This window comes from Myxocyprinus asiaticus, chromosome 6 (genome assembly GCF_019703515.2).
Source record: "Myxocyprinus asiaticus isolate MX2 ecotype Aquarium Trade chromosome 6, UBuf_Myxa_2, whole genome shotgun sequence".
NCBI classification, from domain to species: domain Eukaryota; kingdom Metazoa; phylum Chordata; class Actinopteri; order Cypriniformes; family Catostomidae; genus Myxocyprinus; species Myxocyprinus asiaticus.
The window spans coordinates 5,605,680-5,719,752 of record NC_059349.1 but is presented as its reverse complement, the minus strand read 5'-3'; the positions used below and the strand labels follow the sequence as shown (position 1 = coordinate 5,719,752).

Genomic DNA, 114,073 nt, shown 5'->3' with positions numbered 1-114,073 from the left:
TTATATTTACATCTATATATTCAGGATTTATAACTATATATTTATATTTACAACTATATATTCAGATTTATAACTATATATTTAGGATTTATAACTATATATTCAGGATTTATAACTATATATTCAGATTTACAACTATATATTCAGGATTTATAACTATATATTTATATTTACATCTATATATTCAGGATTTATAACTATATATTTATATTTACATCTATATATTCAGGATTTATAACTATATATTTATATTTACAACTATATATTCAGGATTTATAACTATATATTTATTTTTACAACTATATATTCAGATTTATAACTATATATTCAGATTTACAACTATATATTCAGGATTTATAACTATATATTTATATTTACAAATATATATTCAGGATTTATAACTATATATTCAGATTTATAACTATATATTCAGATTTACAACTATATATTCAGGATTTATAACTATATATTTATATTTACATCTATATATTCAGGATTTATAACTATATATTTATATTTACATCTATATATTCAGGATTTATAACTATATATTCAGGATTTATAACTATATATTCAGGATTTATAACTATATATTCAGATTTATAACTATATATTCAGGATTTATAACTATATATTCAGATTTATAACTATATATTCAGGATTTATAACTATATATTCAGATTTATAACTATATATTCAGGATTTATAACTATATTCAGGATTTATAACTATATATTTATATTTACAACTATATATTCAGGATTTATAACTATATATTTATGTTTACAACTATATATTCAGGATTTATAACTATATATTCAGATTTATAACTATATATTCAGGATTTACAACTATATATTCAGATTTACAACTATATATTCAGGATTTATAACTATATATTTATATTTACATCTATATATTCAGGATTTATAACTACAGGTGCATCTCAATAAATTAGAATGTCGAGGAAAAGTTCATTTATTTCAGTAATTCAACTCAAATTATGAAACTTGTGTATTAAATAAATTCAATGCACACAGACTGAAGTAGTTTAAGTCTTTGGGTCTTTTAATTGTGATGATTTTGGCTCACATTTAACAAAAACCCACCAATTCACTATCTCAAAAAATTAGAATATGGTGACATGCCAATCAGCTAATCAACTCAAAACACCTGCAAAGGTTTCCTGAGCCTTCAAAATGGTCTCTCAGTTTGGTTCACTAGGCTACACAATCATGGGGAAGACTGCTGATCTGACAGTTGTCCAGAAGACAATCATTGACACCCTTCACAAGGAGGGTAAGCCACAAACATTCATTGCCAAAGAAGCTGGCTGTTCACAGAGTGCTGTATCCAAGCATGTTAACAGAAAGTTGAGTGGAAGGAAAAAGTGGAAGAAAAAGATGCACAACCAACCGAGAGAACCGCAGCCTTATGATTGTCAAGCAAAACGATTCAAGAATTTGGGTGAACTTCACAAGGAATGGACTGAGACTGGGGTCAAGGCATCAAGAGCCACCACACACAGACATGTCAAGGAATTTGGCTACAGTTGTTGTATTCCTCTTGTTAAGCCACTCCTGAACCACAGACAACGTCAGAGGCGTCTTACCTGGGCTAAGGAGAAGAAGAACTGGACTGTTGCCCAGTGGTCCAAAGTCCTCTTTTTAGATGAGAGCAAGTTTTGTATTTCATTTGGAAACCAAGGTCCTAGAGTCTGGAGGAAGGGTGGAGAAGCTCATAGCCCAAGTTGCTTGAAGTCCAGTGTTAAGTTTCCACAGTCTGTGATGATTTGGGGTGCAATGTCATCTGCTGGTGTTGGTCCATTGTGTTTTTTGAAAACCAAAGTCACTGCACCCATTCACCAAGAAATTTTGGAGCACTTCATGCTTCCTTCTGCTGACCAGCTTTTTAAAGATGCTGATTTCATTTTCCAGCAGGATTTGGCACCTGCCCACACTGCCAAAAGCACCAAAAGTTGGTTAAATGACCATGGTGTTGGTGTGCTTGACTGGCCAGCAAACTCACCAGACCTGAACCCCATAGAGAATCTATGGGGTATTGTCAAGAGGAAAATGAGAAACGAGAGACCAAAAAATGCAGATGAGCTGAAGGCCACTGTCAAAGAAACCTGGGCTTCCATACCACCACAGCAGTGCCACAAACTGATCACCTCCATGCCACGTCGAATTGAGGCAGTAATTAAAGCAAAAGGAGCCCCTACCAAGTATTGAGTACATATACAGTAAATGAACATACTTTCCAGAAGGCCAACAGTTCACTAAAAATGTTTTTTTTATTGGTCTTATGATGTATTCTAATTTGTTGAGATAGTGAATTGGTGGGTTTTTGTTAAATGTGAGCCAAAATCATCACAATTAAAAGAACCAAAGACTTAAACTACTTCAGTCTGTGTGCATTGAATTTATTTAATACACGAGTTTCACAATTTGAGTTGAATTACTGAAATAAATGAACTTTTCCACGACATTCTAATTTATTGAGATGCACCTGTATATATTTATATTTACAACTATATATTCAGGATTTATAACTATATATTTATATTTACAACTATATATTCAGGATTTATAACTATATATTCAGATTTACAACTATATATTCAGGATTTATAACTATATATTCAGGATTTATAACTATATATTTATATTTACAACTTTATATTCAGGATTTATAACTATATATTTATATTTACAACTATATATTCAGGATTTATAACTATATATTCAGATTTATAACTATATATTCAGATTTATAACTATACAGGATTTATAACTATATATTTATATTTACATCTATATATTCAGGATTTATAACTATATATTTATATTTACATCTATATATTCAGGATTTATAACTATATATTCAGGATTTATAACTATATATTTATATTTACAACTATGTATTCAGGATTTATAACTATATATTTATATTTACAACTATATATTCAGGATTTATAACTATATATTCAGATTTATAACTATATATTCAGATTTACAACTATATATTCAGGATTTATAACTATATATTCAGGATTTATAACTATATATTCAGATTTACAACTATATATTCAGGATTTATAACTATATATTTAGGATTTATAACTATATATTTATATTTACAACTATATATTCAGGATTTATAACTATATATTCAGGATTTATAACTGTATATTTATATTTACAACTATATATTCAGGATTTATAACTATATATTCAGGATTTATAACTATATATTTATATTTACATCTATATATTTATATTTACATCTATATATTCAGGATTTATAACTATATATTTATATTTACAACTATATATTCAGGATTTATAACTATATATTTATTTTTACAACTATATATTCAGGATTTATAACTATATATTCAGGATTTATAACTATATATTCAGATTTATAACTATATATTCAGATTTACAACTATATATTCAGGATTTATAACTATATATTTATATTTACAACTATATATTCAGGATTTATAACTATATATTCAGATTTATAACTATATATTCAGATTTACAACTATATATTCAGGATTTATAACTATATATTTATATTTACATCTATATATTCAGGATTTTAACTATATATTTATATTTACATCTATATATTCAGGATTTATAACTATATATTCAGGATTTATAACTATATATTCAGGATTTATAACTATATATTTATATTTACAACTATATATTCAGGATTTATAACTATATATTCAGATTTATATCTATATATTCAGGATTTACAACTATATATTCAGGATTTATAACTATATATTCAGGATTTATAACTATATATTCAGGATTTATAACTATATATTTATATTCAGGATTTATAACTATATATTTATATTTACAACTATATATTCAGGATTTATAACTATATATTCAGATTTATAACTATATATTCAGATTTATAACTATATATATTTACATCTATATATTCAGGATTTATAACTATATATTCAGGATTTATAACTATATATTTATATTTATAACTATATATATTCAGGATTTATAACTATATATTCAGATTTATAACTATATATTCAGGATTTATAACTATATATTTATATTTACATCTATATATTCAGGATTTATAACTATATATTCAGGATTTATAACTATATATTTATATTTACAACTATATATTCAGGATTTATAACTATATATTTATTTTTACAACTATATATTCAGATTTACAACTATATATTCAGGATTTATAACTATATATTCAGGATTTATAACTATATATTTATATTTACAACTATATATTCAGGATTTATAACTATATATTCAGATTTATAACTATATATTCAGGATTTATAACTATATATTTATATTTACATCTATATATTCAGGATTTATAACTATATATTCAGGATTTATAACTATATATTTATATTTACAACTATATATTCAGGATTTATAACTATATATTTATATTTACAACTATATATTCAGGATTTATAACTATATATTCAGGATTTATAACTATATATTTATATTTGCAACTATATATTCAGGATTTATAACTATATATTTATATTTACAACTATATATTCAGGATTTATAACTATATATTCAGATTTACAACTATATATTCAGGATTTATAACTATATATTCAGATTTACAACTATATATTCAGGATTTATAACTATATATTCAGGATTTATAACTATATATTCAGATTTACATCTATATATTCAGGATTTATAACTATATATTTATATTTACATCTATATATTCAGGATTTATAACTATATATTCAGGATTTATAACTATATATTCAGGATTTATAACTATATATTTATATTTACAACTATATATTCAGGATTTATAACTATATATTCAGATTTATAACTATATATTCAGGATTTATAACTATATATTTATATTTTCATCTATATATTCAGGACTTATAACTATATATTCAGGATTTATAACTATATATTTATATTTACAACTATATATTCAGGATTTATAACTATATATTCAGATTTATAACTATATATTCAGGATTTATAACTATATATTTATATTTACAACTATATATTCAGGATTTATAACTATATATTCAGATTTACAACTATATATTTAGGATTTATAACTATATATTCAGGATTTATAACTATATATTTATATTTACAACTATATATTCAGGATTTATAACTATATATTCAGATTTATTTATTTATTTAATTTTTATTATTTTCTCCCCTTTTCTCCCCAATTTGGAATATCCAATTCCCAATACATTCTTAATCCTCATGGTGGTGCAGTGACTCACCACAATCCGGGTGGCAGAGGATGAATCTCAGTTGCCTCTGTGTCTGAGACCATCAATCCGTGCATCTTATCACGTGGCTTGTTGAGCGTGTTACTGCAGAGACATAGTGCATGTGGAGGCTTCACGCTATTCTCTGCGGCATCCACACACAACTCACCATGTGCCCCATCAAGAGCGAGAACCACATTATAGTGACCATGAGGAGGTTACCCCATGTGACTCCACCCTCCCTAGCAACCGGGCCAATTTGGTTGCTCAGGAGATCTGGCTGGAGTCACTCAATGCGCCCTGGATTCGAACTCGTGACTCCAGGGGTGGTAGTCATTGTCTTTACTCGCTGAGCTACCCAGGCCCCCTATATTCAGGATTTATAACTATATATTCAGATTTACAACTAAATATTCATTATTTATAACTGTATATTCAGATTTACAACTAAATATTCATTATAACTGTATATTCAGATTTACAACTATATATTCAGGATTTATAACTATATATTCAGATTTACAACTATATATTCAGGATTTATAACTATATATTCAGGATTTATAACTATATATTCAGGATTTATAACTGTATATTCAGATTTACAACTAAATATTCAGGATTTATAATTATATATTCATATTTACAACTAAATATTCAGGATTTATAACTATATACACCGATCAGCCACAACATTAAAACCACCTGCCTAATTTTGTGCAGGTCCCCCTCGTGCCGCCAAACAGCGCCAAACCGCATCTCAGAATAGCATTTGAGATGTTATTCTTCTCACCATAATTGTACAGATTGGTTATCAGTGTTACCATAGACTTTGTCAGTTCAAACCAAACTGGCCATTCTCTGTTGATCTCTCTCATCAACAAGACATTTCCATCCACAGAACTACTCCTCACTGGATGTTTTTTTGTTTCTGGCACCATTCTGAGTAAATTCTAGAGACTGTTGTGTGTGAAAATCCCAGGAGATCAGCAGTTACAGAAATACTCAAACCAGCCCATCTCAAACCATGCAATTATCTAATCAGCCAATCGTGTGACAGCAGTGCATAAAATCATGCAGATACGGGTCAGGAGCTTAAGTTAATGTTCACATCAACCATCAGAATGGGGAAAAAATGTGATCTCAGTGATTTGAACCGTGGCATGATTGTTGGTGCCAGACGGGCTGTTTTGAATATTTCTGTAACTAGTAAATAGTGAATTTAAAATCTAAATTTAACGTCTAATGTTAAAATGTATGTTTTCTAATTGAACGCTGCCCCCTTAAATTCTTTGGCCAGTTCATGAATAATTTATTTGATTTTATATGATTTATTTGAAAGATTTAAAAGAACAGTTTCATCCTTGTATTTTTCATCTGGTCAAAGTTAATAAGGGTTTTAGAAAGTAATTAGTAATAAGTAATACAATTAATTTTCAGACAGAGTAATCTAATTACACAGTAGATGTAATTAGTAGTTAGTAATTAATTACTTTTTTAGAGTAACTTACCCAACAGTGACAATCACTATTCCGTTTGAAGGAAATCCCATATTAATTTATTACGTTTTTTGTAGAAATAACAATAACTGTATCTATTTTCGTAAACAGAGTAATTGGGGGTTATAACTAATTTTTTTTTTTTTTTTTTGGTTCCTCAAATTTTGTACTGTTTTTGGATGTTATTTATTTTGTTTCAGCATTGGATGAAATATGACATTTCGTGTATTTGATGGCACTAGATGGCAGCAAAACTCTTCTCGGTATCTTCAGTCATACATTTCCTTTTAATACTTATTAAAAACATCATACATGCGCAGTAAGCATTTACAACAGTCATAGATTGTCGAAATATGAGCGCTCCGGGTTATTTTGGAGATATAGAGAAATGCATGATTTGTTGATTATGCATTTGTTGTAGGCTATAAAACATGTATAAATCTAGTGTGTTGATTATGTTTCAGCTGACTGCAGCTGTTTAGACCACTTATGATCATGAACGTGTGACTGTGACGCACCAATAAAACAAGCGCAGCAGCAACGCTTCATGTTAAAAACACACAAATCCAGTGTTTATTTGACTTACATTTTCCCAACGATGATTAAGTTATATAATAATAGAGCAAATGGCTGTTTTCATAAGTTTGAAAGCTCTCAAACAGCAGTTTAGGGGCGTTAACCGTGTATTATCGTATCGTCCCACTTTTTATTTATTATTATTCAAAGAGCAACAGCTTTAATAATGATATAATAACAGATTGGGACAATACGTATTATATATATATATATATATATATATATATATATATATATATATATATATATATATATAGATATATATATATAAACTAAATTCCAACGTCTCATCGTCCTCTACTGCTGGAGCGTGACATGGATGTGGGCGTGAACTCTCGCGATGGTTGTCTCTATTCACGCGAGCTTCGAGGGATGTTTGGCGTCTCCTCTCTCTCTCTTTGTTTGTGTATGATTAGTATCATTATTCAAATAACAATAACAACATTATTTATACGCTGAAAACTAAGACGAAGAACAAAAAACGCCCGGACAGTATCAAAACAACGCACACTCCTCGTGTCCAGGGGGCGTGAGCTCTCGCGCGTGTTCCGCGCACTCTCGCGAGTTTTGTGGCATTCGCTACTCGGACTCCATGATCTGATCGCGAGCGTCGCGATCCTCCCTGCGTGTCTCGCGCACGTTCATGACGCCCGTGCGGCGTTTGTATACCCGCTCTGATGGACTGAGAGCGATACCAAGAGCATGGAGAGCGTGAAAGTGAAGAGTGTGGCCTCGAGATCCACAGCAGACCACAACGACGAAGACGACGATGAAGGCCAGATGCGGAGCCGAACGCAGAGCCCCGCCGAGCTCAACATACTCAACAAAGCCTGCAAGAGCAGCTCCAGCCTGCTGCTGAGGAAGAGGAGGGCGAAGAGGCACGTGTCCAGCATCGGCCGCGGTCTGGACCGCCAGACGCTGCTCAGACAGCGCTCCAGTCCGCAGCTGCAGCTGTCAGACCGCCAGTGGGTCCGACAGGACCTGCGCAGGGGCTCTATTCACGTCCACGACCGGCTCTTGGCGTGCTCCCACCCGCCCAGGCCGGTGCTGTGCACGGTGGAGAGCACCGCGGCGGAGATCGCGCAGCGGCTGCAGCAGGCGAGCGGCAAGGCGGGCTCGGTCCTGCGGCTCAACGCTAAGACCTACCCGGATGTCAACGGGAACTGCGATGGCGAGTACCCGCTCAAACACCTCCACGCGGGGGGCGAGAACCTGCCCGACCAGCCCAACGACCGACTGCGACTCTTACTTCTGGAGTCGGATCACCAGTACCACCAGGACTACGACATCTATACGCGTCCGGACGGCGACGTGGAGCGCGCGTCCCCGCAGGACGAAGATTCGGTGAAGGGATTCACCGGCTCGGACGTGGAAACCAGCAGCGCTTGCGATGACCTGAGCACCGGGGCCCGGCTCAGCCAGCACCGGGACTCGCTCAGCGACGATATGATCCTGGGCACGGACGCGTCGGCGTTGAGCCCGGCGTTTGACAGCAGCGCCACTGAGGGCCTGGACACGTACGGCAGCTCTTCGGACGAGCTGGAACTGGACTGTCCGTCCGAACCCATCTTACAGGACGCAAACGAGGTGAACGCGAGACTGAATGCGCCCGGCATCAGCACCAGCCCGCCTGCCGAGTCCGATGGACCCAGCGCGCCGTCCGAATCGGACTCCAGCCCGGCGCTGTACGTGCAGATGCACGGCGAGGCCGCCCGGCGCCTGGGGCCTGATGAGAAGCCGCTGCAGATCCAGAACGATTTTCTCTTTAAACTGGGATTTAAAGACCCGTGGCGGGTGCAGGAGGAGGGCATGGACACTGAACTGGGATCACTCCTGCGCTTCTACGCAGGTAAATGGCACACGCGTTTGTTTATCTACTTTATAGTACACATGCATTGTTAGTTTTTGGGCACGACTTTAGTGCAACACATTGATCCTGGCTCTGGACGTGAGCTGTTGCTGTTGATTTCACACAAGAGGTCAGTCATGGTTTACAGGTGATTATATGACGAATGCATGTCAGCAAGGGCGTAGATTCTAGGGGGGATAGGGGGAGGAGGAGCCCCCCCCCCCCCATATCAAAACAAGCGAGCAAGTACAACCCCCTTGAATATTATATCATTGTAATATTATACTAAATAATACATAGTATTATACAAGTAATATTACACTATTAATTACTTGTACGTGGCATTGCTGTGGGATCTGGTTAAAAACATGAACCTTTATTTTGGCAGAAAACTGCTGGAACTTTCTGTGTGAAGATGCATTAATAATAGCCTTTGAGGGTGCTTTCACACTTGGCTTGATTGCTTGGTCTGAACCCGGGTTTGCTTCCTCCCCCTGCTCTTGCTAGTCTCTCTCTGTTGACATGATATTATTTTGGTCTGAACCGCGGTCCGATTGCGTCATCAATGTGAGTTCAAGCAAAACCTGTTTACCACTTTAACTAGGAAACAACTGGAAGACATCAACTTCACTGTTAAAGGGAAAGTGCAGCCAAAAATGTGTATTTTAGTGTATGACTTTCTTCTGCAGAACACAAATAAAGAATATCTCAGCTAAATTTTGAAGCTCCAAAATCTACATATAGCCCACATAAAAGTAATCCACATTACTTTTTATATTTTCAGAAGCTATACGATAGGTGTGGGTGAGAATCAGGTCAATATTTAAGTCCTTTTTTACTATAAATTTTCCTCCCTGCCCAGTAGGTGGTGATATGTACAAATAATGCGAATCATCAAAACAAAAGAAGAATGTGAAAGTGAAATATATGGGCCATTCTACCGAATTAGTGCCAACTGCGGTCCCACAATAAAAAGAATAAAAAAATATTTAAAAAAAGAATTCCGATATTAGATATGTCATAAGAATATGTTATGATCTATTAAAACTCAAGGCATTAAGGTAATATTAAGCTAAATATATACAAAATCATAATTTATACAGTATTTTCAATTAGGAGGTGGCTGTCCCAAACCCTCACCCTTAAATTTCAAAAAATCAAAATAATACTTAATTTTTTTCAAAACAATTTTTTCAATGTTGATTTTTAAAAAGATCTTTTTTAATTTCTTTTAAAGTTAAAGGAAATTATTTAGATTCTATTTATGGTTCAATTTTTAAATAATTAAACTTTATTTAAAAATGCTGTCCCTCATTTTTATGTCACTACCGAAACACAAAATGTTTTAGTCCATTGGTTGAGCCTGATTTTAGCCACACCCCTGCATTTCTAACCAGGAAGTGAGACTGCATCTCTGCCCACCATGGCTGTTTGGTGAGTAGTTCGGTCCTATAATTTTGAAGTAAATGTGCTCTAAAGTCTGAAAAATCAGTGTGTAACATCAAGAATTTTCACTACCGAAACACATTTTCTCTGCAATTTAATCACATTTTTGGGGGTTTTAATTTAAATATGCTCTTTTTATGTCAGTACAGCTGTTGAAAACGTGATTATTTGCTAATAATCATAAGCTAAAGTTAGCTAAAATTAAAATGAGCTAAAATGGTCACTACCGAAACATTGTAGTGACATGATTATTTTGAGCAGTGACAAAATGTTATCTTCAATGTCTCATTTTAAGGAAATAATTACAAGCTTTGTACATTTGCACATACATAAAATACAACGTTTAAGAATTAAACCCCCAAAAAACTAAACGTGTTTGAGTTATGCTCAAAATGAGCTAAAATTGTCACTACCGAAACGTATACATAGACATACAGTATGATAAAGTTTCGATAATGATGTGATGACAAAATATTATTTTCAACTTTTAATTTTAAGGAAACAATCATAAGCTTTAAACAGTTGTACATACATAAAAACAATATTTTAGATTTAAACCCTTTTTTTAAATTGCAGAGAATATGTGTTTCGGTAGTGACATTTTTAGTCACACACTGATTTTTCATACTTTGGAGCACATTTACGTCAAAATGATTAGATCTGACTACTCACCATACGGCGACGATGAACAGGGATGCAGTCTCACTTCCTGGTTGTATTTTTTTTTTGGACGTTGGATCTGATTGTTTTGTTACAGACTTTTTGTAGGATAAATTTGTGAACAAAGTGCTCAGAAAGTCAGACAGCTAAGGTTTAATACTAATATTAGGGTCGAGCTTTTATTTTTTAAACTGAAACCACTGGATTTATTATTTGAAACTATTTTTTATGTGTATGGAAAACAAGCTGTATGACCAAGCAGTCCTTAACTTCAATGACAGTTCAAAAGTAGTGTTTGTCCTTCCAAATATGGATGATAGAAACAGTTATGTCTTTAATAATTAATAACTACATTTTATTTATCATAAAATGTTTGTGTTTGTAATGTTTTCAACATAAAGCATTTTGGTTTTTTTTCAAGATTATGCAAAATATTTTAGGGAATATGATAACCTTTCAAACAAAATGTCACTACCAAAACAGTGAAGTCACTACCAAAACACCTGGTGTTATTTCATAAATAAAGGAAAATCGATTTATTAACTAAAAGTTTATGATGATGATTGATTAAATATATATTTAGTTTTAATCATTAACTCTCAAATCAGTATCATGAAGTGTATGTATTTTACAGAGAAAATTTGCATTTAGATTTTTAGTAAACTTATAAATTGAACTTTGAAATTTATTAAAAATGTAATTTTTTTATTATTTGGCGATACAAATCTTTTAGAAAAATTCATTAAAAATAATGTTTAGAGGGAGAATGGAAACAGTGGCATATTTTGGGAAAAGAAAAACATTACAAAAAATTCTGAAAATATAATTTGAAAACTGACTGTTCTTTTACTAGATACTTATACCTAAGATATGGTACAATATAAATGTGGACAAAGTTTTGGGGAAAAAACATATATATTTTTTAAATGTTTCCACCTTTGAGTTTCCACCAGTTCGGTACAATGGTCCATATAGTAAAAAATGACTTAAAAATTGACCTGTTTCTCACCCACATCTATCATATTGCTTCTGAAGATATGGATTTAACCACTGGAGTCTCATGGATTACTTTGATGATGACTACATGTGATTTTTGGAACATCTGGCCACCATCCTTTTGCATTTGCATTGTGTGGACCTACAGAGCTGAGATATTCTTCTAAAAATCTTTATTTGTGTTCAGCAGAAGAAAGTACACATCTTGGATGGCATGATGGTGAGTAAATAATGAGAGAATTTTAATTTTTGGGTGAACTATCCCTTTAAGTGAGTTATTAAAGTTTGGCTCTTTGGATTGACAACCAAAACTTTACAGGCACAGAAGGACACTTGCGTTTGTCTGCCACGAATGGTAGCTGTTTGCTATTAAACCATATGCATTAAACCATAATAATTAACTAATAATAATTAATAATCAACGGCGGTTCACTTTTGCAATTAAGAACGATTGTTTTCATATCAGCAGCAAACCATACCAGAGTTCACATGAACCATACCCCTATAGACCAACTTTTCAAGCGGACTCTGGTGTGGTTCGTGGGTGCGCACCCGAGTTCTGAAAACAGTTGGGGGGGGATTTTCTCCCCTTTTCTCCTCAATTTGGCATGACCAATTCCCAGTGTGCTCTTTCTCATGGTGGTGCAGAGGACCAATCTCAGTTGCCTCCACTTCTTAGACAGTTAGCCTACGCAGCTTATCACGTGGCTTGCTGAGCATGTTACCGCTGAGACCTAGCACATGTGGAGGCTCATGCTATTCACCGCAGCATCCACGTAAACTCACCACGTGCCCCACCATGAGTAAGAACCACCTTATAGCGACCACTGGGAAGGTAACCCATGTGACTCTACTCACCCTAGCAACTAGGGATGGGCATTTTGGTCATTTTGTCTACTCGAGTACTTGGACTAATTACTGGGGCAATGACATGTTCATAACTGTATATATAAAAACATGTCTGACAAACGTCTTTGGTTCCAGTGTATCGTTTATTCATTATTATAGGCTGTTATAAAAGAATCTGTTACAAAATGTACAAAAGATTGCATAATCAAAATATAATGCATCATATTTTGTCATTATGTGAAGATTCGCTGCCCAACTCAATGAAAGAATGTGCACCTGTCTGTCTGTTCTTCCTTCAGTCTACTGTTGTAATCTTAGTAAGCGTGCACCAGTTTTTTAGTGACTGTCTGAACCGTCTATTTTCAAATCGCAGTTGACTTAACAGGAGACGTCATAACTATCGCATTTTTAATGAGTGTTAGGTTGAAGTTCAGTTTTGAAGATGCTGCATTCTGTTCCATTTAGCTGCGCTCTGTCTTGCTTCAGCGCAGTGCGTCTACTGCCACAAGCCTGGTGTGTGTGTCTCCCCAAGTGTTCGCTCCTGTGGGGAAAGCCGTGATGCTCCGTATTGTTGTTGCTGTGTTGATTCATGAAGCCTTCCATTCAACTTGGAGAGCTGGAATTTCCACATTTCAACTGGGGAAAGTGCAACGGAATGACACTTTATGTCGGACTTCTAACTTGGAAACTTGTGCGGAAATCTTCAACTCCCATTTTGTCGAGATGCAGGTGCATGTTACTTCACGCAGGGCAGGGAGGTTTACAGTCAGTGACAAACATTCACTTTTATTAAATAATGTCCATTAACAAGTCAAAATTCTTACATGAAATGACAATAAAACGTGTTTAGCAAACGTTTTGCAGAGACAGGTGTTCAAAACACGGTTAATTACACTCTCTTTTGATTATCGTAACAATATAGTTGCAGTGTTGTATCAGTTTGGTTGCTATGAGACATTACCTTTTTGCCATCTCATCACCATTCATATCTGTACAACCAATGTGTTTATGATTAAATTACTACTAGAGCACAAAATTGTTTACAAGAGCACAAAGTTCTTCATAGATCTAGCCTCTTAATTTTGCTCTCAAAGTGCACCAGATTGATGCAGACAGATTGACCCCTAGGGGGTCCAAGGTCCACCCACCACAGTCTCGCAAAATCCTGTGGGAAACACTGAGGTAACTGTCACTGGATTTCGAATTAAGTGAAAAGTCACATCATGCATGATCACCATCGATTGTCGTTTTCATGATTGATCATTGCTGCCACGTCCGAGTACCCGAGTACTCGTGCCCATCCCTACTAGCAACCGGGCCAAATGGTTGCTTTGGAAGCCTGGCTGGAGTCACTCAGCACACTCAGCATTCAGCACAGAGTAGATTTGAACTCACGATTCCAGGGGTGCTAGTCAGCATCTTTGCTTGCTGAGCTACCCAGGCCCCGCCCTGAAAACAGCGTTTACGTCTTCTAAACGTACCGAACTTTGACATCAAATGTCATAACTTGATTTCAATTTTATTTTGATTAATTGTGTACCTTAATGTTTGTAAACTGGCCCCATTCACTTCCATTGTAAGTGCCTCACTGTAACCCAGATTTTAAAACGAAATAACTTTTTTGAAATAGTCAACACATGCAACAAATGCTGTCTACTGATTTGAACTTGTATTGAACCCGGAATATTCCTTTAAGTGTGCAGAAAATTGGGGCCCTGATGATGGCTCTTAAATGGCCTACTTGAAAGTGTACAAACACTGAGTTTGTGTAGTGTAGTGTAGACTTTCATGTACATAAGCAGTCTCATGTGCATATAAAGTAGTTTTCACATGTATGATCAGTTCAGTTTATGTGACATCACTGTTGAAGTCTTTCAACACATGTGAAATGCATTTACTTCCCTGTTAATGGTGTCAAATGTATAGCCTGATAAATATATTGAATGATATTTAAAAAAAAATGTGGTGATAATATTTTTGCCCACATTACCCGGCCCTATTTGAATGTGCAATTTGTTACATTTAATAAATGAACCACAGTGGCTTCAACCTCCATTGTCATTTTTATTATGCACCAATTTCCCCAGAAGAGACAATTTTGTTCTCTCAAACACAGGGGATGGAAACCGAAACCGAATTTTCACCTAAATTAAATTTGCAAACATAACTACAGTCTATAAATGCATGGTGGTGCAACATACCACCACTTAACTTTATACCAGTTTTTTTTTTTACTGTGACCCTCCACTAGCTGACTGTACAACTTTACAAACTAACTGATCTGCCATGTTTATGTTCCCTTGCTCTCCCTCTCTTTTTGGTAAGAAAACATGGCAGCGTTCTTTGCTCCCACGGTTGCACATGACATGGCCACAAAGCCATTGTGCGCTGCTCTTGTCGTTTGGATGGTGCTGTTGTTCCGGTCTGTCCATTATCATTGAAATGAAAGGCTGAATGCTGCGGGTGCAGTGGAGGGTGAAGGGCGGGCGGGGCGGTGGGGCAGGACACGGCTTCTGGATATTCACATGCTGTTCAGCTGCTCTGTTCTTGGCTCACGCTCCCTCACGCGGTCTCACGCCAACATCTATTGGCCCGTCAGCCAACAGTGGGCCGCAGGAAGTGCTTTCATTCACTCCGCTGAGAAAAACAGGGCTGTGAGGAATACGGATGATTGGGGAAGGAAAGGCGGCGGGATTTGTTGGGTAGAGCATGAGTGGATCTTAGCAACTGTTGGAACTGTTTTTTTTTAGGGGGGTGGGGGGGTGTACCAAACCTGCTTAATATCCAGAACAGTGTTGTGGAAGCTTCTTTGAAACTACTCATAACTTGCTGTTAAACTATAGTCAAGCTACTCTTTTAAAAAAGTAGTAAACTGCACTACAAGTTACTAACTAAAAGTGGCTAACAACTTCAAACTATTTAAGGAACAAAATACTTTTAAATATATAACAATTAGATAAAATTTACACTGGTTGGGCCAGTGGTTCAGATTTTTACTGGCTCTGCCAACATTTTCACTGGACCCAACACAAAAATGAAAAATAGCTGTTTTTACCATCATGGCTTTAAAAAATGTGTCCGATTTTATATATATATATATATATATATATATATATTGGGCCACGTGTAGTGTGTTCACAACCAATCAAAGATTTAGTCACTAAATTAAAGATTTGATTGTTGGCTTAATGTAATAAATATATGAATCCATGAGAGAGGAGACCATGCTACTAAATTGATTGTGACATGTAATATACAGTAGGTAGATATTAGGCCTAATCTGTGAATTAAGAAAACCCAAACAAGACACAAAACATTGACTGATACACAAAGCACAGAAAGAAAATACCTATACAGTCCAGAAATGAGAAATGTAACAGAAGTGTTATGTGGATGATATGAAGTAGACAGATTTAAATAGTCATATTCACCCTGCAGCTGAACAGCTCTGATAATAATAACAGCCAATAATAGTGTTTTTGCTTCTTTTCAAATCAAACGCGATTAGCATGTCGTATTAAACTTACGTTTTGAAACATTACCTAATTAGGCTAAATATGTACTTGTATCTGGGATACTGAGCAGCTCAGATTTCCAGCCATGTACATAACCGGGGTTTAACAAAGTTTATTACGTTTCATTCAGTGCTTTATCTCTAAAAGCGAAATAAGAGAAATTCACTTTTTACTGTGGGAACAATAATTGCGCTCTGTCCATTTATGAGTGTGCATGCACGCTAAACAGTGTCTACGCTGCATGGAGAGGGATGGATTTACAGTCTAATAGAAAGACACTGTGGATTTCTCGTGTTCCAGCGTGTGGATTACTAATTTTCACCAACACTGTGAACATGGAATGTGCGGGGATAATTAAAATTTTGCGCAAGACGTGCAGTCCCGCTGCTAAGACACTTGGTAAAGACCAAGGACAGTTCTAGGAGAGCGCACTCGGTGTCTGCACGCTCTTTTGCGTTCACACGACTGTGCCTTGGAGCATCCAGTTGCGCGTCTTTACGAGCTAAATATAATCACGCTCGCTCATCTCCGAGTGCTCGGTTAGAAGGTTTTGTTCACTCTGTATATTTTTTTGTTTTGTTTGGGGGCCTGGGTAGCTCAGCGAGTATTGACACTGACTACCAACCCTGGAGTCGCGAGTTCGAATCCAGGGCGTGCTGAGTGACTCCAGCCAGGTCTCCTAAGCAACCAAATTGACCCGGTTGCTAGGGAGGGTAGAGTCACATGGGGTAACCTCCTCATGGTTGCTGTAATGTGGGTCGCTCTCGGTGGGGCGCGTGGTGAGTTGAAGCCTCCACACGCGCTATGTCTCCACGGTAACTCGCTCAACAAGCCACGTGATAAGATGCGTGGATTGATGGTCTCAGACGATATTATCGGCCGATATTAGCCTTTCACCAATATATCGTATCGGCATATATTTTACCGATATGTGCCGATATGAAAACCTTTTTCAGAACATATAATGCAGAAAACAGTGCTTTAAAATTGGTGTCATAGCGTAGTTTGTCCAACAGAGCGCGCTCCGACTCCATTGTTTACAGAGCTGAGCTGACGGTGGCTCTGCAGACAGGGCGGAGTCAAGCGGTGCTGATTTAAGCGGTCTCTTCTCATTAATTGCTAACTAGTTTGTGAAATACTTAGTGGAAAGTTAATAAAAAAATGACCCCATCATTTTAGATAACTAATATAACATTAACCCTGTCCATGACAACCATGTCACTCATATTTATCACATCTGTTTGCTGTTAGCCAGCTATAGTTTGTCAGTGCAGTCAGTAATGTAGCAGATTGAAAGGTAAACATCAGAGCATCTTTTAGCAGCTTAGCAGACAACGGTGCGGTGGTGGATTGTGTGTGGTGAGTGTTGATTTCACGCTATGTTGTTACCTACTTGGTGAGACACAATGCTGGAAAGTAAATAAACAACGTCCATCTTTTATTCTCCGTGACAACGAGCTCATAGCTAACTAGCTAATCATGTAGCTACTTTCATTGCTTGTCAGCTGAGTGAAAATTAATGTGTAAACATGTATTCACCAAACTGTTTTGTTCAGGATTCACAGTTTGGTACCCCCTTCAACCGAACAAATCCAGTCGTTGCATTTATAAAATGTAATATTTAAAAGTCTGGTTTTCCAGACATTAAAATAGGATGTGTAATAAAAGTAGATTTAATAAATAGTATATTCGGCCTGTGTAAATAATAATATATAGGAACTATCTAAAGTAAATGAGGGGTGATAAATACTAATACAACAGGCTGGAAAAACAGACATTTATTCATTTTAATATCCTATATATATTTTGAATGTGTTGAAACTTGACACTGGGCGACGCACCCTGAAAACTGCACAATTAGATCGGTTTCATGCTGAAGAGCCGCTTAAAAGTAAGTATTTTTTTCTCTCTCTCGTAAATGTAAATGAGTGTAAATGCCAACATCATACTGTATGTCGAAAGGACTGATGCCTGTCAACCAAAACATGAGCACATTGATGTCATTAATTGAGTCTGCTTTTTTATTCCATCAGTTACTCCTGGTCAGAGGCTTCCGTAAATGTTTAGTTTATACGTAGTGTTACATCCTACATAAATTTAATGGTGCAATGCTCAGATATTTAGTAGAGCGTAAATTGTGACTTAGTGCCCATTTACGCCACAACTAGGCTAAGTTGTAACATACATATAGCTGGTGCAACCGGCCCCTGATGTTTATTTAGCTATTTATTTTATTTTTATTTATTCTTTATTTTAATGGTCAGCATTTGACTGATACTAAACAGTAATACTGATGTTTATTTAGCTATTTATTGTATTTTTATTTATTCTTTATTTTCTCAGTGTTCATTTCTAGAATTGGTTGACAATGTAAAATAATAATGTCAAATATTCTTTGATAAAAATATTTAAGAAAGCAGCCTTCTGAGTACCTTTGCATAGTCATAGTGGTGCAAAATTGGTGAAAAATCCACATAGAAAAAGGTCTGTTTTCATTCCAGCTCAAAAATTGTATATATCAGTGAATTTTCCCTCTCTAAAATCGGTATCGGTCTCAAAAATCCCACATCGGTTGGGCTCTAGTACTTCATGATGTTCCAGTAAATGCAGAAGTTTTTTTTTTTTTTTTTTTTTTTTGTGGTATTTTCTTACACAGTATGTTTGTTGTAGCAGTGATGGTTCAGCAGTAACTCCTCAGGCCACATTTACACTAATCCATTTTTGTTTGAGAATTTTTCAGTTTCCTAACTGCTTCCCCCATGTGACGTGGATTAATAGTCACCTGATAAGAGCTGTCGGTCATCTTTCTCTCGCTCTGTGTGGTCAGTAAAAAACACTATCATTCCTGGCGTGGCTGCAGAAGCTTCCAGAAGCGTTGAGTTTGTTCCCCTCCCCCGTCTGCAGGTCCACAGGCATGTGAGGAATGTTTGTACACTCTTAGGGAATGTCAGGCATGTTGGGATTGGAGACACAGTGGATGCTGGCGTCTCCAGCGGGTCATGCTGCAGCTGTTTGAAGTGTTTATAGTAAAGAAACCCCCACTGTACACTATCTCAGATCTGTGTTTACAGGCTCCATTTGAGTGTGCCATTTAAGTAAGACTATTGACATAACACAATGGCACGTAACAACAAACCGAACTGTGATTGGCCGTTTACATGTCTCAGAAGCTTTGCATGCAAGCAGACGGTTCTCGGCACCCTCGCAGCCTTAAGAAACAAATCTGCCAAACAGGAAAATGTATCGGCCGATGTGATAATTAAAAAATTTGGAATATCGGCCAATTTATCAGCCTTGCTGATATATCGGTCGACCACTAATTTTCATAGTTTAATATTGAAAGTCTGGGTCTGTAAAATCTAAACAGAAAAGGCATTTTAAAAGTAGCACAAATAAGTAATGAAGTCCTAATCAAAAGTTACCAATTCAGATTTAACTTTTAAAAGTTAAAATCTTTTTAGTATTTGCAAAAGAAGTTGATAGACTAAAATAAAAGTTTTTATAAGCTGGAAAGGAATGAGTGTTGTCATTACAGCAGATCTCAATTATTTAATATTGTTGCATTTCAGCAATAGCTTTATATCCTACAGGTTCTTTACTAATTTTCAGAGTGGCTGCATCTAAAGAACACACACGCACGCATATTAAAGAAATATCACAAGCAAGAGTGCTGTTATAGCCGTATATAAGCACTGTGCTGATATACGGACATATATTGTGTGTGATATTGCTTTTATACTACAGTTCAATGAACAAGTAAATAAATAAATATGGAAAAACTTAAGACTGCCCCAAAAAACGCACTTGTGTGTGGAACTATGTTCTTACGCTACAGATCAGGATCTGAGTCCAAGCCTCCGTTCTTGCATGTAAATACAGCTTGACGGAGCGCAACTCCGAATGAAGGGGTCTCGAGATGTATTTTTCTAAGTTTCAAACTATGTTTAACTTGACACCATGTCTTAAAAACGCTGTGAAGGTGGTGCTTCAGCAAGGCTGGAATCGGGCAGATTCGTCTTTATGAAGGACTCATGAATCAAGCCACATACAAGGTTATCCTGGAAGAAAACGTTCTTCCTTCTGCTCTGACAATGTTCCCCAACTCTGAGGATTGGTTTTTCCAGCAGCACAATGCTATGTCAGTCAAGGTGTGGATGGAGGACCACCAGATCAAGACCCTGTCATGGCCAGCCCAATCTCCAGACCAGGGGCCTGATGTATAAACGTTGTGTATGCACAAAATGGATATTGAAATGTGCCAAAGCAATTTCCCACGAACATATCGGGATTTATAAAAAAAATAAACTTGGTGTAAATATGTGCACACCGTCCGGACGCTCTTGACTGTGCGTATACACTCTTACTGCCGACTCCAGCTGGACAAATAATGAACTGAACAGACTGATTATAAACCATGATTTTCATTTAATTCACATTTAGAATAAAAAAGTATGTAGTTAAGCACTTGAAACAGAAGTAATCGTTATCAAGCCAGTAGTAGGCTATATTATTTGTATGTAACTAATTGATCAGGCATTCAAATATAAGCTGTAAAAAGGAAATATTGGTTTGGGAGTTTTTCTGAGAAGTAAAATTGCTTAGGTTAGATTTATGTCTGCAAAGATAAAAACATTTTGCCAAGGGATATTCAAGATGCATTCTTTGAAAACAAGTTCATATCTTAATAAATGATGTTTCTTCACGGTGCGGTATCTAACCTTATATGTGACATTTACAGTCTTATTTCTTATAAATACAGTTTCTCGTACCGTTAAACGCAGTAATCACGTGTCTGGATGGTGAAATGCATATGGTAATTTTATGCAGATGAGGATATGCATAGTAAAAACAGGCCGTGTACACTCCATATATGGTTATTTTGGGGAGGAGACGGAGTGGGGAATGAATCACGTGCATGTTCGTGCAATCTTCCGCTAGCTGGGATTTATTAAGGGAACTATGAGCAGGTTCTGGTGTACGTACGGATTTATAAATCTGATTTAATTTTTATTTTTTTTATTTTTGTGCATAGCAAAATCGGACTTTTGTACTTTTAGGAAGAAATCTAAGCAAAGTTTTATAAATGAGGCCCCTGAACCCCATTGAAAACCTCTGGAATGTGATCAAGAGGAAGATGGATGGTCAAAAGCCATCAAACAAAGCCGAGCTGCTTGAATTTTTGCTTCAGGAGTGGCATAAAGTCACCCAACAGCAATGTGAAAGACTGGTAGAGAGCATTAATAATATATATATTATAATATATAATATATAAATATATTTATTATCATTGTCATTAATGTAGGATCATTATTTATATGTAGCCCTACACAGAATCTGCAAACTTTTTACAAATATGCAAATATTCATTTTTTGACTAGATGTGCTGTGAATTGCCTGCTTCATTTAAAACTAGACCTGCATCACACAATGACAGCAATGATACAGAAACCAGGGCTTGCCCTATTTTACACCTTCACAAATGTGTCAGTGGTTGCCGTGGAAACAAACAGTGACTTCAAACAGGTCATACAGGAGAACATGTATTAAAAACACAAGACCTCTGTGATGGTTAACCAGCTGCGTGCCATCTGATGGAAATACTGGATGTTTTTACTGTCATTACCCTTAGCAGGCCGAGCAGGTGTTCAGTATGCACAGAAAGGTGTATTTCACGAATCGACTGGCCTCCAGTTTGTTGATTGGTTGTCATATGTTGTATTATTTTTTCTTTATTTGTACATTATGGTGCCTTAAAATGCTGCATATAGCTTAATGCTTGAAAAATTTTACAGAACGTGTATAACAATGTATGTGTGTGTGGTGTGATGAGTGCAGGGGTCTGGAAACATCAGAGAGAATGACTAATTAAACAAAACATTACATAACACACTCTCGTAGTGTGTGTGTGTGTGAGAGAGAGAGATTTGTACATTGTACAAAAAATGTAGTTTTCCCACAGTATGAGATGCATTTCAAAAGTGAGGCGGACAGAAAGTTTAGCACAAGATCATAAGTATATAAGATATATATTTTTATATTAAGCCCAAAATCAACTTTATGCAGTGAGGTTTGGCAATTTCATTTGTCTACACTTGTAGCAAAGAATTACATGTAAAGAGTCTTTTTATGGGATATTTTACTACGAGCTTAGTCCAAATGAATTGACAAACCCCACTGCTATTTTTAATAATATAACATGCACAGTGATATACATATTAAATAATGTATACTACATTTAGACAAAACACCTGATGTATATTTCATAATATGAGACTATCAGCACATTACATAAATACTCTAAAAAAAGAATGTTTACAGCTTCTACTTTAAGTTTTTGCACGAGACAAGTGAAAGAGCACAGAACCTGTGTTTGCCATTTGATTAGCACCACCAACACGCTGGATTGTGCAGCAGCAATTCTGGAAAAATGACAAAAAGCTCTTATCTTATTGGTCAGTGAGTTTTCATCGCAGTCCGAAGAAAGGAGTCTGTTTGAGGAGGTGTTGAGTTCAGTGTGTGAAGTCTTTATTAGTGTGATAGAGTGTTATGATTTTAGAGGTCACACAGCGTCAGGTTTATCATGATCTTATGTTATAGATCACAGTATTATTGATCAGTGTATGTGAGGGGACTCTGGTGACCCCTGATCACTCCAACCCTCTCATATGTGTGTGTGTGTGTTTGTGTATTTGGGTCACATGCTGAAATACTCTTCTTTCTTCATTTTTTCTTGTCATCTGTTTTTACTACATTATTTCTGTCATGTCTTGATTTCACTTCCTCCACACACTTACGCAACACTTGAATCAGAATCAGCTATATTGCCAAGTATGCTTCCACATACAAGGAATTTTTCTTTGTGACAGAAGCTTCCAGTGCACAAACAATACAACAACAAGACAGAGATTATAATAAAAAATAGAATAAAAAATAAAAAGCCAATAGAAATATAAGTATATATATATAAATACATAAGACAAAAAAACAGTATGTATATATATACGTGTGTGTGTGTGTGTGTGTGTGTGTGTGTGTGTGTGTGTGTGTATATATATATATATATATATATATATATATATATATATATATATGTGTGTGTGTGTGTGTGTGTATATATATATATATATATGGTATGTACAAATACAAATCTGTTATACAGTGCAAGGGAATATAATGCAGAAGAGGTAGGATATGTTAGATAATATAATTGACTATGCTGTGCAGTGCACGTAATTATAGTATAGTTTTTAACTGTTCATGAGATGGATAGCCTGAGGGGAAAAAACTGTTCCTGTGCCTGACGGTTCTGGTTTTCAGAGCTCTGAAGCGTCAGCCAGAAGGCAACAGTTCAAAAAGGTAATGGGCTGGGTGAGTGGGGTCCAGAGTGATTTTTCCAGCCCTTTTCCTCACTCTGGAAGTGAACAGTTCTTGAAGGGAGGGTAGGGGGCAACCAATAATCCTCTCAGCAGTCCAAACTGTCCTTTGTAGTCTTCTGATATCCGATTTCGTAGCTGAAGCAAATCAGGCAGTTATTGAAGTGCAGAGGACAGATTCAATGACTGAGTAGAACTGAGGGGCCTGATTATACAAGATTTTATCCCTGCTTCTGTAGCCATCCTCTTTGACATACTGTCTGAGTTATGCTATTAACCATGGTTTGTCATTGTTGAACATTAAATAAGTCCTAGTAGGAATGCACATATCCTCACAGAAACAGATATATGATGATGTAACCGTATCTGTGAGCTCGTTCAGGTCTGTGTCTGCAGTCTCAAAAACACTCCAATCAGTGCAGTCAAAGCAGGCTTGTAGTTCCAGCTCTGCTTCATTGGTCCATCTCATTACAGTCCTTATTACAGGTTTAGCAGATTTTGGTTTCTGCCTGTAGGTTGGAAGAAGATGAACCAGACAGTGATCAGAGAGTCCCAAAGCTGCTCTAGGGACAGAGCGATATGCATCCTTTATTGTTGTGTAGCAATGATCCAGTATGTTCCTGTCTCTGGTTGGGCATGTAATGTGTTGTCTGTGTTTTGGCAGTTCACGGGTGAGGTTGGCTTTGTTAAAATCGCTGAGAATAATAATAACTGAGTCCGGGTGTTGTTGCTCTGTATCTGTGATTTGATCAGCCAGCTGTTGCAGTGCTGCATTCACGCACTGGCGGGATGTACACACTCACCAGAAAAAACAAGGAAAACTTCTGCGGTGAGTAGAAAGGCTTACAGTTAATAAAGAGCGCTTCCAAATTAGGACAGCACATCATCTTTAACGTTGTTACATCTGTACACAAACTTTCATTGATGTAAAAGCATGTTCCACCACCTCTCGTTTTCCCCGATAACTCCGCAATGTGATACACTCTGAACAGCTGAAAGCCCGGCAGATGTAACGCACTGTCTGGAATGGCTTCACTCAGCCAGGTTTCTGTGAAGCACAAGGCAGCAGAGTTTGAAAAGTCCTTGTTTGTATGGGAGAGGAGATATAGTTCGTCCTTTTTGTTATGGAGAGAGCGGAGATTCGCTTGATGAATACTTAACAGCGCTGTTCGAAAGCCGTGCTGTCGGAGCTTGACCAGCACGCCGGCTCACTTCCCTAAACATCTGAATAGTCAAAAACCGGGAAAAGATTGTCTGTTATGTGCTGCCGAATGTTTAGCAGTTCGTCCCTGGTAAAACTGATTGGAAAAAAATTACTAAACACAGGACAAACAAACAAAAACAACAAAAGAACTGGAGAGCTCCACACCAAAGCGGCCATCTGTGATGCCATCTTCAATGATAACTTATAAAACTTTAAAGACAGACCTACCATGAGCTACAAGGTTGTTCATCGATGGTATATGCTTCTATTGAAGCTATCTGTCTATGTTATTTCAACTTTATTGTTTAAAAATCATGTTTGAAAGCAGAATTCATGGTAAACAACTACATTATCCATGGTACAGAACCGTGGTCAATGAAGCCCGCAAAATGTGCCTCACAGCAACAATGTGCTCCCATGACGCACTGAATGATGTAATCAAGTCAGTCTCCCTTCACGGTTAAACTTCTTATACATTTGTACATATCTGAATATTTTGCAATAAACATAAAATATATTGTTTCTATACTTGTAATCAACAACCTTAAATCAGTAGTGTTATATTTTCCCATCGTTTTTTATTCAATGACATCATTCGCAATGTTTCATGGGATTGTAGTCCATGCCCTCATGATAGACGGTACATACACAGTGTTGCAACTTTGGTTTGGTTCATGGCTTACAACTCTTTTATGAAGACAGCTGAAAAAGTGGGCGGGCACTGTTTAGACGTGGCGACATTTTTGCAAATCGATATGTGGTTCATTGCGTGCATGGCGGCAATTCTGAGGGGAAATGTCCACTGTGTGGCACTAAGAGTTACATTTTCTTCTAAACAGATGAGTTTTTTTTTAAGGTTAATGCTCTATTGAGTTTTAAATCATAAAATATCTACCTCCTTACCATAAACCTTATACCTACACCTGATAGTGTCAGAAAAGCAAAAGTAAGATAAAAAAAAAAAATGCAATTGCTAAAGCAAACATGTCATTTTGTGGTACTTCTATTACACTTTTGGCTCACGTGTCTAGTCCCATGCTCTTCAGGACTCGTGCCCTGGGTAGGGTTGCACCAGCTGTGTGTAAGGTCTCACTTAAGTTGGGACGTAAAGTTCACACTAAGGGCATAGGATCTACTAGTTAGTTTGTAACTAAGTCAGTGCTTAATTTGGTTGCACCACCTGTTCTTAAGGCAAGACTTAGCTAGTAGGTCGTAAACTCTCCGTAAAGTAATGCGTAGTTGCATAATATGACGTTTACCTGTATTAATCCAATAAGCAGCCTTCAAATTTGAACATCAAAGTGTTAAAATGCATGCATTTCTGTTTTAGCTTGTTACGGTTAATGTTCAAGCCTTGTTTTCTCACATAACTGTCAGCTTTAATTAAATTACGTGCATCCCCATTGAAGTATGAACGTAATAAAAGTAGATTTAATAAATAGTTTATTTAGCCTATGTAAATAATAGCCTATTATTCAGGAACTGTATCAAAAATGAGTAAGTGCCAATAAATAAATACTAATACAACAGGCTAGAAAAATGTACATTTATTCAATTTAATATCCTATATATATTTTGCATGTGTTGAAACTTGACACCAGGTGACGCACCCCGGAAAGTGCACCGTTTTAGATTGGTTTCATGCTGAAGAGCGCTAAGAAGTAAGTTTTTTACATAAGGTACTCTCTCAGAAATATAAACGAGTGTAAATGCCAACATCATCATATATGTCTAAAGGTCACGCAAAACATGAGATCATTGATGTCATTAAATCAGTCTTAAAACTTTTTTATTCCAATCGTTACCCCTGGTCAGAGGCTTCCGTAAATATTTAGTTTATACGTAGTAGGGTTGCACGGTATACTGGTACTAATGAAATATCGTGATACCAAAAAATGTAAAATGGTACGATATCATCTTGTTGTTAATTTCGGTACCATATTAAAGTATGCTGCCATTAGCAAAATGTCATGTAATGTGAGAGTTTTAAGATGAAATCAAAAACTATTTAAAATAATAAAATGCACACACAAACACACACACTACTACTGCTTGATATTCATGCAGTGTGTCCAATAGTATCCATCTGCAGGGCAGTGTGTTTAGTGTAAAATCAGCTGTGAACTCTCAAATGACCTTTTTCACCGGAGATTTCAGCTCGCGAGTCGCGGGAAGTTTGATATAACAAGCCCTTCAGAAACAGGAAGAACTTCAAAGGTCTTTCAAAATAAAAGTCCTGCTGAAATGAGAGCTTTACTGTATGCGTGAAATTGAAGACATTACAACAGAAAAATATTACTACTGTATAAAAGTGTAATATTCAGAGTAGTAGCAATAATACTCATAATAACAATAATATAATATTAAATGGTTATATTATTAGTATTATTATCTGTAAGCAATATCACAAAAGCTGAATACCAGTACTGAATATCAGCATGTTGTGATTCAGCCATTTTTTTTATTTTATTTTTTTTTACCAAAAATTATTATTTATTTAAGAACAGACAGACGTGCGTTGGGCATGTTCTTTCAGAGTTGGACAGCAGATCTTCACATAATTATAAAATATGATGAATTATATTTTGAATCTTTTGTACATTTTGTAAAATTTTATTTTATAACAGCCTATAATAATGAATATATGATACACTGGAACAACAAGGCACAATGCAGCAGCCATAGACGTTTGTCAGAGATGTTATTATATATACAGTTATGAACATGTAATTGCCCCTCGAGTACTCGACAAGTACTCGAGTAATTAGTCCAAGTATTTGAGTAGACAAAATGATCAAAATGCCCATCCCTGGTTGTATATGTATCAATGGTGATGATTACCAGAGCCGCTGGTTATAATGTTAACGTTAGATAATTAGCTAACGTTAGCTAGCTAGATATAACGTTACGTACATTATACATTGATTTTTTCACAACATGCAGCCGGATATGTCAATCGGCATAAGCAAGGAGACTAACAGTTAATGTTGTTAGCTAACGTTAACGTTACCTAACTTAGCTAAAGTTAGATTAATATTAATTATCAATGATAACTTCTGCAGTAACGTTATCTGTTTGCTGTCGTACATTGATAATGATAAAATTGTTTTTGATTTTTAGTTAGTGTTACCTCAAACAATGTTGTGTCCTCAAAAGGCTGACTGACTGGAGTGAGAGATGCTTTGCCAAAGCAACAGCGGAAAACACAACGTTTGAGACCTTTTTATATAATTATGAGAGGTGTGAAAATATTTTCTGTTCATTACTGAACTGAGGTGGGACAAATTAGTCTAGCCGCCATAGTCTAGGTAAATAATTGGGAAACACTTGTGACTTAGTGCCCATTTACGCCACAGCTATGCTAAGTTGTAACTTACGTATAGCTGGTGCAACGGCCCCTGGTCCTTTGCATTGCAAGTGCTACTCTCTCTCAGTTGAGCTGCCACACAGTTTTTTGCATTTGGATAAGCTTCTAAATATAGTTGATTTGTGTGAAAGTGAATAAAAGTCATTGTTGTTGTAGCACCTCTAGTGTTATCACAGGGGGAATATTCTGGAAATCTTTTTTTGAAAAAGTCATAATTTTTTAACGTGGTATTGTCTCTTCTGGTCATGTTTTTCTTACATTATGTTTTCTGGAGCAGCGATTTATTTTTCTAATCAATTTGCATTTTTTATATAGATTTGTGTGTCTGATTGTTAGACTGTTATGTGTAACCCGTGTTCTTACATCATCAGCGTGGAGTGTAAGATGTGTACTCGTGTGACTCGTGGCACATGTCGTGAAGGTGTGTTTTGATCAGATGTGCTAGTTTTGTTCGAAGCACTGCAGTGAGACTGTTGTGAGTAAAGGTCAAAGTGTTTGTCAGGGTGCAGTATTGAGGTGTGTGTGTGTGTGTGTGTTTTTAATGCTGTGTGCAGCATCTGGATACAGTACAGAGATGAGATTTCATGACATTCAGCACTGTGTCTGTCGGCTCAGCTGTCTCTTTGGGAGTTGTCTATGGTTCAGATTGCACGCCCACAATGTGGAGTTTAGTTGTTTAAGATTCAATCACAAGTTAGTGTGAGAAATATCTGCTTAATATTAGTCTCACTATTTTGAGTCTGTTGCAGGGCTCCATGACTTGGGAGCCACTGGCTTCTTAACTGAAACATTAAGGAGTCAAATGGCTGTTTTTAGTAGCCAAATCATATAATTGCTTGATATAGATTGTTGTTCAGAAACCACATAGAAAGCAGAAGAAAAAGAAGACAGCTGATAACCCATTAATCAGAGTTTTATTAAACTGTATATGTAGTTAAGATGCGTTCATCAATGCTCACACCCCTCTTATAATTTATACAAATCTAAGAGATCAAAAAAAAAATTTATTTAGTACTGCTCACAAGAATCTACATTACATATATTTACAGAAATTATAGTATGCAAATAGTAGTGTGTTGTCTTCTTGAACATCAATGAATGTTTGCACCTTGTGTAATAGTAGTGTGCAAGTCTCTCAATTGTCCTAAGTGTCAAAAGCTTAATTCATCCAGCGAGCGGCAGTTCAGAAATACCTTGTTGATGAGAGAGGTCAACAGAGAATGGCCAGACTGGTTCGAACTGACAAAGTCTATGGTAACTCAGATAACCACTCTGTACAGTTGTGGCAAGAAGAATAGCATCTGAGAATGAGAGTAAGCAGGTGGTTTTAATGTTGTGGCTGATCGGTGTGTGTGTGTGTATGTGTGTGTGTGTGTGTGTGTATGTATATATATATAATATAAACTCAGCAAAAAAGAAACGTCCTCTCACTTTCAACTGCTTTTATTTTTCAGCAAACTTAACATGTGTAAATATTTGTATGAACATAAAAAGATTCAACAACTAAGACATAAACTGAACAAGTTTCACAGACATGTGACTAACAGAAATGGAATAATGTGTCCCTGAACAAAGGGGGGGTCAAAATCAAAAGTAACAGTCAGTATCTGGTGTGGCCACCAGCTGCATTAAGTACTGCAGTGCATCTCCTCTTTATTGACTGCACCAGATTTGCCAGTTCTTGCTGTGAGATGTTACCCCACTCTTCCACCAAGGCACTTGCAAGTTCCTGGACATTTCTGGGGGGAATGGCCCTAGCCCTCACCCTCCGATCCAACAGGTTCCAGACGTGCTCAATGGGATTGAGATCCGGGCTCTTCGCTGGCCATGGCAGAACACTTAAGTTAATGAGTGCATTGAAGAGGTAAGTGGCACCACTGGTGGTCACATGAGGAACTGCTGAAGCATTTGACAATAAATTTGCCAGGAGTTAATTATGATAATAATAATAAAAAAAACAATATATAAATATTAACGACAACACTTAATCTTGTAAATCTGTCAAATCATCCTTCAAATTGGGGGTGAGCGGTATTTCAGCTGAAAATATATCATGATAATATTCTGTATATATACAGTATATTTTTATTTGAGGGGGTGGGTGGGGTGTTTTTAAAACTATTGAAAAAAAAAATAATGAAAGAGCGGGAGCATGTGCATTGCAATCAAACACATTAAAGGAATGTTCCGGGTTCAATACATGTTAAGCTCTATCGACAACATTTGTGGCATAATGTTGATTACCAGAATTTTTTTTTTTTTTTTTTTTAAATCAAAAATGGAGGTCACAGTGAGTCACTTATAATGAAAGCCAATTTTTTTTATGTTAAAATACTCACTTTTTCAAAAGTATAACCACAAGACATAAAGGACATGCGTGCGAAAATTATTTTAGTGTGATAAAATCACTTATAAACCATTTCTGTGTAAAGTTATAGCCAATTTTACAGCTTCGTTACATGACGATGTAATGTCAACAAACCCTAAAACGACTGTAAAAATTACAATTTAAACAACTTTATAGCTCAAATAATACATGAGTTTTAACAGAAGAATTAATGCAAGTGCTTTTATAAAATTAGAAGCTTCATATTTCTGTGTTTAAACCTGCCAAAAATTGGCCACATTCACTTTCATTGTTAGTCTCACTGTAACCTCGATTTGTGCTTTTTTTAAAGAAATGAAGGAATGAGTCAAAAAAATTTTTTTGTGGCAATCAACATAATGCCACAAATGCTGTCGATTGAGCTTAACTTTTATTGAACCCGGAACATTCCTTTAATAGAAACAATACTAGAGCATTTTTGCCTGTTTGCCTGTCGAAATAGATCCTGTCCATCCCATTTCACATCATCCAACTATAAATTCACTTGAAAGATTTCTGTTTGTGTGGTTTTTGATTCACTTGAAAGATTTCTGTTTGTGTGGTTTTTGATTCACTTGAAAGATTTCTGTTTGTGTGGTTTTTGATTCTGAAGAAATAATCCATGTACCTCCTCCTGTGATGTGTTCGGGTTGAGGTTTGTGTGACGAATATTTCTGTATGTGCCTGCTTATCACACAGCATCTCTTCACCATGGAAACATGAGACATTGAGTGTTGTTTTAATTGTAAATATATGTTAAGTTTCAAATGCACTTCATTGATGCATGAAGTGAAATAGTGCAGGTATTAAGTTAAAATTAGTAATTAGTAAAATGAGTTAGTAATTAGAGAAAATAGTTTTTTATTTAGGATTCACTATATATTGTAACCATGACAGTAACCATGTTGATTTTGTGGTTAGTATGGTTTTGGTTGCTGTTAGTTGTTGTATGGTGACTGTTTTATTAAGGGCAAATCTGTTGAAGTGTTTACCAAATAGAGTATTTGGCAGTAATATATATATATATTTTTTTCTGAACATGGCAAATACCGAACCGTACCGAAACCGTGACCCTAAAACTGTGATACAAACCGAACCGTGAGAAATTTGAACTATTACACCCCTAATGTAAAATATGAGTCCTGTTGTTTAGAACTGCTAAAACAGAAGTGCAAGAATATTTTGTACATGTACTGTATATTAACACATTTTTGCACCTTTCTAGGGTAAATCAAGCATGCACTTATGATGTTGTGGTGTTGGATTGATGTAAGAATCTCATGAATTAAGGTGGGATTATGTAACATTGAATTCACACTGCAAAAAAATCACAAACCTGTTCAATTTATTTCCACATATGAAAGTGACCCAGATCAGAATTGAAAATGTCCAATTTGAAGTTATTTCTGCTGTTTACACTGTCATCCAAAAACAGATCTGTGTCACTTGTGATTTGGGTCACTTTCAGCTGCAGTGTGAACATGTTCAGAAAGAAAGCATGTGTTCATGAAACTGTACTTTTACTGTGTAACACGTGTGTGCATTGATGGACTGTATTCTGTGTGTAAACTCAACGTACGTACAGTAAATCCTCTTGACAGACACATACGCTCAAAACATCTGGAGCTTTCTGAAGAGTCTCAGATTAGCTGCAGGTTTAATTTCTCTTCACAGCGTGAACTTCTGTTGACAGACGCGTGGGTGAAGTACATATATAGCTGTGTTCCTCAGGACATTACCACTGATGCTTTGATACAGTGAAGTTTTACCCAGTGTGGATCAGTTGATTGTCTGTTTGCAAGTAGAATTGGTCAAGCTAAAATTTGCAAACATGAACTTAAAAAGACCATTGAGATGCAGTGGCCCCAAAAGGATTTGGAAACTTTAGTCACACTTAAAAATGTCTGAATGTCATTGCATTGGGTAGGAAAATATGATATATGGTAAATGGCAAAATATTGCATTAAAATATATAATGCTATTTTAAAGAAAGACAGCACATGCACCCTTGTCAAGCAAAACATTTCACAAAAATAAGTTTGTTAGGTTTTTAGTGATTAAACAATGGACAAGTGTTGAAAATCAAGAGTATCGTGACACATTGGGGTTGTCAAACATTGGTGGAAATTGGTTGGGTACCATTACCGTACGATTTTCACGACTTTTGAATCTACAACATGAAACATGGCACTTCCGGTATAGTCCAATTCTCAAACAAATGACTCCTTTGAGTCTGTTCTTTTTAGTGAATCAAAAACACTTATACATCAGTCAGAGTGGCTGCGGAAGTTATAAATGTCCAACTCGAAATATAAGAAACAGGCCTAATAAGAACTGTTAAAGTCTCACAAGCCTGAAGTACAACATAAGACTACAACTACTACACAACTGTCTGTGGAACTGTTACTGTTATGTCATGTTGTACTTCAGACCCGTGGGACTGATTGCTTGTTTATATGACAGTGTGTAGATAAAGATACGTGAGTTATGTTGTAATTAGTGGAATTTTATAAAAGAATAAATGAATGAAATATGCTATCACATTTCTTGTTTAGAATTTTTATTTAAAATCTAGTTGGGTTAAATCATTGTTTTGCATTTATGCCTCAAAGTCTGCAAACTTTGAAATATATTTCTGATTTGTTATATTTGCTCTTTAAAGACTTGTAATGAACTTATCTTTTGACAACAGACTGCAGAGAGCAGTAAATGCAATAAGAATTGCATCTCTTATTTCCAAATATTCTTCTGCAAAAGTACTAAAAGAATCGGAACGGAAATCGTTAAATTCCTTATGATTCCCATCCCTAAACATGTCCATAGTTATTGTGCTGAGCTACACCTTTGGTTATTCTGCTAGGACACCTGTGTGAACTTGAGAGGAAATGACTTCATATACTAAAAATCACTGCGACACCAGTTGCTTTAGAGAAGGTATGCAATGATATGGAATTTCTGGGCTGAGATAATAACTGATAATTCACAGCTCATTGAGGCTGATACCGATATGATAACCGATAATTCACTGTTCAGTGTGGCCGATACCGATATGATAACCGATAATTCACTGTTCAATGTGGCCGATAAGATACCCGATAATTCACAGTTCACTGTGGCCGATACGATAACCGATAATTCACAGTTCACTGTGGCCGATACGATAACCGATAATTCACAGTTCACTGTGGCCGATACGATAACCGATAATTCACAGTTCACTGTGGCCGATACGATAACCGATAATTCACAGTTTATTGTGGCCAACATGATAACCAATAAGTCACTGTTCAATGTGGCTGTTACGATAACCGATAATTCACAGTTCATTGTGGCTGATCCGATAACTGATAATTCACAGTTCATTGTGGCTGATCCGATAACTGATAATTCACAGTTCATTGTGGTCAACATGATAACCAATAATTCACATTTCATTGTGGCCAATCTGATAACTGATAAGTCACTGTTCATTGTGGCCAATCTGATAACCGATAGTTCACAGTTCAATATGGCAGATACTGATACGACAACCGATACAAAAAAAATACTCCGAAAAGTTAGCTCTGAGAAGCTTTGGCATTCTTTGTTTGCAGATACAGACACTTGCTTTGATATTTTGTTATCTAATGCTACGACATTCAGATATCAGATAAGTGTCCAAATAATTTATGGTGTGACTGAACACTTTGTTTGTAATAGTTTTTTTATAATTGTAGCAACAGGTTTCAACAAAGCCATAACTACAGTACGCTGTGTGCTAGCAGTAGGGTCAAATATAGTGTGAAATAAAACTTCAAACAACTTAAAACAAAATAGAAGTGGTGAAAATCATCGTCAAATATCCTAACGTAGCTGGTGAGGTGTGCAAGATCCTTCAAAATAGATCCAAGATCCTTATTCAGAGTCACAAGCCTTTTAATGTTGTGAAATTATTCAGGAGTTCTTAGCCCCAATATGTCATACGGGTGATTTTGCTTGCTCTAGATCTTTCTCCAGTGCATTAGACCTCACAAACGCACACGTGCGTGTGGACAAATATAGCACGTACACACCCTTTCTACGGCTTTGTGACAGAATAACCATAGGATTCTATCTGCCTGACAACTCGAGACAGGAAGGATGTGTTTAAAAAAAGAAATCCGTATAAACGTTGGACAAAGTGCCATGCCACCAGAGTGTGCGTCCCTAGAGTTACCCCGGAGATGGGGTGTGTACATACTGCAGGGAGGTCAGCTTGAAAATGCACCCTCCAATATCACTACACACAGGGTTGGGAAACACGTTAGCGGGGCACCCTGTTTACTGTGCAGCTGGGCGATTCAGTGATGTTTACAGAAAGAGCAATGATAGGTCACCAGCACAGTTAATTCATATGAATTATATTAGTAATTTAGGACTGAATATGTTATTTTAATTGGGTAATGGTTCATCAAACGGGATAATGCGCTTAAGGTCCTTGATCGTAACAGGACGGGCATGTATAGAAACGGGAAATGAGAGTGCATGTCTGTCAAAGAACAAGACTTCCTCTCACCTCACACAGGAAAGGCTGAGGCTTCCTCTTTGCGGATCACGCCTGGTTAAAACCATGGCACACCTAGATTATGTTTAAGATCCATATGACATTTAAGACACCTTCAATGATTAAAGCTTGTGATGATATATATTGGCCATATTCAATTATGTTCATATATAAATTGCGCCATATTTGGCCATTTTGGGATTATTGGTTTCAACTCTGCCTATTATCAGATTACCTCTCTTCCAGATTCTATCCACAGCCTAGTCAGTGCATAATAAACTAATTTTGTTTTCAGATATTTTTAGTGATTTTTTTTTTGCTAAATATTCAGTACATTCACATGCACCGTTAATATCGAGCTACACAGGCTGTCAAATTAAATCTGAAATTTGAATATTTGTAAAATTTAAGATAAAATGCACAATCACATGCTAAAATAAAATGAGCATTCGAATTTTGGATATGTGGCAAGAACTGATGGTGACTTGGGCTAAAACAGGAGCAATGCAATGGATAAAAGAGAACAGGGTGTCTCGAGACACATTTTAAAGGTTGATTTTCCTTTTAAATTGACACAGCATCTAAAAAATGCATCGTTACTGCACGTGATGCTGAAAAACAGTTAAAGGCTTGAAGCGGATGCTTACATAAAAAATAGACGTGATGTGGATGTCTTTGCTGGTTGTGTCTTGACTATGGCTTGCTCTGTTATTGTCTCACGTACGTTAGGTACGTACATACAACTGTATTTAATATAAAACATTACCGCTGATATTTTGGAGCTTGAGTCTGTGGTAGTACTATGGCACCAGTACAGGCTTATGTGCAACACTGAGTTAACATAGAACAGTCAATTGAATCATTTCTTTTCTCTTTTTACTTTTTTCGCTTAATATTTGAAAATATGAACTGTCATAATCTTTTGACTATCATTTTACGCACTATTGTTAACAGCCAGATTCGTTCTTGGCAATAAACAACCACTACAACATGGTACTGATTGCTTTATTCTGATTAGTTGCACCCTCTTGTGGACATAGGAGACAACGTTGAGTTAAAAATCAAATGTCTTTTAGTTTTGTCCCCCCACTTGAAATAATATCTTTAAAAATGGAATTATTCAAATTTTATTTGTAATATTTCTATGAAAAAGAAAAAAAAAATCTCAGCCCTGTTGACAGCTCTATGAGCTACAGCAAGTTTTTGTGTAATTGAACTGCAGTCATCATCTGCAGTGTTTATCTCGGCAAAAAAATAACTTACAAAAATGTTTGTTGATGAAGGTTTCTTTTAATTTTCTCAACGATAATGAAGACTAGATGAAAAAGACGCATCATGACGATAGTCAAACAGTTTTAATTAAAAACACACTGTTGATAAAAATATAATGAGAAAAAATAATATTGCAAGATATTAACAATAGGCGCGTTTACACTATCGGACAAAATGAGAGCGTGCTAGCGCATACTAGGGCCAGTTGCATTCCCACTGTCACTTCCGGGGCTTCATCGTGCCTCCTCAGGGCTTCCTCGGCCAATGGCCTTTGGCCCACTGATTACCCTTGGGCCAAATAAGGCCAACTGGGGATTAAGGCGGGGTCCATGCCAAAAGCGGAGTTTTGCTGAGTCAGGTCAGAGGGTCAGCACCAAGATAGCTGAACTTGCCAGGTTATGTATCCAGCCCATAACGGTACAGGTTTGGGAAAAATAAAAAAAAATTGTGTGCACAGTACAAGTCTGTTAAAACACAGTGGACAAAGCAGTGCCCAATGAAGACCAAAAGGGAGACCACTCAGGACACCATGGCAGTTACAGTTGCAAGTTGTGAATGCTAACTTATCTTGCTAGCTAATGTTTACATACAATATAAACTCAATATTTTAGGTAACTAGATAAATTATACCTCAGCTTGAGCTTCCCTCTTGCTTGTGTAATGGGCGGGGTTTGTGACGTTGGCACCATCAAAGACGGGCTTTAGGGCAACGCTGCAGGGCTGTTGGCCCACTGGTGGGAATGCAGATTGATTTTGGTCTTGCGGATTGAAGTCCGAGGCAATTGGCCCCAGCCGGCCAGTTAATAGCCCTGGCTCGCACTGGCTAGATAGTGGAAAAGTGGCTAATGTGTCTCTGACTCGAATTAATTTTGCCATTTGTGAAATACACTGCCTAGCCAAAAAAAAGTTGCATACTCTAATATTTCGTTGGACCGCCTTTAGCTTTGATTACGGCACACATTCGTCATGGCATTGTTTCAACAACCTTATGAAACGTCACAACATTTATTTCCATCAAGAGTTGCATTAATTTTTGGCCGAGATCTTGTATTGATGACGGGAGAGCCAAACCACTCCAAAAGTCTTCTCCAGCACGTCCCAAAGTCTTTCAATGGGGTTAAGGTCAGAACCACTCTTTCACAATTTGAGCCCGATGAATCTTGGCATTGTCATCCTGGAATATGCCTGTGCCGTCAGGGAAGAAAAAATCCATTGATGGATAACCTGGTAATTTAGTACATTCAGGTATTCAGCTGACTACATTTTATTGCTGCATAACATTGCTGAGCCTAGACCTGACCAATTGAAGCAACCCCAGAGCTTGTACAGTGGGCACTATGCATGATGGGTGCATTGCTTCATGCATTTCCCTTCTTACCCTGACATGCCCATCACTTTGTAATAAGGTAAATCTGGACAGACCACATTACCTTTTTCCATTGCTCCACGGTCCAATCTTAATGCTCTCTAGCAAATTGAACTTGTTTTTTCTGATTAGCCTCACTAACAAGTGGTTTTCTTGTGGCCACACAGATGTTTAGTCCCAATCCTGTAAATTCTCATTGCATTGTGCGTGTGGAAATGCTCTTACTTTCACTATTAAACATAGCCGTGAGTACTTCTGTCGATTTTTTTTTTTATGATGTGACTTCTAATTGTTTTAATCATTCAAGATTTTGTTCCAGCCACATTTCTTCCATGAAGCTGACTGTTCACCACTATCCTTCCAGGTTTTAATAATGCATTGGACAGTTCTTAACCCAATTTCAGTGATTTCAGCAATCTCCTTAGTTGTTTTCTTTGCTTGATGCAGGCCAATAATTTGCCCCTACTGAAACACAGTAACATCTTTTCCACGACCACAGGATATGTCTTCCGACATGGTTGTTTAAGAAATGAGAAGCTACACACTGCATCAATTAGGGTTAAAAAAACTGTTTCCAGCTGAAACATATGAATCACTGCAATAATTTTCCAATCATAGGCTGTTAAAGGTGCAATATGTAAAATTTTTCATGTAATATTCGCCTTTTTTTTTGCCAAAGTGTGAACGGCTTGTAACGCAACTTAAAAAATGAGCCCTTCCTGGACTTCCTAGGTTGCCTGTTAAAGCCTGTAGACTGATTTTCATGTGAAGGGAGCGAGTCGCTTTTGCCAGGAAAATCCAAAGGGTGTGACGTTTGTGCGCGCTCCCGAGAGCCTTGCCTCAGACAGTAGCTTTTCTTCCGCTATTCAACAGCGACAACAAACTGCAACACTATGTAACATTATCTTAGAGATGGAATCCAGCAAACGTCCGGCTCCCCACACAACACCGACTCCTACACAAACTCAGAGTAAGCCAAAAAACAAAAAATTATTATCTGCTGAATCCCATCTGGCTAAGTGGGAACGTGATCGTGGTCGAACGAAAACTAGAGTGAACATCGGCAGGGCATTTGATTCCTGGAGTGACCTTCGTTCGGTTTTGGGGATCAAAACTGACCTTGAATTGGCGTTATTCTTATTGGACAGGTAAGCTTACATAACTGCAAAGCATGTGAAATATAGTGCCATAAGGATTGATCTGTGTAATTTTAGCTAACTTGATCTTGCCTGCTAAAGCTGACGAATTGCAAGCTACCTTGCTTCGTAACTTTCAAGTAAACTACAAGGTAAACTACAATAACACATGAAATGAATGATAGACAATGTTCAAGATAATGCAAAAATGTCCATTCATTAGTGTAACGTAACTTGGTTATACAGAAAATATATACATTCTATTATTATAAAACAATAGCACATCGATATATCAAAATGACAGTTGTGATGGAATCACATCAATACTGAATTGTTTCAACATATTTATAATGTACAGTCTATTTTATAAACGCTACTGTCATCATCCACCAAATTTAGCTAACAGGTATTGATAAAGCTGGCAAGCTAGCTAACGCCAACACATCGTATAAATGCAGTCATTATATCATGCAAAGAAAAGTGAATACTTCAAACTACAGTCTCGCATAGTCAGACCTATATCCACACTTTGTTTTAGCCCTGTTCCAGCATTGGAGAGTCAAATATAATATACAGTCTCAAAATTTGTAGTAAAACAATCATAACTGTGTAATTTTTATGCTACCTCATCTGTTAGCATGATGCCGGTGAATCACGTTCAGCCTCTTTGTACGTTACATCATTGTTTTGGTCGATGCTCGCATCCCTACGGGGTGTTTGCGCGCGATCACGAGCAACATGTAGCTGGCTGCAGTTCACTTAACGGCCACAGGTGTCATTAACAACAAGGGTTTCTGAATCTTACATACTGCGCCTTTAAGTATCTGCTTATTTAAATCCAAACAGCAACTTTTTTATTTTTGGCCATGCAGTGTATGAAGTGCAACAGAGGTATGTTTTTGTTACATTTATATTGACACGTGGTTTTTTGTGAAGGTAAATTTAGCTTAAAATATTTATGTAATGGCTTAGTGTTAAGTTTACAGAACACAATTTTAATTCATATTCATAACAGATTCTCTTAGACTCTGCCCCCTTTGTACTCGGACTCATTTAGTTAAGACAAGAGCCCGACCAATATGGGATTTTTGAGACTGATACCGATTTTAGAGGGGGAAAATTCACTGATTACTTATATGGTGGCCGATATAGTTAATTTTTGAGCTGGAATGAAAACAGACCTTTTTCTATGTGGATTGTGCACCGATTTTGCACCAATATGACTATGCAAAGGTACTCAGAAGGCTGCTTTCTTAAATATTTTTATCAAAGAATATTTGACATTATTATTATATATTGTCAACAAATTCTAGAAATGAACACAGAAAATAAAGAATAAATAAAAATACAATAAATAGCTAAATAAACATGAGTACTGTATGTTCAGTATCGGTCAGTTGCTGACCATTAAAATAAAGAATAAATAAAAATTATAGCTAAATAAATATCAGTACTGCATGTTTAGTATCAGTCAATGGCTGACCATTTAAATAAAGAATAAATAAAAATAAAATAAATAGCTAAATAAACATCAGTATTACTGTTTAGTATCAGTCAAATGCTGACTATATTAATACTGCCGAGTCAAGAGATAAACAGCGGCAGCGGTGTTACACCGTATTCTGCTATACAAGTTCAGGGGAAACTTTCAACGGTGGAAAACCAGACTTTTAAATATTACATTTTATAAATGACACGACTGGAATTGTTCGGTTGAAGGGGGTACCAAACTGTGAATCCTGAACAAAACAGTTTGGTGAATACATGTTTACTCGTTAGCTTCCACTCAGTTGACAACAATGAATGTAGCTACATGATTAGCTAGTTAGCTATGAGCTCGTTGTCACGGAGAGTAAAAAACGGACCAGCATTGCATCTCACCAACTAGGTAACAACACAGCGTGAAATCAACACTCACCACACACAATCCACCACCGCACCGTTTTCTGCTGAGCTGCAAAAAGTTGCTCTGATGTTTACCTTTCAATCTGCTACATTACTGACTGCACTGACAAACTATAGCTGGCTAACAGCAAACAGACATGAGTGACATGGTTGTCAGGGACAAGGTTAATGTTATATTAGTTATATTGAAAAGGGAAAATGATGAGGTCATTGTTTATTAAAATCCAGTATGTATTTCACAAACTAGTTAGCAATTTACAGTGAAGACACAGCTTAACTCAGCACTGTCTGCAGAACCACCATCAGCAGAACCACCATCAGCTCAGCTATGTAAGCAATGGACAGAGTGTGCTCTGCTGGACAAACTACATTATGACACCCATTCTAAATCACCCCAAGCATTGTTTTCTGCATTATATGTTCTGAAAAAATGGTTCCGTATCTGTGCATATCAGAAAACGTACATGCCGATACCAATATATCTGTGAAAGGCCAATATTGGCCAATAATATCAGCTGACCGATAAATCGGTTGGGCATTAGTTAAGGACTCGGAGTTGGCTCGGACTCGACTAAAGTGGACTTGAACCCAACACTAGAATACACCACTTCTATGATGAACATGTTTTAAAATTTGTGAGTTCAAAGTCATTTTTATAATTTTTTCTGGGACTTAAAGTCCAAAATGTCATGTGGTGTAACCATCCAGAGACAGTAAAAATATAAGTCTCATTAAAAGCTGAAATGTTGGCATAAGTAGTTTGGAATAATCTTTTTTTTTTAATTCTTTATATATATATATATATATATATATATATATATATATATATATATATATATATATATATATATATATTATTAATATCTGAAAAACTTTTGTTCACCAAATCAAAGTCAGGTGGTGTAACCAACATTCAGGTAGCCATTTTTAAGAAAAAAATAAGTCCAAACATAAAACAGAGAGGACCCATTTTGTCTCTCATGACTGTGTGAAGTTTTTTTTAAAAATCTGATATTTTGAGACTTTTATGAGAAGGCACATTTTGTTAAAGTCAAATGGAGTAACCCTAAAAAAAAAAAACGTAATATTCGTGAATAAAAAATTAATATTTGTTAAAAAAAAAAATTTTTTTTTCTTAAAATATATTTGAAAACGTTTTTTTTGAAGTTATTCAATTGTGCACACCTGCATGTTTTCAATGTGCAGGGAAAGGTTTTTAATTATTTCATTTATTGTAACATATATGTAACTTAAGCATTTAGAGTGAAATCAGTAATTGGTGCTACTAATTGGCCGTTAATGATAGCGGTGAAACGGTGAATATCTTCACAAACATTAAGCCGCTTCCTGTCGTTAACATGTGACTGTCACATATGGATAATACGGCTGCAGGTACATTTATTGGTCTCTTGTGAAGAGTTCTTACTCTTCAGAAGCTAATGTTCTTGTTTGTGAATAAGGTTGTTTGTGGTTTTAAAGCTGCTCTGAAGGCATGGAAGCTGACGACCGTGCTGTAAAGTGGGCTGCAGCACTCCATGTGGCGTACCGTGGGGTCCTAACCCACATTCTGCTACTGCTGCTTTTGGGTCACATCTCTCTCTCTCTGTGTGTCTCAGAAGTCAATGCACAAATGCTGCTGTGGAGTCATCTGTGATCTCACTGAGACGCATGTGAGAACGACCATTTAGAGCAAGAGTAAAAGGCTAATAGAAGAAAAACAGTCAGACAGGTTTGGAACAACATAAGTAAATGATGACAGTATTGAACTAACCATTTAAGTTGATAAACCTTTTTTAGGTTATCCCATCAATGGATTTTTTCTTCCCTGACAGCACAGGTCTATTGCAGGATGACAATGCCAAGATTCATCGGGCTAAAAATTGTGAAAGAGTGGTTCAGAGTTTATGACAGTTTTTGAAGTGTATGGCAAATCTGCACATGTGGGTCTACATGTATTTGTCTGTGACTGTTATACACTCACTCCATATGGAGCAAATATAGCGTTGCTGAATTATTCAAAGAATGCTTGAGTTTCTTTTAGCCCTTATGAACATGGAAATGGTGTTCTTTTCTCTAGTTGTGATTGAGATCTACTGTACTTTGCCTGTCAGATCATCTTAAAATATTTTTTTAAAAATGGGGCAGTTAGTGGAGTTCAAACAGACAGAATTTTTTAAGGAAATAGATAACAGATGTTTATTTTATAATAGAAGGAAAACAGATTGGTCTGTAGGGTTTGCTGTTAATACTCTTGGTTGTTGTGTAATTCACTCAGACATGATTGGCTTGTACTTCACCACTTCAGTCACTCATCTGTGTAATCAGTTCTCAACTATCATTGTACTGCTGGATATTACACTTATTCTTGTGGAGACTTGCTCTTTGGGTAGTAACTCAGAGACTCAGACATCCTAGTATGATGGTCAAATGAAAGGTCAGATCTGTAGCTTTTTCTCATCATTTGCTGTATCTACCCTTTACTAATACTGACTGCTGAGTCCCACTCTCTACTAGTACTGACTGTTGAATTCCTCCCTTAAAGGCTGATTTATATTACTGCATCGAACCTAAGCCATTGCCTTTACCGTAGCCTGATGTGCACCTCTTCAAAAATATAACTACATGTCGTGTTGATGCAGTCCACAACAGCTGTGAATGGCCTGCTTTGTAACCAGAGACCATCCCCCAGGATGACAAAAAAGATATCTGCGGTAGCGTCACATTTTCTTCAAGATTATTTTAAGATTTATGCATCATATCCACTGATCAGGGATCATGTCGTACTTGGACTCGATTAGTTTTTTTTTTTCAGGAGTATCAACAGTTTTTACATTGTTTATGTTACACTCAAAAATGCAACAAAAGCCAGATCCGTTTACAACTTTCAAACTCTGTGCTTTTTTCCTCTGGCCTTTTACTCTATAGGCCTATATTTAGTGAAACAATATTTGTTGTATTCTACTTGAGACCTTTCCGATCTGTATGATGTTTTGACCGTATCTTTGACAGTATGGTGTACAGTTAATAATCATATTTCATAAGTTATGGAAATGGAACACTTCTCATTTGACTAAGTACTGAATCCCACTCTTTACTAATATTGACTGCTGAATTCCACTCCCCTAGTTTTGATTGGTGAATTCTTCTCTATACTAATACTGACTGCTGAATCCCACTCCCCCAGTACTGACTGGGGAATTCTACTCTATACTAATACTGACTGCTGAATCCCACTCCCCCAGTACTGACTGGGGAATTCTACTCTATACTAATACTGACTGTATGACACCTTCTACTAGCACCGACTGGTGAATTCTACTCTATACTGACTGCTGAATCCCACTTCCCAGTACTGACTGGTGAATTCTACACTATACTAATGCTGAATCCCACTCTCTACTAGTACTGACTGCTGAATCCCACTTTTTTTGTAGTACTGATGCTGACTTTCACTTACTCTTATTTAGTACTGACTGCTGAATTCCATTCTGTTATAGTGCTTATACTGAATCCCATCTCTACTAATATGCTACTGACTCAGGGCTCGAAAATAAGGACTGCCTGATGACCCGAGGCCAGTGTGAGGGAGATTCTGGCCAGTTGCAAGAACTGTCACTTGTGCTGCATTTATAACGTTAGTGCAAGCAGACAACAAGCGAGAGAGCTCAAAAATTACACGGAGCAAACACAGTCTACTAACCAATCACTCAGAGACAAGCGAGCATGATTATATTTAGCTCTCAAAGATGTGTGAGCACATAATATGCTGGACGTGCTGAGGCACAGGGCAAATTTCACTCAAGTGATCATCCCTATGCCCTACTCACTACGAAAGACAGAGCTCTTGATGTGGGCACACTGAAGAAAGCATGGCGTTACAGATAAAATGATGTCTTCACCAAAAGTCTTGTGAAAGGGTCCTTTTGTTTGGAACGACCTTTCTAGTGGCGTCCCCTTCCCGAAGTGCCCTTCAAGAGTGCAGAATTGCCTTTTGGAAAATGCCCACAGTCACGTGAGCGCACTTCTAGAACTGCCCTCAGTCTTTTCCAAGTGTCTTATCAGCACCAATTACCAGTGTGTAGAAAATTACAGGAAAAAAAAAAAAAAAACATTTTATGAATTTCAGAGTTGGATTGCACATCTTACGCAACATTTAATGTATCCTTGCACATTTCATATTCACAGTGCGGGCAATTCCCACATTGTTTAGTTTTAACATGTTGGTGAAAAATAGTAATCCACACATTGGGGACACAAGAGATCAACAGTTTCTTTCAATTAGACTGTAAATCCGTCTCTCTCCATGCATTTCTCTCATCATCTCTTCGTACAGCATAGACACGGTTTAACATGCATGCGCACTCATAAAGGGACAGCGCAAGTATTGTTTGCACAGTAAAAAAAGTGCATTTTCTTTCATTATTTCGCCTTTAGAGATGAAGCACTGAATGAAACGTAATAAACTTTGTTAAATCCTGCTTATACATGTGGTTGGAATGTACTTCATCCGTGCATTCTCTCCATCATGGGCTACCGGTCGGGTTTTTCGTTGTCCGAGCAAATACATAACTTATTGTGGGTTTAATGTTGGTGTTTTATTACCTTTCATCCCAGAACCCAGTTTAGCTGCTTCGGAAGGGTAATGACTTTGAATGTGTGTGAATACATTTTTGTTCCCTCCTAAAGCTGGGTGATATGCAGGAAATATGTTCACGATATTTTTATAAAAAATACAAACAAAATCATCACAATATCCAATTACTTCGTCAACCCCCCGGCTGAGGGATCGGTGAATATTCTTGCTTTAGTGATTTTGCATTGAAAATGTAATTCAAGTGGTCAAAAAAATAAAAAAATCATAGATAGCCACCTTTCCATTTACCGTCACACAAGTATCCGTCTATGACAACAGGCGGAAAATTACTAATACAAATTAAGATCTAAAAACAATTATAAATGTAAACATAATAATTGTAATTATGATAATACTCCCTTAAATATAAATCATGGTTGGAGGTGAATGTGTCTTTGTATTATTTTATGTTTTAATCACAGATGTAGGTTATAGGCTGCAGAGTTGTGGTCACAATGAACTGCTCTGTGGAAATAAAGTGAACTGAAAGCACCTCCTGAGCTGAGATGTCTGAGGTCATTTGCAGCATTCTCATAGACGATACTGTTCTTGCAAAAAAAAAAAAATAAATTCAGAAGACTGAAACAAAGAGTGAAAACCCTTTACATACGTGTGTTCCACGAGACTGCACGCCTCCGAACAAACAACGTATCATACATGCACATAGACGGCTTTTCTGTCATCTGTTCTTAATAATATAATAAAGTGTGTTTCTTCAAGTGCATGTCTTAAGAGTAGCTTAAATTTAGTTTAACTATGTCTGTGTGTCTAACAGCATTTCTTGTGTCATTCCGAATCCGAGATGTCTTACAGTTACCCACCATGCACCTTATATTCGCTACCTGCAATTAAACGTCTTCTGTCAGTGTGCGTACTTTGCTGCCTGTGTAATTTGATACGTTGGTAAAGAACATCTGGCTTTCAATGCTTTATTTAGGTTCATTTATCATGGGTCATAAACTCTTCATTAGGCAACTATTCTTTATTTAAGGCTGTTCTATTCGTTAGGCTATTGTATTGATATTGGGATTTCATAATGTTTCCCTCCCTTTTAGACAACCCAAATTTCACACTGGTGTTGTCCCTTGTACTGAGTAAAACCAGTAACGCCGTACACCGTACAGCCCTACTGTGCTTTGAACATCAGTCAGTTTTGGTCTTGTTTTGGTTGTCTAATTTCATGTTTCCATCCACATTCTTAATTCACAGATTAGGCTTAATTTCTACCTACTGTTCATTACATGTTACAACCGATTTAGTAGCAAGGTCTCCTCTTGCTTATATGGGGTTACGTAAGACATAAATCATATCTTGCAAATTATAAATGTGATACAGTTTTTAGGGAAATTGTATTTAATGTACACTGGCAGTCAAAAGTCTGGAGTAACGTACAGATTTAGCTGTTTCAAAAGGAAATTGGTACTTTAATTCACCAAAGTGGCATTCAACTGATCACAAAGTATAGTCAGGACATTACTGATGTAAAAAACAGCACCATCACTATTTGAAAAAAGTCATTTTTAAACAAATCTAGACAGGCCCCATTTCCAGCAGCCATCACTCCAACACCTTATCCTTGAGTAATCATGCTAAATTGATCATTTGTTACTAGAAAATCACTTGCCATTATATCAAACACTGCTGTAAGCTATTTGGTTTGTTAAATGAAGCTTAACATTGTCTTTGTGTTTTTTTGTTGTGTTTTTTTCCTCCCCTTTTTCTCCCCAATATGGAATGCCCAATTCCCAATGCGCTGTAAGTCCTCGTGGTGGCGTAGTGACTCGCTACAATCCGGGTGGCGGAGGACGAATCTCAGTTGCCTCCACGTCTGAGACATCAATCCACACATCTTATCACGTGGCTTGTTGAGCACGTTACTGCGGAGACATAGCGCGTTAAGGTTTCACGCTATTCTCCGCGGCATCCACACACAGCTCACCACGTGCCCCACTGAGAGTGAACCACATTATAGCGACCACGAGAAGGTTACCCCATGTGACTCTACCCGCCCTAGCAACCGGGCCAATTTGGTTGCTTAGGAGACCTGGCTGGAGTCACTCAGCACACCCTGGATTCGAACTCGCGACTCCAAGGGTGGTAGTCAGCATCAATACATGCTGAGCTACCCAGGCCCCCTCTTTATGTTTGTTTTTGAGTTGCCACAGTATGCAATAGACTGGCTTGTCTTAAGGTCAAAATTAGGTAAAAAATGGCAACAACAAAAAAAAAGCTTTCTATAGAAACTCGTCAGTCAGTCATTGTTTTGAGGAATGAAGGCTATACAATGCTTGAAATTGCCAAAAAACTGAAGATTTCATACAAAGGTGTATACTACAGTCTTCAAAGACAAAGGAAAACTGGCTCTAACAAGGACAGAAAGAGATGTGGAAGGCCAGATGTACAACTAAACAAGAGGATGAGTACATCAGAGTCTCTAGTTTGAGAAATAGATGCCTCACATGTCCTCAGCTGACAGCTTCATTGAATTCTACCCGCTCAACACCAGTTTCATGTACAACAGTAAAGAGAAGACTCAGGGGTGCAGGCCTTATGGGAAGAATTGCAAAGAAAAAGACACTTTTGAAACAGAAAATCGAAAAGAGAAGGTTAGAGTGGGCAAAGAAACACAGACATTGGACAACAGATAATTGGAAAAGAGTGTTTTCATTGAGCTTTTGTGGGATCAGCTAGACTGTAAGGTGCGTGAGAAGAGCCCGACAACACAGCCACATCTATGGCAAGTGCTACAGGAAGTGTGGGGTGAAATGTCACCAGATACTCAGGACAAACTGACAGCTAGAATGCCAAGGATCTGCAAAGCTGTCACTGCTGCACATGGAGGATTTTTTGATGAGAACTCTTTGAAGTAGTTTAAGAAGTTCTGAACATTAATTTTTTTTTTTCCAAATTGTAATATAAATTTTTCATGTTATTAATGTCCTGACTATACATTGTGATCAGTTGAATGCCACTTTGGTAAATAAAAATACCAATTTCTTTCCATATGAGCAAAATCTGTACATTATTCCAAACTTTTGGCTGCCAGTGTATATAAAAATATTTAGCTTTAGACACATTTTTTTAAAGCCATGATGGTTCACTGGGGCCAGTGAAAATTTTGTCAGTGCAAGTAAAAATTTGAACCACTGGCCCGACAGGGCCAGTAGAAAAACTCCTTAGCGTTGAGCCCTATGACTGCTGAATTCCACTCAACTAGCACTGACAGCTGAATCCCACTCTACCAATACTGAAATCTGAATTCCACTCTCTGATAGCCTAGTACTGACTGCTGATTTGCAGGCACTTTATAGAGTGGGAACAGTAATTAATTGTAAGTAATTGACTTGAAAAAATTATCACTCAATGCATTTCTTGTAAAGAGCATAACAAAAAACTATTTTGTTTTTTTGAAGACACCAACTGATCTTGTGTTTACGAAGCTAAAGTGGACATTTAGAGTTGACTGTGAGACCTGGTGACGTCAATCTCATGTCTCTCTCTGTTCTGCAGGTAAACCTCACAGCATTGAGTCCTCTGAGTGCATCCAGCTCTCTGGAACATATAACGTGCGTAAAGGAAAGCTGCAGCTGCCGGTGAACCGCTGGAGTCGACGGCAGGTCATTTTGTGTGGCACTTGTCTCATGGTGTCTTCAGTCAAAGCAAGCCATACGGGCAAGATGCACATCCTCCCACTTATCGGAGGAAAGGTACTGAAGTCTAACTAATGGTTCTACAGTAGGGCTGCAACTAACGATTATATTGATAATCGATTAATCTAACGATTAATTAGAGTGATTATTCGGGCGATTATTGCAATGATTAATCATTAGCTCTTAACTGACTATTCAGCTTGTGCCCCAACTTAAAAGGTTGTATTAAACATGCTTACTAACAATAAAGAGGACAAAATCATCTTTTAAAAATATCTCTATATGACATTCACTGAATTAAAGGAAAAAATACTTAAGTTTAATTCAGTAAAAAAATTCACTGCAAAAAATCCTATTGTGATCAAGTGTTTTGTCTTGTTTTTTGTCTAAAAATACGCCAGGGTGTTTCCTTTAAAGACGCTCGACACGCAAGTTTTGCTTCAGTGGAGCGGCAGCTCGGGCTCCGCTTATTCCACAACAAGAGTGCTTCTGTATTTACTTATTTTGTATTTTTGCATTATAATTCCCTCATACTTTGTGATCTACATCACCTGAAGCTGTTTGGAAAGTTTAGAGTTCATCTGGACTGTGAGATGTGTTTTCTTCCTCTCCTCAGTCAGCGTCATCATTAGAGTTTCATATGATCTCATGTTACGTTAAATGACATCAAACGACTATACATTGTTGTCGAAATGTTTTGTTGTCGATAACGTCGACTAGTCGTTTCAGCCCTATTCTACAGCCATCACTACTGAAAAGGAACAAATGTATCTGGGTTATTAAAAATATTCTATATATGTGTTATAAAGATCTATTTTTTTATAAAATCTTTTTTTATATTTAGTATTGTATTTCATCTTTGGATGTGACCTTTCATTCTGTGTCTTTTGTGTTTGTGCTGTGTTCAGGTTGAGGAGGTAAAGAAACACACTCACTGTTTGGCCTTCAGTTCAGCTGCTCCTCAGAGTCAAACCTACTACATCAGCTTCAACAGCTTCACTGAACACCTGCGCTGGCATCGGCAGGCTGCAAAGGTGTGTGTGTGTGTGTGTACATGAGTGTGTGAGGGACTCGTACAAATAAGTTTTGTAAAATCTGCTTACCAAATCAGTCACTTATGAGTTACCATTTGGTTAGCATGCTGGTTTAGATGTTAGCTGCCTATGTAGGTGGCTCACAAGGGTTTGGGACAGAACAAAAGTGGATGTTTGTTAAACATTTAGGCTATGTTGCACTGGTTTAACAGTCACTGTTGACCCATGTGTCTGGGTTGAACTTTTGCACAGTGTTCTCTTTCTCAGCTTTTATTGATATTTATTTAATGATGTGAGGCCATTTGAACTGTAAACATATTGTAAAGTTCTCATTGGTAAATGAGGAAAAAAACTATAGTACAGGGGTCAGCAAACGTTTTGACATGGAGTGCCATTTTTTATTTTCCTGGTCAATGGCTGTGCCATTCATGAGCTGAATTGGAGGCTAAACACTATTAAAAGTGTGACGAGACTCACGCTGCACGTGCAAGCCATTTGCACATTACAATCCGATCAACTATTTAGCCCTTTTCGGTGAATCGAATCTGCAAAATCCTAAAACTTTATTTCCAGGTTTAATTTATATTTTGAATAGACTGAATAGATTTTTGAACCCCATGATGTGGGTTTATGTTTTCTCTTTTAATCGTTTAATGTAATTTTGAATGTGACCATGATTTAAGGAGGGTGTACCTGTATGCTGGGTTGGAAATCTCAAGGATTAATAGTGGTGTTTTCCTTATTACATCACATGTTGTTTTGAAAGCAAAAGTGCCATAGGTTGCTGACCCCTGCTATAGTATGATTATTTTTTTATAATATTGCCTATTCTTTGCCCCCCCTGTAAATCATGGTGTGTTATTGAACAGCTAGACTCTATTAATATTCCAGAGTGCTTGGGGCCTGGGTAGCTCAGTGGTAAAATACGCTGGCTACCACCCCTGGAGTTCACTAGTTCGAATCCCAGGGCGTGCTGAGTGACTCCAGCCAGGTATCCTAAGCAACCAAATTGGCCCGGTTGCTAGGGAGGGTAGAGTCACATGGGGTAACCTCCTCGTGGTCGCTATAATGTGGTTCGTTCTCGGTGGGGCGCATGGTGAATTGAGCGTGGTTGCCGCGGTGGATGGCGTGAAGCCTATGTCTCCGTGGCAACGCGCTCAACAAGCCACGTGATAAGATGCGTGGGTTGACTGTCTCAGACGCGGAGGCAACTGGGATTCGTCCTCCACCACCCGGACTGAGGCGAATCACTATGCGACCACGAGGACTTACAGCGCATTGGGAATTGGGCATTCCAAATTGGGAGAAAAAGGGGAAAAATCAAAAAAAAAAAAAAAAATATTCCAAAGTGCTTTTGAACATTACACCTCTGTGCTTTTATAACTACAACAAGCATGGCCTGTTTTACATACACAATCTGACCTTTTTAAAGTCAACATATTAAAATGTACCCCATTTACCTCCTTTAATATATGTTCTTGGTCTTATTATGAATTGTTTATAAGTGCATGTTATTGCTAAGAAAAAATTATGTTTGTCTTCATAATCTCCCATCAAAATGGCGTTACTTTTCAGTTGATGTCACATTGGCCACATGGACAATTGGTTAACGTAAATAAACAGCCATTTAGGCATTGTTTTTGCCTACAGTTGCAGCCTTACTATTGTCTTTCCCCCTTAATTAATATAAGTGAAATAAAGGTTACTGCAATAATAATAATAGATTTGAAAATAAATACCATTGGCATATGGGGAGATGGAGGGTGGATAAAATCAAGTTCGATTCTACATTTTTTTATTTATTTTTTTCGTTTGAATATTCAGAAATTGAAAATACAGAAATATAGAAATATAGTTGCAAATTACATTTATCAGGCTCCAAGCAGTTTAGAAAGGTGGAGAAAATGACCAAATTGCCAAATTTGAAAGAACAAATTTGTCAGGGGCAAAATATTCTCACTTTCTTTTCCAAGTGCACTAGTTACTTTTTAAGTATAATTTTTGCAGATTTTCAAGGATTAGTGAAACAAAAAATATCTCCAATTTCACTTATGCCATTTTGAGTAGTGGGGTGGCGATTAGGGATGTGCATGGATTTTTGACATCCGGTTAATCATTTGACGCGCCACTATTTGAATACCAAAATCACTATTCGGTTATTCTACACGTGCAATAGAGGTCTTAAACCCGACCCGAACTCGACGAGTTCCAACAAACCGTCAGGATTTCCAGCCGGGTTTGGGTCAGTTTTTCAAGTATAGGGCGAGTTGGGGGCTTTTCAAACATGCTTGTGCATCTGCGCTGTTTTTCTATATACTGTTAACACGCACTGGATGGACATCTTTAACTGTTGGACTGAATCTAACTTTTTCAGCGTCTTGCGTGGGATCGCCAAATTTTTAGACACCAACGAAAGTTAAAAAGAACTTTAATTTTTATCAATGCATCTTGAAACACCTGCACTGTGTTTCCTTCATTGTGCTGCGTTTCAAAGAAGTTCAGGTTGCATAGAGAACTGTTGTATGTATTTTGCTATTTTGGCTCATAGCTCACTGTGCAAGTTTTTTGTTGCTCTTTTGAGTAGTGTTTGAGGAAATTCCATTGCAATAAACATTCTGTATTCCTGTGTCCCGATTCCTGACAAAAAAACGATTAACCATTCGTGAAACCTCACGGTTTACCGAATGTTAAAAACTGTAACCTTGCACATCCCCAATGGCGATCTCCTCATTGGAGTCAACCAGCTCATGCACCCTCAGCCTAGGCGAGATCCCTAGTGTTGCCCCGAACTAGGTGATGGCCTAGTTCGCCTACTCCTAGAAACGGCCCTGCTAGCCCATATTGTTGCGAAAATATTAGTGAAAATGTAAAAGTGCGTGTTATAGTGCCACATAGGGTCAGATGGAGGTGTGTGTGTGTGCACTTGAGTAGTGGGGGGATTTGAGACCATCCTGCCAAAGTTGCGGTCTCTAGGACTTAAGGTTTTTGCTGCCCAGATACATTAAGGGTGTGTTCACACTTGTAGTTCGGTTCTCTTGGTCCTCTTGGTCCGGACCAAAAAAGAAAATGATACATTTAGTCCTTGTTCACTTAGCGTTCACACTGGCATTTTTAACACCGAACCTAAAGATATAAAACAAAAGGTGTCAGGAAAAAGTCACAACCTGATTGGACAGCTTTTATGACGTATTTTTGCGACAGAACATTCCGAACATCCAAAACAATGCTGGCTGCTGGGCTAAATGTGCTCGTTGAATTTGTGTGTATATATATATATATATATATATATATGGTGGTATTTTTACCAGCTGAGAACAAACATCTGTAAAGGAGTCAAAACAGCGCCAGGAATTCCTCCGTTGCGCACACAAACGAAGATATGTTGCAAGGACGGCTGACGGCGGTTCTGACGCCTGTACCGAACTGTAATGGGCAACATAGCTCCTATGATGAGAAGATCCAGGTATGCTTGAGGTCAGTGTTAGGCAAATTACTTCCTGTTTTTGGTCTGTTTAGAAGTCTTTGGTCCATGTTGCGTTCATATCAGTCGAACCGCACCAGAGTTCGTTTGGAAGCGGACCGAGACCCACTATTCAGGCGGTCTCGGTCCACTTGTTTGGTGCGCACCAAGGTTCGGATGGCAGCGTTCACACTTGTTCAAATGAACCGCACTAACAGAGCAATCGCACCAGAGTTCGTTTTAATCGGACCAAACCTGCCAAGTGTGAACACCCTTAGTGAAGAAGATCAGTACAAATTACAATTGACTAAATATTTTATAGTGTCTTGTGAAGAGTCCGATTTTTAAATATTTTCATTAAATTTATAATAGTTCTTAAAATGTATGAAAATATCAGCCTTGTCTTTATCTTTTCTATGTTATTCAGAGTATATTTGCCCTGAAAATGACACCACGTCATTCATGATTGGAATAGCGTGACTAAGCCCTAGTTGAGAGTCCTACTTTATCACACTTTACTATGGAGGAGCCATCCAAAACAAACGCAAGTAGGGCAAAGCTGGCAAGCCTATTTTACACAGCTTTTCCAGAGACAACCTTGTGCTGGGAGAGCAGAGCGGCCCACCGGGACCCTCAGATTAGAATAACCACAGAGGAGGGAGAAAGATTTCTGAGCGAGCAGCATGTGTCACACTCCTGTTTGAATGTTATCATGTGTGATTGGAGTGTTGTTGAGCAGTGGATTTGAACAAACCCTTAAAGTATTAAACTTCGGCGTGTAACTCATACTGCAGTGTGCTACAGTGCAACAGACATGAATAATACCTCAAATCACGCAGCTTGTTGATGAGAGGTGTACTTTTGATTTTTAATTATCCCAACTTGATATTCATGAAGGTTGCCTGTTGCCCCTGCACCTACTGGACGTGATAACTTAATGAATGACCTGTCTCTATCTCTGTCTCTGTCTGTCAGATGGTGTCTCAGCGCATCAGTTCGGTGGATCTGTCATGTTGTAGTCTAGAGAAATTGCCGCCCAACCTGCTGTACAGTCACGATCTGACACATCTGAACCTCAAACACAACTTCCTGCCTGCTGACCAAACACTGCTGCAACTCCAGAAGTCAGTCTGTTTGTGTGTGTGTGTGTGTGTGTGTGTGTGTGTGTGTGTTGCATTAATGATTGTTGCTTCAACTTCAACTTCTTTGTCTTGCTAAGGCTAATTTTATAGCTAAGATTTGATGTATCCTAAATACACACAATTATAATATATTTTCATACTTTTGCGTAATTTGCTTAACAAAATTACAGCTTGATTGGAAATGACGTCCATTAAAAATACTCTGCTAACAAATGATATTTACCTGTAACTTTGTTTTCTTCAAACATCACTCGTCTCATATTTCATCTCAATCATGCTCTTCACTGACAGTTTTGTCCACTTGGTTAATAAAAACACTAACTTTTGAAAAACTTTATTAGGGGCAAAATTGTTTGATGTTTACTGGAAACGACACCACATCTGTGGGGACAGTCGTCATTTTTTTTTTTTCACACAATTTACAACAAATTCAAAAAATATTGAAGAGTCATCATCAAAGTATGGTTACAAACATGTCCCTTGACTTTTCAGTCATAAAAAAGGTTTAAAATAGTCAAGAAACACCATTTAAAAGGCATTATTCTATAACCTAACCTTTTATTAAATAATATGAAATGGTTTAACTATATTGTTTTACTCATTTTTCGAAAATATATTTAGTCAATTGCCTGAAAAAACATTTTTGTTTAATTGTTAATTTATTTTTATTGGAATTTATTTTTATTTAATGGTATGATTTATTGATTTTAGTCTGATCAGTGGTGTATGTTTTGTGACGCTATTGACATCATCTTAGAAAATGTATCTTTTAAGAGAAATTGTCACTAGTGTTACAACCCTTTTTCATTTGCGAAACAAAATAAAATAATAAAATAAAGAACAACAGTCAAGTTGTCCTTTATTAATAAAAAAATAATGTCAAGATGTTAAAAATGTTTACCCTCAGTTTTCATGGCGAAAACTAGGCTTGGGATCGCTAATTAGAACATTATTATGCATTTTTTCAGAAATAAATAGGGCTGCTCATTACACAATATTCTTTGTCTCTTCAAACATATTTCTCAACACAACTTTGGTTAAGTATGAGTGGCAGGGTCAATTAAAGGGGGTCGCACACTGGACTCATCTGGCTGACGATGTGGTGCGTTCTAAAATTTGAAACAGTTATGTTCTACGAATGAGACTGCTCAAAATTCTGCAGCGCCACGGAGTGCAACTCGCATAGTTTTCCATTAAATTTGACCCAGATCATTATCAATTAGACATCACTGGATGATGTATTGTGTATATTTATCTGTCATATAGCTTCAATGTAGTTTCTGTTACAAGTGGATCTTTTTGTGGTTTGATAGCTTGAATGAAACCTCTTTAAGGCTACATACAGAGAAATTGCATAATAAACGTCGCCATTTCTAATCATTCAGTTTGTTCAGTTACACCAGTTTCATACACTAACCTGCATACTCATCTGCCGATATTTTGATATTATGGGCATCAGTCTGCTCCACTGATTAACAGAACCATGTTAAAGGTGACATGTCACATTTTTTGTTGTGAAACAACATGTAGATATGTAGACAACTTTAAGCAAGTCATGTGTTGGTTGATTTCTCCAAAAAGTGTTCAGTAGAGTCCGAAGTCTGGAATTTAAAATCCCATTTAAACCTGGAAATAAACGACGTTTTAGGATTTTGAAAAGGAAAGTAAAGATGTAAAATGAAGATGACATATGTAAGGTCGACCGGTATTGGATTTTGCCGATAACTAAGGTGATGGAAAAAGCCTATAACCGATTAATCAGCTGATAGCTTTTCAAATCAATGTATTTAATGTGTTTTCTTAAAAGCAAGATTAAGAACAATTCTTAAAGGTTTTTTCACTGGTGTATCCCACTGTAGATCACAACAATCTTGTTGTGTTTTGTTGAAGACTTTAAGAGACTGTGCCAGGATCCAGGGCGTGCTAAGTGACTCAAGTCAGGCTTCCTAAGCAACCAATTGGCCTGGTTGCTAGGGTGGGTAGAGTCATGTTGGGGTAACCTCCTCTTGGTCGCTATAATGTGGTTATAACATTATACAATTACATTACACAATATAATGTGGAGAATAACTTGAAACCTCCACATGCGCTATGTCTTCGCGGTAACACGCTCAACAAGCCACGTGATAAGATGCGTGGATTGACGGTCTCAGACGCGGAGGCAACTGAGATTTGTCCTCCGCCACCCGGATTGAGGCGAGTCACTACGCCACCACGAGGACCTAGAGCGCATTGGGAATTGGACATTCCAAATTGGGGAGAAAAGGGGATAAAATCCAGAACAAAAGGAAAAAAATAGATCGTGCCGGGGCGCATTTGTCAAATTGTGATGTGTGAGACGAACCTCAACAGATTGCACTTAGAACTGTAGAAATGTCTTTAAACACAAAATGACGATTCCTCTCTTATCCCGCAGATTTTCATGCTTGCGAAGTCTGAATCTATCTAACAATCAGTTGAGAAGTTTCCCGCTGCCCATATGCTCCATCAGCACACTGACGGAGGTCAATCTCAGCTGTAACCACCTGACCTCCATCCATCCTGACGTGGCCAACATGACCAAGTGAGAGACTATACAGCTGCAGCAGATTTTCACACAGTGTGTCATGTACAGTACAGTCGCTCAGTGAGGATCGAGTTCATAGAACATGAAATCATCATTAATACACATTCCTGGTCTGCAAATGTAATAACTTTCTCAATATTTTAAAGGACTTTCCTTTTATACTGACCTCTAGAGAATATGCTGTATAACACACCAACATCACTGCTGCCATCTGCTGGACACACAAACAATCTTATGTCTGTGTTAATGGCACTATAATGTCTTAGAGTCATCATTGTGTAGTTTGATTAAATATGATTGTAAATTGTATATAAAAATAAATAATTAATAATTGTATTTAGACCCCCAGTGAGCAACCCGAAGGTGACTGTGGCAAGGAACACAAAACTCCATAAGATGTTAGCCAGTTCCCCTCTGGCTAACATCATGAATATAATGCCAATATTACTTAATTATGTATAGTGCAAGTCATGGTTTAAAATTATTAAACTAAGTAAGTGTTAAGGGTCAGTGTTTAAACAAAGATATTGGAAGAACTGTGAGATTAATGACTAATGTCTTTGAAGTTCATCCTGGATTAACTGCAGAAGTTCACATAGATGCAATTGTCCTTGTTAGTTGGCTGATGAAGGCTTTTGTTGGTAATTAAATGATAGTCTATGTATTCCATTTCAATAGTGTAGAACGCTTTGTAAGATGTTTCTGTTTGAAAGTAACTGGCATTTTGGTGCACCTGTTTGTGTCAGTCTGCAGACGTTGGTGTTGGACGGTAATCTTCTGTCATGTCTTCCGGCCGAGCTCGGCTGTCTGCAGCGACTAGCGTATCTAGGTCTGTCCTTCAACGAGTTCACTCAGGTGCCGGCGGTGCTGGAGTGTCTGCCTGCCGTCGAAAGACTCTGTATGGCGGGAAATAAACTGACGGTGCTGACGCTACAAACCTTACGCCTGCTGACGGTTAAACACGTCGACCTGCGGTGAGCACAAACAGAATTAAGCAGAGATCGGTTTACAAGACTTTGGGAGGAATTCACGAAACTGTTGCACCGCATATAGTAGTCATTTGTGTGAATATAGCACTCATTTTTTTGTAATTAACAAAGAAAATGATATCCAGTGATAGTTAACTTATATAGATTTTAAATAATAAAAATATGATTTTTGGAAGCACAAATATATATTGAGACACTGTTACATATCTTGAGTCACCAATGACCCTATGCACTTTCAATAATTAAGCAATTATAATTTTCTTTTTTTTTTTTTGTTACAATTTTCATAATAGAAAGGATGAGGGATATTAGAGATCTGTGGACATAAAAAAAAAAGAAAATGGATGAAGTACAGGGGGTGAAATTAAGTACCGGGTAATGTATGCATTTAACCTCTTCAACTCTGTGGACCCAGTACCGGCTCCGTGGGCACGGCTACGAGTGTGTAATAAGTTTAGGATTACAAAATAAAAGTTCCCAGATCCAACTGAAAGCTTAGAATGTGAACCTATCACAGAACTCCATCACTTTTGCATTTATGTTACATAAAATAACAAGATGAGATCTAAAATTCACAGTGTCGCAAATGAGTGCCACCTTTGGGTAATGATGTAGAAATATAAATGGAAGTGTTTCATATAGCACATAAATGGACAAGTCATACGTATATCAAATTAAAGCACTTACTCTCAGGAATGTGACTATGATGTTTATCAAAGAAATCATGTTCTGTAAAATGAGACCAATTTTATGCAGTTCCACTGCATGTGTGTGAGTTTAAAATTTGGTTTGAAAAATTGCAGGCAGCAGAGTTGAAGAGGTTAAGGGTTTAAAGAGCTGATGCTGGTGTCTGGACTGCAGTGAGAGCTGTAGAGTCCCTATAAACATAGACATAACATTCATTCTCAGTGAATTCACTCCTAGATTTTGACAACAGATGATAATAATTCTGCACTGCAAAGCCAAAATGCTGTAACTACTGCAACTCTGAACACAGAAAAATGGCTTCAAAGTTTTTAGTGTTCTCTGAATTTGAGCATGGTTGAGCCAAACCCGTTTGACACAGGACAGATCACAGTCTGAGGGACCCGATTCCAGTCATAATTCAATTTTGATAGTGTGTAGTTACTGTATTTTGACTTTGCAGGGCAGTATATTTAGTTGGTACAGTAAGTTGTGCTCTTTCAAGTTGATCATGGATTAAATGCGTGATTCTGTCTCATCAGTTTAAATCAGATCTCCAGCGTTGTTCCAGATGAGCCGGAGTTTCTGCGTCATGTGACACAGTTGGACGTGCGTGATAATCGACTGAGCGAGCTGGATGCATCTGTCTTCCCACGGCTGGAGGTTCTGCACTGTCAGAGGAACGCCATCACACGACTGTGTCTGCGTGGCTGCATGCTCAAAGCTCTCTACACCGCCAACAATGGTACCAAACACGCCATTATACAGTGCATCCGGAAAGTATTCACAGCGCTTCACTTTTTCCACATTTTGTTATGTTACAGCCTTATTCCAAAATGGATTAAATTCATTATTTTCCTCAAAATTCTACAAACAATACCCCATAATGACAATGTGAAAGAAGTTTGTTTGAAATCTTTGCAAATTTATTAAATTAAAACGAGAAAAAAAAATCACATGTACATAAGTATTCACAGCCTTTGCTCAATACTTTGTTGAAGCACCTTTGTCACCAATTACAGCCTCAAGTCTTTTTGAGTATGATGCTACAAGCTTGGCACACCTATTTTTGGGCAGTTTCTCCCATTCTTCTTTGCAGGACCTCTCAAGCTCCATCAGGTTGGATGGGGAGCGTCGGTGCACAGCCATATTCAGATCTCTCCAGAGATGTTCAATCGGGTTCAAGTCTGGGCTCTGGCTGGGCCACTCAAGGACATTTACAGAGTTGTCCCGTAGCCACTCCTTTGCTTCACTATAGGGATGGTATTGGCCAGGTGATGAGCGGTGCCTGGTTTCCTCCAGACATGACGCTTGCCATTCAGGCCAAAGAGTTCAATCTTTGTTTCTCATAGTCTGAGAGTCCTTCAGGTGCCTTTTGGCAAACTCCAGGCGGGCTGTCATGTGCCTTTTACTGAGGAGTGGCTTCTGTCTGGCCACTCTACCATACAGGCCTGATTGGTGGAGTGCTGCAGAGATGATTGTTCTTCTGGAAGGTTCGCCTCTCTCCACAGAGAAACGCTGGAGCTCTGTCAGAGTGACCATCGGGTTCTTGGTCACCTCCCTGACTCAGGCCCTTCTCCCCTGATCGCTCAGTTTAGCCAGGCGGCCAGCTCTAGGAAGAGTCCTGGTGGTTCCAAACTTCTTCCATTTACGGATGATGGAGGCCACTGTGCTCATTGGGACCTTCAATGCTGCAGACATTTTTCTGTACCCTTCCCCAGTTCTGTGCCTCGATACAATCCTGTCTCAGAGGTCTACAGACAATTCTTTGGACTTCATGGCTTGGTTTGTGCTCTGACATGCACTGTTAACTGTGGGACCTTAGATAGACAGGTGTGTGCCTTTCCAAATCATGTCCAATCAACTGAATTTACCACAGGTGGACTCCAATCAAGTTGTAGAAACATCTCAAGGATGAAACAGGAAACAGGATGCACCTGAGCTCAATTTTGAGTGTCATGGCAAAGGCTGTGAATACTTACGTACTCGATTTGTTTTTTTTTTTTTTCTTTTTTTTTTTTTAAATAAATTTGCAAAGATTTCAAACAAACTTCTTTCACGTCATCATTATGGGGTATTGTTTGTAGAATTTTGAGGAAAATAATTAATTTAATCCATTTTGGAATAAGGCTGTAACATAACAAAATGTGGAAAAAGTGAAGTGCTGTGAATACTTTCCGGATGCACTGTATGCCTCATGTTTGCCACACATTTATCAGCTTGCTTGATATTTCATATTTCTTCCCACAGAACTGCAAGAGTTGGAAGTGAATCCTGTGGCCTCCAATCTCACATACATGGACATCTCAAGGTTGCTTTGATGTTTCTCAAACATTAACTTGGGTTATTATTAAATTCAGCTCATTTTAAAGGAATAGTTAATCCAAAAATGATACTTCTATAATCATTTACTCACTTTCATGTCTTTCCAAACCAGTATGACTTGCTTTCTTAAGGTGCGGTCACATTTACCTTCGCACAGCAAAATTCTGTGGGCGAAATACAGCCATTTCAATGGGAAGCCATGCAATTTTGAATTTTGCGCAATATACTTCCAGTGGCAAAGAATTTTGTCCTTGCAGAGTTCAAGTTTAGTGAACTTTGACAGGCGAATTCACCGCATTGACCTATAGGAAGTTGCTTGTTTTACAGTGACCTCTGTGTGGGCGGTACTTCGTACACAGCTACACTGAACATTCACAATGGAACTGCCCACACCTTCTTCACCCGCAAATGTTTTGCCATCCAAAAGATAAATGTGACCGCGCCTTAAAGCGAAACACTAAAGGAAATGGTGTAACTGAGGTGTGTGTGGTTTTTGCTTTCACAGAAACTATATGAAGGCTCTTCCTGATTGGTTAAGTGACAGCAGAAAGCTGGAAGTTTTAGATGTCAGCCACAACCACATCACCGAACTGCCGGCATGGTGAGTGTGCGCTCGTGTTTTCCGTGATAAATGACAGTGTTATGCATGTGGATTCACACAATCTCTCTCTCTCTGGCTGTCAGGTTGTTGTGCAGTGTTAGTTTGAGGAAGGTCTTGGCTGGTCATAATCAGTTGAAGCGTTTGCCAGAGCGGGTGGAGCGTCCTCTAGTGGAGGTGTTGGATGTTCAGCATAATCAACTCATTGAGCTTCCCTGTAATCTCTTTCTCAAATCAGAAAGGTAAAACACTTCAACCAAACCCCAAGCATATAGAATATAATGCTGAAGAAGCCAAGAAGTGTGTGAATCTCACCAAAACATACCCAGGTCATATTTAACCCTTAAAATAACTTTGAATAATTTTGTAATTCTCATTATTCTCAATGCTGATTCTCAATACTGGAATACAGTATAACAGTAAAAGAAAATATTGTAACATATTAATTGTTTTATTAAAAGCAGCAGAAAGGGAATACAACAAATACTAATATTATATAAAATACTTAATTTAAATAATATATTATTGGGTGTTTTGTGCATGTCATTACTGAATATGCTGAATTGTCATGAAAATAATGTCACTAATGATCCTAAAAAATAGGCTTAATTTTCTGTATGCAAAATAACTACAGCTGTTGATTTAACTTCCTAATTCAGTCTGATTATTTTATAAAAAGTAACACATTAAAAAAGTGGTGTCTGTCACAATAATGAATTATCTGAATTATTATTGTTTATTTATTTTAAGATGATATAGTTTTTGTTTATTATATATTGATTTATCTTTATTTAGGTTATTTGTCTTTTTTTTTTTTTTTCATGTAATTCATGCGATAAAATTTTTTAATAGATTAACAACTAATTTTGCTTTTGGATTTTGCAGTGAACTGCGACTTGTATATGAGATCCACTCTATCACAGTAGCTTAAATAATATTCTAAAGAAGCCAATAAATTAAACTTTTTAATAGGATACTAAAAAGTGTGTAGCAACTCGTAATGTAATAACTGCACAATGTATAAGTGAAACAATGTTTACAATATAATAATTTTCTCTCAACATAATACAGATATGAGAACAAAATGTAATACATTTTTTTTTTTTTTTTTAAATAGGTTATTACATTAAAAGAAATGTAGGCTTATTTGGCTACATTGTGAAGTCAAACATTTTTATAAATTTTTTTCTAATTTTGTGATTATGACCTGCTCCATCATTTTGAGTTGCTTTGACCTAGAATCACATTTTAAGTTCTATGCACTAAATTAAAAAATAAAGTTTCCGCTTTTTAAATTTATGTAATTATTACGTTTCTAATTATTGTTGAGATTTACTCATTTAAAAGGTTGTCATAAAAACGTGTTCATATTCTACAAAAATGTATAATGCATTTAAAATTTTAGCGATATGCTTCTCTATAGAGAAGCTTTTCATTTTTCTAGCTAACTAACAAGCTAAGGACATTATTGGCTTAATCTTTCTGAGATAATGTTAGGTGACAAGTTCTTCACAAGCTGTTATACTGACATCTTCCCGCGGTTGAAACAGCTTAGGTGCATATATACTAACATTTATTTACCTGAGTTGCATTTCAACATAAAATATTATATTTCTTTGAATATAAGGTTGGACTGTTACAGTGTACAGTAGTAGTCAGAAGTTTACATACACTTGCAGCTGCATCCAAGCCATACATCACCAAGTGTAATGCAAAGCGTCGGATGCAGTGGTGTAAAGCACGCCGCCACTGGACTCTAGAGCAGTGGAGACACGTTCTCTGGAGTGACGAATCACGCTTCTCCATCTGGCAATCTGATGGACGAGTCTGGGTTTGGCAGTTGCCAGGAGAACGGTACTTGTCTGACTGCATTGTGCCAACTGTGAAGTTTGGTGGAAGGGGGATTATGTTGTGGGGTTGTTTTTCAGGAGCTGGGCTTGGCCCCTTAGTTCCAGTGAAAGGAACTCTGAATGCTTCAGCATACCAAGAGATTTTGGACAATTCCATGCTCCCAACTTTGTGGGAACAGTTTGGGGATGGCCCCTTCCTGTTCCAACATGACTGCGCACCAGTGCACAAAGCAAGGTCCATAAAGACATGGATGAGCGAGTTTGGTGTGGAAGAACTTGACTGGCCTGCACAGAGTCCTGACCTCAACCCGATAGAGCACCTTTGGGATGAGTTAGAGCGAAGACTGCGAGCCAGGCCTTCTCATCCAACATCAGTGTCTGACCTCACAAATGTGCTTCTGGAAGAATGGTCAAAAATTCCCATAAACACACTCCTAAACCTTGTGGAAAGCCTTCCCAGAAGAGTTGAAGCTGTTATAGCTGCAAAGGGTGGGCCGACGTCATATTAAACCCTATGGATTAAGAATGGGATGTCACTTAAGTTCATATGCGTCTAAAGGCAGATGAGCGAATACTTTTGGCAATATAGTGTGTGTGTGTATATATATATATATATATACATACATACATATACACACACAGACACAAACATACATACATTCACACATACACAAATGTAGTGCAAAACTAAATATAAATCTGTAATATACAGTGCAAGGGAATGTAATGGCAGAAGAAGTTGAATGTGTTGGATAAATATAAAAAGACTAGACTGTGAACTGCACATAATTATTGCTCAATGGGGCAGTTTTAACTGTTCATGAGAAAGATAGCCTTAGGGAAAAAACTGCTCCTGTGCCTGACGGTTCTGGTACTCAGAGCTCTGAAGCGTTGGCCAGAAGGCAACAGTTCAAAAAGGTAGTGGGCAGGGTGAGTGGGGTTCAGAGTGATTTTTTTCAGCCTGTTTCCTCACTCTGGAAGTGTATAGTTCTTGAAGTGAGGTCAGGGGGCAACCAATAATCCTCTCAGCAGTCCAAACTGTCCTTTGTAGTCTTCTGATATCCGATTTCGTAGCTGAACCAAACCAGACAGTTATTGAAGTGCAGAGGACAGACTGAATGACTGCCTGAGTAGAACTGGATCAGCAGCGCCTGTGGCAGGTTGAACTTCCTCAACTGGCGAAGGAAGTACAACCTCTGCTGGGCCTTTTTCACAATGGAGTCAGTGTGGGTCTCCCACTTTAGGTCCTGTGAGATGGTAGTGCCCAGGAACCTGAATGACTCCACTGCTGCCACAGTGCTGTTTAGAATGGTGAGGGGGTACAGTGTTGGGGTGTACCTTCTAAAGTCCACAATCATCTCCACTGTTTTGAGCGTGTTCAGCTCCAGGTTGTTTTGACTGCACCAGACAGCCAGCTGTTTAACCTCCCTTCTGTATGCAGACTCATCATCATCTCGGATGAGGCCAATGACAGTGGTGTCGTCTGCAAACTTCAGGAGCTTGACAGAGGGGTCCTTGGTGATGCAGTCATTGGTGTAGAGGGAGAAGTGTAGTGGGGAGAGCACACATCCCTGGGGGGCACCAGCGCTGAATGTACAGGTGCTGGAAGTGAATTTCCCCTGTCTCACAAGCTGCTGCCTGTCCGTCAGAAAGCTGGTAATCCAGTGACAGATAGACAAGGGAACAGAGAGTTGGTGTAATTTATTCTGGAGTATAGCTGGGATGATGGTGTTGAAAGCCGAACTGAAGTCCACAAAAAGGATCCTTGCATTTGTCCCTGGTCTGTCCAGATGTTGCAGGATATGATGCAATCCCATGTTGACTGCATCCTCCACAGACCTGTTTGCTCGATAAGCAAATTGAAGGGGATCTAGAAAGGGTCCAGTGATGTCCTTCAGGTGGGCCAACACCAGTCTCTCAAATGATTTCATGACCACAGACGTCAGGGCAACAGGTCTGTAGTCATTAAGTCCTGTGATTTTTGGTTTCTTTGGGACAGGAATGATGATTGAGCATTTGAAGCAGCAAGGGACTTCACACTGTTCCAGTGACCTATTGAAGATCTGTGTGAAGATGGGGACCAGCTGGTTAACACAGGATCTAAGACACGTGGGTGAAACTCCATCTGGGCCTGAATCTTTCCTAGTCTTTTGTTTCCGAAAGATGCATCTCACATCATCTTCACAGATCTTAAGTGCAGGTTGAGTAGTATGAGGGGGGAGGAGGGGGGTTGCAGGAGGTGTTGGTGTTTGTGTGAAGTGAAGGTCAGGGCGGTTGTGGGGTGTGAGATTGGGCCTTTCAAATCTGCAGTAGAATACATTCAGGTCGTCAGCCAGTTGTTGGTCCACCACAGGGTTGGGGGTAGGAGTCCTTTAATTCATAAGTTGTTTCATGCCACTCCACACTGATGCAGGGTTGTTAGCGGAAAACTTGTTTTTCAGTTTCTCAGAGTATCTTCTTTTAGCCACTCTGATTTCCTTGGCCTGGCCTGATTGTGCAAGTCTTTATCCCCACCCCTGTAAGCATCCTCTTTGGCCTGACGAAGCTGCCTGAGTTCTGCTGTAAACCATGGTTTGTCGTTGTTGAACGTTGAATAAGTCCTAGTAGGAATGCACATATCCTCACAGAAACTGATATATGATGTAACAGTATTTGTGAGCTCGTCCAGATTGGTGTCTGCAGCCTCAAAAACACTCCAATCAGTGCAGTCAAAGCACTTGTATTTCCTGCTCTGTTTCATTGGTCCATCTCTTTACAGTCCTTACTACAGGCTTTGCAGATTTTAGTTTCTGTCTGTAGGTTGGAAGAAGATGAACCAGACAGTGATCAGAGAGTCCCAAAGCTGCTCTAGGGACAGAGCGATATGCATCCTTTATTGTTGTGGGCAGTTCACGTGTGAGATTTGCTTAGTTAAAATCCCCAAGATTAATAATAACTGAGTCCGGGTATTGTTGTTCCGTGTCTGTGATTTGATCAGCCAGTTGCAGCGCTGTGTTCACACACGCGTTTGGCGCAATATACACACTCACCAGAATAAACAAAGAAAACTCCCACAGCGAGTAGAACGGCTTACAGTTAATAAAGAGCACTTCCAAATTAGGACAGCACATCTTCTTTAATGTTGTTACATCTGTACACCAACTTACTTTGATGTAAAAGCATGTTCCACCGCCTCTTGTTTTCCCCGTTAAATCTGCGATGCGATCCGCTCTGAACAGCTGAAAGCCCAGCAGATGTAATGCGCTGTCCGGAATGGCTTCACTCAGCCAGATTTCTGTGAAGCACAAGGCAGCAGAGTTTGAAAAGTTCTCGTTTGATGAATGCTCGGCAGCGCTGTTCGAAAGCCGCGCCGATGGAGCTTGACCAGCGCGCCGGCTCATCTCCCTCGCCTGCGTCTCTTGAACAGCAGAGCTGTGCCTCCGACTAAAATGTCCAGCAAAACGTCTGAATATTCAAAAACCGGGAAAAGATTGTCTGGTATATGCTGCCGTCCCTGGTAAGACTGACTGGAAAAAGATTACTAAACACAGGACAAACAAACAAAACAACAAAAGAATAGGAGCGCTCCACACCGAGGCGGCCATCTGCGGCGCCATCATGATGTATTTATTAATTAATTGACTATATCACAATTCCAGTGGGTCAGAAGTTTACATACACTAAGTTAACTGTGCCTTTAAGCAGCTTGGAAAATTCCAGAAAAGGATGTCAAGCCTTTAGACAATTAGCCAATTAGCTTCTGAAAAGGAGGTGTACTGAATTGGAGGTGTACCTGTGGATGTATTTTAAGGCCAACCTTCAAACTCAGTGCCTCTTTGCTTGACATAATGGGAAAAGCAAAAGAAATCAGCCAAGAAATCAGAAATCAGCCCAAAAAAAAAATTGTGGACCTCCACAAGTCTGGTTCATCCTTGGGAGTAATTTCCAAATGCCTGAAGGTACCATGTTCATCTGTACAAACAATAGTACACAAGTATAAACACCATGGGACCACGCAGCCATCATACTGCTCAGGAAGGAGATGCATTCTGTCTCTTAGTGATGAACTTAGTTTGGTGCGAAAAGTTCAAATCAATCCCAGAACAACAGCAAAGTACCTTGTGAAGATGCTGGAGGAAACAGGCAGACAAATATCTATATCCACATTAAAACGAGTCCTATATCGACATTATCTGAAAGGCTGCTCAGCAAGGAAGAAGCCACTGCTCCAAAACTGCCAAACAAATCCAGACTACAGTTTGCAAGTGCACATGGGGACAAAGATCTTACTTTTTGGAGAAATGTCCTCTGGTCTAATGAAACAAAAATTGACCTATTTGGCCATAATGACCATCGTTATGTTTGGAGGAAAAAGGATGAGGTTTGCAAACCAACACCATCCCAACCTTGAAGCATGGGGGTGGCAGCATCATGTTGTGGGGGTGCTTTGCTGCAGGAGGGACTGGTGCACTTCACAAAATAGATGGCATCATGAGGAAGGAAAATTATGTGGATATATTGAAGCAACATCTCAAGACATCAGCCAGCCTCTGTCGCAAATAGGTCTTCCAAATGGACAATGACCCCGAACTGAAAAAGCGTCTACAAACCTGACTCAGTTACACCAGTTCTGTTTGGAGGAATGGGCCAAAATTCCAGCAACTTACTGTGAGAAGCTTGTGGAAGGCTAACCAAAACATTTGACCCAAGTTAAACAATTTAAAGGTAATGCTACCAAATACTAACAAAGTGTATGTAAATTTCTGACCCTCTGGGAATGTGATGAAAGAAATTAAAGCTGAAAAAATAATTCTCTCTACTATTATTCTGACATTTCACATTCTTAAAGTAAAGTAGTGATCCTTACTGACCTAAGACAGGGAATGTGTGTCTACGATTAAATGTTAGGAATTGTGAAAAACTGAGTTTAAATGTATTTGGCTAAGGTGTATGTAAACTTCTGACTTCAACTATATATATAAATATATATATTTTTTTTACAACGTAAGCTTTACTTTGTACACAGTGTTGTTATCGCACACTGTTTGTGCGATAACAGCAATATCAGAATGTCTACATTTTCGTTGTCAAATTGAAAAGCATTTAATATCCTCTGAAGTCTACAAGTGTCTTTGGCTTATGTATATATATTAGAAATAATGTACAATAATAATAATAATAATATCAAAAACATCAACAACAACAACAATAATAATAATAATAATAACAACAACAACAACATTAATGTCATTTTCTCTCAACAATGAATGCATGAATATTTAAATCTGGTGCATTTCATGGGTAGTTTAAGACTAGATTTAAAATTTTAAAATGTACTGTAAAGGAATACCAATATTTTTATCCCTTAAAAATGATACTATTTTTTGTTTTGGAAATCATTACAATATGACACAATTATTAAATTTTAATACATTTCTCATAATGTAAAAACTGTTATTACATTATGAGCTCAAGATTTTATTACGTTTTGAGAAAATTATTAAATTATGAACATGTTATTACATAATGTAATACTTGTTACATTATGTGCAGTTATTAAATTGTGAGTTGCTACAAAGTGTCCCATTCCAAAAACATTATGTATCTCAGACGTTCGCTTTTGTATAATTTACGGTGAAGATTTGAGATATTTTAATAGGTAGTGTTTGTAAATGTGACATATTATGAATAAAATAATACACAGCTTATCTGTGTTGTGACTTTTCTTCAGTTTAAGGTGCCTGAATGCATCTGCCAATAAGCTGGAGAATCTGCCCCCCTCCAGCCTATCAGAGGAGAGTAACAGTATTCTACAGGAGCTGTATGTGACCAATAACCACCTGACAGACAAGTGTGTGCCACAACTGACAGGACACACACACCTGAGGATACTGCACATGGCCTACAATCACCTACAGACATTCCCAGCCAGGTAAACACACTTTTGATACTTGAGTACATTTAGTATCAGTTACTTACTGAACATACTTACAGATGTTTACTTAGGTGTTTCTCATGAGCTACTTTAACTTTTACTTGAGTCAATTTCCATAAAGGTATCTTTACTTTTTCCCAAACCAAGTACACAAGCACACATCAACCTAAAGTAACTCTTTAATTCTCTCATTTTAAAATGAAAAATCTTATATTGAAATTATCCTTTTTTTTGTTTTCTTTTTTTTTTTTTTTTGTCAGATTTTGATTTAACAACACTCATAATTGATTCATTTAACATGAATTCATTTTTCATCACAGAAAATTATTACAAAAATAATGAGTATATGTTTTTTTTTTTTTTTTCTTCATAATCATTTAAGCTGCTGTTACCACAGGAATGTCCAAACATGTTGATGTGGTTTTGGACCCTTTTCTGAATCCAAATATTGACATTCAAATGTCACTCCGCAGTAAAATGGCCAAGCTGGAGGAGTTGGAGGAAGTGGACCTGAGTGGGAACAGGCTGAAGGCCGTACCCACCACCATCCTGAACTGCAGACGCATGCACACGCTGGTGGCACACTCCAACTGTATTGAGGTGTTCCCTGAGGTCATGCAGCTCATGGAAATGAAGGTCAGATCTCTGACACACACACACACGTGCATCATAGACTTCAAAATACTCAATTAACACACACACTTGTCAGGATTATTATAGTGTTCCATTTTCAAATGCGTTTTCATTTTAGTGCTTTTTATATAATACCTTTTGACTTAAAACGTAGTTTTGCTGAAATTGTCAGAGATTTTGATAGTTACAGTGACAGTTTTTGACCCATTTTTCTTTTATTTTTTATGTATGTTGTTATTATTTATTTCAGTTTCTGTCTTTGTAATTATAGTTCCAAATGTTATTTACATTTAAAATAATCAAGACCTTTCAAGTTAAGATTGACAAAACCCACTAGAGGAAAAAAAAAATCAATTTCCTTTAGTTTGTTTTTTGTGATTTGTTTTTTTTTTTTTTTGCATTAGTTTATTTTGTTTTCAGTTCATTTTCAAAAATGTTTTTAAATCAGTAGTTTTTGTTAGTATTTTATCTAATACTGTTTTACTTCAGTTTGGTGAAAGTGTCAGCAGTTGTTTTACACATTTCGCTTAATTTTTTATATAATTTATTATTAATATTTTTCATTTCTGTTTGTCTAATTATAGTTATGAAAGTTAAGATTGACAAAACCCGCTAGAGGAACTTGTTTAAAGAAAGCTCAATAACCATAAAAACAGTCACTTATTTTTGTTTTTTAACAGTTTACAGTTTTTGGTTTCATTTAGTTTTATGTTTTCATTGCATTTTATTATCAGTTTACGAAAATGCTTTTAAATCATCAGTTTTTGTCAAATAAAGTTTAAAGTTCTCTGTTGGTTTACGTTCTCTACAGCAATTTGCTACCTTTTTCATAGTGAAATTGCATCAAAATAACCATTTTGAACTGACTGTATGTTATACATGTGTTTGTGTGTAGTGTGTGGATCTGAGCTGTAATGAGTTGAGTGAGATCACATTACCTGACAGTCTGCCTCCTAAACTTCAAGAGCTGGATCTGACGGGCAACCCACGTTTGAATCTCGACCACAAAACCCTCGAGCAGCTCAAGTAAGACATCATCTGTATGTTTGTGTTCAGGGTCCCGGTCCAAAACTAACTGATGAGCCAAAACATGTGAGGTGAAGCGAATAACTTTGATTATCTCCTAACAAGGCCACATGTCAAGGTTTGTGTAGATTAGATGGTAAGCGAACAATCAGTTCTCATATTCAGTGTGTTAAATGCAGGAGAAATAGGCAGGAGTAAAGACCTGAGAGACTTTGACAAGGGCCAAACTGTTATGTCCTGACGACTGGGTCAGAGCATCTCTGAAACGGCAAGGCTTATGGGGTGCTCCCGATCAGCAGTGGTGAGTACCTACTGACAGTGGTCTGAGGAGGGACAAACCACAAACCGGCGAGAGGGCGTTGGGCGCCCAAGGCTCATCAAAGCGCGAGGGCAACGAAGGCTATCCCGTCTGGTCCGAACCGACAGAAGGTCTACTGTGGCACAAGTCACCGAAAATTTTAATGATGGTTATGGGAGGAATGTGTCACAACACACAGTGCATCACACCCTGCTACGTATGGGGCTGCGTAGCCGTGCCCATGATGACCCCTGTCCACCATCTAAAGCGCTTACAATGACCATGCGAGCATCGGAACTGGACCTTGGAGCTGTGGAAGAAGATCACCTGGTCCGATGAGTCCCGTTTTCTTTAACATCACATGGACGGCCGTGTACGTGTGCGCCGTTTACCTGGGGAAGTGATGCCACCAGGATGCACTGTGGGAAGACGACAAGGCGGTGGAGGGAGTGTGATGCTCTGGGCAACGTTCTGCTGGGAAACCCTGGATCCGACCATTCATGTGGACGTCAATTTAACACATGGCACCAACCTATTTAGCTGATTTTGTTCCTCGATTGTCACCAATTGGAGTATGTTGACCCATTTATACGACAATAAAAGAAAACTTTGGGAGATGGTCTGAAAAGTTTCAGACTATCTTTTTTTACAATGCAATTTAAACCAAGTAATGTGTTGCAGTTTATAAAAATGCTATCGCCCAACTGGTTTATTTACTCAAAGTCAATTTTTACTCTTATTTGCCACTTGGACCCTGTTTGTGTACTATATATGATGTTATCATTTGTTGTCCTGTATTGGCCAATTTAATCTGTCTAATCTTTCAACCTATAGTAACATCCGCTGTTTCCGAATCGACCCGCCCCCCTCATCTTTCTCAGCCAATGAGGCCACAGGAGGGCCTGCTGTCTGGAGTCACGGCTACACCGAAGCATCAGGTGTCAAGAACAAGTAAGTTGCTTAGTAGATGAATGCGTATCTCTTAAGTCAATGTGAATCTTTCAGTGACGTGTGTAACTTCAGACAGTTCTTGGCTGTGTTGTGAAGTGTACTGTTTGTATTGCACAGACTGTGTGTGGCGGCGCTGTCTGTGAACAGTTTCTGTGGCAACAGAGAAGCTCTGTACGGTGTGTTTGACGGCGACAGGAACGTGGAGGTGCCGTATTTACTGCAGTGCACCATGAATGACATACTAGCAGAGGAGCTACACAGAACCAAGAGTGAAGAAGACTACATGACCAACACCTTCCTGGTCATGCAGAGGTAAAGCGAACTCATTCACCAGTGAGGAATACGGTCTGTTCTAGCTGCTGTCCACCAGAGGGCAGCACAGAACTTCTTTGTTGTCTTTTCATGGTGTTCAGCTGAAGCGCTTCATTCACACTGCACCTAATTGAGGTGTGTTTTTCAAGTCTGATCTTAAGACCTGATTGTCCATACAGTCATTTTACAAGCAATGCAATACAGCGCAATGGTGCTGCCCATGGCTGGATGTAGTGGGCTGCTGGGGTGGGCTAAATTATCAATATACTACAGAATTGTATATTAATGTAAATGCAGAGTTATATTGGCATTGAAGGAAGTTTAATAAATACTAATATTTTCCTCTCTGTTGTACAGGAAGTTAGGCACAGCAGGGCAGAAACTGGGCGGCTCTGCAGTGCTCTGTCACATCCGTCATGACCCGACAGACCCGGCCGGCTGCTTCACCCTCACAGCAGCTAATGTGGGAAAGTGTCAGGCGGTACTGTGTCGGGACGGCAAAGCACTTCCACTGTCGCTCCTGCACAACATCAGTATCAAAGAGGAATACAAGCGCGTGCGGCAACATAAAGCTATTATCACTGAGGTAACTTTGTAGATGTGTCAACTGTGTAGACATTAACATTAAAGTCGACATGAAATCAAAATTTGCCCTGTATACTTACTACAGGTTCCTGGACTTACCACATGTCATCAAGGCCATATGGGCTATTAAGTTATTGTATTAGGCTACTATTGTAGGTAATGAAGCCTTTCTATAATCCTGCAAACAGATAACACAGTAATTTAATGCCAGTTTGTTAAATTATAAAGGTCATGCCAATAGTAGCAAATGGTAGAATTGAAAAAGAAGCATTACGATTGGGATATGTGGAGAATGAGGATGAACTTGACGTTCAGCCTCCACATTTTGGTCAAAAGCCTCCTCAAAGGTGCTGATTCTGTTATAGAGTGCAACAGTGCCCTTCCACTTTTTTAGCTGCCATGGTTCTGGAAATATTTTCCTCCATTTTTTCCATAAGTATTTCAAAAAGTACTTTATAAAAGAGTTCTAAGCCATGAAGCAAACCAACCAGCTCCAAGGTGAATCAAAACAGTACAAACTTTGATTTGAAGCAAACATTTATTTGTAAATTGGACAAATAGACAAAGGTACAAGACTGTGTACTTAACCTCTTTAATGAGGGAATAAACTACAATCCCATGAAGCTAAAAGACAGAAAATCTTAAGTTTAGAATCAATATATTTTAAGTAGGTCTGTCAATCGATATTTTTTTTTTAACTGAAGTAATGACATGCTTATTAATTAGTCAGATTAATTGCATATATCAGTATTTGCTGAGGAAGGCCCCAAATAAAGATGATTAAATATAAATAATAAATCAAATAATTTTATTTATATATATATATATGTATGTATGTATATTAGTGCTGTCAGTCAATTACAATTTTTAATTGCATACTTTTTCATAATTAATCGCGATTAATCAGATTTTTAAAGTGCTGAAATTTTACTCTTATATAAAAGTATTTCTTTTGCTGTCAAAATGCATTAATTTCCATCTGAGGAAAGAAAACAGAACAATATGTAACAATTTAATGCTTTATTAACATTTTCCAAACAAAGCCTTCCACGGTATAAAGATGGAAATGCACTAAAATATCACCAATTCAAGTAACATTAAACGTTTCTCAAAGTCTAAGTGAGAGTTTGACTAATTGAAAGAACTAGTCCCCACATAGGTTGCATTTTCATTGCAATGGGCATTAAATGTCTTGAACTCTCATCCTCCACAATATTAATCTGCCGGCAGACAGTGGCTATCCGCTTTGTTACAGCAATTGTGAAGCCGCATTCATGATTCGTGTCAGGCCATCAACCAGCATTGAGTGCCGCTTTGAACTCCACATGAAAAGTGTTTGCAAACATCTCGTTCTGCATTTCCATGATAGTTAAGATTTGACATGCTCTTGTGATAATTAAATTGTGCCTTGCAAAGTACTTGATTTATCCCATCTATATATATACACATAAACACAGTACTGTGCAAAAGTCTTAGGCACATAAGATGTATCACAAAAACATTTGTCTTAAGATGGTTATTTATATCCTCAGCTTTAGTGTGTCAATAGGAAATACATTTTATACTCCCAAACATTCCTTTTGCGAATAGAATAGAAGAACAGGGAACCCTGCAACAGATAGCATGGCCCTCACAGCGCCCCCCACTGAACATCAAGTCAGTCTGGGATTACATGAAGAGACAGAAGTCATTGAGACAGCCTAAATAGATAAAAGAACTGTGGTGAATTCTCCAAGGAGCTTGGAACATCCTATCTGCCAACAACCAAGAAAAACTGTGTCCAGGTGTAAGTAGGAGAATTGGTGCTGTTTTGAAGGCAAAAGTGTTCACACCAAATATCGATTTAGCTCTTTTTCTGTTTACTGGACTTTGTATGACGTTAATTGATTAATGAAAACTATTTGTCTTTTTTTTTTTTTTTTTTTTTAAGAAATCCTTACTTTGAAAGTTTTTCACAAGTGCCTAAAACTTTTGCACAGTACTGTAAATATTGCTTTATTGTGGCAGACAAGTAAAGCATTGATTAGGCAATACAAAAAGTGGCTTAAGAAGTCAGTAAATTGTTTGTTGTATTCCCATGTCATTGAACATAAGCTTGCAGTCAACAGCAATCTGTTTTACAGTCGTGTTCGTCAATCTGATCTATTCTTGTATAATGCGTTCTTACATTCCATCTGCGCTATTTATGTATATATACGTCACACGGAGTGTTGAATATTTTAAGGACACTTTGTCAAGTTAAAAGGTTGAGTTTTTTTCCAATTAATGTACAAATACACAAGTACTTTGAGTGCAGGTAGATTGATTCGATTGCGTCATTCATGGTGCATCATGGGAGTGGGCCATCATTGCAGAGCTCTTTTAGCGCACTTTGTTGGTCACGATTCTCTGGTGGATCGTTTCCCTTCAGAATAATGGGTAGTGTAGTTCTTCACCAGAAATTGCACTGTTAAACACAAAGTTATCATTAAAAATCAGTTCAGCTATGGAGAAAATAAATGGGATTTTTACTTGCGGAACCTGACTGTTGCACTCTATTGTTGTAGATAAAGCTTAACAATTCAAAGAGTTAGATGTACTCACCCAAGTACACCACTATATGACAAATGTTAAAGGAAATAGAACTGAACTGTGACAATATTCCATCTCTCTCTTCAATCAGGACAACAAAGTGAACGGCATAACAGATTCCACTCGCATCATGGGCTACTCTTTCCTCTATCCGGCAGTCCTGCCTCGCCCGTATGTCAACACGCTCCCACTAACACCCAGAGATGAGTTCTTTATCCTGGGCAGCAGAGGTCTGTTTGAGGTTCTAGACCCCAGCGAGGCGGTCGAAGCTGTACGGAAAGTGCCTGATGCGCTCGCAGCTGCCAAGAAGCTTTGCACATTGGCACAAGCATACGGCTGCACGGACAGCCTGAGCGCTGTGGTGGTGCATCTCAGCGTCGCTGAAGATTGCTGCTGCTATTGCTGCTTGGCGTCCACTGAGACCGGATCCATAAGTCTCCATCCGCAGCCCCCACCCAGCCCTGGTCCAGGCCTGTTCCCGCCCTCCTCCGCCGGCGTGCCTCCATCCTCCTGCAGTGAGATCAGTTCTGAGGTCAGCGCGTCCGAGATGAGCTCTGAAGTGGGTTCCACCGCGTCCTCGGACGAGCCCCCGCTCCTGCTCCAGGAAGCTCACCTACACCTTCATGCTCAAAGCCACCTGCCACAGCTGCAGCAGAACCCACGCCTGCCCTGCTGCACGCTCCACCTCACCCCCAATGCCACCAGCTCCTTCCAGAGGCAACTCTCCAGTGCCACCTTCTCCAGCGCGCTCTCAGACAATGGTCTGGATAGCGAGGACGAGGAACCCATTGCTGGTGTCTTCTCCAATGGTAGTCGAGTGGAAGTAGAAGCTGACATTCACTTTCTAGGCCACCTGTTACCACCTCCGCCAGCTCCACCTTGCACCCCTGAAGTTCCAGAAAAGATTTCGGAGCCTGTGCTGGAGGCACTAGCAGAGATTGACAAGGAAGGATCCCAGAAGCAAGGTGACAAGAGCGGGAACACTGCAGCAACAGATGCCTGGACCAAGACTTTGGGAAAGCGGAGAGGAAACGGTTCAGTGGTGCCACAGGAACAGAGCCACAACTTGATCGAGGTGGCAGCCGAAGCTCCTTCGAAGAAACCGGGAGGTTATTTCACAGCTCCTGCTCAACCCGACCCTGACGACCAGTTCATCATACCACCAGAGCTGGAGGAGGAGGTGAAGGAGATCATGAAACAACATCAGCAGGACCAACAGAGACCAGCCAAGAGTGAGCGACCTGCGGACTACTACGACACACCGCTCTGAAACTGCACTCACCGTAGAGTACTGCGATATGACCACTTTAAAGGAATAATTCACACACACATGAAAATTCTGTCATCATATATTCACCCGTATGCTGTTCGTTTTCCTGTGAAGCACAACGATAGAAGTTCAATGACAGTTCATATTGACCACATCTATCAAGCTCGAAAGAAGACACAAGACATAAAAAGGACTGTACCTTATATCATAAATGGCTTATGCACTAGTCTTCCAAAGTCATATGATAGCTTTGTGTGAGGAACAGACCCAAGTTTAAGTTATGTAAGGGATAATGTACTGTCAGCCGGTTGTTATTGCAAAATAAACCCTGACATGAAAGGAATTTGTGTGCAGATTCAAAAAATGGCACAAAACAGCATTTGTTCTTGTGTGTGTGTGTGTAGTAACTGAACATGATGCGTTATTTTTGATTCTGGAAGTGAATGTAGAGTAGGCACGAGCTTCGATGGAGGGCAAGATTTTCAGTGAATAAGGACATATATTTAGATCTGTCCTTGACACAAAGATTTTGTATGGCTTCAGAAGTCTTGTAATATAAAGCAAGAGTCATATGGATCTTTATGATACTTTTTTGATGTTTTTATGATGCTATTCAGAGCTTGACAGACGTGTTCACTGTGAAATATCAGTAAGAAAAAGAGCTGTGTAAATTTTTTTCACCAAAAAATCTTGTTCTATGGGAAAAATAACAGCATTTAGGTCTGAAATGACATGACAGTTTTTGAGTGAACTTTTTGTTTGAGACAACACTCAGCACAGTATTTCCTACTCGCAACTTCACTCCAGACAAACATGCTCTGCAAGAGACCGATATGAAGCTATGAATCATCTAACACGCTAACATGTCAGACCTGCAACTGCTCTGAAAGGTCACCAGACTGGGTCAAACATGCAACGAATGATGGCACTTCCTGCGAAGTCCACCAATAAAAACTCAACTGATCCCTTTAAGAGAACACACAAGAGTGACCTGCGCTCTACTGTGCCTCACTCATTTAATCTTTTCACTAGCGTTTTAAGAGCAGTTCACTACTGATTACTGACCATTTACCTTTTATTTACCTTAAACCGATACCTATGTGATTCAACACTAGTATTGCAATGTTAAGTCTTTACCAACGACAAACTATGGATCTTTTGATTTTTGTTTTTAGTTACCACATCTTTTAATGCGAAAAAAAAAAACCTACAACAGACTTTAAATTGATTTTTTTTTAAAAGAAAATTGCGTTAACGTAATTGTGTTGTACGGTACACACTAGTAAAATCATGCTTAACTGTTGTAGATAGGGCACTTAAAGTAATACTGTATCATTTCAGTAAATCAGGGCTTCAGGCCTGTATAAAAACTAGAAATTTAGTGGAAATTTGAAAGACTAACTCCTAGGAGTTGCTTACTCTTTTATGGTGACTTCGTCACTTTTTTTTTTACTAATCTTCTCTGCGAGAAATGTTGATTTTTTTTCTCTCTCTCTCTTTCCAATGATTGTAAATAAGAACAATATTGTATACCAATTCTTTTTAAGGGAACTATGTGTCTAGAACAAGATAACCCTTTATGCATAAATGCCAATAGAAGTATATGTATCAGAAACATATACACACCAGATGTAAAGGAACTGCGCATTACGCACCAGTGCTGTCATCACTAGCTGATTAATGAGCCACATACACACAACTCATCCACGTCACACCAGCGTGACTCTATCAAGTCCTGTAATGCAAACCAATTTATCTGCAAGCAATTGTACCACCCTACCACACAAAAAGTTCCTGGTTTTGTTATAATAAATCTTTAAATTTATGACTACAAATAAGCTTATCTTGTGGTGCTTTCTGATTTCAGTGTCTAGGAAAATATCATTTTTAGTTTAGTGAAATATTAACCTTTTCATTAGGTAGGCTAGGGTGGGTTTCTTACCCTAGGACTGTCAGTCGATTAAAAAGAGTAAGTGAATTAATTACGTTATGCCAATTAACTGAATTAATCAGAGTTATCAATTAATCACAGTTATGCTGTGAAAAGCCCCCAAATGAAGATAATTCAAAGGATGAATGCAGTTATTATCTGGAATAATTGTCATATTTTATATTATAATAATGCACACGGGTTTTCCACAACCATAGGCGTCATTAATGGATGGGATGGATTGTTTATGCCCCCACCACTTTTTGAAATGTCTTTCATCAGGCATGTGTCTAATGCAGAAGAAGCATCCATCTAAGTCTTCATGCAGTGATAAGCATCTCCATCAACTGTACACTCAAATCAGTTTGGTTTAGGCGTACGTAACAATTATTGTTACTACATTTACCTGCCTGTTACTTGTTTTATGTTGTTTATAATTGGTTAGGTTTATGTCTAAAATATTGATATGACAGGATAATTAAACTAATGAATTAATAATTAATAAGTATAATAAAATATACTGTGGTTAAACGTGCTATAAATCTGAAGATTGTCGAGTCTATGATGGAATCATTTAAACTGAAGTGACAATGGAATGATAAGAAAGTTTTCATGATGCAGACAAAAAGTCGCTACGGTGACGTCTTAGTGATTAGACCTGGACAAATGCTCCTGCTCGCAGTCTAGACATGTCATTGATCTTATTTTGTAGATCAGTTAACTATAATCTCAGCCCTTCTGATAAACTCTCGGGAGGTTTAGTGGGGAGAAATGAAATTTCATATTTTTACTCCATAAGATGCCATGATTTAGCTAAAGTAGTGCTAATTTCTTAAATATTTTCTCAGTTCAAACTTTCATAGTTCCCAATTACAACTTAAGAAGCAAAGAACTGTTAATCTTCCAGTAATATGATATATATATATATATATATATATATATATATATACATACACACACACACACACACACACACACACCGATCAGCCACAACATTAAAACCACCTGCCTAATATTGTGTAGGTTGGGCCTGGGTAGCTCAGTGGTAAAATACGCTGGCTACCACCCCTGGAGTTCACTAGTTCAATCCCAGGGTGTGCTGAGTGACTCCAGACAATCATGCCATGCTCCAAATCACTGAGATCAAATTTTTCCCCCATTCTGATGGTTGGTGTGAACATTAGCTGAAGCTCCTGACCTGTATCTGCATGATTTTATGCACTGCACTGCTGCCACACGATTGGCTGATTAGATAATCGCATGGATGATTGTTGGTGCCAGACGTGCTGGTTTGAGTATTTCTGTAACTGCTGATCTCCTGGGATTTTCACAAAAAACAGTCTCTAGAATTTACTCAAAATGGTGCCAAAAACAAAAAACATCCAGTGAGCGGCGGTTCAGTGGATGGAAATGCCTTTTTGATGAGAGAGGTCAACAGAGAATGGCCAGACTGGTTCGAACTGACAAAGTCTATGGTAACCGTTTTGATGGTTGATGTGAACATTAACTGAAGCTCCTGACCCATATCTGGATGATTTTATGCATTGCACTGCTGTATATAGGCTAAATTTATAGTCAGTATGAGTCACGCTCAGAGTGAAGAAGTGGCACAGTGTTCTGTTTAGATTCTACTCAAAGTTTGTCTGGTTAACATGGCCTTGTTAGCCCTTAACTGCACCATCTGGCTGCAAAGAGAATCTTTCTTTATTGACGGCCATTAAATTATTTTTTTTTGCTTGCTACATTTAAATTGCTAATATTTCATTTTATTATAATAGTAATGCCAGATTTCAAAGATTGCTGATTTCTTTGGGAGAGCTCACTTTTTCATCCACACAGTAAGAGTTGTTGATTGGTTAAGCTTTCAAAACCATGGCACCCTTTAAGTGCTTTTCCACCATCGGGTTGAATGTTGCTGAGCACAGTGAGTAACTATTCCAGTAGCATTTCCACTTGAGCACAGTTCAGTGAATGGATGGAATGGCTTTACTGACCTGGTGACTCATGATTGGTCACTTGCTCAGTCAGTCCATTCTAATCCACAGTGGAAAAAGAAACCGTATCTGGGCTTGCTGGAACTGTTTATTTAGTAATATTGCTACTCAATAATATAAAAGTATCCCCACAAAATGTGGCATTTTTAAGCAGCACACATTACCTGAACTAATAGTTTAATCTGTCTTAAATTTCCTTAGTTTGCAATTACAGATTGCTCTTTTGGAAGAAAATTAAGTGCAATTGTTGGACCTACAGATGATCTTTTCTCACTGTGACAACTTTGGGCAAGCGTTTTTTAAGTGTTTTCCTAGATTACCATATCGGCTGAAAGTCTTCCCACATGAAGGGCAGAGGTACGGCCTCTCTCCAGTATGCACTCTTTCATGTGCTTTCAGGGCTCCTGAAACGGAGAAACTCTTTTCACAATATGAACACTGATAAGGTTTTTCTCCCGTATGCTTTCTTTGGTGCACTTTCAGTTCACCAGCTCTGGTAAAGGAACTTCCACACTCAGTGCACACATGCGCTTTCACACCGATTTGTATTTTCTGGTGCTCTTTAAAACCGTTCAGCCATAAAAAACTTTTTCCACAAAAAGAACACATGTAAGGCTTCTCATCTTCATGAATCCTCATGTGTGTCTTCAAGTGAACTGCCACAAAAAAGTTTTCTCACACTGATCACATTTATACGGCCTTTCTCCTGAGTGAGAGAGCAGATGAGTTTTTAGATTGCTAGCCTCTGAAAACCTCCTGCCACACTCAGAACATTGGTGTAGTTTCTCTCCGGAATGAACTTTCATGTGCCTCTTTAAACTTCTTTGATGTGTAAAGCTCTTTTCACACAACATGCATTTCCATAGCTTGTCCCCACTGTGAATTTTTATGTGTTCCTTAAGGCCGTCTTTTTGTGTGTCGAGTCCGAATGAATCTGTTCACGAATCTGAATTTAAATTGTAACCGTTAACTCAACATCAATATTTTAAGCTTATTTTAACCTTCACAACTAAGAAAAACAATTTGTCAATATAAATGCAAAAAAACAAATGATTAGTATCCTGCTGAACAAATTTCAAATTGGTTTCAGAATGAAAGTATATGCTTTAGGTGTATGAAGACAAAACTGTCCTTCAACACACTTCTTATTGCCTTCTGATGACATTTCAGTTATTTGTTGATTTTCCCTCCACTCAAACATAGACTAAAGAACGTGAAAGCTGCATTAGTCATTACAACCAGAGTTATTATTATTTCAAATTTTAATTTAGTTTTTATTTGTACTTCATTTTCAATGTGTCCATTCAAATCAGTTTAGTTTTATCTATAGTTATGGGTGAAATACATTTAATGTAATTAATTAAATACATTTAATGTGTTTAATACATTTAATAAATGGTAATATTAAAACATTTAATAATGCCCATAAAATTAAATACAACAACATATAATAAAAACAGAAAAGATACCATAAAAAAAAATATTTATATATTTCAGTATTACACTTCACACTTTTCAGTCCTCCTGCTGTGTCCAGGTGAAGCCTGCTTCCCTAAAGTCAAGATCAAACTCAACTTGGGCTGATGTTTCGTTCTTTTCACATTATATTTAGTATGGATAATAGGTGAATAGAGACCACATCCCATCAATTGTGTTCTTCATTGTATTTTCTGACTTTTTTGCCATTGAAACGCAAGTGCCAGCTTTACAGGTAACACACAGAGGTTGCGCTACAAATATGTGATGCTCTCAGCCAGAATAATCACACGTAAGGACATATACGTGTGAAAACTGATGCCCAGTATCAAATACACAATGTATGATAGTACTAACTGTAGAGAGCACATCATTATGAAAACAAAGCCAAATCTCGGACATTTAGAGGCAATTTTGAAATCCCAGCCGGACGCATTTCCACATGTCTGGGGAAAAGAGGACATATGGTCACCCTATGTTACGTTATTTTGTTTGTTTGTTTGTTTTTCATTGCATCACAAATGCCATGGACTCGGCCGGACTCCATTAAAATTGGACTTGTGACTCGGACTTGAGTCCAAACTCGAGTACCCCAACTCTACCTAAGGCCTTAAGGTCTCCTGAATTCGTGAAACTCTTTCCAAACTGAGAGCAGGTGAAAGGCTTCTCTCCAGAGTGAATTCTAAAGTGATCTTTAAGGCTTCCTTGATAGGTGAAAGTCTTCCCACACTGATGACAGCTGAAAGAATGGTTGGCTTCAGTTCTCCGAGTTGTTTCTTGTGTTAAGTTCTTTTCAATCTCTCCAGCTATGACATTTTGAGGTTCCTGATACTGCTGTTTCTCCTCCACTTCATTCACTTCTTGACTTTCCTCTTTCACTTCCATCAGGTCTAAAATGAACGTATTACATAGTCAAAAAACAATTCAAGTGTGACAAAGTGAAACTGACTGTAAATTTTGACAAGCCATGTTTGAAGCATGTGCTTGAACACCTGTGACTGCACATTCTCAATTATATGACGCTTCACTTTTGCCTAAAGGAGCTTACACACTCGCGTCAAATACATCTGGAGTAAAGCATCATCCTTACAACCTGGGCCGTGGTGAACTTCCATCCAACCTAACTTCAATAATGATGTCTTTTAGAGTAGCTAGTTCTAAAGCAAAACAAATAAAAAAATAAACATTTATTTACAGATATTAATGTCTCAATTTCTTTTTATTCCTAAATATTTTGTTTCAGAGCATCCAGGGACTGTAGTTATTTAATTAATTTAAATTCACCAAGAACATCCTAAAACCTTATTGTTAAAGAGTCCTTCAGATACACCTTTTCAATATCGCTGTGCACACCTTTCACTTTCTTGCCTGGCAAACTTGTAAAATCGCCCTTCCGTGAACTTGTAAAATCTGCAACACTTTCACATGTGGGGTTCACAGCGGCACTTGATGCTGGCGTTGAACGGTGCTTTGATGTGAATCATGTCAAAGCCCCTTAAGAACACCCCTTAAGGCCTATTCACACCAAGACCGAATATTTGGTGCAAATATTAATTGCGAATGAGATTTTAAACAGAAACAATGGATTACTATGAAGCTAATTACAATGAGACCGACAAATTGTTCACTGACAATCCAAAGGTTTTTATTTTAGTAGACAGTTTGTTTGTTTTCCTTCGGACTGTGAAGAGAACTGACAGAACAATGAGATATACGTTTTTTGTTATGTTTCCAGCGTCGCTGCTGCTGCACAATCCATCAACCGGCAAAAACAAAAACAGAAACAGGAATTTGACGTGCAGCTGCTGATGCATTTGCTCAAGCACATGATTTGATCATGCACAAGAAACCCTGAATTCAATATAAAAATAAACAATTTCTTCCACAATTTTTGTCATATTTTGACAGGCCTTCCTCATATTTTATTCTATCCACAGCTTTCCTAGATGGAGAACAACAACATTTTTAAATGTTTTTAAAGAGTAAAATGTGTTCAGACTCAACTTGTGCAGTTGTTGGCTGTCATAACAACTCAAAGTAGTTAATGAACTAACCTTGGGCCATCACCTCATGTCATCTGACCCACTCGTGTGAAGCGAAAAGACGGTCATCGTGACTCTGTTTTTACACATTTATTACACTAAACATTATATTATCCACTAAAAAAATACACGGATGCGAAAACACTCCAGACCAGAAACAAAAAAAGACTTTTGTTATAAACCATGGAACACTCCGCGTTCAGCAAAAAGGTGGATACACATTACTTTGTGTAAATATAGCACATTACCTTGTGTTATATTATCCTGGCATTAAAAAGGAGCAATTGGGTACATACACTAGTAGTAGGGATGTCCCGATACCAATACTGGTATCGGAATCGGGTACGATACCAAGCTCATGTACTGGTACTCGTAAACATTTTCTGATACCAAAAACCGATATCATCTGATGTACGAATGTCCTTACGTAAACATTCTGCGCACAAATTAAAATCACGTTATGTCCTTGTGATATTATTTTACCACAAAAGCTGCAATTTAATTATATAAATATATAGTTTGCATGAGCAGCTCACTTCAAATGTGAGCACTTGTGAATGTGTGGTGACAGTGTTGTGCCAACGCTGGCTGCACGTACCTTTTAAAGCTCCACTTTAGCTCTGTGGTGGTGGGGGCGTGGTTGAACGCCGGCTTGTAAATGAAGAGCGAGATCAGGAGATGAGAACTGTAAGGATCATCACCTGGCAATGATTGTCTCTAACAGCTGTTTGTCATTGCAGTGAGCGTGGAGATGGGCTTTAAGAGTGAGCTGGATGCCAGAGGCAGAGAGAGAGTTACCACACACAAACCGAAGAGACTGTGCTGGAATGTTTCTGCTGAAAGGCGTGATTTTGAGTTTAAAATAAACATACCGTTTGAGTTGGATTCATAGTCTCCCGCTTCCTCCTTTCCCCTAACTGTGAACTTTGTTACACTGGTGCCGAAACCCGGGAACGAGGAGGGATGCGCTGTCGTGGAGTCCTCGCCGCTGCTGTCCGCCGGGAAGTGGATGAGCTGCTGTCGTCCACCAGAGGACGGATGAGTCGCTGCCGGGAGCCGGAGGAACCACTGCCGTCCACCAGGAAGCGGAAGAGCCATTGCCATCCGCCAGGGGAGGAGCGGCTGAGGGACAGGCGACAGCGTGTCTGGGGACCGGCGTGCCACTTTTACTCTATCTCTCCGCTCTGTCTATCTCTCCCTCTCTTTCTACCCCACGCTCTTTCCCTCTCCCTCCTCTTGTCTCTCCCAGGGTAAAAAGAGGCAGGGAAGACCTGCTGTCAGAAGGAAAGCCGGAAGGGCAACACCTCCCCTCCAGGAAAGGAGGGGAGTACGTCAAGCCAGTGGTTTCCCCGGCCTGAATCAAGTGGTGGAGGAGTGTGACGAGGAGGAGAGTGTGGCCGGGCCGTGAAGACATACGCCCGCCGCTGAATTGTCCTAATCAGCTGCGAGGGGGATAAGGAAGAGCCGGAGACGCCAGTTCGAGAGAGAGTGTGTGAGTGAGTCGAGACACATGTGGCCGCTGTGTGTGTCTTTGTGTTTGTTTGTTTAAGTTGATTTATGTCATTAAAGTTATGTTGACTGTTCTGCCGGTTCCCGCCTCCTCTTTACCCACCTCGTTACAGGCTCATATATGGATAACACCGTCATAAGCATCGAGCGCTCTGTTTGTAGCAGATGACAGTGAACAGAGCGCAAATTCACTTTGAAGCAAGAGGCACATATTGAGTACATATTTATTTAAATAGCAGACTTTTGTAATTTAATAATCACTTTGTCACGTAGCGACTGGCTTTTCCAGAGTGGGAAGAGCTCTGTGGTCATAACAACATAGAAACACTTCAAAATAAAAGCTCTGCCAAAATAAAAGCGTAATTTAAATAAAAAAAGTGTGATAGAAATATAATATTTACTGTTATACTACCACTATTACTACTACTACTACTAATAAAAATAATAATAATAATAATAATAAATCAATAGTAATTGTATTATATTTAAGCAATATTTTGCTTAAAACACTTTATTTGACAAAAATAATACAATATCATGTAGAAAATTAATTGTTATACTTTCATTTAAAGTTTTAACTAATTGATTTTTTCAAACACAATTTTGATGATAAAATTGAAATAATCTGTTGATATGCAGTTCAGAAAAAAAAAGGTATCGGACACCATATTGGCGAGTACCAAAAAAAAAGTACCTATACTCGTACTCGGTCTAACAAAAATGGTATTGCGATATCCCTAACTAGAAGTTAAATGTGCACAAAAACATATGCTTATTCCTCAACATGTATCAGCAACATGTAAGGAACATAATAAAAAAAAGTTTTGTTTCCATTTCATTTTGTATTTGGTCTGAATAGGCTTTAAATCTCTGCAATACACAGCCTTTCATGACTTATTGCTTTATTTGATTTTGTGTGTGTGTGTGTGTGTGTTTTCTATGGCACATCTCTATCACACAATGGTTTAGGGTTAGGGAAGGTCACGTCTGGTTAGGACACAGTGTTACAGGTAAAAGAGCCAATCACCTTTTAGACACAGACATCACCTGTCAATCAACTCTAGAACGCATATGCGCCACTGATAAATAATATAGAACTATATATATATATCAGTGGTATGCACACTTGCTACACGAGCCGGGATTATTGCGCTTTTTAGCGTAATATGAGGTAAAGAATCACAATTTATGATTCCAGTATTGTCAGATTTGATTGCTGATTTGAAACATGTTCTTTGATCGTAATCTTGACCAACCGTTTTGTGAGATTTTGGTCTTTCTCATTCAAGTAGATAGGAGCTGCACTGGCTTGACTGGAAATAACCTCTCGAGAGCGTTCCAAAGATGGCCGACAGTGGACTGACTTGCTAGAAAAATGTTATTCCTGCTTAAACTGGATTTTCCAGAAGGGACATTTCCAATTAGCACATCTTATGTGAGTTTCTCCATTTTTTTTTGTTTTTTTTTTTGTGTGTGTGTGTGTTTTTATTATGCTGATAATTTTTTATGTTCAAATACTTTCTGTATATTTTCTAATTTTTTTATTTACCAAGAAAGTTGTTTCTTGTGCTTAAATGGTGCGTGTTTAACAAATAAGTAGATTATTTTCACGGTTATTGTTATTACATCATTGTAGAGCCGAGGAGGGCGGGGCCGGGCTGGAAAGACGCAATCAGCCTGATGGGGCGCGCGAGGGATAAAGGCGGCTGGGACGACAGTTCGAGAGAGAGAGAATTACAGGCAGCTGCCCTGCATGTGTTTATGTTTGTGTGTTTTTGTTTAAGTTTATTATTAAACTATTATTTATATTCTCAAGCCGGTTCTCGCCTCCTCCTTTCCCTCTAACCCCCTTACACTGGTGCCGAAACCCGGGATTGAGGAGGAATGCCCGATGCAGAGTCCTTGACACTGCCGTCCACTCAGGGGAGCGCCGCTGTCATCCGCCGGGGGACAGAGTAGCCCGACCACCCGGATGCGGGGAACGGCCGCTGTCCGCGAGGCAAGTGGACTGGACTCCCCGACCGCCTGGAGCGATGGAGCTGTTGCCAGGGGCGGGGAGTGCCCTGCCGTCCCCCAGAAACGCAGAGGGGTCAAGAGAAGAGCGCCGTCCACGAGGGGACGAGGGAAGCGACTCCCCGACCGCCTGGAGCGGTAGGGCCGCTGCCAGGGGCGGAGGAGTGTCCCCATGGGTCGCCGGGAACGCGGAGGGGCGTTCTGTCCGCTGGGGGTCGGAGGTCTGACTCCGGTCCGCCCGGGGAGGAGCAGCTGCCGTCCTCCTGAGAGGGTGGAGGAGTGATCGAGGACCACGCGACGGCGCATCAGAGAACCGGTGAGTTTCTTTTTCTCTCTCTCCTCTCTCTCTGTTGCTCCGTGTTGGTCTTTCCCTCGCCTATTTTGTTGTTTTTGTTGTTGTTTTTTCCCCTCCTGTCTCCTCCCAGGTCGAGGAAGGCAGAGATGACCCGCCGGCAGTCGGGGCGCAAGGCACGCACCCCCCCGGAGAGGAAGGGGGGATGTACGTCATGCCGGGGGCTCCCCGGCCTGAGGCAATGCCGGGAGGAGTGTAGAGCCGAGGAGGGCGGGGCCGGGCTGGAATGACGAATGCCCGGTCCCCAATCAGTCTGATGGGGCGCGCGAGGGATAAAGGCGGCTGGTGACGACAGTTCGAGAGAGAGAGAATTACAGGCAGCTGCCCTACATGTGTTTATGTTTGTGTGTTTTTGTTTAAGTTCATTATTAAACTATTAATTATATTCTCAAGGTTCTCGCCTCCTCCTTTCCCTCTAACCCCCTTACAATCATATATTCTGGTCACCGGTCAATACCCATGTTCCCAGATGAAGTATGTCTGGAATGTATTCATACTACTTGCATGCATACCCAAAGAACTTACTGTTTTATTGGCTGAGAAGTGCATCCTTCCTCACATCCAGTACATACTCTGAAAGTGAACAATTTTGGACACAGGGAATTTTTAATGATGGGAAAAAATAATAATCCAGTCTGCTCAAAAGTACAAAAATATGTTGAATGTGCTCTTTGGTAGGGAAAAAAAACGTACATAATCGAAAAATTGGTTCCAAGGCGCACTTCAGTTATTAGATAAAACTACCTTTATTGGATTGGCTATTTCATAGTAGAAACAATTTAAAAACTGTCAACAATAAATTGTACAATTATGTTTAGTGATGCAAAAATTAACTTTAAATCCCAAATCCTAGTAGATAGATACAAAGGACCAGGGGTTAAATTAGGGTGGAACAGTCTGAACGGTGCCTCTGATTCAAAATTAGAAAGAGAGGGAGAGATAGACAGAGAGGAGAGATAGAGTAAAAGTGGCACGCCGATCCCCAGACACGCTGTCGCCTGTCCCTCAGCCACTCCTCCGCCCCCTGGCGGACAACAGCCGCTCCTCCCCTGGCGGATGGCAGCCGCTCCTCCCCTGGCGGATGGCAATGGCTCTTCCGCTTCCTGGTGGACGGCAGTCTGTGAAGCATTGAAACCTGTTCCGCTATATGCGCCTAGAGCTGTGCCTATTTTAAGCACACATGCACTCCGCCTTGCTCCGCTTCCCACTTTAAGCAGTTCAGACAGTGGTAAGAAATGTGTATGTATACTTTCCTACTAGTATATAGGATGCCAAAGCAGTATGTCAATTGAGTAGCATGGTGCAAATTATGGGGGGTCTAGGGGGCTCTCAGACTCCCTGAATGCAACATGAGACTCTTCTTAAGGCCTTTTCACACCAAACACAACATGATTATGAGAGGCAAATCACTGACAAATGGCCCTTTCCCACTGAACGCGAAGGTAATGTTTGCCACTAGCACATTCACGCCTTTACAATAGGTGATGCTAATTGACAAGCAATTTTACCCTGGTACTGTAGGTGGCTCAACGCACCTTTGAGTTGGTTTGCCCTCCGCACATCACCGGGTGAGAAGAAATAACCACTTGGAAAATTTGCAAAACAAACAAGAAAAGCAAAAAATTCTTTAGCGATCAGATCGAAAAAAATCAAACGCATCTCTCTACCAGCTGCAGCAGACAAGTGTGTTGTTGATTTGCTCAACGAGAAAGAAAACTTTCGAGACACTTCACAAACTACTTCAGTTCACCTGCTGGACAAGATGTCTGACAGTATTATCATGTATACACAGTCTGAGGTGTGATAAGAAAAAATTAAGTGTAAAAAATAATACTAACTGTTAAAACATGTTATCATTTGGAACAATATTAATTACACTGGCGGACAAAAGTTTGGAATAATGTAAAGATTTAGCTGTTTCGGAAGGAAATTGGTACTTTAATTCACCAAAGTGGCATTCAACTGATCACAAAGTATAGTCAGGACATTACTGATGTAAAAAACAGCACCATCAATATTTGAAAAAAGTCATTCATTGTTTTGAGGAATGAAGGCTATATAATGCTTGAAATTGCCAAAAAAACTGAAGATTTCATACAAAGGTGTACACTACAGTCTTCAAAGACAAAGGACAACTGGCTCAAACAAGGACAGAAAGAGATGTGGAAGGCCAGATGTACAACTAAACAAGAGGATAAGTACATCAGAGTCTCTAGTTTGAGAAATAGACACCTCACATGTCCTCAGCTGACAGCTTCATTGAATTCTACCCGCTCAACACCAGTTTCATGTACAACAGTAAAGAGAAGACTCAGGGGTGCAGGCCTTATGGGAAGAATTACAAAGAAAAAGCCACTTTTGAAACAGAAAAAACAAAAAGAAAAGGTTAGAGTGGGCAAAGAAACACAGACATTGGACAACAGATAATTGGAAAAGAGTGTTATGGATCTTAACCCCATTGAGCTTTTGTGGGATCAGATAGACTGTAAGATGCAAGTGCCCGACAAGACGGCCACATCTATGGCAAGTGCTACAGGAATAAAATCACTGTGTAATGCACACTCATAATGACTGTTAAAACAAATTTGACATGTGATCTAAAGCTTATATATTATTGGTCAGGGCATTTCTTCATCAGACAAAGAAAAAAAAATCGACACACTCACTGTGGAAAAAAAAAGGTTCACTTTGGCTGTGTCTCGTTTGAAAGGCTGCATGCTTAGGTAGGACATGTCCTTTGAAGGCTGCAGTATACCGTGTGTCCTCCTTTAAATAAGTCTCGTTTAAACGAGATGGCCTTCATAGGACGAACGGAAACGGAATGTAACATGGTTGCTATGACAGCACGCCACTCTTTAACAAGCGCGAGCACTTTGAGTGAGAAAGGAACAAAGTCCCTTTAGAAGGGAATGTATGAGGTACATTTTAGGAGAGTTATAATGATGTAAAGAGAAAAGAAAATAGATTTTATATGTGCACTTTTAGTCTAATACTTTATTTTAATTATATATTGATATAATTATACATATTATATACTCAGCACCCATCTACTGAGGTACTTCAACTTGGGAATTAACATTACTTGCGTTTGAACATCATATTTACGGGCAAATTGGCGTAATTTCTTTTTAGACATTTCCGTTGAAGCAAAGAATTGTGGGTTGTGAGAGCCCACGAAGGATACACCTCATGCATCCTCCAAATTCCCATGAAAGAAGGTCGCATTTGAAGTGTCCTACTCGCTTTTCTGAAATGAGACAGCCTCAATGACGTATGCAGCCAACAAATGCGACCTCCGGAGGACGAATCCTTCCAAACGAAACAAGACACAGCCTTTGTTGGCACGTGCTTCGCAGCGAATGTTCGCTCCAGGTGAGAATGGCTCATTAGGCATCTATTGTTTCGATTCAAAATGTTGATCGCAGCGAGAAATCAAATCGAACATTCACGTTTGGTGTGCAAAGGCCTTTATGGGGTCTTATAAAAAAATCTTGGGATTAATTAAATACGACGTTTATTTTTAACGCTGTAGTAATGCATATGTTCAATTTGATATCAGAATTTTCAGTTGTGTTTGGTGTGATTTTCTAAACCCTGATTGGAATCAGAGCTGATTATAGTAGTAGTAGTAGTAGTAGTAGTGCTTTTCCCTCCTCCTCTCACTCGCTAACTAATCCTTAGTATTCATAAAACAGTAGGCGAGAAATACCTACTACGTCTTGTGTCCACTGGACACTGTACTATCAAAACTGTACTAGCTCTTAAGTTAAAAAAAAATTCTCTTTTTTTAGGCTGCTCCAGCTAATGTGCGTTCTTGAGTAAACTAACAGGTGATGTCTCTATCAAAAAGGTTATTGGCTCTTTTAACTGTAAGGCGGGACTTCCATTCTGATAACCGCCGTATTCATTTCTCCCATTCATATGTATACCAGTGACCTAACTCATCCTATACTGTCTTTCATTTCCCGGTTAACACTAGAAACTTATTGTAAGTACAGTTAAATGTTATTGAGTGACCATAGGCAGATACGCTGTATGTTTACATATGCCCTACGCTACTGACGCCAGGATGGTTACAGTGGTAATGCTTGGAGAAAATGGATTTTACCATTGCACAGAAATCTAATTTTTATTCCATCATGCAGAGTGTTAAAGTTAAATAAAAATTGTTTCTACAGAGCCAAATTTAAAAAAAAAAAACAATCCGAATTCTACATACAATCTCAAAAAACATTTGTGAATAGACTATACCTCACTTCTTGAATAATGCTTATTGAAAACATACAGTGGCTCTGAAAGCATTTGGGCATTTAAAAATGTCAGTACAGCTCCAAATGAATTACATTTAGTTTTAAGTTTGGCTTAAGTGTCCAAATACTTTTCGTTGTCACTGTGCATACCACTCGTTTTCCTATAAATTAAATCAAAGAACCAATTACAAAAGCATTTGCTTAGTTAATGAGGCATTCAAATGTCAACAATCTTCACCCTTCACATTAGAGGCAGGTTCAAAACTTTATGCTTTGAACGAGTACATGTTCTTCATGGTGATTCCCTCTCCAGTAATCTTCACCCTTCTCTGGTTCCTCTTCACACAGACCACAATGACTATAGTCACGATCAGCATGGCAACAAACACAGCAACAGATGCCAGTACAGTTGTGATGATGTTGTCTTTGACTGAGCTCTTAAACTGACATCTGTCGCCATAGTACCACCAGTCATTTCCCACTGCACACCTAAAGACAGACATACAACACACCTGTTCAGTGCTCATTTAAGTCAATTATATTTCATATTGTTAGTTGTGGTTTCACTGAGGCCATGTTAAAGGAATAGTTCATACAAAAATGAAAATTTGTCATCATTTACTTACACTTAAGTAGTTCCAAACCAGTATGACCGCGCAACACAAGTGCAACTGAAATCATGTGATCCTTCACTAGTCAGCACAGACCCAACGCGTCGACTAGTTGTGGTACTAACCGACATAAGGGATGGTCACACATGGCTTTGAGCATGCAAAATTATTACAGACAGGATATGATGTCAGCGTGAGGGCTTTTGGTTTTTAATAAATAATATATCATAAATAACAAATAATATTATATTAAAAATCTTAAAATAAAAGGGGGCCTAGATAGTTCAGCAAGTAAAGACGCTGACTATCACACCTGGAGTCGCAAGTTCGAATCCAGGGCGTGCTGAGTGACTCCAGTTAGGCTTCCTAAGCAACCAATTGGCCCGGTTGCTAGGTTGGGTAGCGTCACATTGGGTTAACCCCCTCGTGGTCGCTATAATGTGGTTCTTGTTCTTGGTGGGGCACGTGGTGAGTTGTGCATAGATGCTGCGGAGAATAGCGTGAAGCCTCCACACATGCTAGGTCTCCGTGGTAACATGCTCAACAAGCCACGTGTTAAGATGCAAAGACTGACGGTCTCAGACACGGAGGCAACTGAGAGTCATCCTCCACCACCCAGATTCATTACGCCACCACAAGGAGTTAGAGCGCATTGGGAATTGGGCATGCTAAAATTGGGGAGAAAATCCCCACCCCAAAAAAAAAAAAAAAAAACGTAAAATATAACGTCCACTCACTTACCTGCAACACAGAAACTTTACAGCTTAAAATAAATAAAAGCTTTGAAATATGTATTCATTGTACTGAGCCGAGAGGTCAGTGTGTGATGTTTCAATTTTCTATTGGTCCCATGTCTTTTTGTCATCTGAATTCGCAGGTCAGAATTCACCATACTTGAACTTTCGACAACAGCAAATGAAAACGAAATGTCCTGTCTCTCATGTTCGGATGCATTTGAATGGAAGTTAACATAGTGTGACCACATAGCACAAAGTTTAGGGGTCTGTTGAAATCACAAATGAGCCCAAGTAATAGTGATGCCTGCCTTAGCAAACACTACTATTAATCATTAATCTATGCAAAAAAAAAAAACAAAAAAAAAATCAAGACTAAATTAAAAAGGTCAATGATTTGGTCTGTCTTCTATTACCTGCACACTGCATCTCCTGCATCTGGCACACACACACCGTCATTTTCACATTGTGCCGACACACACGGGTCATAAGGGACTGTGGAAATTGTAGGTGCAGTAGTTGTAGTGGTTGAGGTGCCATTGTTTATGGTAGTTTGACCGGGTGAACTGGTAGAGTTTGTTGTGGAAGTTGAGTTGGATGGAGTCGTAGTTGTAGGAGGCAAAGGCTGTGAAACAACCAGGTGAGAGATATCTACAAGAAAACAAACAGATGGACAAATATAAGCATGTTAACTAATATTCTAATACACAATGTAAATGAAAAATGAATAGAATTGTACTCTCTAACATATGACATTTTTAATCTTTTAAAAATAATCAGTATTTTTGTCTATTGTTTCTAGTAAAATATCTAAACCTTTTTTTTTTTTTTTTCTCCAATTTGGAATGCCCAATTCCCAATGCGCTCAATCTGGGTGGCGGAGGACGAATCTCAGATGCCTCCACGTCTGAGACCGTCAATCCGCGCATCTTATCATGTGGCTTGTTGAGCGTGTTACCACGGAGACGTAGCACGCGTTGAGGCTTCACGCTATTCTCCGCGTCATCCACGCACAACTCACCATGCGCCCCACCGAGAGCGAATCAAATTATAGTGATCATGAGGAGGTTACCCCATGTGACTCTACCCTCCCTAGCAACCGGGCCAATTTGGTTGCTTAGAAGACCTGGCTGGAGTCACTCAGCACGCACTGGATTCGAACTCGCGACTCCAGGGGTGGTAGTCAGTGTCTTTACTCGCAGAGTTACACAGGCCCCAAAATATCTAAACATTAGTAAAACAAGATCAATTTACTTGAGAAGCAAAATGACAAGATATTTTGTCCTGTTTTAAAGAAATCTAGCCAAATTTAGTTACGTTAATGCTTATAACAAGAAAAAAAATATTTCCACTGGGGGAAAAAAAAAGCTTAATTAAAAAAACAAACAAGTTTATCATTCATACCCCATTGGCAAATAGTTTCTATGGAGGATGAAACCTGCAAAAATAATACATGTATAAATACACAAATACATTAATACATTTGCATATTCATGCATAAATAAATATATAATTAAAAGTGAAAGGAGATAATAAAATTTTTTTTAAATGCACCAATGAATGCAAAAATAAAAGAATATAAAACATAAATAAATGGTTGGTGAAATGCAAGTTGTTAAAGTATATGCAAAATTTAAAGTTGATTTTAATTCCACATTTCATTCATTTATTACCGTATTCATTTTTCTTCATGCAACATGCTAATGAGAGGATTTCAACAGCTGTTCAGGCATCACAGTCAAACTATCGATACCAGGTGCAACAGTTTTTGGCGGGAGTTTGCAGTTTCACCATGGTGAAGAAAAGGTCGACAGCAGAGTCGCTCTGTGAGGCAGCGAATAGTTTGGAGAATCATAAAAGTGAGATCCTTTGCTATTTTGAAATTGTTGATTGTGAAAATTCGGTATCATTCTTATTAATGTCTAAGCACTTTTACAATGATCAGTCAATAGTGTCATAAAGTCCGCCTACTGATATTTGATTGACATCCTCTCATTAGCATGTTGCACGAAGGAAAAATAAATACAGAACTACATACAGAAATAAATGAATAATTAAAGAAATATAGAATTAAAAATCAAGTTTCAATTTTACATTTCCTTTTAACATTTTTGCATTTCCTCAAATGTTTTATATTGTATTATTTTGCATTAATGGGTGCATTTATTTATTTAATTATTTGTACATCTCCTCTCACATTTATTTATTTATATACTGATTTATGCATCAATATATGTATTTATTTACTTATATGTATTTGTTTATTTATTTATTTATTATTTTTGCTGGCTTCATCTTCCATAAGTTTCTTCTTGTTTTAAGTATAAACCAAACTAAATTTGTTTAGATTTCTCTAAAAACAAGAGTTATAGAACTGTTCCGGATTTAATACAAGTTCAACTCGATCAACAGCATTTGTGGCATAATATTGATTACCACAAAAATAAATATTGACTCGTCCCTCCTTTTCTTTAAAAAAAAAAATCAAAAATGGAGGTCACAGTGAGTCACTTACAATGGAAGTTTCAAAAGTATAACCACAAGACATAAAGGACATGTGTGTAAACATGATTATAGTGTGATAAAATCACTTACTAACCTTATCTGTGTAAAGTTATAGCCAATTTTACAACTTCGTTACCATGACGATGTAATATCAACAAACCCTAAAACGACTGTAAAAATGACGATGTAAACAGCTTTACAGCTCAAATAACACATTTTAACAGAAGAAATAATATTATGCTTTTATAAAAATATTAGCTTCACATTTCTGCTTTTAAACCCTCAAAAAATTGAAAAAACTTTCATTGTAAGTGCCTCACTGTAACCCAGATTTTTGCTTTTTTTTTTTTTAAGGATGCACAAGTTCAAATAATTTTTTGTGGTAATCAACATTATGCCACAAATGCTGTCATTTGATCTTAACTTGAATTGAACCTGGAATATTCCTTTAATAAATGATGTCATTCTGCTTCTCAAGTAATTTTTAAGGACATTTAGATCAGGGTTGTCGCAGAGTTTTTATGTACCAGTATATATATATAACAAATAATAATTAGAGGTCAACTGATATAGGATTTTGCTGATATGATAACAATCTTTTGAAAGAAAAGCAATAACAGATTAATCTGACTCTTTTTGTTTTTCTCCCCAATTTGGAATGCCCAATTCCCAATGCGCTCTAAGTCCTCATGGTGGTGTAGTGACTCGCTTCAATCCGGGTGGCGGAGGACGAATCTCAGTTGCCGCCGTGTCTGAGACAGTCAATCCGCGCATCTTATCACGTGGCTTGTTGTGCATGTTGCCACGGCGACATAGCGTGTGTGGAGGCTTCACGCTGTTCTCTGCGGCATCCACGCACAACTCACCATGCGCCCCACCGAGAGCGAGAACCACATTATAGCGACCACGAGGAGGTTACCCCATGTGACTCTACCCTCCCTAGCAACCGGGCCAATTTGGTTGCTTAGGAGACCTGACTGGAGTCACTCAGCACGCCCTGGATTCGAACTCGCGACTCCAGTGGTGGTAGTCAGCGTGTTTACGCGCTAATCTTCCTCTTAACAAAATTTCAATACTAATACTAATAATAACGCAGGACTTTTAACAATAAACAAATCAGAAATACACAGGGACTCTTATTTTAAAATGTCTGCACTTCAATGCTTCCAGCTGCTCATTCAAGCAGATAAGGGAAAAAAAATACGCACTCTTACATTCATCTACAAGGTATTACAATATAAACACTTTAAAGTTAACATTGTCATAATTTATCAACAGCTAGATTAATAGATCTTCAGCGACTGCTTGTCATTTTTATTTATTTTTAATACCGAACCAATCTGAAGCCAATGGAATCACTGAATCTCGAGTACCCCGCTTATTTTTTTGGAGTGTAGCAGCCCCTAGTCCTCATTCACTGTCATCTTAAAAAAAAAAAATAAGTGTGGCCAGATTATTCTTCAAAATTTCCACTTTTGTGTTCCATGGAAGAAAAACTCATACATGAGGTTGAGTAAATAATGACATATTTTTCCATTTTTGGGTGAACTATCTTTTTAAAGACATACGATATGAATGTCAGTGCTTACCCTCCATCGTGAGGAGAAAGATGGCATCTCCACCCTTGATGAAGTCTCTGCTCAGGGCTCTAGCCTGTGACAGGTAAACAGGTGTTCCAGCGCCTGGGCCGCGGAAGAACTCAGTCCCATTGTCTTCTGTAACTTTTAGCCCAACTTTACGTGGATCATCCCAGAAAAATATTTCAGAACCTGAAGGCCAGCAGAAATGGTAACTTGAACCAAACAACAAAATGCACCTATTAATTAATTACAAGTAAATTATTTGCACGTAAATATTTCAAAAATCAAACAGGACGAGATTGGAGTGGTATGCCCAAATGGACAACACCTCACCCTCCACAGTCATCGTGGGGTCTGTTGTTACGCTCCTCTGGTTGGACATGCGTCTACGAATATCTGCATTCTGGTCCAGCAGTATCATGGTTATCTGTTTCCAGCGAGCAGGCCAGATCAGACCTTCATCGACAGAGTCGTCCCCTGACGTTAAGTGCGCGTAAGCTCCCAGTTCACCTGGGTTCCCAGTGGTACCGCTGGGATACAGGCTCATTTGGAAGGTGTAGCCATCTTTAGATTTAAATCGTGGGCTGTGAATGGCAGTGTCCATTGGTGTATTCTCAAGAACACTTTTAAAGTCTTTGATCCTCCATATATGTTCTGGGCAAGTGGTCTCTGATAGGTTAATGTCATCCAGTGAGAGCCCACCACTGTTTCCAGACCCTTTGATTCCTTCAAACGCCACACGAAACTTACTGGAGACATTCAGGCTCACGTGATGGAGCTGCCAAAGGTCACCAGGAGGAGCTTTAGAAGAAAGACATAAAAGAGTCAGTCAGTTTGTGATAAAATGGACAGTTCCAGCCATGGATGCTGACTGGTCAATACAGCTTTCCAGTCCAGCTAAAATACATGAAATATATAACCGCTATGACATGAAACATCTGTCCCCATCTTTACAGCAGAACATTTTAGCCGTCTTGGTTCCGGAAGTATTTTTCCATATTAGTTATCTCCACTAGCATTCAAAAAAATCAATGAACTAAGGCAACTAGCTCTAGCTCAACATTATAAACTCTAATTTGTGGGGTAAAAGGGATTTGAAAATTGGAGAAAAAAAAAGACAATGGTACAAGACTGTGTACTTTTTATGAGGGTATAAACTACAGTCCCATGAAGAATTGCGAATGACATAATTGGATTATTAAAAATAGTACAATATAAAACTATTGATATAGTCATTGATTACTTGTATTAAACAAAATAGCTTTGATTTATTGCAATATATTCAGATGCAAATATATAACTAGTTTAAGTGTAAAGGAAGACCAACTTAATAGTCTTACTGCTTTCACAGTGCTTCAAGGGAGTGGGCGGTCTCTACTTATGGTAGGCCTTTCGAGAAAGATTTATGTTATCATTTAAAATCAGTTACTCTTTGGAGAAAATGAATGTGATTGTTATGTCTTGAACTCAACAGTTGCTCTCGATTAAAATTAGTTTACATCACAACATTAGTCAGGGACGGCTGTCACCTAATAAATTTGCTATTTTTAAAGAGACACACCGTAGGACAATTCACAGGTGTTGCATATCACGTGTTGTTGGAAGTCCAAAACAGTCAGCACGTTTACATGCACACCAATATGCTGATTACTCCCAAAAATCAGCTTATTTAAAAAATCTCACAAAGCAAGAAAACTGTTTACATTAGATTTTAAATAATCACGTTATTCTCTGCTTTCGTAAAGAGACATGCGATCAACACATGCACACATTGGATAAGCTGGTGAAAACACCAGTAAAGGTGTTTTCATGCCACACGAAAATGTCGTAAAGGGCAAAAATCTACCCGTGTCGACCGGTTTATTCTTACACTGTTTATGACCTTACACGATAAAGCTTATGAAGCATAATCGTGTAAGAACGTGCATGTAAACGCGCTCAGTGAATCTAATCAACGTATAGACAAAGAATAGACAAAGTTACATACAAACTTATAAATTATATTTTTTGCACTTCTTCAGGCAGAATTGTTGTAGCCGGGTGCCGTTGCAGGACACCAATGATGGCGCTGAACACAGATTCAAAGAAAACAATGGTATCAAACTTTAAAAAGCTGTATGCCACATCCGGTGTGCGACCCCTTAACAATGCCCTTAAGCTGTCACTATATTCACAATATAGCACTTCCATGAATGCCTTATTGCTTAAAAATACAATAATGAGTAGCCAAAGCTCTACCACAATCACCATCAAATAATTTGAATCCACATGGTGCAAAACAAATTTCATTGGTGCAAAGAAAATTTCATTGACAACAGTAAAATCTTAAAGAAAATCTGCTAATCATAAATCCAAAATTATTCAATACTGGCGAAGAGATAAGTTTGTTTTTTTTAACCTCACAAATATATGTCTTTTGGTCTTCTAAAAATCAACTTCAAAGCCAGAGCAGGTGTACCATTAATCTGTTGAATAAGACGTAGGGTTCCATTAGGGTTGGCCTTGTTGAACTCTCGCACCCAGATTCGTAGTTGGTCGCTTGCATGACCGCTGTTGTAGGAGAAGAACTGCAGACACTGGAATCCTTGCTTGGGATACAGAAGCCTGCTCTCCATCAATGCCGTGTCCCCCTGCACCCCGTCTGCTGTGCTGAAGTGCATGAAATAACCCCTTTCTGAAAACATGACAAAAATGTACATTTTACCAGACAGGACATGAACTGGCCTATGTATTACTACAGTATATGCAAACCGTAAGGCTGGGGTATACTTTGTTTTTTGAGTGCCGTTTCATCCTGCATACAGTCGAGCCGAACACTCAGCCATTCAAAGTATACTCTTTTGACCATGAGCGTGTATGGACACGTTCAATGCTTCCGCACCTTGACTGCTTTGAGATACTTGTTTAGCACAGTCAACGGCAGACACATACGCCATTGACGATCATAGACGCAGACTGTCCGTGTGTGAAGAAAATCTAGGCTGCACGTGGACAATTTTCATTTTAAATGTCGTTTTCCTGTAAAAATATCTTAAAATCCTTAAAACAAGATACATTTACTTGAGTAGCAAGAAGTTGTTTTTTTTTTCTTCTTTGCAGAAAATGTATTTTTACAGTGAAGTGTATTTTCTTACTTTATTAACTTATGGTCAAAACAAGTGGAAAATCTGCCAGTGCTGAAGAAGTAATCCAAAGTATTTACATTACGTTACTGACCTTGAGTAATCTAACGGAATATGTTACAAATTAAATTTTACAGCATGTATTCTGTAATCTGTAGTGGAATACTTTTTAAAAGTAACCTTCCCAACCCGGTCGATAGAAGTATAACGATATTAACAGTTGTAAATACATTATGTAATACATCTAAACAAGAAAACAAAAAACATCTCCAAAAATCCATTTTTTAATTATATTGCCAGTTTCTTTGCTTTAAATGTAAGAAAACCTAGTAAATAATGCCCTTTGATCTCTAGTGGTGATTAGTGCCAGGACTATCTGTGGAATGTTTCTCTTGACACCCAATGGAAGAATTGCATTAGTGGTTTTCTCCCCTGACCAGCCATTGATTTAGTCTTTTTGGCTGGAAAACATAAAAATAATCTGGCAACCCTGTATGTCAGGGCCAGGCTGCTAAAACAAACAGAGCAATATTTTGAAAGGCGCCATAGAGTCAAAGTGTTTACACTCTTCAGGAAGTCAATCTATGAATGGCACAGATATGAAGAGTTTGACTCTGCACACTGAACTGAGATAGAAGAAATTATATCGAAAAAATCTGACACATCACCTTCAGATCACTGACAGATCAGTTCAAATAAAGTAAACATGAAGCAATTTAACTTCAGCAATGTGACGTATTTCTGAACGAAACAGGTTATTCTAAAAGTAAAACATTTAGGACAGGACTTAATTTTATCAAACAGGAATAGATTGAACCATGAAAAGTTGCCCTCCTGAGTCAGGCCTGCACATGAGTTATTTTTGCTATGAGTTCCCCATGAATTCCAATTGCCGGGCCGCTTATGGCCAAATGTCTACACTGATGAGCCAAAACATTATGACCACCTGCCTAATATGCTGTTGATCCTCCACGTGCTGCCAAAACAGCACCGACCCACCATAGCATGGACTCTACAAGACCCCTGAAGGTGTCCTGTGGTATCTGGCACCAAGACATTAACAGCAGATCCTTCAAATCCTGTAAGTTGCGAGGTGGAGCCACCGTGGATCAGACTTTTTGATCCATCACATCCCAAAGATGCTTAATTGGATTGAGAACTGGGGAATTTGGAGGCCAGGGCAACACCTTGAACTCTTCATCATGTTCCTCAAACCATTCCCGAACAATGTGTGCAGTGTGGCAGGATGCATTATCCATCATTAACATTTCTGTGACTTGTGCTACAGTAGACCTTCTGTTGGTTCGGACCAGATGGGATAGCCTTCGTTGCCCTCACGAATCAATGAGTCTTGGGTGCCCAACACCCTGTCGCCGGTTTGTGGTTTTTCCCTCCTCGGACCACTGTCAGTAGGTACTCACCACTGCTGACCGGGAGCACCCCACAAGCCTTGCTGGCCACCAGTCATCTGGCCATAACAATTTGGCCCTTGTCAAAGTCCCTCAGGTCTTTACACCTGCCCATTTCTCCTGCATTCAACACGTTGACTACAAGAACCGATTGTTCACTTACCATCTAATCTACACAGACCTTGACATGTGACCATGTTAGGAGATGATCAATGTTATTTGCTTCACCTGTGAGTGGTCATAATGTTTTCGCTCATCGGTGTATGTATGAAGATTGTATATTCCATTACACTTCACCGACTTACCATCACAGTGTCCCATGTAAGTGTAGTCAGTGTCTGGTCCACCTGTCGCTTTGGAAACTCGCTGCCAGTTGGTTTTATTAGTATTTTCGTGGCTTTGGATCATTCCACAGATATTCTCAGACTCAAAGTCACAGAAATCCAGGAAGGTGGAAGAGCTAGCTGTAAAACCAACACGTGCTGTCAGATGAACCAACAATAAAAAGCACTTTGAACAGCCATAAATAACCTCCTGTGATGACCTGAAATTTGATTTCACAGCAAAGAAGAAAGTCCACATTATGGTAAATTTTAACATCATTATCCTGCTGGCACAGACATGCTGCATAAGCTATAGTACTGTACACTCTATAATGTGAATCTCACAAAAAAATATTTCCAGGTATATTTCACCACAAAATATATACATATTTTTTGAATAAATAAATAATATTTTGCCTATATAAAATTAAGCTTGTTTTAAGGATCATTCTTTTTTTTTTTTTTTTTTTTTTTTTTTTACATTGTGACATTATATTCATGATAATTAATCACATTTCCCCACCCAAAAAATTATCTCATTCTCATTACTGCAGTACTTCCGGATGTTTTACTATTGAGTTAATTACACATTAATTACAGTAAACAATTACTGTTATGCAATGATTTTTGTATTCAAACAGCATACATTAAAGGCAATAAAAAAAAGGTTGCATACTGTGCACATAAGTACACAAAGTGCATGCAATTATTAGTAATTATTAGTAAATAAGACCCAATGTCACAATGCAAAAATTCTTAATAGTCCTAAAAATGGACATGCTTGTGAGATTTGCCCACTGTTTTCAAAAGTTAATGATCAAAGACAGTAGTGTCTTTAGTTATTTCAACAAGATTGCATGAATTTAAATGCTGTTAGAAACAAGTATGATTAATAATTATGATTTATGATTATGATTTATGACAGTTCATCACTGTCACGACTGCTATATTGATCGGAACTGCACCCAAGAATTTCACACACCATTGCACTTGTGTATATGGCTGTGTGACAATAAATGTGATTTGATTTGATTATATAATTTGAATTAAGATAAATAAATGCTGACATGACATTTTATAAAGGAAAGAGGTTTTATATAATTTTTATAATGAAGAATTGATTAATGTGTTACTGCAGTTGTAGAGTCTGTTTAGCTTGAGCAAGTCGCTGTCGCTGAACTCCATGCGCTGGCCTATGACATCACTGAAGGCAGGGATCTTGGTGACTATGGTGGGCCCTGTCCCATTCCTGAAAGCATTCTTGCTGTAATGCATCATGGAACCGTAGTCATAGGGTACATTCAGAGCGCTGGATCTGGTGTCGTTGTATTTGTTGAAGTTATGCTCTTTGCCTGTGAAATGAATGTGACCTTGATATAAATGTTTTTCCATCCCTATAAATAAACAAGCCTGTATAACAATAATCCTAGAATCTAGATTTGTACATTTTCTGAATAGAATCAGAGTGATGTTTCCCAATGGAAAAGTCACCACCAATGTGCTAGGGTCTTGCTATTCAGTTAATAAAGGTGCTATGAGTTGTTTTATAGCATGTTTCATGGAGTTTCTAGGATGTTCTGCTAGGTGCTTTGTAGGATGGTTGCTGACTGGTCCAAGTCAAAAAGATCCACCTTTTTGTTTCTATTATATTCTCAGCTCTAGATATGGCCGGCAGAGGGAAAATCATCAGTCTGATTAGTTAGAAGAACCATGTCATTTTGTGGTGCTTCTATGACACTTTCGGCTCACGTGTCGACTCGCGTGCTCTTCAGGACTCGTACACCGCAAGTGCAATGCAATATCAGTTGAGTCCTTTTTTTTTTTTTTACTATAAATTCTCCTCTCTGCCCAGTAGGTGGTGATATGCATGAAGAATGTGAATGGGCAAAAAACAGAAGAAAAGCTCTTAAGTTGAAAGTGCAGATTGATAGTAAAAAAAGACTTATGTTTTGATCTGTTTCTCACCCACACTTATCACATCGCTTCTGAAGATACGGATTTAACCACTGGAGTCTTATGGATTACTTTTATGCTGCCTTATATGCTTTTTGAGCATTAAAGATTTGAATCCTGTTCACTTGCATTGTATGGAACAACAGAGCGGAGAAATTCTTCTAAAAATCTTTCTTTGTGTTCTGCAGAAGAAAGAAAATCATACATATCTGGGATACCATGAAGGTGAGTAAATGATGAGAGAACAGCCTACTGTGAATAAATGTGAATGAGCAAAATCGCGATATAGTTAATGCCATAAAGTGCACTATATAGGGAATAGGGAGCGATTTTATACAGTTCTGAAGGGAACTAACCAGTTAAAAGCGAAATACTGGTTGATTAAAGTACCTCTGATAATGATACATGGCAGGTGCGAAAAGATAAAACATTCTTGTGAACGTGCTTGACAAGCTCTCACATTGAAAATTAATAGGGAACTTGCAAGTACAACATACTGTGTAAAGCCGTCTTTATACGCTACTATAAGAGAGTTTTCTTTTCTACTGTATGACCCTGCTTGATTAAAACATGGGTTTCATCTGTCTGGACATGACATATTTCATTTGTAATTAATTATTGATGCAATAAATGTTAATGTTACATGATATGCAAATTTGCAAAGTCGTTTTGTTGCATTATGTTATCCTTTATTCATATCAGATCTATAATGCATGTAACATTAGTAGTATTTTTCTGTTTATTTATGCAGCCACACATTAGCCAAACCTCCTCGGTCCTAAATGCATTTGTGACTTTAGAGCTAAAGTCTATTGCATGTCTTACTGTCTAAATTAAGAGCATTCAGTAAAAACACTGAATCTTTTTTCTGCATATTTTTGAAAATAATTATGAATCGTTCTAAACGTATTGAATCGTGATTTCAGATTTCACAAGGCATCGTAATCGTTAGAGAAAGTATCGTAATCTAATCAAATTGTTGTCAGTGCAAATATTTACACCCCTACTTGCGATGCACCTTCTCCCATTACCATTATGTAATGTGGTGGTACCATGGTTCTGAATGATTACCATGCTGTAGCATTGTTTTTACATAGTACTCTAATGTACAGTACATTTGAATATGATGTAAGCCAGAAGCTATGAATCAGTTCAAAACGGGTGAACCTGATGGTAGAGCCTGTAGTTTCTCTGTTTTTTTGTTGATCCACTGACTTATTTATCAGACACATACCTTCAGAAATGTGATCCCAGATGATGGAGACGTAGTCATCGCGGTCACAGCGCGACTGCTCATGCCAGAAGCCTAAGGCATGGAGAAACTCATGTTCGATGGTTGCAATACGATCACATCCACTGCCAATGGACAGCCTCTGTTTGCCAACGTGCTGGTTCCCCACTGATGAAAAACATCTATCCAGATGTAGAATTAAATATAGATGTTGAATTTCTCAAGTTAGTTGCCATACATGTGCATACTTTTAACGTGCATATTTATATAGTGTATATCTAGTTATACATTCAATATTATACATATTGTGCATATTAACATACATTATACATTAAGCAACCTTTTTAATTGGCAAACCTACACAGTCCATATTGTGTGGAGCTCATTTAACTCCCACATGTATATTAGCATTCAGTGAGTGCAGCAGCTCACCCATTGCCTTTAAATACAGAGATATAGTTCTCTTCTCCATTCCACGGTTTGTAGTCAATGCACGATTTCAGCCGATACTGTTCAAAGGCCTTCAGAATCACCCCTTTAGCATTAATCTCTGTGTATTCAGAATGACACATCAAATCATATTTTTTTTTGGTTAAGAGGCCACACCTTCTAAAGGATATTTATGAAGAGGTGGATAAAACAAAATCAAATCCCCCAAATCCCTATTCTTAACAATCCTCTTCAAATAAAAAATACGTGCATGTTATCATTGTCTTTCATTTTGGGCATAAAGTGGCAAAAATTACCTGCATTTGTCTTAAAATCTGGTTAGATCTTCATCTAAGCTACAATAATGAATAAATACAATCTTTTTTTAAATAATAACACAAATTGTTCTTGTACATATTGAATACATCATTCAAACATTCAAAGTGTAGGCTGGAAAAAGTATGTGAACCGCTAGACTAATGACATCAACAAAAGCTAATTAGTTAATTAAATGAAATTGGAGGTATGGGTTATAGCTACTTTGACTTACACAATGCACTCAAACATTTTGAGTTTGCTTTTTACAAGATGCATTTGCTGAGATCTCTAAAGACCTCCAATCAAGAATTACTGCTTTGCATAAAGCTGGAAAGATTACAAAGTTATCTTGAAGAGCTTAGATATTCATCTGTCTACAGTTAGACAAATTTTCTATAAATGGAGAAGATTTAGTACTGTGACTACTCTCTCTAGAAGTGGCCATCCAGCCAAGATGACTCAAAGGGCACACCACAGAATGCTCACTGAGGTAAAAAAGAACCCTAGAGTGACAGCTAAAGACTTGAAGGAATCATTGGAACTGGATAACATCTCTGTTTATGAGTCTACTGTATGGAAACCATTAAACAGGCATGGTGGCTATGGCAGGACACCACGAAGGAAGCCGCTGCTTTCTAACAAAAACATTGCTGCACACCTGAAGTTTTCCAAAGACCATTTTGACACTCCACAACGCTACTGGGAAAATGTTTTGTGGACTGATGAAACTAAGGATGAATTGTTTGGGAATAACACGCAGCACTTTGTATGGCGTAAAATGGCACAGCATACCAACATGAAAACAGCATCCCAGTGATGAAGTACAGTCATGATTTGAGGCTGCTTAGAGGCCTGGACCGCTTGCCAACTTTGATTGAAAAATTAATTCCCAAGTTTATCAAGATATCCTACAGGATAATGTCAGGATGGCTGTGCGCCAGCTGAAGCTCAGTAGAAGTTGGGCGATGCAGCAGGACAATTACCCTAAACATCAAAGTAAATCCACTACAGATTGGCTTCAAAAAAAGAAAATCCACCTTTTGGAGTGTCCTAGTCAGAGCCCAGACCTTAACCCAATAGAAATGCTGTGGAATAACCTAAAGAGAGCCATTCACACCAAACATGCTAAGAATATGGCTGAGCTGAAGCAGTTCTGTAAGGAAGAATGGCCTAAAATTCCTTCTAAACATTGTGCAGGTCCAGGGCTCAACAATAAGGACTGCCCGATGGCCCGGGGCCAGTGTGAGAAAGATTCGGGTCAGTTGCTAGATCTGTCACTTGCCCGATCGGGCCAGTGCTGCATTTATAACATTAGTGCAAGCAAACAACAAGTGAGAGAGCACAAAACAAAGTCTTCTAACTGAGGAGCGAGCGGGTGTATATTTAAAAATATTGTTAGTCTGCTTTCCAAATGAAATGCTTGCACCTCTTTGTCAGGGGCGATTCTAGGATTTCAGTCTTAGGAAGTTCAGCCCCCAATGAGGGTATATGATGAAAATATTTAATATTCATTGCAGTATTCCACTAAAATGCATAGATGGGTAATCACTTGTGAGCAGAGGAGATTTTATGATTTCACCTTAGATGGGATAAGACTTTATAGACATGCAGTCTAAGAGTAGAATGATTGTGGCTCAGAGGTTTAGTCCTATTCCTTCAGTGTGAGCTGTGAGAGAGTGCAAGTTTGAATCTTGCTTGACTTATTTTTTATTATTATTAATAAATTACAGTGTTTGTCAGTTGATGTTTATCGGTAAGCATTCCGTATTTCGTACTGTGTGTTTATATTACATTGAATATTAAAAGTGAGTATCTCTGATTACACCTTCAATGTAATATAAACACACAGTTCACCATTTTCAAACAGCAAAACATATGTAAATGTGTTCACTGGAGACTTAAGGGCAGAATAATTAACTTAAATTTGAGGAAAAAATATATTATATATTATAATATAAGGATAAGGGGTAAGATGGCCCCCTCAAAATGGGGCAAAAGGCACCTGGGGGTATCTTGATCCAAAATATTAGGTAAAAATATTATGGGGGAGGGAGTAAAAGTGTGTGTGTATAATTTTGTGGTTGAATTATATTTAATTATATGAACTATAATTAAGGCTATACCATTACACGCTGGCACCTGCTGATCAGGTATACTTCTCTTTGTGTGGGATTGCAAATTGATCATAATTAAGCACAGAAAACCCAGCCTTTTGTGGTAAGTTCGATTCATTTTGCAGCCTATTTTGATTCGTTAATGTTGATTCGCACATTCCACGAAAAGATGCTCTTTATAGCTAATCCATTTTTATTAATGGATTCCACTACAGAAATGCAATCATATGGCTCCACCCAGGGGCGTAGTTTCCGGGGGAGATTGGGGGAGGTATCCCAAACAAAATCTACGCCCTTGGCCCCACCACATTTTATATATCTCCCCTTCCAGCCAGTCATTTTTGATATTGCTACCTGGTATGCTGATGAATATTGAAGAAATTTCTTGGTTTGGTGATCTGAGAGATGGCAAAAATACTTACATGCGCTTATACATCACAACAAAAGGACTCACGAGATATGCAACTGAACCACAAATGAGAACTGGATCACTGACAAATGAAATGTAAAATAATTTGTTCTCTCATAATTATAAACTAAATTATAAATTATAAGTGTTAACTGGACGTTCAAAATAAATGAAGTATGTTCAAGAAGCATTTTAAAAATTCAAGCACACCTTGAAAGCACAATGATTAAAATCAAGCATTTTTCAAACTTTCAAGACTCTGTACGAACACTGTTAAATAAATAATGAGTTGAATGCATTAATTTATTTATTCATATAACATGAAAAAGGATGTGAAATGCCATGTGAGATACGGCTTAAAATGAAAAACCTCATGAAATACACCTTGAAATAAATGTAGAGGACTAAATAAAACAAATAAATATATGAAATAACTGAATAAATGATAAAATGTTGCAATCAAAAAATATACGCAGGATGAAAAGTGAATAAAAATGTTTTATCTACCGAAAACGGGTAATACTTTAATAATGAACAACCTATAGTGTCGGTGTGCATGGCATAGGCTACACAAGTGAGAGATAATGATAGCAAATGTATTTCTTTGTCGCAAGATGTTGCTTTTAGGCAACAAACGCATTTAAAGTAAATGAATAAAAAAACAATTCCTCTTGTATGTTTCTCTCTCACTCTCTCTCTCTCTCTCTCTATAAATATATATATATATATTGTCTGAGTAGTTCTCCAAAGCAAAAAGAGCAGGATCCACCGAGATATTTTAAAATCAAGAAAATTTCAGGTTCTTACAAGATGCATAGGCTAATTGTCGATTTGACATTATTATCTACAATCGTGGCCAAAAGTATTGCCACACACTTGCACTTTTTTCAAATAATACACAATTTCTTCCAGAAAACTGTTGAAATTAAACATATTTTGGTATGTGTGTCTTCGGTGTATAGTTGAACAAACCACAACATCTACATTTACTAAATTGGCACCTTTTAGAAGTAGTTAAAAATAATTTGATTTTAAACGAGTGATTCTCATTTACTTTGGAAATGAACTCACCTGTGGTGAGTTGACAGTGCCTGCAGTATAAAAATGATGTTTTCAGTCAGTTTGAATAGATAAAGTGACTCATTCTCCTGTTTTGTGTCACGTGTGTAACGCAGTGAGCATAAACAAAAGAAAACCATTTCAGATTATTTTCTGATTTAAATTGATATATTGAGTTCTGAATAAAATACAAAGGTTCTATAATATTAACAGTGAAATAAAGATTTGTGGAGACCAAATACTTTGTTCAATTTCAAAATTGTGGATTATTTTAAAAAAGTGTGCCAATACTTTTGGCCACGACTGTAGTTTAGCAGCATAAGTTTTGTTCTTGTTGAAATTCCATTATTCTTGTTTTTAACGGACCAGTCGTTTACCACACATATCCAGTAAAAACGACACAATTGAGGGGGGGGAGAACAGTCTGAATCTGAAATGAGGGTAAGAATAGTGGTATTTTCCAAATGTAGGCTATTGGCTACTTTAAATGGCTACTTTAAATAAATGCATGGTTAGATATTGTTTTGATTATTTATTTAATAAATTCATGTTTTTTCTAACTTCTAATCAAAACAAGAGGTTTTGACATTTCTATTTCTTCCTATGGCCTACTCATGTTAAATTAAGAAAAGTTTGTGATAGTTGAGAAACATTAGTGCCCATTATGCATTTGGTCTAAATATGAAAAAAAGGTTGACAATTATCGACAATTGTTATATTCAGTACATTTCTGTAATATGAATTACAATGAAAGTATGAATACAATAAGTAGCCTATCTGTAATAACAAATGCTATACAGTGAAAACGTTAAATTACAATAACGAGCATTTTGGCACCCTCTATTATCATGTATATCTATTTTCAATAGGGTATAACTGTATAACAAGTTCAATAATCATAGCGCTCATAGGCGTAGCTAGACCCTTTTTTATTGCCACCCTGTTTTTCATCTTAGCAACCCTAAAAATCTGCGATGGACTCTTCAGTAAGCTCCCTTAAAAATCTGTGATTATGTGATCTCTCTCTTCAAGTCTGCAGAAAACAGAGACTACAGTAAATTAGGCCCTGTATTAGATATTATATATATATATATATATTACTTACAGTTAAAAAAACATGTTACAAATTCGTTAGACTAGATTATTATCCTTCACTCTAACCTCTGAGCCACAATCATTCTACTCTTAGACTGCATGTCTATAAAGTCTTATCCCATCTAAGGTCAAATCATAAAATCTCCTCTGCTCACAAGTGATTACCCATCTATGCATTTTAGTGGAACACTGCAATGAATAATAAATATTTTCATCATATACCCTCATTGGGGGCTGAACTTCCTAAGACTGAAATCCTAGAATCGCCCCTGACAAAGAGGTGCAAGTATTTCATTTGGAAAGCAGACTAACAATAATTTTCATGTTAGTAGAAGTGAATAGGCTGTATCAAAGTTACTTCACACAGGCACATTTGTTTGGCAGCGATGAACTTGTCTGGTCTGACTCAGTTCATTGTTGATTGGATGAGAACAGTTCAAACTTACTGGCTGTTGAAATCAGCGGGCGGGACTCATTATACTATAAAGAAAATGCCGCAAATAACGTGCGTATTTGTGCAACCAAAACGCCGTTTTAAGCGGCGTCGTGTGGCAATCCAAACGCCGTTTAAAGCGGCGCTTTTCACACACAGGAAAACGCGTGAAATACGGCGTTTTTAATGTTATTTCGCGCCTTTTTTACGCCGTTTGCAATCACTACGGCGTATTTTACGGCGGCAAGTTCGTTTAAAATGCCGTTAAATATGGCGTTTTTTTATGAAAACGCGATTAGTCTATAGCGTATTTTGAGCCTTTTGGCTTGCCACACGCAAATGCATAATATACTGGACGCGCCAAGCACAGTCGCGTGCACGCACAAGATCGTGCAGACATTGAGCACACTGTCCTAGAACTGTCCTCACCTCTTTTCCAAGTGTCTTAGCTGCAGCTATTACCAATGTGTAGAAAATAGCAGGAAAAAAACCCACTTAATTAGCGGGATTGCACGTCTTGCAACATTTTAAGTATCCCCGCACATTCCGTGTTCACAGTGCGAAATCTCCACATTTTTCGTTTTTACATGTTGGTGAAAAGCAGTAATCCACACATTGGAACACAAAAAATCAACAGTTTCATTCTATAGGACTGAAAATCCATGTCTCTCCGTGCATATGTCTCATCATCATCTCTCTCTGTGCAGCAGTCTGTTTAACATGCATGTGGTCTCGTAAAGGGACAGAGCGCTAGTTTTATTCCCACTGAAAAAAAAAAAAAAAGCACATTTTCTCTCATTAATTCGCCTTTAGAGATGAAGCGCCGAATGAGACGTAATACAATTTGTTAAACCCCAGTCATACACGTGTCTGGAAATCACGAGCTGCTCAGTGTCCGAAATGTAAGTATAGATTGAATTAGGTTAGTTTCAAAACGTAAACATTAATACGACACGACAATCCTGTTTGATATGAAAAGAAGCAAGATCACTATGGCTATTAGGCTATTATTATCAGAGCTGTTCAGCTGCAGGGTGAAGATGAATATTTGAAACAGTCTACTTCATATCATCCTCATAAAACACCTGTTACATGTCTCATTTCTGGACCATACTGGTATTTATTTTTTTGTTCTTTGTATATCGGTCAGTGTTGGTCTTGTTTGGGTTGTCTGATTTCATGTTACACATTGTTAATTCACAGATTAGGCCTAATATCTCCCTAACATATATTACACATCACAACCGATTTAGTAACAAGTCTGTTCTCTCAGCCAATAATCAAATCTTTAACTCAGTGATTAAATCTTTGATCCTGTGTGTGAATACACTACACATGGGCAAAAGTTGCATGACAGCATGACTAAACGAGTGACCGAAAACCCATCATCTCCATAGAATTCTTGGCTTAAAAACTCATGTGTAAATGGCAGGACGGCTGAGGTTAATATGATGTATTTATGAATTTATATCTGTAAAGC

General features: G+C 38.0%; 2 protein-coding genes across 6 annotated transcripts; one reads left to right on the top strand and one right to left on the bottom strand.

The window, feature by feature from the left end:
• The first annotated feature begins 7,847 nt into the window (after window positions 1-7,847).
• Window positions 7,848-89,240, top strand: LOC127442851 (PH domain leucine-rich repeat-containing protein phosphatase 1-like). 5 transcript variants are annotated; one of them, XR_007897529.1, is made up of 19 exons: window positions 7,848-9,235; window positions 49,355-49,551; window positions 50,403-50,528; window positions 54,964-55,112; window positions 57,547-57,693; window positions 58,443-58,670; window positions 59,912-60,114; window positions 61,620-61,680; window positions 62,200-62,295; window positions 62,379-62,534; window positions 69,853-70,053; window positions 70,530-70,692; window positions 71,585-71,715; window positions 72,848-72,964; window positions 73,082-73,276; window positions 73,634-73,862; window positions 85,885-86,636; window positions 87,946-88,088; window positions 89,218-89,240. XR_007897529.1 is itself a non-coding variant. In XM_051701089.1 (17 exons), the coding sequence occupies exons 1-17, from the start codon at window positions 8,089-8,091 to the stop codon at window positions 77,700-77,702; spliced, it is 4,725 nt and encodes a 1,574-aa protein (XP_051557049.1). In that variant the 5' UTR covers window positions 7,854-8,088; the 3' UTR covers window positions 77,703-79,566. The 5 variants fall into 5 exon arrangements, 1 of the variants encoding a protein (XP_051557049.1); XR_007897526.1 differs by lacking the exon at window positions 89,218-89,240 and adding an exon at window positions 88,290-88,423; XR_007897527.1 differs by lacking the exon at window positions 89,218-89,240 and adding an exon at window positions 88,290-88,423 and having other exon boundaries at window positions 87,943-88,088.
• A 1,701-nt stretch (window positions 89,241-90,941) lies between these two features.
• On the bottom strand, window positions 90,942-113,167 carry mep1bb (meprin A subunit beta b). Its single transcript, XM_051700014.1, has 11 exons — window positions 113,137-113,167; window positions 113,023-113,037; window positions 107,169-107,286; window positions 106,740-106,918; window positions 104,686-104,904; window positions 103,535-103,693; window positions 101,157-101,372; window positions 99,032-99,499; window positions 98,708-98,887; window positions 95,030-95,264; window positions 90,942-93,757 (listed from the first exon to the last, which is right to left on the bottom strand). The coding sequence occupies exons 1-11, from the start codon at window positions 113,165-113,167 to the stop codon at window positions 93,535-93,537; spliced, it is 2,043 nt and encodes a 680-aa protein (XP_051555974.1). The 3' UTR covers window positions 90,942-93,534.
• Window positions 113,168-114,073: the final 906 nt, after the last annotated feature.

What these genes read in the sequence shown, in the direction of transcription:
- LOC127442851 (XM_051701089.1), top strand. Translation starts at nt 8,089, where the DNA reads ATGGAGAGCGTGAAAGTGAAGAGTGTGGCCTCGAGATCCACAGCAGAC. An exon ending in TCTCTACACCGCCAACAATG is followed by an intron (nt 60,115 to 61,619) that starts GTACCAAACACG and finishes TTCTTCCCACAG; the next exon opens with AACTGCAAGAGTTGGAAGTG. An exon ending in ATAAAGCTATTATCACTGAG is followed by an intron (nt 73,863 to 76,523) that starts GTAACTTTGTAG and finishes CTCTTCAATCAG; the next exon opens with GACAACAAAGTGAACGGCAT.
- mep1bb (XM_051700014.1), bottom strand. Translation starts at nt 113,167, where the DNA reads ATGTGGAGATTTCGCACTGTGAACACGGAAT. An exon ending in CTGGGATCACATTTCTGAAG is followed by an intron (nt 104,905 to 106,739) that starts GTATGTGTCTGA and finishes TTCATTTCACAG; the next exon opens with GCAAAGAGCATAACTTCAAC. An exon ending in TCTTATTCAACAGATTAATG is followed by an intron (nt 99,500 to 101,156) that starts GTACACCTGCTC and finishes TTTCTTCTAAAG; the next exon opens with CTCCTCCTGGTGACCTTTGG.